The sequence below is a fragment of the Culex pipiens genome, chromosome 2 (assembly GCF_016801865.2).
Source record: "Culex pipiens pallens isolate TS chromosome 2, TS_CPP_V2, whole genome shotgun sequence".
Lineage (NCBI taxonomy): Eukaryota > Metazoa > Arthropoda > Insecta > Diptera > Culicidae > Culex > Culex pipiens.
The window spans coordinates 186,556,983-186,701,161 of record NC_068938.1 but is presented as its reverse complement, the minus strand read 5'-3'; the positions used below and the strand labels follow the sequence as shown (position 1 = coordinate 186,701,161).

General features: G+C 36.4%; 2 protein-coding genes across 3 annotated transcripts; one reads left to right on the top strand and one right to left on the bottom strand.

Moving 5' to 3' along the window:
* Positions 1–43,365: 43,365 nt before the first annotated feature.
* Positions 43,366–114,439, top strand: LOC120419301 (transducin-like enhancer protein 4). Its single transcript, XM_052707065.1, has 16 exons — positions 43,366–43,939; positions 44,138–44,869; positions 79,860–79,957; positions 80,406–80,469; positions 104,000–104,572; positions 104,933–105,190; positions 105,256–105,360; positions 105,447–105,537; positions 109,483–109,572; positions 109,640–109,831; positions 109,894–110,050; positions 110,120–110,369; positions 110,433–110,691; positions 110,756–110,920; positions 113,885–114,084; positions 114,149–114,439. Exons 2-16 carry the CDS (start codon positions 44,819–44,821, stop codon positions 114,254–114,256), a joined length of 2,661 nt encoding a protein of 886 aa, XP_052563025.1. The 5' UTR covers positions 43,366–43,939; positions 44,138–44,818; the 3' UTR covers positions 114,257–114,439.
* A 4,312-nt stretch (positions 114,440–118,751) lies between these two features.
* LOC120419307 (aquaporin-like) lies at positions 118,752–136,980 on the bottom strand. Of its 2 annotated transcripts, none has more exons than XM_039581976.2 (4): positions 136,604–136,980; positions 119,633–119,890; positions 119,281–119,574; positions 118,752–119,222 (listed from the first exon to the last, which is right to left on the bottom strand). In XM_039581976.2, exons 2-4 carry the CDS (start codon positions 119,879–119,881, stop codon positions 119,013–119,015), a joined length of 753 nt encoding a protein of 250 aa, XP_039437910.1. In that variant the 5' UTR covers positions 119,882–119,890; positions 136,604–136,980; the 3' UTR covers positions 118,752–119,012. The 2 variants fall into 2 exon arrangements, with proteins under 2 accessions (XP_039437910.1, XP_039437909.1); XM_039581975.2 differs by lacking the exon at positions 136,604–136,980 and adding an exon at positions 119,951–120,078.
* Positions 136,981–144,179: the final 7,199 nt, after the last annotated feature.

The following is a 144,179-nucleotide window of genomic DNA, read 5'->3' as shown; positions in this document are numbered from 1 at the left end:
CTATGCACATTTTGTGATGAAACATGTAAAAAATTTAAAGTTTGACAGGAACCTAGTACTACGTTTTGTTCAGAGACTCATGCCAAACATTTTGCTACAAAAAGCTCATGAAAAGATGATTTCTATAAAAAGTTATATAACAAATACTATTACGAAAATAAAAAAGGTGCAAAAAAAGTATGTACACCTTTCGAAAAATTAACATAAATAATGTTATTTGTTGACAAATCACCATAAATCCAGTCTCCCAACTCCAAATAGGCATCCTTGACTGATTAAAAAAAGAATTTGGATTGAATATAAAGTTTACTAACTACTTAGTATAAAAGTTTATATAACTCTGGAAATTCTATATAAAACTTATCTAAACTTAATTTTGCAAACTTTTAATTCAACTAAATGTCAATATATTAGCATATAATTGCTAAATAAACATTCTGGAGTGGGTATAACACCGTTTTGGGGGTATTTGTATCGATAGAATAGATTTTTCGTTGGAATTTCGTACCAACCCGGAATTACGTCGTCGGAAAATCCGCCGGCATCCGAACGGGTCCACAAATCACAAGTCAACCTATGTGAAATCGGATAGGGCATAAAATTTCCGATCTTTTGATACCCAAACATCTAGGTTTTCTTTAAAACCTACGTTTTTAAATACCTAAGCAAAAACGTTGTTATGGTTTCGTTTGAGCAACCTGCCAAAAATGTATGGAATTTCGTAATTTTTGTTCTCGTGGATCAAACTTACTTTTTGCCCAGGTATTTAAAAACGTAGGTTTTAAAGAAAACCTAGATGTTTGGGTATCAAAAGATCGGAAATTTTATGCCCTTTCCGATTCCACATAGGTTGACTTGTGAATCGTGGACCGGTTCGGATGCCGGCGGATTTTCCGACGACGTAATTCCGGGTTGGTACGAAATTCCAACGAAAAATCTATTCTATCGATACAAATACCCCCAAAACGGTGTTATACCCACTCCAAAATGTTTATTTAGCAATTATATGCTAATATATTGACATTTAGTTGAATTAAAAGTTTGCAAAATTAAGTTTAGATAAGTTTTATATAGAATTTCCAGAGTTATATAAACTTTTATACTAAGTAGTCTGTAAACTTTATATTCAATCCAAATTCTTTTTTTAATCAGTCAAGGATGCCTATTTGGAGTTGGGAGACTGGATTTATGGTGATTTGTCAACAAATAACATTATTTATGTTAATTTTTCGAAAGGTGTACATACTTTTTTTGCACCTTTTTTATTTTCGTAATAGTATTTGTTATATAACTTTTTATAGAAATCATCTTTTCATGAGCTTTTTGTAGCAAAATGTTTGGCATGAGTTTTTGAACAAAACGTAGTACTAGGTTCCTGTCAAACTTTAAATTTTTTACATGTTTCATCACAAAATGTGCATAGTGCCCAAGGGGTGTAAATACTTTTTTTACATACTGTACATGAGACGTTCTATACTTTTAACATGATGGTACTGCAGCGAAAAATAGCATAAATTATACAAACAAGTTATTTTTTAAGCAATTCGGCGAAACGTCCAATCAGCGAAATTACTTTCGGTGAAATGGACCAGATCCCAACTGTAATTTCTGTAAGATATTTATTAATTGACCTTGTTTTTCAATAAATATCTCGAATACATTTTATATTTCAAATCGAAAATTTGGTATTTAAATTATATAAAAGTTCCCATGGTTACAGTTATGCTTATGCAAAAAAAATAACCAAAATATTTGTAAATTTATGAAAAACAAGCCTTACCCTACAAACTTCGTCTTGACTTTTTTTGTTTCTTGACGTTTTTAGCTTGTTTGCTTATTCAGCCTACTGTGATCAAAATTAGATTTTTTTTTTCTCATAAAATTATTTTTATTAGGTCTTTTTCGGTGCTGGGACCTGGTTAGGACCGAGTCGGCTTTTGTAATTACATTTTACTTAAAGTTAAGAGTAATTTCAGAGGTTTTTGTGTGTAAATGTTAGTGGGAGGGGAGCCAAAAAATTAGATTTTACGTAACTTTCTCCATACAATTTGCCGATGTTCCGGAATCGGTTCCAGAGTGACCAAAGTGTCAATAAGTTAGCGTTTAAACCTTCCTTGGGCTTATACGAACCCAACGCAACAAAGAGCACCTCGATCCGATGCTCCGTATTGAACGGATTCGCGTTCGAACAAAACCGTCGAATTTTTTTTATTTATGAAAAATAATCTTTTGATTTCACTTATATTCCAATCAGACGAAATAAATTGTTTTCTTGACAGTTTAGAATCGATTAATCATTTTAATTCTCTTAATAAATAATTATTATTTGAACAAAAGAATGAAACATTAAATTACATTTATTTTGGCCATCCTCCTACAATTTTAACGTGGTAGTTTTTCAGATGTTGCAGATGCAGATAATCCAATATTCAGTTAATTTTTAGATTTAAATTTCACTTCATAAAGCAATGGTTCCAAGTCAAATCAGCAGGATCCAAATCAAAAGGGCTCCGATTTGGCTCAAATTTGGCATTAATGGTCTATGGCCAAAATAATTCGATCCAATTTATTTGTTTGGCGATAAGAGTGAATCTATCCAAAATAGGGTAGTCCAGCACAACCAATTTTCGCCTGCCACGATGCAGAAGAAAAGTGATTTTTTGGCTTTTTATAAAAAATAATAAGAAATGAAAAATAACACTTATTGATCAATTAAAACTAAGTTTGTTTTTTGGAGGTCTCCGGATAAAGTAGCAAAAAGCTGACATATTTGTTGATGGTTTTTCTCAAGGGGAGGGAAGGGGGAGTTATATATTGGAAACGGCCTTATAGGATTTCGAGGAATGATTAAAAAAAAATCGCTTAACCAGTACTATGCTTCTCGATAGAATTAAGTTCCTAGCGCATTTAGCAGGAGACGCATGGTACTTCAAGTTCAATTAATGTACTGAAATCCGATAACTTGATTTTCAAAAATTGTTTCAGTCATTCCAGAAATATTTTTTTTAAATTGTGACCGCCCTTCGGACAGAACCAGCCACCCACAAACAAAAAAATACGTGTCTTATTATTTGGCCAAAGTTCAAATATGAGCCAAATTTTGTGCACTGTTGATTTTGATTCAACTGGTTTGACTTAGGGTTTGACGTTGAATCGCTGAAAAAGATCTTAACGTTTGGGAGTGTTGAATAACCTTATTTATTTAACAAAATTGCCATGCTTATTTTGTATAGTTCTGTTTTCATTCATAACAAAGCAATACTTTTGATAACATATCTTATAACCAATACATCTTGATTTTTTTTTTTTGCGAAACCGTTATCTGCATCAGTGATTTACACCGTTGATTCATTTAGCTGGAACACCTTTGGAACTTGTCCACCGGCTGATGAAACATTTGTTCAAACAAAGCAATTGGTCGTCGCATGTACAAAAAGTGCAAAGCAAATAATCACCTCGCTCTTATCACTCTACATCCTACACTCCCCGTTTATCAAACCCGCCAACAGCCGCGCAATGTTTGATTTGTGATTGATACGAGTTTCGGGCGCAAGTCGATTGATTTCTTCCTTATCCGCAGCTCCGCTGTTATCGGAGGGTAATCCATTTTACGACCTAATCCACAAAAACCAACCCCCCCATTACGGTCGGTGGCTCTCGAGCGCCCAAACTAGCGGGACTAATCACCATGTGGCTGGTCGGTGAGAACCGCCTAAACTGGGTTCACGGAAAGACTTTTCAAGGTGGATTTTTCAATTCAAGTAGAAAACATTTTGGATTTTGATAACAAGTAGACTTTCCGTGCATGTAGGTTTGATTACAGTCCGAAGGTAGATATCGGCGGAGGATCCCATAGGTGGCAAGTTCAATCGATTAATCAGACCTCTTCATTGAGCCAACTTATCGCCATGTGCGGAGTTCGTGCGTGGTCATTCAAGGTGTGGGTTGGTCACGCACCCTGGGAGATGACTTGGCCGGGGCTGGAACCAGATAACCAGAAATCCACTCAAGCCGTGGTGAAGCAATATTTATCAGCAATTTCCAGGTTTCCCCCCATCGGACTTGAACGTTTTTGCTTCGTTTTCTTGTTCAGCGAGCTTCAATATAAAACACACAGGTTTATGATTGATTGTTGGTTGATTTACAATACCTCGGGGGCTTACTTGGCAAGCGACGTCCTGATGAACTTTTCGAGTGGGGGATCTCACTCTTGTTGATTGCAAAGTTACGATCTGCGAATGGGCAGGTAGGCTTAATCCCCCAGTTGGCACTTTACGAAGTAACCAGTTATCGAATAATCGATTTAGTTTTAAAAAGAACAAAAATAACTGAAGTATCAATACCGTAATCCAAGTTCATCAACCGCCCGACAAAACAACCGCCACTTACTTAACCAAAATCCCGTATCGCTGAACAAATTGACAAATTGCCTCACATTATAGATATGATTAATGCACACTACCACACTACCGTTGTGTTTGAGGAGCACCCAACTATCATCCGCAAACAAACCTTCTCCGAAAACCACTCTCCTCTCCCGGTACTACTACTGTTTACAGAGTAAACAAATTTGTTGAATCAGCCTCTAGCCAACCAGCTACCGTTCCGCTCCGATGACCCTGCTTGCACCCCTTGAGCAGAGACCCCAAAACCGTAGACCGTAACCCAGCTGAGTACAATCCGTTGATGTAGCGCTGCGCTGCGCTGACTGTGGCTAATCCGGGTGTCCAATTTAAAGCCATCCCATGCGGTGCGGGGCCGCGTGACGGAACCATTTACGACAATGACGAGGGAAACCCTACCGGAATGAGCTGGCTTTAAGCTGGTGCTGCAATTACCCCTTCAGCGGACGGGCCTCCCCAGCTACGGCAAAGTGTGATTATCATTGTGGACATACGCTTGGAAGTTTGGACGGCCGGGCACACACGTGTCAATTATGGGATTACTGTCAGGGGCTCTAATCCGGTGCAGGTTCGATTTTGTCGATATATGGTCGAGGAGCGGAACCCTCGGTCCGACGGATGGAAGTTTGTGACATTTACAACGGGATTGAGGAGGGGGAAGGACGGTTCCAGGTTGTGTTGAGCTCTGTCCGAAATGTTGGTGGAAGTTCACAAGTTTTTTTTTGTTGAGGTCTGAGAGTCGTCTAAAAAAAATTAGAATGAAAATGTTTATGACAATTCAATCGAAAAGATTATCCTTTTTCTCCAAAACTCAATACCATCTCAAAATTCTATAGACACAGTAAAAAAAAATCATTGTAATATTGCATCTGGAAATTGACACGGCAATTTGGCTGAAAAATGTGAAATTTCACAAATTATCCAGTATTAATCCACTTGTCCAACAAAAAAAAGTGATATTTGATTTAATATCATAATCATCAAAGTCGTAATATTCCTCTATCAAACTTTACATCTAAGATTCTGTGTAAATACCGAAAATTGGGCTTTTAATTGAAGTTTTTCAAAAAATCAATATCAGAAGAATAAACTGGATGAAATTGAAATTGGAGTTTCATACTTCAAGTTAGTTTTTTAAAATGCCTTGCCACCGATTATTTTCATAAAAAAATTATTGTGATTCAATTTTAAGCAGCATTGTTTTATTCCATAAACCTTTTGACGATTTTTTTTTTTGTAAAAGTACATGGACATATTTGAAATAATTTTAAAAGGCTAAAAAAACAATCAGGGGTTCCAAACCTATTAAATTTGATTAGAAACTAAATGTTTTCTACGGCCCTTGCTTTTGTCTTTTTAAATAAACATTTTTGCTTAAAATTAATTTTAAACAATTTTATTGAATGGATTTCTATTCTAAACTCAAATTAATTAGAACCAATTATTCGATTGAAAAAAATACTTCAGCAAAAAAATGGAAAAAAACAAAACTTGTTTTTTAACTAATCTGCACAAGAAAATTTATTTTTGTAAAAAAAATTACTGCGTGTTACTTACAATTGAAGTATATCTTTTGTCACAGTAAAAAAGATGAATTTTAGTAGGTTTAAAATTTGGATGGTGGTTTATTATCTCTTTTATGAGTAATTTAATCTGAAATAATGTGTTAAAAGAAATATACAAAAGAAACTGTTATAAAAATTACCAGTTTCTGATTTATACACTTTATTATAGCAAAATATGTCACCAATCCTATACAGTTATGCCTCGGTTTAGCACCACATATGGGGGATGCAAAAACGAGGCGTGCATAACTGAAGCACAGAGCTTATGGGATTTGAGCTATACGGGAGACATTGGCTTTAAAAATTTGAGTGTTTTGAAATTGGGATGATGGCCAATGAAAATTTTCACAAAAATACGTATTTTCCTGCATTTGGAAAATGCATTTTTCTCTCAAAAATAAACTCAAATTTTTTTTTTGCTAAATAAGTATCAAATGATCGATAAATTTTCGTACATTTCCAAAATTTTAACTCAATTTTTTGAAAATACTCAAAATTTTCACATAACTATGTATTTCTAAAAAGTACAAAAAATTTCAGTGTTTTACGATATGGGTGTTAAATGATCGGGTTTATTTATGCATTTTAAAAGTTATAATATTTTTTGTTAACATACCAAAAATTTTCAAAAAACTACGCATTTTCGTAAAAATACCTAAACTTTAAGTTTTTTACAGTTTGGGTATCAAAAGATCGGGATTATTTCGTGCATTCCGGTACAAATAATATTTTTTTGTGAAAGACTCAAAATTTTCACAAATCCACGTATTTTCGAAAATGATTTTGTGAAAATTTTGAGTATTTTACAAAATATATTATAACTTTCGAAATGTATGAAAAAATCCCGATCATTTGTTACCCATATCGTAAAAAACTGAAATTTGAAGTACTTTTTCAAAAGTACTTAGTTTTGTGAAAATTGTGAGTGTTTTCAAAAATTAGTGTTGAAACTTTCGAAGTATATGAAAAAAGTCCCGATCATTTGATTCCCAGATTGTATAAAAATGAAATTTGGAGTATTTTTTGGAGAAACATTGCATTTTCAAAATACATGAAAAATAAATAATAAAAAATATGTCATGTAATTATAATTGCAATGGATAGCTGACATCATCCCAATTCCAAAACGAGACACCATAATTTTGTTTTAAACTATGTAATGAATATGAATAAAATTAACATTTTTCAAGGAAAAAGTAAACTCAATATGAACATAAATATAGCTTTAGCTCAACCAAACCACAATTTTTTATGTAATTTTCAGAATTACTTTTTTTCAATTGCAGTAATAAAATTTTGCTCGAAAAAAATAATAAAAAAATAAATAAATTCTTTCATTTTAATAATCATAAAAAAACAAAAAAATTAAAAGAAAATTAAATATTTTTTTCATAAATGTCAAATCATTTAAAATAATCTGTAATTTTTTTAAATTAGGATGAGTAGCACTTCAAAAAGTTTATTTTTAATTAAGAGATACATACATTAAATATAAACTTAGATTATTTAAAATGATGATTACCAATCACAAGATATCATGCCTTATTTAAGATTGAATGAATATATTTGAACTTATACTTTAAAATAATTTTGCAAAGATTTCAAAAAGTTTTATTGATTTTTTAAGGTTACAAGTTAGTTCATTGCAATTAAGGGAAATGGTCACAATATCATTTTATAAAATTCAAAAACTAGCTTTTTCGATCAAACTATTTTAAAGTTTTTGGAGGACAGTCCAAATTTATAGCTAAAATGAGCTTGTGGGCCAAATTTACAAATTGATTATTAAAAAAAAAGATATTTTATTCTAAAAAACGTCGAAATACATCTCTAAGTTGTTTTTTTTTATTTGTGTTATTTTTTAAACATTTTCCTTAGGCTGGTACAAATTTTATTTAAAGTTTTTGTCACCCCCCTTCAAAGTTGGCCCGAAAAATCAGGGGGCAAAAAACATATTTTTTCCAAAAATTTCAACATTTTAATGGAAATTTTAGTTCAATCAGCTGAAATTGATTTAAGATGCATTCCCTAGGATTTAAAATCAATTTTAGCATGTTTGGGTTGATTTAAACATCTTTTGAAAATTTTCGATGTTTAGTAAAGCAAAACATTTTTTTTTCGTTATTTTTTTTGTTTTCGTCAAATCTTACTTTTTTTTGAAAACTAGTGATTGCAAAACAACTGAACTAGTGTGAAATGCATTTTAAAACACTTTTTGCACTCAATTATTGAGACTATGGCTTGTTATTTCAATTTTTATTTTTTTTCATTTTGTTTATTCTTTTTGCCCAAAAATTATGAAATCAGGCTTGAAATTTAAAAACTTTCTATTGAAAACAACATAAATTAAATAAATAAAAAAAACTATCAAAATAAAGGTTAAATTTTGGTTTCTCCTGTAAATCTTCCTTCAAACGACAATAATCGTGCAAAAACCCTTCTCACTTCCCAAACTCCCAAAACAGCTCGGGTAGTCGAAAATCCCATTCAGCAAATTCATCATCACGATTGTGAATTCTTCCACGACTTCACCCTCTTTCAACTGCAGCCTGGAACTCCACCGTTGCGGTTCAGCGCAGCATGACGGAGAACCCTCTCTTCTTCCCTTCAATCAACAGTCCCGACGCCGAAACGACACGATGACAAACGCGTGTGCGCCTACTTGGACCGAATTATCCACTTCTTTCGATCTCCCCTCAGCAGCAACTTAAGCCCGTTCCACTTGGTTGCGATGACTACCTACCTCCGCTATAGGGTCGTCGTCGAATCGAGGGGTCGTACGGCGGCCACATGCCAATCAAACTTGCTCACACCACCCGACCTCCTCCTCTCCCCCTTCGGTTCACGGTCCACGGACGACGACAATCATTGAAGCCGTTTTGGCCTCACGGACGAAGGGGACGGGGTTGCTCGTGTTTTTGTTATTTATTATCGTGGGTATAAATTAAATTACATTAACATGTTTTCTACGCGAGTGGCGGCGGCGGTCGAACCGTCAGCGGAACACTCCGCCGGAGAGATTGTGGCAAATGCCCCCGTCAAATGACACGATCGGGCCTTATCGCTTGTACACGGTTGTTGTTGTTGGGTTCCCCTCTGATTTTTGTTGTTGTTGTTGTTCAGTCGAAGTCAGCAGTAGTAGCTGTTGTTGTTATTGCTGTTGACCATGTTTTGTGTTGAACTCTATAATCGACTCTAAACATGCCCCTACCGCACGGATCGTAGTAGTCTGCCGGATTGCCGTGTGTACAGCGCTGACTCATGGGCTACTGCTGCGACCCAGCTGAAGTAACACGGGTCTAGTTAATTGGGAGCAAAGGTGCAAAACGGCGTCGCTGGCGACAACAGCGGCGTCAATGTACTACAACAACAGCGGGCTTGGCCTACTTGAGGAAAGTGTTTCGAATGTTTCGGAGGTTCGTAGCAGCTCCCAAGTGTGAACGTTCCCTTCGCAGAAGGCTGCAGCTGGACAACCATGACGTTGGGGTTACTGACAAATTTTGCTTAAATTCTAGGATGGTTCTAAAACCATATTCCAGCATTAAATAATTAAATTAGCTTACCAAACTCAGTCAACGCTAAAGAACTTAATTCACACCACATGTTTGACGTTTCGTCAGCCTGCTCTCTGTCTCATGGCAACTCACGTTTCTTAAACCACTTCCCCCCCTACCAGCATAGAAATGTGTCATCGCTGTAAATCTTGTCTACAAAGAGGCGAAGCGGAAGCTGAGGAAGAGGGTGTGCTACCCGCTGCTGCCGCCAAATGTTGACACAATAATGCTAACAGCTTCCACTCAGCTATGCTCAGCTGACACAGGCACGACACGTTTGTCATCGTTGTAGCACATACTTAACACTCTCTTCGGGGTTTTCAATGTTGCCAAACAAGGTTTCTTTTTTTGTAAAGAAAATTTTTATGCAATTTTCTGAACATGTTATTTTTTCTTCATTTGATTTATGTTTAAATTTTATTGACTTTTTGACTATGGCTCCGTAGTCTGGCATTAAAGCATATTTTTTTCATATTTTTAAAATGAGTTTTTATACAAACAAATTAAACACCGTAAACACTTAAATGATTTTCATTGATTGATGACTTAGAAACAAATTTAATTCACAAAAAATATCTTGCTTTTCGCCAATATATTCTAATGACGCATTTGTTTAATGAATAAATTTACATGAATTTGTCTTGGAAAAAAGATATCAAAAGATTGTAAAGTTCTCAAACTCTAGTGCATATCCAGAGTTTTTTTAAAGTCCAATAAGCTATTGTGTTTAATATAAAATCTCTAGATATGAACTATTCCTAAGCCAATTTTGTGTTCTGATTTGATCCATTTTTTTCTTCAAATTATCACTTTGCCCATTTGAATTGTTAAAGTTAAAAACTCACATCATAAAAGAAATTCGACTAAACATTGTACGGGTTTTTTTTCTTATGTTTTTGGATTCCAAAATTTTACAGTTTATAGTTCAAGAAAAACAATTTTAAAAAATGTCAAAAATGCTGTCGGAAGACATTTCAAAATGGCTGTTGATGAATACGATTCATTCGATTTTATTTTCTACATTATATAAAAATATTTACACTTTATCAAAAATACCGATGTTCTCTTGTAGTTGACTTGTAAATTTTGTATGATCAGCCACAAAATAGGCATGTGCTAAGTGAAAATCTTCAATTTGAGAAGGATTGATCAATTTGGTGTCTTCAGCAAGTTGTTAGTTCTGATTATGTTTTTTTTTTAACAGACTTTTATTAAATAAATATAAAATTCAAAAACCGTTTGAAATAGCTTTGGGGGTCTGAAAAATGCATCTTTTGTACCAGAGTTAAGGGCAATTTTTCTAAAATTTTATGTATTTCTTGATTTATATTATCAAAAAACATTCTTATTTTGGAGTGTAAAAATATTTATTTTCAAAAAGATGAAATATTTTGTCAAAATTTTCTTTATTTCTGGCGCTGTGGCTCGGACCGATGGTTGCTGATATTCAGCTTTCTGAAGCTAAAATTTTGTAAAAATGTTTTTTTCTCAGTGTCATATTGTTGGCATAATGTAAAAAAATAAATATTTTTTTAAGTTGAGAAAAAATCAAATTTAAGGTGTTTTGATCATTTTTTTACGTCAAATGTACCATCACCAAGGTTGCTGGTATAGTTTTCAAGAAAAAAATTCAATGTTTGTATTTAGTTAACTACTTATTTTATTTGTACTCAAACCTATCAATGTCCCCGTTTTACGGTACCTATCAATATTTCAGGACCTAATGGCCCTATTTTCAATTTTAAAAAACGAAACATTTGTTAAATATTCAGTTCTGTTTGAAAAAAAAAAATTAGGAATCAAGACTAAAATTTCAAAAAGGTTTAATATTCAATATTACAAGCTTTTCAAATTTAAAAGTTGATTCCAAAATTTTATAAATATTTTTTTATTATCATGAAATCATGAGTATGGTCATGACTCAAAAGTGGCAGTTTATTTTTTTTTAAATAAATGATTCTGGTACAAATTTTGTTTTATGTTTTTGTCAGCCCCCCTTCAAAGTCAGTCTGAAAAATCGGGGGGGGGGGGGGGGGGGGGGGAAAAAAATTTTTTTCCAAAACCTTAAACTGTCAATAAAAATTCAGGTATGATTAGCTGAAATCAATTGAAAATGCATTCCCTTGCGTTTAGAATCATTTTCAGCATGTTTGGGTTTATTCAAAAATCTTTTTTCAAATTTTGAAATTTTCGATGCACCGCGAAAAAAAAATCGCTAAAATTTTTGTTTTCGTCAAATCTTACATTTTATAAATCTAATGATTGCAAAACATCTGTACAAGTGTGAAAGACATTTTAAACCACTTTTTTTCATGCAAGGGCCGAGGGACAAAAACTTTGAAAATTATTTGCATCAATGTATATTTTTTTTCTAATAGTCTTCATCAATACCTACAACTTTGCCGAAGACCCAAAATTCCTTCAAAAGTTACAGAATTATGAATATTTATGTACCATTTTTGTATGGACAGCTGCAAAAATGTATGGAGCCTTGTATGGATGAACCAATGAAATAATGGCTTGTTTGGTAATAGGGAAGGTCCCCAAAAAGTTTGAACTAATTCAAAAAATATAAATAAAATCCTTTCCTTGTTCTGGTGAAGAATTGTTCATATGTATTTTGGGAATTAAACTCTTAGTGATAAAATTCCTATCTTTTTCTGAAGAGTCCATCAATTTTACCGAAGACACCAAATCAATCAGAAATTCTATTCTTAAGTTACAGATTGTCTAATATTTACAGGATCAGCCAGCAAAATTCTATGTTGATTTCTCTAATCTAATCTAACACAAACACAGCCATTCCGATGAATGCATGCTGGAAAGTCTTGTAATCAGATAACACACTAAATAATAGCATTACAGCCAAGAATACCCGAAAAGGCATTACAAAAATTAAAGTGACCAGCCCTACTGCGTTGTGTTTACTGCAGAGAGGATTCTGTGAACGGATCACATTCCAGGAGAGATGCGTGGAAATACCGTAACAAACGCTTCGCCGTTTTTTTACATTATTGTTGTGAAAGTTGTGTTTAGTGTAAAAATATATAATCAAATTAAATATAATAAATGAATATAACGAAAGCATTATTTAATATAGTAAATTGCCTTTATTACCAGCTAAAAAATAATAAATTAATAAAATTCATTCATTCATTTAGTGAACACATGGATAACGTTTCATTTAAATCTCACAAAATTAAAAACCTCGCTAAATTATAGTGAATTAGGTCCCGAAATAAAGCATTAATTGCTGATATTATTGTTCACAATGTTAACTCACGATACCTCGAAAACGAATAATCTGATTTTCAATGTTAAAAAAAAATCTCTGTTAAATTTTTGAATGTTTGTTTGTGTAATCATCAGTTTATTTTATCCTCATAATACATCTAATTTCAATTATTTTTTTCAAAATAGTTTATTCACAAAATAAAAAACAGTTTATATAAAAGTAAGTCTTTTTCAAGATATTTTTTAAGCGAAACAACTTCTGTTTCAGCTGCCTTAATCAACCCGCAGCCTTAACCAAGTCTTAATAAAGCCTAGACCCTGAGTTCTCTCCCCTATCGAAAGTGTCCAACCGCGGGGTGTCCAACGGAAATACCCACTCCGGTGCTGGTGCTAGCGCGTGTGTTTATTTATTATAGATCGACAGCTGATCTAGCAATTACAAATTTATGGCTCAGTTATAATCGAAGCAGAGTCCCTGGGGGCTCCGAAAACTCCGCTCAACCGCCGCCGGTCTGCCAGCGATGATAATTGATTTCTCCCTTCCTCCAGCGTGCCCAAGGGGTGGGGAGGGGAGAACCTGACCTTCGACAGCTGCGCGGCCATAAATTGGAATGACTTTGTTGTTAGTTAGGTTCGTCAAGTTAGTCGCACTCAGACTACGGGTCGGAGAACGCCTGCTGGAGAATGGGCAGCGCCCGGAGGGGAACTGAAATGATGGAGAGGTTAATTGGGAGTGACATTTAATCTCCGCGTCACATCACAGCCACGGTAGCGGCGGAATTTATGGCTGACCGTTTAATAAAGTTGAACTAGTTAATGATTTTCAGAATTTCAGGCATTTTTTTGTTATTATGTGAATCAACGGGTAGCGGCATTTATTTCCATCGTGCACCTAATGGTGATATATCAGCACTATAATAATTCGTCCTATGTAACATGAAATACTGAGAATTTCTAAAAAAATTACAAAAAGAATACTAAGAAAAAATTTAAATACAAAGGTAAATAATTTAGTTCAACTTGCCGATGTATTTAGTTTTGAAAGAAAGCCATTATTGTTTTGTCTCTTTTGTTCCTCTTGCCTCTCTCCATCGCTACCCAAGTGCAACTTTACTCAACTCGTCGAAACAGTTTGTTATTAATATCTACAAACACATACTCACACAACAGAAGACATTGTTCCCGGGGTGCTGCTATTCAAATCTTCTTTCACTCACTTACTCGTTACCCCGCCGCGGTTCCTTGGAGTATCTGCGTGAAGAGATCTGTTTGTTGTTTCGAGCGTCTGGTATTGTTCGATACTTTGCTTCTCTTCGCTTCTCTTCTTCACTCTTTCAATTTTCCTCCGCGTGTTGTAATACGCTGTGTACACTATTTCATTCTATTTGTATATTTTTTTATCGGCTGCTTCATCTTTTCTTTTTGTATTTTCACTCCGTTGTCTGTCACTCCCGTTTTATTATTTTTTGTTTTCCTCCATATCTTCCTCAAACCATCGCGCGCGCGGTTTTGATTTGATTGTCTTTAAAACTGTTTCGACTCCTCCGTGGGCAGCACGGTGTGTTTCATGTTGCACCCCTTTCCCTCTTTACGGTTTCATCTTTGCTTCTCCTTTTACAAGGTTGTAATTATAGAAGAGGTTTGTTTTGCTTTGTTTCTGGCCTCATCCTGTGTTTACTTCTCTTCTGTGTACCCCACGCGTTTTTTTTTATTGCTCTATTCCGTTTTATTGGTGTACTTGTTTTTCTTTTACTGTGTAACTTTTTGACGTAGACTTACGTCTTTGTCGAAGGTACTGGGGTGTCATTCCAAAAAACCCGGGCCGAAGGCCCTGGATTACTGCGTCATCCGTCAAACGCTTATATCTTCCTTCCCTCAAATCGAATCGACACGATTTATGTGCCATTCGATTCGAAAATTATTCAGCAATTTGCTATAAAACTTTCATTGTTGGCATAATAGTTTAACTATTGAAACAATTGAATGTTTTAAAATGTTTTCAAAATGCAGAGATTTTGCAAGCAAAATGAGCGCTTCCCACTCACGGACGGGAATGTCAAGTACCTATTTTGAGGGGAAAATCATCCGAGCAACGCGACCGAGTGTCGGTCGCGAAAAAGGAGGGGAAGTAGCGGGCCGAAAGGCTATATAAGAACGCGCGCCAGAGCCCATTCTATCATTCACGTCTCAGACGTCGGACCGGCAGCAGCAGCAGCAGGAAAGCTCAGCCCAGAGCAGCAGCAGCAGGAGAGACCAGAGCAGCAGCAGCAGGAGAGAGGGACCAGAACTGGAAAAGAAGCGCGCATCGCCTTCTCGACGTCACCGTCAGCCAGTTGCCTCTCGATGGCCGGACCGTTTGGATCTTTCGTGGTTGCCGTGGTTCGGAGTTGCCTCACTCCCCGTCCCTCGTCCCACCCGGGACGAGGCATCAACGAGATGAGGCGCGTGAAAGATGTTTGTGAAACAACAACTAGCTCGTCGCATTCGCGGCGAGCGTTTCTGAAAGAATTGCGTCGTGTCCAATTCCAAACTGTTGAAAGAGTTGCCCTCATCCCTCGTTCCACCCGGGACGAGGCAGCGAGCTAATTTGAATTTAAATTTCAGGAACAAATTTTGGTCTGGGGGGGCGACGGAATGCACAGCTTTCTGAGGCTGCTCTCGCCCCCAACCCCTCCCCCCATTCGGCTCGCTAAAATTCCTTCGTCTCTTTGCCGTTCGAATGGGTGTTCCGTCCAATTAGGGGTCGGCACGGATCTTGATACTAAGGGTGTGTAAGTTCTGTTGGGTTGGGGAGTTAGGCTCTAAGAGCAAGAGTTCAACCCAGATTTAAAACCAGCAATTTTGCAAGAGTAACAAATCTGGGAAGATCTCTTGCTCTTAGGCTTAGCTCCCTCAGCGTTCGCCAGTCTGTCGTGTTCGGGGGTTCAGCTCCCTCAGCGTTTGAAATTCGGTTGTGCGTCTTGAAGGGTCGTCCAAAAGCGCAAATTCAAAAGTAAGTTGGTAGATTAGTCGTCCATAAACGTTTGGGTGGGTTGAAAGTGGTCTAAGGATGTTGTCAACTTGGGATTGTAAGTTGTCTATAAATGGTTTCCTCCCGGGTTGCAAGTTGTCTAAGGATTGTGTCGCCTTGGGTTTGTAAGTTGTCTATAAATGGTTTCCTCCAGTGTTGTAAGTCGTCCAAGGCGTTTGTTTTCTTGGGATGCCAGGGCGTAGAACTTTATAACCATTCATAACTTAATCTTCTTTTCAGAAATTCAATAATCTTCAACTTTTCTTTCAGAAATTTGGTCCTTTTTAGGACCACCCAAAACAATCACGAAAGAGTTAGCCTTGATCAATTCTGAACACTTAATCCTAAAACCATTCTTTTCAGATAACCAACAAAATATGGTCCTTTTCAGAACCACCCAAAACGATCACGAAAGAGTTAATCTTGTCATAAATTCCAAATTTGAACTTTGAAAGAATCATATAACTAACGAAAGAATTTGTCGTCATTTTTAAAATTTGCGAAATATATTGCTTTTGGCTCTGATAAAATGTTAGTCACGATTTTTAGGGGGCCAAAATTCTATAAAAGAAATGCGCACTTCAATCAAGCCGATCAGTCGGATTTTGGCAGTTGCAATGGCAAGGTCGAAGCATCTCCAGGCGCAAAACGCGGCGAACTACCGCAAGCGGCGGAAGGCAAAGCAGCAGAACGAAGGCGACGCAGAAGCGGGTGAACCAAGCCGGAGACGGCGGCGGTTAGCTGGAGCGGAGGCACCGGAGCAGCTTCTTTCGGGAACTGTTGTCGGTGTGGCAAAGAGCGAAGGTGGTGACGAAGCAGGACCAAGTCGGAAACGGCAACGGTTAGCAGGAGCGGTCGGGACGGGTCAGCCTTTTCCGGAAACGGATCGTGGCATGGAAGATGGTGTTGCGGACGAACATTCTGGTCAAGCGATGGAAGCAAGCGGAGCTGAAGCTGGTCAAGGCACAAGCGCGTCCGCCGATGGTGAGCTGCCATGCGGTTCGGCAACGACAACTCAAGAAGGGCCGTCAGCTGGCACTGGTGAGCGAAACCTTCTGTGTTTGTGGAAAACTTTAATTTTTCTTCGACTAACTTGAGCTTTAGTTGAATTAACGTAGCATTTCAATTTAGCTACTTGTAATTTAAATGTGTCTGTGTTTTTGCAATCTTTATAGACAAGGCGCAGCGCTACGCCAAGGCCACAGCGGCGTTGAAGAAGCGATTCTTCGACAATCCGTTTGGGGAAGCGTGTAGTGTTTGCGATCGATTGTGGTGTATCAAAGATTTGAAGCCCATCAACAATCAAGAGCAAATTTCTCTGCTGTTGGTGGGAGGATATGACTCAGTCGAGGGTTTCAAAGCTTGCAATACCTGCCGAAGTAGTTTGAAGCGTGGGGTTATGCCAACACTGGCCACCGTACATGGGTTTGTTTATCCTTATCTTCCTCCACACCTTCAACGTTTGGACCCTGTGACACGACGCCTTATTTCCCCGAGACTTCCTTTCATGGCCATGCAAAAGTTGAGTCGAGTTGCGGGAAGTCTTTCTCTTCTGGGGCAAATTATTAACATGCCGGTAGACGTGGATGAGATGGTCAGCGTTTTGCCGAGGTTTTTGGGTGATGATCATGCAATTAACGTGAGCATCAAGAAACATTTGCTTCACAAATCCACTTATTTGACTGGGTTCGTGAAGAAGAAAACTGTTTTTGAGTGGCTTGATTTTTTGGTCGATACTCCGTTGTACATCGAACACGGAATTGTTTTCGACCGCGCCCGCTTGGAGCAAGCTTCGCAAGAGTTGCTTGATCCTCAAATTGAACTTGATTTTGTTGATGCTGGTGACGATTGTGCTTCTTCGATGGCTCAACAGCAAACGATGTGTTGGAACGAGGACAAGTGCTTGGAAATTGCACCTGCCCAAAATCGGAGGCCTCTGTCTTTCCTTTTCGACAAGCATGCCGAAGAACTTTCATTTCCGGATATTTATGGCGGACAAGGGCGGGATATAGATCCTTCGATTAATGTTACACCTTTCATGCTGGCAACGAGCGAAATAAGACGTCGTGATCGCCGAGGGGCCAAACCTGAACATATTCTTTACATGGCGATGAAAGTGATGTGCTATCGGGTTTACCAGGGGACTGAAAGTAAGTTCAAGTGCACGGGGGCTGCCAACATAACTCGGGCAATGTTGAATGATCCATTGTTTATGGAAACTTGCGCTGAACGGAACTTGTCGTTTCTCTCGACAATTCCGAACTCCGCACATTATTTGCAGCAGCGCAAACGTGATGTGTTTGCTATGATTCGGCAACTTGGGAAGCCAACAATGTTTATGACTTTGAGTGCCAGCGAAACCCGCTGGCCTGAACTGTTGAAAATTTTGACCAAACTTTCCGCTGAACACAACATTGATTTGACGGATCCCATCCAACAGCTTACTGCTTTGCAACGGGCTACACTTGTTAGCGATGATCCTGTCACGTGTTGCGTTTACTTTCACAAATTTGTTGATTCCTTCTTGAACATTCTTTCGAATCCCAAAATTAGCCCTTTTGGGAAGTATCATGTGGTTGATTATTTCAAACGCATCGAATTTCAGCACCGTGGCAGCCCCCATGCTCACATTTTGTTGTGGTTGAACGGCGATCCTCGCGAAGCAGTCTCCGAGGACATGCCTGCAACTGTGGAATTGATTGATTTTCTTTGCTCGGTTAGCCGGGTCAACTTGCCTGACACTTACAGCAATCAGGTTCACAAGCACACTTTTACGTGCTACAAACGTAACGAAAAGCACTGTCGGTTCAACATTCCGTACTGGCCAATGGATCAGACCAGAATTCTGCTGCCTATGGCTTCCGACGATAATCGTCGCAAAAATTTTATTGACAAAGCCGCTTTTATGCGCAAAAATTTGGAAGAGAAAGTGTACGACTCTTTCGAAAACTTTCTCGATGATTGTGATTGTTCGCACGAAAACTATTTGAACGTTATTCGTGCGTCAATCCGACGACCGACAGTTTTCCTGAAGCGATCTTTGGACGAACTTTGGACCAACTCGTTCAATCCTTGGGTTGCCGGCGAGCTTTGCTCGAACATGGATATGCAATTTATTCTGGAAGAATTTGCTTGCGCTGCGTATATTGTTGAATACGTGAACAAGAGCAACCGGGGCATTAGCAACTTGCACCGTGAATTGATTAAATTACAGGAACAATACCCTGATCAGGATTACAAGTTTTTGCTGAAGAAAGTTGGTATGAATCTGCTTAATTCAGTCGAAATTTCGGCACAAGAAGGCGCTTGGTTCTTGTTACGGCAACCGATGACGGAAGCCAGCCGAAAAGTTGAATTTATTCCTACAATGTGGCCCCATGAACGAATTCAAACCCGAAAGCGCAACAAGCGAATGGACCAGGAGGGGATTGATGATGATTCTACTGATGTTTGGACTTCCAATATCGTCCAGAAATATGAACAGCGCACCGAACTTGATGATGTCTGCTTGGCTGATTTTGTTGCTCTTTACACGATCCGTGGCAACACTTATACCTTGCGCAAAGATCCGCGGGTTTTGAGGTGGTGTGGGTATAAAATGACTGATTTGACGAATTACAAACGCGAGATGGTACTTTTGTTCCTACCATTCCGTAATGAAACTGTTGACATTCTTGACGACAACAAGTTCATTGACCTTTATGATCGAAACGAAACTTTAATTTTGACTAAGCTCAAGGAGTATGATTGCGATTTTAACATCGAACAAACGGTCGAGGAATATCTGCGTATTGTTGCAGACAACGACCAAGATGAAGTTCAGAATGAGGCAACCGAACGATACAATGATTTTGTTCGAACTATTAATTTGGATCCTATTGAACCCGAACAGGAACCTTCTTCTACTAACAAGCTACCAGCCGTCATCAAGAAGCGCACAAATGTTTTGAGTAAGCAGGATTATTGCGCCATCGTCAGGAAGACAAATTTTGAACAACGTAAATTAATTTTGCATGTAATTGATGATTTGAACACCTTCAGCGACGAACCAAATGAACCAATTCAAGTCTTCCTGACTGGGCCTGCTGGATGTGGGAAAACTTTTACTGTTCGAGCATTGATGGAAACTTATAACCGTTTCACGCAAGAACATTCTTCCCAGTACAATGCGTATATTGCTTGTGCATCAACGGGAAAAGCTGCAGTCGCTCTGAATGGTGGAACAGTTCATTCTACCTTCAGTATTTCTTTGGGGAACAAGCGAAATTCTAAGCTTTCATTTGAGAAACTTCAGCTGTATCGCAATGCTTTCGGCAGCGGTAAAGCTATATTTGTTGACGAAATTAGTATGGTTGGGGCCGAAAATTTAAATACTATGCACACACGATTGCAACAAATTACGGGGAATTACGATGCGCCATTCGGTGGACTTCCATTTTTTCCGATTGGTGATAATTTCCAACTTCCACCAGTCAATGCACTGCCAGTTTTCAAAGCGTGCAGAGGTTCTGTTCAGGGACCACTTTTATGGCGCTCGCTTAAGTTGCATCTTTTGAAGCAAGTTATGCGACAAAGTGATGTAGAATTTTCTTCGATTCTTACCAAAATTGGCAGTGGTGAGGCTCTCACACCTGCTGAGACTGAACTTATTGAAAGTCGTTTCCGAACACCGGAGTGGTGCAAGGAGCACAAACCTGACGCTATTCGTCTCTTTCATTGTAATGCCAGTGTGGAAAATTACAATGCTGAAGTTTTGCGGGATATGGAGGGGGAAAATTTTATCGCACAGGATTCTTTTACTGGTTATAAGAACGCTGAGCAGTTGGCCAGTGCTCGCAGCAAACTTCATAAGATGAAATATACTGATACGGGTTGTCTGCCATATTTGTTGTGTCTTGTGGTAGACATGCCTTACATGATTACCACCAATATTGAAACTCAAGATGGGCTTGTCAATGGGGCTATCGGGAAGCTTAAACTGATTGAACATTGGGAGGATGATTCCGGAGAACGTATCTGTCGACTTTGGATGAAATTTGAAAATGATGTTATCGGGGCCGTTCTGCGGAGCAAACCTCGTTCTCGACCTCCGAATGTTGAGCGGGATTGGGTTCCTATTTCGAAGCGAACTGTCAGCATTAAACTTGGCGGCATAACTTGTAAACGCAATCAATTCCCAATTGTTAGTGCTTGTGCCCTTACAGTGCATAAGTCGCAAGGTGGAACATTTTCCGAGTTAGTATTTGATTACAACAAGAAGCAGGACCAACAGTTGGTTTATGTTGGACTGTCTCGAGTAACATCTTTGGAGGGACTTTATTTGACCGATTCGTCAAGGGAACATAAATTCTATCATGCCAAGCAGTGCAACACACCTCGAATGGTGGATCTGAGGACGGAACAGCAAAGGCTGAATAATCACCAACTTGTAACGCACAGCGATATTTTGGAGGAGTTTCTGGATTCGACGGACCATAGCTCCAGTCTTATCAGTTTCAACGTTGAAAGTTTAAACGCACATCATTTGGATGTTTCGACGGATTTCTTGCTCACCAAAGTCGATTTCCTGGCATTGAGTGAAACTTGGTTGAACAATTGTTCTAATGTGGGCATTGAGGGGTACCATTGTATCGCTGAGTTTAAACGTGCCAATGTAAGGGCCGGGGGGGTTGCAATATTCCAGAAAAATTCGTCTTCTTCGACGGCCATGCCTCACGATCTTGAGCAGTTAAGTGAGGAACATGATCCAATTTTACTCGAGGCTGATTCGTTTGGGGATATTTGTGCCACAAAAGTTTCAGAAAATGGGATTCAAACACTGTTTGTTGTTGTGTATATTTCGCCAAGTGCAACATACAAACAGAAAATTTCTTTCTTGATCCGGAATTTGTTCTGGTATGCAAAGCAGGACATCCGCATTGTTGTGTCTGGGGATTTTAACATTGATATCCTCAAACCTGAAAATTTGAAATTTGTTGATTTTATGAAAGAGTACCTCAAGCTTGATCTGCTTTCCAATCCTTTACAGACAACGACATTTGGGCGCACATGCCTTGACCTTGTTTTTGGTAGAAATGTTCTAACACAGTCACGAAGGTATGTTTCGTATTTTAGTTATCATCGGCCGATTTTGACTTTGGTTGATACACCAGCCTAATCTAAATTTCGCACCACAATCATTCGCAAATACTACACGCTTTCCTAAACAACTTTGTCGGTTTCGCATCCATCAACAACGCCAGCACCTGCAGCATCCACCGCGGCCTATCACCCATCTGGACAGAACATCTCCCGGCTGCAGCCTGACGCCAAGATCGAGCCTGATGCCAAGACCGAGCCTTGCGACCAACGCCACCATCCAACTCTAATCGGTCCTTTTTAGGGCCACCAATTTTCTCACGAAAGAGTTCTGCTTGTTCATCATTCCCACCAAACACTACATACAATTTGAAAGAAAACCACCCCGAAATAACGCCCTTAGCTGAATTCCATCTCCCATTCATGATCATATTCCGTAAATCTATTTAAAGAATATAGCTAATTCTTCAAATTAATATATGGAAAACCCACATGTCCACATATCTAAATTTTACGTAAGTCTACGCCATTCCGGTTATGTCTGTGACATAACTACTTTGACTTTTTGCTGTTTTTATCTCATTTCCATTATGAATTTAAATCACGCGCTCGTAATGGTTTCTGATGCGGTTTTTAGATCTTTTTAATGTCTCTATTTTTGCCACTCTATGTGATGTTTGGTTGGCATCTCAGTTTTGCTTCTAAAGCGTTTTTAAATGTATCAAGAGCTGGGGAGGAGCGGAGATCATCAAAACTAAGCATCCTTACTGTAAGAGTTGTCTTGCGATTTATATTTTTTCAAAATTCTCAGATTTGAAGAGATAAAAATTGTTTGCAAAAAAAATCAACAATGTTCAAATGTTCAAAAGTAAACAATAATTTCGTCGTAAACAATTATGTTGTTATACAATGGACATAATGTCAAGATATTTTTTAAATATTTTCGAAAAAAAAAATAGTCTTGTAAAAATTTTAGTTTCCAACTAAAACCATCAATGTTGATTCAAACTTATTCAGAGCTCCGCGTTGCTCGACTCCTTTATTGAATGTTATGCAAACTTGAGCTATTTTATTTCGGAATTTCGTAAAAACTTGAGAAATTTTCAACAACAATCCCTCAAATGAAAATATAATATGTTAATAGATCCACGTCATTTCATATCAGAAATCATGTAAATTTGAGCATAACTTCAAAAATACAATATTTTGCAAAATCTTTTTCTATATTTAAAAGTTAAATCATAAACTATCATTCACTGTTATCTCACTTATAAAATCAATTCATCGTCGTTTGACAACAATAACTATAATTAAAAAAATTGTTTATTACAATTTGTGATATTTTATGTAAAAATTAGTGTACTGCATATACAATACAACGATGGATTATTCCTTACCAATTCAAACTAAATCGGAAAATGTTATTCCGATCCCTCTTCGATTGCGTGAAACTTTGTCCTAAAGGGTAGTGTTGGCTCGTGATCCGGGATCCATTTTCAAAATCTCGTTACGCGGAGCGGTACGAACCTTTTTATTTGTTTATCCTTCGAAAAAACGTGTTTTTTTATTTGCTGTCTGAAATGAGTATAATTTGGGAATTTTGTGAAAATTGGACACGATGAGATGACATAGTTAAAATTTTGAAAAAATTCATATTTTTCATAAAAAATTACAAAAAAAAAAATATTTTATACCTCAGTCTTTTTATTTATAACTGTAAAAATCTTAAAACATGTAATCAGAAGGGAAATTTAATGCCCTTTTTTGAATCTGATATAAGCCAGAATAGAATGTGTATAATTTTGAACAAAAAAAAAAACATTTTAAAATTGACTATTTTTCGAAACTAACTCTGCAACAATGTTCTCCAAAGTTGTAGAGAAGACAATAACAAAATAAATGATATTGATAAAAATGGGATGTGGTTGGTCAAAACGCTTTAAGTATCTATAAAAGATCGTTAAATCGTAACATAATTTCAGAATTTTAAAATTTAGCAAATTTTTTGAAAAGGTCTGCAAATAGATTATTTTTTTTATTTGAGATTTTTGACCAAATTTTAAAATTAAGATTTTTTTTATGCAAAGGTTCAGAAAATTCCACAAACGTATTATTTTTATAGTTAAAAATCATTGTCAGTTGAAAATAACATTCTATTAGATGACAATTAGAAAAAAATATTTTATTCGATTCGAATTCAAGCTATGGTCTTTGTTTGAATGAAAAAAGTGTTTTGAAGTGCATTTTACGCCTGCTCAGTTGTTTTGCAATCATTAGTTTTCATAATATCCAATTAAATATTGAAGAGATTTTTTTTTCGCCAAAAAAAAAACGTTTTTGCGGTGCTGTACATTGGAATTTCACAAAAATTGAAAATATTTTTGATCGATCCCAGACATGCGAAATATGATTTTAAACGCAGGAAAATGCATTTCTAATTGCTTTAAAATTTTGTAGTTTTCTGAAAAAAAATTTTTTTTGCCCCCTGATTTTTCGAACCGATTTTGCAGGGGGGGGCGACATAAACTTTGAAAAATATTTGCAACGGCCTAAAGCTGTGTCTCAGACACTAATTGTCCGTTTTTAAAAATCTCATATAGAAAATTGAAGGAAAATTTCTCAGCTACTTTTTTACTGGGTAGCATTCCTTCATAAAGTATAAAAATCAAAAAATGTTAAAACTTCCAAAAATTAAAACCTGAAAATGACTATAACACCAAAACGGTGCACTTCAACAAAAATGGTATAGTTCTTTTCAATTGCGGATTTTATTAAAATTTAAAAATATCATCTCTTTTATAAATTTTGATCACATTTTCGATTCTTTTCAACAACAATAAAAAACATACCTTTTTGCTTTTTGCAAAACGGATTGCGCTTATTGTTAATTAAAGTTGGAGCGATAAAAAAATAAATCATAAATAGGAAAGCAATTTTCCGTGTAACTATTATTTCCGAGAAGTTCTAAGCATAACCTAAAACTTTGCCGAAGACACCAAATCGATCGAAAAATCCCTTCTTTAGGTATAGAATTTCATGTATTTGCTTACCCATTTTGGAAAAACGTATGATGCAAAACAGCTTCTTTTGAAATAAAGAATGTATGGACAAAGCCTTCATCCTAATAAAAATTAAAAAATTGCGTAATAATTTGCAAAAATCGAGAGAACTACTTGATGTGTTAATTATAAGGGCAAATTAGAATAAAAATTTGGTCCTATGTAAAAATTCAAGCCATTTAATTATGAAAAATTAACTCAATGATTCTGAAAACATTACATGAAATTCATTGTGAAATATGCAACTTCTGCAAAACAAAAAACAAAAATCAAAAAACGGCGTGTCAGTTAGCTCCGAAGAACCTCGCCCCAAAAAGAGCCAACCAAGACCCCTACACAATCCCCCTTCCCTTTCCACGCCTTGTCTTTAACATCAATCCCTTCCCTACTAACCCCGAGTAGGCCGCGGGTAATCGGCTCCCCTCCCACTAACATTTACACACAAGATCCTCTGTAATTATTAAGTTTTTTGTAATTACAAAAGCCGACTCGGTCCTAACCAGGTCCCAGTACCGAAAAGGACCTAATAAAAATAATTTTATGAAAAAAAAAAAAAAAAAAAAAAACCTCGCCCCAAAGCTGAAAAGCAAACTGTGACTTTTAGCAACTCTCCGTGACTCCGTGACTGATGGTGGTGCGCGATGGTTGATAAATAAGTAAACTTCCTCCGAAAAACCAAACAAACCAAGCCAAACATCAGACAAGAAAAGAGCGAGAGAGAGGGTGGCAAAAAGAGTGGAAAACAACACGCGCGTTTAACACTCATCCTTTCATCTTGCTCGGCACCAACACTAACAACAACAACGGCAAACCCATCTAGCACTTGACTTGGTCCGACGAGCAAGACTTGGCTCATCCTGCGAGGTGAGGATTAAGAAAAGGTTGGCTTGAAGAAGAGAGTGTCTTAAGTAAACATTAAACAACTCGCGGCGCTTGACGCGAACGCTGCAAACAGAAGAAGACGAAGACAAACGGGTAAAAATAAGAAGCAAGAAGAAAGGGAGCTTGGTCTGGAAAAAAGGGGGAAACAACATTCGTAAAAGTAAAATAAACAAATTAGTCGATGGGTAAAGTAAATAAATCAACGTTAAATATGAGTGCAAATATAGCCGCGGATTGGCTTTGGTTCTTGGCGTGGGGTGTGCTCGTCATGAGGTCATTTGAAAGGGGGGAACACATTTCTAAAAAAAGTAAAATCATGTAAAATGTAAATAATGCCGTGTTCAAAAATTGATTTCAAGCTTTCAAAACAAAAGTACATGAAAAATTAACAAAATATTTTCAAGTCCTCTCGAAAAACAATCCACTCGATGACTCATTCTGATAGCCATCAATTCAAATGTGTCAAAGTGTGCATTGTTTATGTTCTATCGTGAGTGGAAAGAAAATTATCGTTATGACAAAGCAAAATGTTTTATTTTAGTTCACATCACGTCTAGAATATGAGTGATGAGTGTGTGACAAACAAACTAGAAAGCAAACTGCACCGTGATAGATACACTCTCACATGGTTAAGTTGGAGGCAACGTGGGAGAGAAATGTAGGTTATGTTTATTTTTAAAGTGACAGTAAGTTCAGTTTGTATGTCTAGATTTAGTAAACTTTCAAGATTTATTACATCTAATGATTACAATGAAGAGTAATCGATAAAATTGATATTTTTTTTTAAATGCCACTTAAAAACAAAACCAATCAGCACATAAAAATGTGTTTGATAAACTAGACAAACGTTTCCAAATCAAACACAACCATTGCCGTTGTTACTTACTTTGGTATGTTTTTCTCACAACTGTATTTCGCAGACCTTCTGCAAATATTTAGTCAGTTTGGTTTTTGTTATGCCTGTTGTCGCCATCGTCATTACACATTTGTCTGCTAGCAGTTGTACAAATCGGCTAACTCAACAGAGTGCAGAGTGTTTAAGATTTAGGTAAAAAATGGATTTGAAATGATCCCATTAATTTATATCTACTTGAATATACTCAACATTATTAAGGAATTGTTCTTATTTTTTATGAAATAATTCACTTTTTTTAATTTTAAACATTGTCAATCTTTAAACACTAAAACTACATCAAATAAAAAAAAAACAAAAAAAAATTCTAAACAATCAGGACTTTTAAGAAAAAATAAGGTTTACGAAAAAAGTATTTTTTTTTTATTTAATTTAGGCCATTGCACATTGCACAGTGGTCCAGATCGCAAAATTAAGTGGAAAATGGATTTTCCGAAAAATGAATAAGTTTTGGAGCTTTGGTGTCTTGAGAAGAGTTCCAGAGTTTTTTTTGAAAAGGACCAATAAGCTATTGTCTTTCATATGTTTATAGGACCTAATCAAAAAAAACTCTTGAGTTGTTGCATATGAAAAGGGGCAACTTTTGGTTTGGTTTAAAATTAGGGTGGTTCACGATTAAGGTGATTTTGGAAATCTAACTTTACAGGAATATTTTTGGGAATTTTTTCGTCTTCTAAAAAGTTGACGGGCTTGCCAATCCAAGCAACTTTGTCGAAAACACCAAAATTTTATCTCGTAATCTACGCCTTCTACGACCAAATTTATAGAAAGCATCTGAGCAAACCTTCAAAAATCAGTTTTTTTTAACGTGGCAATCCAGGGTTAAGTTTTAGAGAAAAGTGGTATTCGGGGCACTTTTAGAGCTCTAAAAAACAAAAAATTTTATTATCTGACAAGTCAATTTGGACTTAAGGGTCATAAGTTACAGCGATTTTAAGGTAAAAAAGATGCAAATTTAAAACTTAAATATCTCAAAAAGACGCAAGCCAAATTTTAAGCACTAGGTTGCATTTGAAAGAAGAGATCCAGCACTACAAACGCTGAAAAAATCTCAGGGGTGTTTTTCTTTAAACTCGAGATATCTTCATTTGAAAAAGTCTAATTTTCAAGGGAAAACCTTATGGGACCACCCTAACGAATTTCGAAAATTGTCCAAATATATGTTTTTCCATGTAATTTTGCCCGCTGAATCTGAATCTGCCCTCAGAATTGACTCAAAGTGTCGAAAAATCGATTTTTGGTCATATTTTGGGTTTTTTTTTATTTTTTTTTTTTCATGAAAAAAATACGATTTACAAAACTAGAGAAAGAAATTTTTTTGTAGAACAAAAGTTACTCACAATAACGTCAAAGGCAGTTTTTTAAGATAAGAAATAATGAGCCACTTTAAAAACAAGTTTGTGGAATTATTGTGAATCTTTTCTACATAAAATATCATATCTTGGTTAGCTTGATCCAATTTTCAATGTATAAAAAATCAATGAGATGTTAAAATATAATGAAATTTAATCTAAATGAAATTTCCAGTATAGAAAAAACATTTAAATAAATTTACGATCAAATGAAGCTATTTCAATATATTCCAAGTTTTGAAAATCTAGCCCAATATTCAACATTTCCGTTACCCTACATGCCTTCGGTATGCAAACAAGTACATGTGGTTTTTCCTAAACTTCCACCTGCTTCCTCAATCTGTTCCCTCCAACCTCAATGTCAATGATGACGGCAACGACGACGACGAGGTCTGCAAACCTCGAGCCGTCGTATTTTTGCTCCTCTCTCGCTCCTCGGCGAAATGTTTGAACAGATTTCATTGATTAAACAGAATGGTAAATAACTTTATGTAAGTTAAATATTAACATAAATATTTAAGTCATCACATGTGTGTGTGCTGTGTATGTGCGCAAGCAAAACAGGCTATAACAATAATACTAACAACGTGTTCGTTCGTTCCGAGCAAAGAGCCCCTCCTCAGCAGACCCAGGTTCAGACAGTCGGTGTTGAGGCTTGTAGACCGGATTGTATACGGTACGACCGAAACCACACACGACCAGGCTGAGTAGTGCACTGACTTTGTGGCCGGGAACACGCGGTGTTTGCTTTGGACGGTTTCCCGCCGTTTCCTTCCTTGGTCGCTGGAAACCGTTGGTCAGGGATTTGGAGAGGCACTCAGAATTGGAATGATTAGACTATGTGTATGAAAATAATCATAAATACGACATGTAAACTAAAAAAAATCAATCTTCAAGGCAACTCAAATTCCATCTATAAGGTCTAGTAAAAATATTCAAAACAAAATCTAGAGCAACGCAACGCAAAATCCTAAAACCAATGGCCATCACATCTTCTGGTATTGCGGTTAGGGAAGTTGTGGTTTGCCAAGCATGATGAATCACATGGAGATGTTGACTTGGTAAACCGCAATCTATATGAGTGCATTTCCTTCAATTCAGATTGGATGCTGCAGTTCTAGTCTAGATCGAAGTTCAGTAAGATAACATTATAATAAAAAAATATTACAACTAATATTTAGAAGCAAACTAAATAGCAAAAAAAAAGTTATACATTCTAACTTGAAACAGGCTCGGTCCATCCATACTAATGCATTTTGCACAATTGGCACAATTCTCCATTCAAATTTCAGGGCTGACATCCAAAAGTGCTATGACAACATTTGAAAATCTTTACATGGGATTTTTTCAACGATTTGATGATTGCAGCAAACTGCAGCATGTTAGGGTCAAAAATTAATCTTATTTTAATCCCAAAAATATATTTTATTTTTAATCAAATTATTATCACAAAACGTCGAATGACTGGTCTTATGTTGTGGAGTAGACGAAATTTAATTAACCAGCAAAAGATTAATTTTTCTTTGATTAGATTCAAAATTTTTGTTTGTAAATTTCGATAAAGTTATCCGCGTTTGAGTTGATGTCAATTGAAGGTCAAATTTTCAAGGCATTTTTTTTATTTGAGGAAAGTGTACATCACTGTCCATATCAGTTTTTTATTAAATTTTATTCAATACAATGTTGTTGTTCAATGAAAAAAGTTGTCTCAATCTCTCTACAATTTTCTTAAAACCGAAAAATGTAAAAATTGTGTTCTCTGCTCATTGATCCATTTTTTTTTGTTATTTCGTGATCTCTTTTATTTTAGAGATTTGGAGAAAATTACTTAATGCGTAGGAAGTTTGGTGTCAATGGGACTTGTATAGAAAAAAACCTATTTTTTGGCTTGCTCAAAATAAAAATAAACTTATTTGAATTTTAAAAAAATGAACCAATAGTTTTTTTCAATCACTGTCTTTTTCGTAGTACTACTGTAAATTTTAATAAAATTTATTGTTGTTATCCAATTTACAACAACTTAGATAGGCCAATTTCTATGCAGAAAATTACACAAATGTATACATTTATTAGCATTACATTTGTTTGGTCACATCATAATGAAATAAAAAAAAATGAAGGCCATTGCAAAGTTTTTCATGATTTTGTTTCGCCCCAATTCCTTACCTTCAGAATATTCCTTAACATTCCAACGCCCAAGGCTCCAAAAAAGTTGGAACGGTAACTTCAACTCACTGGTTCTCGGGCCTAACTCACCCAATCAAGACGATTCTTTTTTTCCAATGATTTGTTAGGATGTCTAGATGATCCTAGAACTTTGCAGAAGTCAATTTGATCAAATCTGTAATTTTTGCGATCAAAAACATCGTTCCAACTTTTTTTTTCGCGTGTAAAAAAAAATTCGCCAAAAATTCCGCGGAGGCAGTTTTTTTGAAAAAGTTGGAACGATGTTTTTGATCGCAAAAATTACAGATTTGATCAAATTGAGTTCTGCAAAGTTCTAGGATCATCTAAACATCCTAACAAATCACTGGAAAAAAGAATCGTCTTGATTGGGTGAGTTATGCCCGAGAACCAGCGAGTTGAAGTTACCGTTCCAACTTTTTTGGGAGGCTTGGGCGTCCGTGTAAGTTGGACATGCGTTGGGCGTTCCAGTGTTAAGTGAGGTGGCAAAAAAATAATTATATAATTTTACTAAACTTGTATTTTTTTTATAGAAAACACCTGAAAAATATATTGTAAATTGTTCAAGATACATTGAATAATGCATATTTATATATTTTTAATCAAATAAAGAATTTTTAATCTATTGAACAAATCTATCCGTAGTTTCATTGTATAATTTCAAAATTTATTGAAATTTTTAAAATTTTCGATATAAGCAAATCTGTATTGATTTATAAAGCATTTTGTGTTAATTTTCTCCTTATTAAAAAAAATCAGGCTTGTGATTTGAAGTTGAGTTTTTTAAATTTCATTTTTGAGGTTAATTTTGATAAAAATAAGAAAACATCAAGAATTTTGAAAATTGGTCGAGATCGATCCAATTCTTCAATGTAAAAAATTGGAGCCATTATAACACTTTACAACCCAACTTTCGCTTCGATCTGAAAAATTTCATTAAAAAAAATTTCAGTTAATTTTGGTTCTCTAAAAAGTATTGAAAAACTATTAAAATTTAAGCAAATTTTAGAGTTGGTAATTGTTTTTTGTGGCTTTGCCAATGATATTTAAAATGTCATTTTGTGGGTTTAACTTTGGCTGAGTTTTTCACTGAAATTTGTGAAATTTTATGTAAAAATACGTATGCAGTAATTTTTGTTTTGTCCCAGACTATGTCTCTACGCATTTTCCTAAAAATGAATAATAATGGAATCATTTTATAGCAGAAAATGGTAAAAAATTGGCAAAAAAAAAATAAATCTTACTGTAAAAACATGAAAAAAAACTTAAAAGGCACGGTAATGGTAAAAGGCAGTAAAAGAAGCCAAATACTATCAGGAACAAACATAAACTAAACAAGATAGCAAAGCAAAGCAATCCACTTTAACGACCCCCGGGTCTTTTGTGGTCTCTGTTGCAAGTTTCTGCTTAGGCCGTTGCAAATATTTTTCAAAGTTTATGTCGCCCCCCCCTTCAAAATTGGTCTGAAACATCAGGGGGCAAAAACATAATTTTACAAAAAACTTCAAAATTTCCATGAAAATAGAAGTCTAATCAACTGAAAACAATCTAAAATGCATTTTTCTGCATTGATAATCATATTTAGCATGCTTGGGCTTGTTTAAAAATGTTTTGAATTTTTATGCAATTCCAATGTACAGCACCGCAAAAAAAAATTTCGCAAAAAATCAAATTTTTGTCAATATATAGATATTTTGGAAACTAATGATGGCAAAACAACTGGACAGGTGTATGATGCATTTTAAAACACTTTTTTCATTAAAATGTTGAAACCATGGCTCGTAATTTCAATTTTTCATTTTTTTTATATTCGTTATCTTAGTTTATTGTGATTTTTTTTCCAGGTGATTTGTTCAAAGGTGACTAAAAAATATACTTTAAAATTCTTCAAAATAGATTGATTGATAACACTTTGCAACCAAAATCAGCATGACTGTTTTTACAAAAAAGTCAACCCTGAAATGGTACAGCTTCATCAAAAACGCATTATCAATAACTTAAAATTAATCCATCGTATCATGCTCATTCCGTAAACATTGTTGCAACTGATTCACCGATAATTTCCCAACCCGTACGATACCACGATCGTTAATTTTGCAGTTTCCTACGTTACCTTCGCGATTTCTTGAAGATCGCCACACCTCTGGGGGCAAGTTTCACATGAAAATCCTCCACAGTTCGTCCGCCGTCCTTAATGGGGTGTGTCCCAGGAGGTGTGGTTGACGGTAGAACTGGCCTGGCGCCACAGATCAAACGTCGGCCGTCGACGGTCGACGAATCAAGGCAAAGGGAGCTCTCCGCAGAACAGAACGGGATATCGCATGTGGTCGGTAATTATATATGATCAACGGGTACCAGTGTAGAGTAGATTTTTGAGGATCGACGTTTGGGACTTTTGGATGTTCCAGGAATGGGTCCCCGAGGGCAAATTTAGGTCGAAGTGGAGTTTGATGATTCAAGAATGACGGTTATGGAAAGAAAGCAAACTTTTAGTATTGTTTTAATTAATTTAAAATACTTAAGTATATCACAATCTTGATTGAAAAAATATCGATCGCATTGAAAAGCGATTTTCCTCACCAAACAAGTGAGTTTTCCACACTCTTCTTCCTTCCCATTCAAACAATATAAAAACTACAAATGGCTAACCAAATAAAGGGGGGGCACAATCCACATAAAGCAACATGAGTCGAGTAACAGAGTGAAACAGAAAAAAAAACCTCCAGCAGATAAACGTAAACACAATTTGTTCCTCAACAACAGTGACGACCAGTCAGCAAGGCAAAAAAAAAACCATCGCGAAAAACGATAAACACGCTGCCAATGCAAATGTTCCGAACCAACCCTCTTTTGCCACCACCAGCCCTTCCGAACCCCCCACGTGGACATAAAGGGTGGCAGCAACACCAGCAAGATAGCGCATAAAAACTCACAAACCAAAGATCGAAAAATTGCGACGAGCACGGAATGCAACGAACGAAACGAAAAAAGCCCTCTGAGCGATTCGTTGAATGAAGAAGCGGCAGCAACAGCAAAAAAAGCATTGGCAGTCAGTCAGCTCGCGATCTGATTACATATGCATTAAATATCAATATGCAGTTGCAGTTGCAGTGTGCAGAGTGTGTGGTGGCATCAGCAGCAGCATGAATGCATGCATCCGTGCAAAGCGCGCGCGCTCAGCGAAATACTGAGGCAACGGTTTGGGGCTGTGGTGGCAAAAAAAAAGGAATTTCGTTTTTGAGAACCCCCAAGGAGTCAAAAAGTATGACTGGAAAATGTGTCGTAACCCTGGAAAAGAAACTTTTAAATAAATTTCTGATTTTTTTTATTAGAGTGGAGTAACATGCCAAAACCAATATATAAAAACTCGTTAATAATAGGTTTTTAAAAAACGAAACAAATTCTTTGAATCAGTTAAAATGAATACAGTAAAAAATCATAACACATCAGCGTTTTCTCGTTAAACCAGCAGGATGCATGTAAAAAATCTAAGATTTGGTTCGCATTTGGCTAGGGAGCTCTTCGACCAAAATAATACCCGTATTTTTTGTTTGCTAATTAGGGTGATCCCATCCGACTTTTGCAAAAACAGATTTTTTTCAAAAATCAATTCTTTGGAGCAACTAGACCATATGAGACGAGATAAGTTGGGCTTTTAAAGTAGTTTTATATTATATAACCAAAAATAATGAATGAAAAACAAACAGAATTCTGAGATATGATTTTTTTTCCAATAAAATTATCGGATTTCAGTCAATTATCTACCAAATTTAAAGCACCATGCGAACATCAAAATGTTACGGTAATTTGTTTCTATGGAGAAGCATGGTGCTTTAAGTTCGATTATTGAACTAAAATTACGAGGAATTATTTTACCCTAGTTTTCAATTAGGGGTTGTTTGTTCCCCAAATATGGAAAATTGTTAAGTAAATTGACTTATTTGAACTAAGTAGTACTAGTTATAAAGTTTAATTTTCAGATTTAATAAGTTACATTTTTTGGACCAAAACCCGAACCGATTTTGACAGAATTACTATTTTTCAGTGATTTTGAATAAATAATATCAGAAATGAAAGTTATCCAATGTGTTTGATATTTTTTCATGCGAAAATCCATGCTTAGCAGTACTAATAAGAAGGTTTCAAAAAATTCGTGAAACTGTAGTTTTGTAAGGGTTAATCTTCAAACACTAGATCAAAATGGTCAATATGTGACTTTTATCCGTAACTAACGCAAACTTATTATTTTTTCAATTTATTTTTGTAAACACATAAACTAAATCTTAAATCAAGTCGAAAAATAAGTATCAAAATGGTTGGTGCATGCGTACTTTAACCCCGTGATTTTTTTTAAATGGTGGTCAAAAAAGGCACAATTTGAGTCACAGAGAGGTTTTGGACTAACAATTTCTCGGAGTATTTCACAAATGACTTTTAATTTACTATAGATGAAGTTTTGAAAAGTGCTTTGAAAATTTCCCATTGTTTATTTTTTTTTTTCAAAGTTCAAATCAAATTTGCATTACACTAATTTAAAAAAAAATGCACAATTTATTCAAAGTAAGTTAATTTTGTAGGTTTTTTTTCATCAACTTTTTCTTACTTGTGGTTAGCCTTTAGAATAACCAATTGTGTCAGAAGACAAATTTATCAACACATAGCTGAAAGGGCCTCCAAATCTCTTTTAGTTTTAATTGCAAAACAAATTTTTATATTAGTCAACCCTCTACTACCCAAATTTTTTTGGTTTTTTTTATTTTTCGCGTGTTTAGGAGGTCATTGAGCAACTTTTGCTGTACGAAAAACTTTACTGCTCTTATTTTATGTTTTCTTATTTTACTTTTGTTTTACTCATTTCTCCAACATTGTTGCAACTGATTCACCGATAATTTCCCAACCCTTACGATACCACGACCGTTAAATTTGCAGTTTCCTACGTTACCTTCGCGATTTCTTGAAGATCGCCACACCTCTGGGAGCGAGTTTCACATGAGAATCCTCCACAGTTCGGCCGCCGTCCTTAACGGGGTGTGTCCCAGGAGGTGTGGTTGACGGTAGAACTGGCCTGGCGCCACAGATCAAACGTCGGCCGTCGACGGTCGGCGAATCAAGGCAAAGGGATCTCTCCGTAAATGAGAACAGAACGGGATATCGCATGTGGTCGGTAATTATATATGATCAACGGGTGCGAGTGTAGAGTAGATTTTTGAGGATCGACGTTTGGGACTTTTGGATGTTCCAGGAATGGGTCCCCGAGGGCAAATTTGGGACGAGATGGAGTTTGATGATTCAAGAATGACGGTTATGGAAAGAAAGCAAACTTTTAGTATTGTTTTAATTAATTTAAAATACTTAAGTATATCACAATCTTGATTGAAAAAATATCGATCGCATTGAAAAGCGATTTTCCTCACCAAACAAGTGAGTTTTCCACACTCTTCTTCCTTCCCATTCAAACAATATAAAAACTACAAATGGCTAACCAAATAAAGGGGGGGCACAATCCACATAAAGCAACACGAGTCGAGTAACAGAGTGAAACAGAAAAAAAACCTCCAGCAGATAAACGTAAACACAATTTGTTCCTCAACAACAGTGACGACCAGTCAGCAAGGCAAAAAAAAACCATCGCGAAAAACGATAAACACGCTGCCAATGCAAATGTTCCGAACCAACCCTCTTTTGCCACCACCACCAGCCAACCCCACGTGGGCATAAAGGGTGGCAGCAACACCAGCAAGATAGCGCATAAAAACTCATAAACCAAAGATCGAAAAATTGCGACGAGCACGGAATGCAACGAACGAAACGAAAAAAGCCCTCTGAGCGATTCGTTGAATGAAGAAGCGGCAGCAACAGCAAAAAAAGCATTGGCAGTCAGTCAGCTCGCGATCTGATTACATATGCATTAAATATCAATATGCAGTTGCAGTTGCAGTGTGCAGAGTGTGTGGTGGCATCAGCAGCAGCATGAATGCATGCATCCGTGCAAAGCGCGCGCGCTCAGCGAAATACTGAGGCAACGGTTCGGGGCTGTGGTGGCAAAAAAAAAGGAATTTCGTTTTTGAGAACCCCTAAGGAGTCAAAAAGTATGACTGGAAAATGTGTCGTAACCCTGGAAAAGAAACTTTTAAATAAATTTCTGATTTTTTTTATTAGAGTGGAGTAACATGCCAAAACCAATATATAAAAACTCGTTAATAATAGGTTTTTAAAAAACGAAACAAATTCTTTGAATCAGTTAAAATGAATACAGTAAAAAATCATAACACATCAGCGTTTTCTCGTTAAACCAGCAGGATGCATGTAAAAAATCTAAGATTTGGTTCGCATTTGGCTAGGGAGCTCTTCGACCAAAATAATACCCGTATTTTTTGTTTGCTAATTAGGGTGATCCCATCCGACTTTTGCAAAAACAGATTTTTTTCAAAAATCAATTCTTTGGAGCAACTAGACCATATGAGACGAGATAAGTTGGGCTTTTAAAGTAGTTTTATATTATATAACCAAAAATAATGAATGAAAAACAAACAGAATTCTGAGATATGATTTTTTTTCCAATAAAATTATCGGATTTCAGTCAATTATCTACCAAATTTAAAGCACCATGCGAACATCAAAATGTTACGGTAATTTGTTTCTATGGAGAAGCATGGTGCTTTAAGTTCGATTATTGAACTAAAATTACGAGGAATTATTTTACCCTAGTTTTCAATTAGGGGTTGTTTGTTCCCCAAATATGGAAAATTGTTAAGTAAATTGACTTATTTGAACTAAGTAGTACTAGTTATAAAGTTTAATTTTCAGATTTAATAAGTTACATTTTTTGGACCAAAACCCGAACCGATTTTGACAGAATTACTATTTTTCAGTGATTTTGAATAAATAATATCAGAAATGAAAGTTATCCAATGTGTTTGATATTTTTTCATGCGAAAATCCATGCTTAGCAGTACTAATAAGAAGGTTTCAAAAAATTCGTGAAACTGTAGTTTTGTAAGGGTTAATCTTCAAACACTAGATCAAAATGGTCAATATGTGACTTTTATCCGTAACTAACGCAAACTTATTATTTTTTCAATTTATTTTTGTAAACACATAAACTAAATCTTAAATCAAGTCGAAAAATAAGTATCAAAATGGTTGGTGCATGCGTACTTTAACCCCGTGATTTTTTTTAAATGGTGGTCAAAAAAGGCACAATTTGAGTCACAGAGAGGTTTTGGACTAACAATTTCTCGGAGTATTTCACAAATGACTTTTAATTTACTATAGATGAAGTTTTGAAAAGTGCTTTGAAAATTTCCCATTGTTTATTTTTTTTTTTTTCAAAGTTCAAATCAAATTTGCATTACACTAATTTAAAAAAAAATGCACAATTTATTCAAAGTAAGTTAATTTTGTAGGTTTTTTTTCATCAACTTTTTCTTACTTGTGGTTAGCCTTTAGAATAACCAATTGTGTCAGAAGACAAATTTATCAACACATAGCTGAAAGGGCCTCCAAATCTCTTTTAGTTTTAATTGCAAAACAAATTTTTATATTAGTCAACCCTCTACTACCCAAATTTTTTTGGTTTTTTTTTATTTTTCGCGTGTTTAGGAGGTCATTGAGCAACTTTTGCTGTACGAAAAACTTTACTGCTCTTATTTTATGTTTTCTTATTTTACTTTTGTTTTTTTTAATTTGCATCCATCTTGTTAGTTCATGTTTGTTTTTGGTAGCATTTGGCCTATTCTACCGCCTAATATAATTCCATTTTGCCTATCTAATTTTTTCACGTTTTTACAGTGACTTTTTCAGTTTTTTGCTTGTTTTTTTACATTTTCTGCTATAGAATGGCACCATCATCATTTAACTTGTAAAACAAATGCGTAAAGGCATAGTCTTGGACACTACAACATTTTTTGCAAACTTCTTTTCACTGAAACTATAGGAAATGTAAGTAAACAATACAGCCAAAGTTGACCCCTAAAAAATGACATTTTTATAAACATTGGCAAAGTCACATAAAACAAATAAAACTTCCAACCCATAAATTTTCTAAAATTTTAAGAGTTCTTCTTTTCAATGCTTTTTAAAGATCAAAAATTGAAAAACGGATTATTGGCGATTTTTCAAAATCAAAGCCCGCCTAAAGGCGGAATTGGGTTGTAGAGAGTTAACCAAATATACCTGAATAAAACAGCAAAATTGTCAAGTGCCGCTATAAGCGCTGGAATGAATGTTTTAAATTAATTCACTACTCAAAATTTCAATTTGATGGCATCTAGTCGGGATATATTTTTTAATACAATAGAATTCCAACACCTCAAAATTGTGACCAAAAAATGCCGTCTTGTTGGTCAACAGGGCAAAAGTTAACGGTGTTATAAGTTTGCTTTAGAAAAATCGTAAAGTTTTGAGAAAAAAAAGTTTTGAGAAAAAAAAACAGTTTGTTGCGATAGTAAAAACCTATCAAAAAACAATTATGTTTTCAGAAAATTGCGAACAATTTAAGGTTTTTTTAAATGTTTTTCGGACCGTAAAATTTAAATACAAGAAGATTATCATTTTTTTTTTGTATTTAGACTATGATGATAAGATTATTATTAATTTTAAACAATTATGGGTAAATGATTGTAAGGATCATACGAAGTTTAAGGGAAGTTTTGACAGTTTTAATTGTTGGATCCTTCCATTTTTTTTAAATCTCCAACCCTTAAGGTTTTGTACATATTATTATTATTATTATTCCATATTTTCAGCAAAAGATACCACTTTTTCCAACTTTGAGAAATGTACACCAAAAAGGACTCGTCGTAGTCATCAGCCACACGGGCTTACCCACATGCATCTCGATGCTGCTGCCGTTGGCATTGGCTTTAGCCCTTTAGCTCCAACGGGTTGGCTTTAGACTGGAGCCGTCCATCCGCGTCGTCGTCGTCGATGCACCGCTGAAAGCAGCCGCGAAACATACGCGAACAGCATAAATAAATGTTTTTATTATGTGCAAAGGGAAGAACGGGGTTTGAGGACCGGTGCATCAGAGCGATTGCACCACGTGGAGTTGGGACGAGATTTTTCGGGGTAGTTTTTTTTCACATTAAGTTTTTCAGAAGCTGGAAAACTCGAAAGGTGGGTCTGCCACTGTCTGGTGGTGATTGAAAAAATCTGATGCATTCGAAAACTATATTTTGTGTACTGGACTGGTGAAATGATGGATCAAAATGATCTGCCTTGAATAAGTCTTTTATTTCTAAGATTTTGATATAATTTAGCAAACAGGAAATAGTAAAACAATCGATCACTTCAAAAAAAAATAAAACATAAAAAACATGCCTTTGCCAGTTCTCAAAAAAATAAAATTCTCCTCAATTCATCTGCTGCTTATTCAATTGGCTTTCATTTGAAGCAAGCATTAAAAAAAACCTCCTTCTGAAATAAGCAAACCCAACATAACACTCTTTTTAACGCGAGCCCCTCACTCTTTTCCACGGGTGAGAAAATGAGTGAAATTATCTTTCCGCGTTCGGGGCGCGTGTTTTGGCGGCACGATCATTTAGAGGCATCAACAACAGCAAAAAGTAGTAAAGTGCGGCAACTGTTTTGCTTTGAAAAATAACCGTTTGAAGGCAAAATTTATGGGCACGTTGGTCTCTGTATTGTGTTTGTGTGTTTCAGTTGTGTTGTGTGTTGTCTTGAAGAAAAGCAGAGTAGAAAAAAACAAAAGACTACAAAAGAAACACTAAGTTTTTTGTGTGTGTTTTTCTTTGTTGTTGCGGCCATGTTTGCTGATGATGTTGTTTTGTTTCTGTTGTTTGTTTGTTTGTTTCATGCAAAACGAAACAATTATGAGCGGTCTAATTGAGCTACTAGCGGAGTACCTATTAGTGGTACTTAATTGGTGTTGCAAAGAAACTTATCAAAGCTGGATTAGTTAGAGAAAGTTATTACTACATACAGTTTTTTGTTTGTTTTGGAATGTTTAACATGTCATTGCTGTTGAAATTTATTACAAAGTTTTTTTCTTCAGTTTTAATTGGATTGAAAAAATCAACGATTTTTTTGGCACAAAAATTAAAAAATAATCTTAAGAGAATGATTACAACGAAAACACTAATAATCTAATGCTTACGAGATTATAGTAAAAAATAATCAAATATTTTCCTAACAGTTTACAATTTATAGAATTTATTTACACACTTGTAGTCAAAAATAGTACATGCAATTCATTTTTAAAGTATGACTTATAATTCAATTCAATTGGTGTTTATTAGAATTTAACAGCTCTGCTCCAGGATGTTACATTTGCAATTCAGAGATTTGGAGAACCTTTCAACTGAGATCAATTCATAAGCCTTTACAGGGAGGGTACATGTTTCTAAATTTAGATTTTGCTAGCTGCGTGCTCTTTTAGGGAAAATAAATTTTGAGAAAAAACCCTAGATCTATGATATGACTTATAATCCATCTAACATAATCTCAACATTTTGCAATCAAAATAATGTTTTACTTTAAATTATTGATACCAAATTTCAACAACCAAAAACAAAAATAGGCATCTAGACAAGCCATCTTAAAATTCAAAAACTCTTGCAGAGCATTTAGCTGATTAAAAAACCAAATATTTCTAAGACATCACGAGTTGAAAAATGAGGGATAATAGGGTCCTAAAGCTCTATGTAAATTATTATGTACAGCGGTAAAAAACACGATTAAAAACCATTAATAAATGCAAAAAAAAAAATGACAAGACAACATTGTAAAATTTATCAACTGTGGTTCCCTTGGAAAGCACTGTCAAGTGAAGCAAAAACGAAAATTGTAGGAAATTTAGTCAGCTTATATATTATTTTTATTATTGCTAATGTGTTTTTAAATTGCAAAAAACTGAAATTATTTCGAAAAGATTAACGGTGCACATCAACAAGGGCTTCGGCACCGTTTTTGTTACACATTTAAGTATTTTGAAAACTAGAGTAATTATCGATATAATTTTGCAAAGTACTGTTAACTATTTGTACATTTAGATTTTTGCATGATCAGGTTCGTAAGTTCGACAATTTTGGAATAAGAATACAATAACTTCCTTGGTTGGTGTTGCTGTGCACTCTTAAGAGCAATTCCATGTCAAATATGGAATCGGTTGTACCCGACCTTCTCCGACTTATGGGAAATTATACAGGCTTTCCGGTGAATTTTTTTCGAGACTGAAAAATCAAGTTTCACACATAGAAAATTTGAAAAATTGCCAAAACCTCTATTTTTACATCCATTTTATGTTTAAAACCGCTGTAACTTCACAAGGGCTGGACTTAGGACAATGGTCAATATGTAAACAATTATGTAAAATTGTCTGGAGAATCGATTCCCACATTCGGTTAAGCATAAGCAAGCATAAGCATAAGCATAGGTGCCCACCCGCAGTTGCTACTCCGTTATTGACCAGGACCTCCAGAAGTTACATCCACGAGCCGTGGAAGATGAGTGGGTGCTATCTTTCCTCGCTTCGCAACTTCTCAAAGGCCCCTATCATGCTGATCAATACCGGCGCCGGCCACGACCAGTGGTAGAGTCACGGGGAAGTGGATGGGAATGTTAGTCCGATACTTGAGTGATAGAGACGATTCCCACATTCGGTTTTTGAAAATTTTGAAATTTAGAGCATTTAAAAAAACAGTTTTAGTAAATAATTTTCGTATTTTTTTAGGAGAGTTGCTCCATCCTACATTTTTTGTGAGTTTTAGCTATTACATTTAAAAATTAAAAAATATCAAAGAAATTGGGCGTTTTTTCTTTCAGTGTAATTTTTTTCAATAAGCCCGTTAAATTTCCTACAAGTTTGTCTTTGACCACTTTTTGGTACGATGCAACAGCTTCGAGTTACAGCAATATTTGATTTACGAAATATAAAAATATTTAAAACACTTACGCCCTTCTCAAATGTAATTATTGAGTGCAACTGGCTCCATATACACATGTCTACAAAGTTCATTGAAATCGGAGAGAATCGAGAAAAAAGTACCTAAAAAATTCCTGTTTTGGGCTGGAATTGCTCTTAAGTATATTGTTTATATTTTATTTTAAATATATGTGTTTACATACCATTTTTCAATTCAAAGTAGGATGCTCAGATAAAATGGCCGTTTACTCTTCGAGATGAAAACAGTTTTTGGGGTTTTTGAACATTCGTATCAGTTTTGAGCAGAATTGGTGAAAAACCCAAATCACATTGCTAGTAACATTTCCGGGTCAAGTCATATCATTTTCGACCCTTCGACAGAAAGTGTAAAATTTAGCAACACGTATCAATATTATGAGCGACTTAAAATGCGTTCTGACCAATAAAACAAGTGTGTAGTGTGTATAATATAGGGATATATATCTCAACAATGGGGTCCTAAAATGAAGCTTAGATTGCTGATATTATTGTTTACAGCGATAAAGCTTATTTTTCTGAGTACAATGACCCTTTGTACGACCACAAAGAGTTTAAAATGGATTTTAAATCAATTTTGAAAAATTAACCTCGCGGTCCTTCTTGACAGAAAAGCTCCTACTTGACAGCTCGTTCCAAGGGGACCATAGTTGATCCATCGAAAAAATGTTGTCTGGTTATTTTTTTTTTTTTGCATTAAAATGAAAAAAGTGATCAGAAATGGTTCTTAATCGTGTTTTTTTACCGTTGTACATAAAAATTGACATAGGGCTTTAGTATCCAATTCCTGAAACTGAAAGAATCAGCCGAAATTTAAGATTTCAGGAAATCGACTCATTTCTCGGAGAGCTACCAATTATGTATTCTATTGAATTGATGCTAAATATGGTTATCAAACGTACAATAAGGCTCAACAATTCAAGTAAAACTCATCAATGCTTCCCTCACAGTCGCACCATCCGCAGCTTCTTCCTCAACGCCTACTTTCTTCCATCAGTCGGCCACAATCTCCCATCCAAGCCTGGCTCTTCAGCAAGCGATCCGGCGTTCCACCACAGGTAGCAAGCCGCGGCAGCATGGTTGCCCATCACCAACACCATCACAAATAGCTTCAATGTATTGGTTTCATCGCCTGCTGGCACCAACACAACTTCGCCGAAAGCACATTTTCTCGGCCATGCTTGCCGCGGCTAGGGCCGCCGCGCGCTCAGTACTAGTGCAGCGTTGGTCTCGGTCGGATCGTTCCCTCCGGAAAGCCCCGTCGTCGTTGTCGTCGTTGACCGTCCTTGCCGATTCACGCGAAGCGTGTGTGTGTGGGAGTGCGAGCGAGAGGGAAGTTCATTACGCGACGCGCGTATTATTGTGTCGATTTGGCGCGTGTGGTCGCGTGTGTGTGTGCGCGCGGATAACCGCCCACCTCTTCGGGTACCCCTCCCAGTAAGGGGGGTCAGATCTTTCAGAACCACAGCTTTTAATTCATTCAAACCGGCAAACCGCGGTCCCCGCAAACCGCCGCCATTGTGTTTCCACCGCGCGGTGTCCACCCCCTCGGGTTTTGACCGTTCTGGCCACGGCCGAACCAGTGAACCAATCAAGCGTGCTAAAACCAGTGAAGAAAAGAGGAAAAAGTTAAACAAAACTTGTGAATTTCTGGTCTAGGCATCAGTGAAAGCGCGGAATTTCGACAGTTGATGTCGAGTTGGAGTGCCGACGGCGAATTCTGGGAAGTCAGTTTTGACAGTTGCCGACGGCAGTTTGGATTACCCCATTTGAGCAGAAGGAAGAGTAAGTGTCAATCGGGATCCAAGTCGCCGTTAAAAAAAAAACAATAGAAGGCGCCATCGCGCAGCGAGAATTTAAACAGCTTGGTTTAAACTTTTTGAAACATATTTCGTTAGCGATGCATAAACTGACAGCCGCCGACGGCGGCAGCGTCAATTACCGAATTTCAATTTACTGATTATTGTTTCGTTTTGTTCACAGATTCCGACGCAGAGAGATTAATCAGCGCGGCTGAGAAGAAGAAGAAAAACCTAGCGGAAGTGTTGTTATTGTTGTGAGAAGCGGATTAGAGAAGGCGGTGAGAGAGGGAGAAGAGGAAAATTACAAACAAGAGAAGAGTAAGAGAAGAAGGGGGAAGAAAAGTGGAATTAATTTGTTTCTTTTTTTTTCTCGTAAAGAGCGGGAAAGAGAGCAATAGAAAGAGCGAGAGGAAATTGGTTTGCAGCCGCCCCAGGTCTTTATTAGCGGTCAATTTTGGGTGGAAGCCCCGTCGGAAAGTGTGGATAATTAAACGTGTGCAAGTTTCGGTCAATTACTGGCCGCGCCGCTGAAATTTTTTTTCGGGGGAGCGAAAGTGTGAGTGAATCACCCCCTTGGTTAATTGGTGGTGAGCACGCCAATGAGTGTGTGTGCGTGAGCCGAAGCTAATTTGATTAAATATGCCGTTGGAGCAGCCGCCGCTGGAGCAAACCGCCGAGTTCGGTAGCCGCCGCCTACTGATCTGTCAGCTGCGCTAGCCGCCTATTGTTCTCGCCACGCCGTGAGAAGGAAGGAGAAGATTGTTTTGGATTACCAGTGAGTGCTTTGAGGAAGAGTAAAAGTGTCGCGCAAATCGTTGTGAATCGTTGAAGAACCCCCGTTGAAAGTCGAACATCCAGAACCATGTACCCGAACGCCGGAATCAACGCAGCGGCCGTCGCCGCCCGACACCCGGTAAGTTGCGCCACAACTGTGTCCCACTTCCTCAAGTGGGATCTTGACAAAAAGTATGGCGACGTGCGATTCCCTGCGAAAAATACGGACAGACTTGGTCAATATTTACCCCCGCGGAAACTTGAAGCTTGCGCGCACGTTATCGTGACAAAACACTCTTTTACACACTTGTACGATGATGTTTTCAATTAGCGGGGGCTCCCGCCTCCGGCGGCGCCCCGTCCAGGGTTAGAGAGAGCTGTCAAGTGGTGGCCACTTGACGAACTACGCACAAATGGGTTGTGAAATGGAGAACTCCACTTGAGCGATGCCGACGGCGGCGCAATCGAGCGGGGATCGGGGCTTTGTTTACAGTTTGGATTAGGGCGTTTGACGTTTCTGCTTGATTTGTTGTGAAATTTGTTTGCTTTAATTGTTTTGAAGGTGATAGCGGCTTGCAACAATATCAAAAAGGAATATTTGTTAAACTTTCGAATCCAACGTTCTGGCAGCACTGGCAAACGTCAAAAATGACGAAATGGTTGCCAGTTTTTCGATTTTTTTCGCAAATCTTTTACGATTCGCCTGATTTATTGCCAATCGATTCACATATTATCGTTTGCGGATTGGATCTTTTTATCCGGTCGAAACGAGATGAAATCAATCACATGCGGGACCAATCCGGTCATGCTTCCAGCATCCGTCTGGTCAGATGAAGCAAGCAAAAAAACACACATCAAGATATCTATCAAATCGTTATTCCATAAATCAACTCTCGGAAAAAACGCCAATTTTTGCTGACTCAATGATTCGCGCCATGTATCGTAACGTTGCGCCAGAGATCCTCCTCCCCGTCGGAAACAGAAACTAACTTAATTCCATATACTTCATCATCCATAAATCCGTCCGTCCTACGGGCGGATTCCAGTCCCCTCTTCAAGTAGGAGCAAAAAAAAACAACATCATTCTCCATCATCTGCCGCGAACCTCTCGCTGTCTCACTTCTCACCCCGCGATTCACTCGCCGTTTTCGAATTAAATTATTCCGATTTAACGAACCCAGGCGTCGTCAACGGCGCTGTCATTCTGGCAACTCTTCCGGACGCCACCCCAAATTGACCCGGAGGGAAAATGATTTTTGATTGAATCGGTGATTGAATGGCAATTTTAAAAATGTTAATAATTGAAAATGATTGAAAATGGCAACACTTCCTTTACCAAAATATTTGTTGGCTACACTGAATGTAGTCAAATTTCATACGATATTGTATAAGGACTCAATTTATCAATTCTATCGAAGATTTGCAACAAATAACGAAATGTGCACCCGCTTAAAACAGTTCTCTGTTAACAGTTTGACAGGACGCGTACTTGGATGTAAACAAACAGTTCCGGAGTACATTTGGGGCGATTCCTTTGATGTAAACAAGCAGCCTATCTCATTCAAACTTAACGAGAACTGTCACTAAAGCAATGAATAGACTGTTTGTTTACATCCAAGGTTACACTCTTTTGAAAAGTTACTCACTTCAGTCAATGTTTACATTGAGTCTGAGCGATATAAGGTGCTTGTTTACTTTCAAGGTTACGTCCTATCGAACTGTCACATGAGAATTTGATAAATTTAGTCATCTTACAATAACGCGTGAGATTTAACAGCTTATTGTTTTGTTTACATGGATGTAAACAAACATTTCCGGAGTAAATTTTCAGTACGGCGAATACTTGGATGTAAACAAGCAGCCTAATCCACTCAATCATAACGAGTACTGTCACTGAAGAAAAAAGAGTATAGACTGTTTGTTTACATCCGAAGTTACGCCCTTTTAAAAAGATAATACGTAGTTTGAGCTTTACTTCAAACGTTTCGTCCTATCGAACTGTCACTGTTTAAGAAAGTTTTGTTATATATTACAAAACTTCGACTAAATTGATAAAATAAGTCATCCTGCAATTACGTGTGAAATTTGACAGCTAATTGTTTTGTTTACATGCTCCAAAAATACTCAGTAGACAGTAGAACATGTGGTCATCACCATTAATCAGCACCCAAACCAATTTCCATCCCACTTTCCTAATTAAGATTAACATACTTTCCAGATTGGAAATTGATCTCACCAAGTGATCTCTCCCCCCCACACATAAAACCAATCCAGCAAAACAACCATCAAAACATCACCCAACCGTATCGGGTCACATTGCCCCTAGCTGAAACCTTCTGAAAAACCATTTACCGAACCCCTAATAAATTACTTCAACACAATCGAGACTTTGATTATCGACTTCCCCCTCTCGGAACACTCAGTGACAACCCGACAAAAAGCATGATTCATGCGAGACGCTCATTTACAAGAGGGGATCTTCCTCCTCCCTGAGTTGGAAAGCAATCTCGGAGGTTGCAGCTTCCTGAGACCGGCAAGATACGATAATGGGCGCTCCGGTAGTGTGTTTACAACGCACTTTTACTCGGAGGAATCTGCACGGAAGGAAATGGTTCTTACAGTTGTGAATTGTTGTTCATGATATCGTGAACATGATTTTGTGATGAGCAACCATGAACAATATTCACGCAAGCAGATGATAACTTCTGGACATGACAGTGAGCAAGAGAGCAACTCTCCCGTTATCTCCTCTCATGAGCGTACGCGAACTGAACAGTGGAGAGATCTGAAGGAAAGAGAGTTGCTCTTTTGCTCGCTGTCTTCCACGATCGGCGTTTCGCTACGGTTTTGCTTGCTTTCGACATTTTTTCTGTTGGAAATTGCGTCAAAATTGAAGAAATGATTTGTCTCCGTGACTCTCAAGAGGCAAAATTGAACGATTTCAGTAAAGAGCAGCATGAAATCTCCCTCAGAGTCCACAACGTTTGATTGACTCAAGAGGGGAGAGGAAAAAAGGAACGTGCTGCTCGAAATTCCAACTGTCACACTGCAAGCCAGTCGAGGAAGGGAGAGTTCTGGGCAAATATTTGAAGTTCCCAGCGTCAACGGTTTGCATTTCCAAGTCATATCTCTGGCTACTGCAAAGAAGACGACAACTCTTCAAGTGTTGAGATGATGAAAGGAAATGGATACGCGCCCTCTCTGTCGTACTTCTGTGGAAGAAATCTCACAGCATGCTGTTCCAGAGAGCGAACCCAGGGGAAAGACACTCATCTCGAGTGGTAGATCAAAGTGTGCGCAGGGAACTATTTCCTGTGAGCAACTGGAGTAGTGACTGCACACTTGAGAGTTCAGACGGAGGGAAGCGCGCGTTGGGTCGCGACAAGTACCGACTCTCCGGTTGACGGATGAGGGTACTTCCGGGGAAGTTGGTTGTAATGGACTCCGTCCGGAGTTGGTTGTTTACAACCGTTTAGTGAGATGTGTTCATAATGATTTTTAAATTTAGATTTAGATCAATTTGACAATTCTGTCAAAACCTTAGCTATTTTTCAAAATTGACAACAGCAGTTCATCATTCAAAATTTTCCTTTTAAAACATTGATTTTTCAATCCACTTTCCATTTCCGGCAATCGCAATACAACCCGAAATTAATTTCCGATAAACACAAACACATAACCTCACACCAACCATCAACATCCACCAAATAAACAGAGAGGAGGATGGATTATTACCCCCGGTTGGACTAATCGATCCACGTGCACGTGCACGCACGCAAAACACCATCATTGCTCTCCCCCTCTTTATTCCCGAAAAATTGTGTGTATATTTTCCCCCTTTTTTTCTCGCTTTTCCGAATCACATATTTTCAAGTGGCTGCCCCCTCGTTCCCCTCTTCCACCCACTGCCACCAAGCAAAAAATAAAAAAGTGCTTTCCATTGTGCTTGTTTTTTCGACAGTGTGAGGGGTTGGGAAAATCCCTTTCCACGAAAAAATAAAAAAACGCAAAAATATTTCATGCCGCCGGCAGGATTATTTCCAAACCAGGGTGGGAGGAAAATGGGGTGGGGTTCAAATAATCTAATGGAAAAAAGCGCCAGAGTCACACCCCAGCCGGTGGCGACCGACGTCACTGTAAAAACAGCATAATCTGAATTTGTGTGTTATTTCACGTTTTTTCAGCCGATGGGGTGGATCGGTTTTTTTTGCTGCTGTTGTTGTTTTTTGTTGATGCCGAAGGGTGACATCGTGGAATGGAAAGGGGGTGAAAGAGGGTGAAGGGATTTTTATTTATTCATAAATGGTTGGAGTGATTCAGCTAGAAGTGGTTGAGAACTTTTCTAGTTCAATTTGATTTTGAGAAATAACGAAGTTAAATACTTCATTTTGATGAAATTTTACTGCAAACTAATGTAATTTATACATTGTTAATATAAATATTTTATTGAATATTCAACTCAAGGAATATGATTTCAATATCAAAACTTCCAGCAAAAGCTTAAATTTTCAACCATATCATATCATTTTTTTTCTGATTTCTTTCATTCTTTTTTTTATCTCAAAGATTGATGATCTTTACGGATTTATTGTTTTGCTTTAACAAATTGGCTGTTAAAAATATGCAAAAAGGCAAGCTCTTTTTCATTTAAATAAAATCACCGAAAATATTGGATTGAAAAACATGTGCAGTCAATTTTACCTCAGCTGATATATATAGACTTACAGTATTTTTTCATCAATTTGATATCAAATTTATTCACTTTTTGGAAGTTATCAGAAACATGCAACAACCTAAATAATTAACATATTTTCTCGTTTTCTCTGATATTTTGCAAATTTTCAACAGAAGTATAACTGGCATCAAGGCTTACGTATTTTGTAGAGGCGGGCAAAAAAAAGAACGAGCCGCTCAAAGAGCTAGTTCACTAAAAAGAGCGAATGAACCATGGCTCACAAAAAAAGAACCGCGCTTCTTTTTGAAACTCTGGTCTTTTGAAGGAACCGTTGCAAGATGGAATGAATTTTTAACTTATGTCTATTTCCAAATTCATAAATATAGTTCATTAAATTTCCATAAAATTGCACAATTAAATTTGTTTTGAGAATTTAACATGTAATTTCAAATATAATAATCCTTATAAATTAATGCCAAATTTTTTAGAATTGTCCCGCGGTGTAATTTATCAAGTAGGGAGTGACATTGGATCTGAGGGGTGAGATTGGGTCATACAAATTCCAGCATTTTTGTGTGACCCAATTTCACCTCGTAAAGATATGTTACGAATTTGAGCATTTCAAAATGGAAAATTTTACCAAAAAACTTTGTAAAAATCTTGCTTAATTTTGCTCGATTAACTTTGGCATTTATAGACTGAATCTGAATGTAGAAAAGAATTCGCAGAGTATTTTCTCAAAATAAAATATCAGCATTTGTTAAATTTATAAGAGTCTATTGAAAAATAACAAAAAACTTACATCATTCTGTAAAATAGCTTTTCATAATTTTTTTTAAAGAACGAAAGAGCCGTTCAAAAGAGCAGTTCATTTTAACGAGTGGGCGAAAAAGAGCGGCTCCAAAAAAGCGATTTTGCCCACCTCTATTATTTTTTGTACCATTTTACCTAAAAACCAGGGGTTTCTAACATTTACTTCTGAAATGTTGTTTTGTTTTTCAAAACGGTGTCTTACTGGTTATTTTTCTCACTATATATCAATTTATTTGACTGCTTTGATCATTGTTATTGAAAAATGTTTCGAGACCATAATTTTACAAATTTTGTTTTTTTTTTACAAAAATAATGTTTGTTTGCTTGGCTTATTTAAAATGTTTTTTTTTTGGTTTTATTCACTAAAATTTTTATTTTGATGTTTTTTTTTTTGGTTTTATTTACTTTTTAGTGATTTGATTTTGATTTTTTTTTCACTAAAAATTATATTCAGGATATTTTTTTTTCGTGGAACACATTTTATATCAAGTTTTTTGTAACTCCCAGACTCTTCAGAATTTCCCCAAAAAATCAGAATGCAAACAAAATAATTGACTAAATTAGAAATTTTTATTAAAAAAATTCGCAAAATCAATTAATGTTTAAAAGAGATGGGTTCTGTAACGCTTATTTATATGATTTTAACCACATTAACCTGGCCATGGTCTTCGTTTTCTACATACACGAATGGTATTCCGGGTCTATAGGACCCAGAAATGTTTTCGGCTGCCAAAATTCGAGAATGTAACCGATTTTGGATGTCTTGGCCGCAAATGAAAGGCTAGGATATCTACTTTCTGAATCCGACCGGCAGAACCGGTTTTGGACACCGTGGCCACCGGGAACCTGCTATAACCGAAAAAAGTCCTTTTTGAGGCCCCTACTTTGAGGACCTGTATCTCCGAAACGATTGCACATAGCAGGTTGCTTCCGGTTGCATTCGACAGATAATAACCTGAATTTTAAGCCCCAGAAAAAATAATTGGTCCTTAGTGGCCACCGGTTCCGGTAACCCGGAACTTCCGGAAAACTTGATTTTTGCAGTTTTTGACATAAAACCGTCACACGGACCAGTCTTTTGAAACGGATTATTTTGCAAACCATTGCAGAAGGATACTACATACTACCCCTGACTGTTTGGTATCGGTTCTGGCCAACTGTGGCCAATCCGGAACCGGTTCCAGGGTACCACTAAAACGGTTCCAATAATTGTCACGCTAGAAACCCGTCACGTTGCAAATCAAACTTCATGAAATTGCATGTTATGACCATCTGAGGTCATGCCGATGTCCTCTGACCCATCCTGGTCACTCCGGAACCGGTTACCGGTGGCCACTGGGGGACACTATCGGAATATGCAATGAATCCTATCATCCGACGTATCAAACTGCATGAAATTGAAAGTTATGACTATCTGAGGTCATGCCGATGTCCTCTGACCCAACCTGGTCACTCCGGAACCGGTTACCGGTGGCCACTGGGGGACACTATCGGAATATGCAATGAAACCTATCATCCGACGTATCAAATTTCATGAAATTGAAAGTTATGACCATCTGAGCTCATGCCGATGTCCCTTAACCCAACCTGGTCACTCCGGAACCGGTTACCGGTGGCCACTGGGGGACACTATCGGAATATGCAATGAATCATATCATCCGACGTATCAAACTTCATGAAATTGAAAGTTATGACCATCTGAGGTCATGCCGATGTCCCCTGACCCAACCTGGTCACTCCGGAACCGGTTACCGGTGGCCACTGGGGGACACTATCGGAATATGCAATGAAACCTATCATACGACGTATCAAACTTCATGAAATTGAAAGTTATGACTATCTGAGGTCATGCCGATGTCTCCTGACCCAACCTGGTCACTCCGGAACCGGTTACCGGTGGCCACTGGGGGACACTATCGGAATATGCAATGAATCCTATCATCCGACGTATCAAACTTCATGAAATTGAAAGTTATGACCATCTGAGATCATGCCGATGTCCTCTGACCCATCCTGGTCACTCCGGAACCGGTTACCGGTGGCCACTGGGGGACACTATCGGAATATGCAATGAAACCTATCATACGACGTATCAAACTTCATGAAATTGAAAGTTATGACCATCTGAGGCCATGCCGATGTCCTCTGACCCATCCTGGTCACTCCGGAACCGGTTACCGGTGGCCACTGGGGGACACTATCGGAATATGCAATGAACCCTATCATCCAACGTGTCAAACTTCATGAAATTGAAAGTTATGATCATCTGGGATCAAGACAATGTCCTCTGACCCAACCTGGTCACTCCGGAACCGGTTACCCGTGGCCACTTGGTGACACTCTCTGATTATGTAATAAACCCTTTCATCCGACGTATCAAACATCATGAAATTGAACATTCTTACCATCTGAGGTCATGCTAACGTCCTTTGAACTTATCTGGTCACTTCGGAATCGGTTTCCGATGACCACTTGGGGACACTTGTGGAATATACTAGAAACCCTATCATCCGATATATCAAACTTCATAAAATTGAAAACTATTGCTATCCCAGGCTATGCCAACATCTGTATTCTTCTATATCGCAATAAAATGCTTGAGGACAGTTTACATGTAGGTTCTGATACACAGCAAAAAATAGGTGAATTTTGGAATGTTGAAAATTCGGATAACCACTTGTTTGAGTAATTTTACCGAAAAAATGTGTAAAAATGTGAACCTAATGAAAATTCACCAGAAACTGATGTAAAATCTCCAATTCCTCATGTAATATTACACATATTTTTGACACAAAATCTTTCACCATTTTCTGATTACTATAGTTTGTAATCTGGCTATCAATATCAATTTTTTTTTTTTCACAATGGGCAATTGTGTTAAGCTCACTGCGACCACCTAAGAAGGCTATCTTTTGTAATGTACCCTGGATTCTGTCCATACTACAAATTACTCGTATCCATGGGATCGGTAGACGAGGGGTTATTTTGCAGATATGGTTTATCCATTTATCCGGCAGAGTAAATGTGCCGAGCTTTCTAGCTCAGTTAAACAAAAACGACAGAAGTTGTTAGGCCCCATGCCGATGTTGTGCAGGTGATATCTATTAGGACAATGTCCTGTTAGAAGCCCTGCGAGTATTCGTAGTTCCCTATGGTTTAAGCCAAGAAGTTTCTTGGTAATTGAAGGACTTGGAGTGATAAAAGTTCACGCTTGTCTCAATCCACGCATCTCGCCCCAGATTTAAGCGATTTGCGATTGTCCTCAATTCGTCACTTGTGTGCTATCTTGTGATTTGTCTGCTGTAAAAAGATAGGAGATAGATAGCACACAAGAGACGAAATAGTTATTTCTTGCTTCACGGCACTTATTGAGATTCCAAGGAACGGCTCGGGATCCACGAATATGTTTGATAAGCCTTATCTGGCAAGTTCATCAGCCATTTCAATGCCTTCAATGCCGCAGTGCCCTGGTACCCAAAACAACATCACTCTGTTATGCCGAGTAGCAAGTTCCAAACATGTTTGGATTTGCATTTAGAGGATTTTCGCCAATAGTGCAGTTTAGCTATCCGAGAAAATACCGATTTTTGCGTGTCTATAATATCTAAAATATCAAAATCAAAGGTTAGATGAAAGAGTTTCTGCACCCAAATCTCGGCAACACTCGGTCTGAGAGAAAGACGGCCGCATGAAGTTTGATATGTCGGACGATAGAGTTTCTATTCCGCATATTCCACAAGTGTACACCAGTGGCCACCGGTAACCGATTCCAAAAGCCAGATAGAGTTAGGGGATGTTAGCGTAATTACCTTAGATGTAATATTGTTTAATTTCATGTTGTTCGATATGCCGTCATTGCATATTACGATAATGTTCCCCAAAAACCCACTGGTAACCGGTCCCGGAGTGGCCCTCAGTGGCCATAGGTAACCGGTTCCAAATTGATCAGGTAAGGTTAGTTGAAGACGGCATAACCATGGATAGTAATAATTTTCAATTCTATGAAGTTTGATATTTCTGATGATAGGGTTCCTAACATATTCCACAAATGTCCCCAAGTGGCCATCGGAAACCGACTCCGAAGTGACCAGATAAGTTCAAAGAACGTTAGCATGACCTCAGATGGTCATAACTTTCAATTTCATGAAGTTTGATACGTTGGATGATAGGGTTTATTACATACTCAGAGAGTGTCACCAAGTGGCCACCGGTAACCGATTCTGGAGTGACCAGATAAGTTCAAAGGACGTTAGCATGACCTCAGATGGTAAGAATGTTCAATTTCATGAAGTTTGATACGTCGGATGATAGGGTTCATTGCATATTCCGATAGTGTCCCCCAGTGGCCACCGGTGACCGGTTCCGGAGTGATCAGGTTAGGTTATAAGACATCGGCATGACCTCAGATGGTCATAACTTGCAATTTCATGAAGTTTGATACGTCGGATGATAGGGTTCATTGCATATTCCGATAGTGTCCCTCAGTGGCCACCAGTAACCGGTTCCGGAGTGACCAGGATGGGTCAGAGGACATCGGCATGATCTCAGATGATCATAACTTTCAATTTCATGAAGTTTGATACGTCGGATGATAGGATTCATTGCATATTCCGATAGTGTCCCCCAGTGGCCACCGGTAACCGGTTCCGGAGTGACCAGGTTGGGTCAGGAGACATCGGCATGACCTCAGATAGTCATAACTTTCAATTTCATGAAGTTTGATACGTCGTATGATAGGTTTCATTGCATATTCCGATAGTGTCCCCCAGTGGCCACCGGTAACCGGTTCCGGAGTGACCAGGTTGGGTCAGGGGACATCGGCATGACCTCAGATGGTCATAACTTTCAATTTCATGAAGTTTGATACGTCGGATGATAGGGTTCATTGCATATTCCGATAGTGTCCCCCAGTGGCCACCGGTAACCGGTTCCGGAGTGACCAGGATGGGTCAGAGGACATCGGCATGACCTCAGATGGTCATAACATGCAATTTCATGAAGTTTGATATGCAACATGACGTGTTTCTAGCGTGACAATTATTGGAACCGTTTTAGTGGTACCCTGGAACCGGTTCCGGATTGGACACAGTTGGCCAGAACCGATACCAAACAGTCAGGGGTAGTATGTAGTATCCTTCTGCAATGGTTTGCAAAATAATCCGTTTCAAAAGACTGGTTCGTGTGACGGTTTTATGTCAAAAACTGCAAAAATCAAGTTTTCCGGAAGTTCCGGGTTACCGGAACCGGTGGCCACTAAGGACCAATTATTTTTTCTGGGGCTTAAAATTCAGGTTATTATCTGTCGAATGCAACCGGAAGCAACCTGCTATGTGCAATCGTTTCGGAGATACAGGTCCTCAAAGTAGGGGCCTCAAAAAGGACTTTTTTCGGTTATAGCAGGTTCCCGGTGGCCACGGTGTCCAAAACCGGTTCTGCCGGTCGGATTCAGAAAGTAGATATCCTAGCCTTTCATTTGCGGCCAAGACATCCAAAATCGGTTACAATCTCGAATTTTGGCAGCCGAAAACATTTCTGGGTCCTATAGACCTGGAATACCATTGGTGTCAGTTTTTTTTTGGTGGGCACTTCCGGTGGCCTCCGGAAGTTCATTTTTGGCCAGAATGTGTGTCTTAGTAAGATACACAAAGTCACAAAATTTCAGATCTCTAGGTGTTTTTGGTCAAAAGTTACAATTACTTTTATAGTGCTACTGGGTCCTATAGACCCGAAGACCATGCCCGGGTTAAGACGTTTTAATCTTCTAGCAAATTTTTAAATTTGGACCCAGAGATCGGTAAAAGACGTAAAAGTTCCTGGAAAAAAAAATTATGTCAATTCATTGATTTTTTTTGCAAATCATAATAATGGAAATGAAAATTTAACAAGCCTAAAATATATTTAAAAAAAAAGTGATTTCACAATTTTGTTTTTAGACCCCAGATCGGAAAAATACGTGGAACCTTAAGATTTTTTGTTTAAAATGCATTGTTAATTTTGGTACCAATGACATATATCTGTTGTTGTAATAATTAAAATAACTGTAAAAAATAAAATTTGGCATTGAACTTCTAACATGTTTTTTTGTTTTGATAATTATACTTAGTTTGCTAATTTTTCATTGTTTTTAAAATATATTTCAAATTCTGGAATTTTAAAAATAATATGGTAGCACATTTTTACCCGCATCTGCCTTTATAATTCGAAATAAATTTTCTAATCTATGAATTTTTATTGCATATTTTTGGTTTAATTAAAATATATATATTTTTGAATATCAAACAAGTTAGCAAGAGAAAATGATAATGTTGGTAATTTTTATTTTAGTTTCTAGTATTTGTCCGTTGGTTCTAGTTGATGGCAATTTATTTATTTTTTGACTAATATTTTACATATCGAAGCGAAAAGTTTCAGCCACTGCTAAAAAATGCGAAACTTAGAAGATGTCATGATTTTGAAATTGAAAAAAAATCTAAACTAAATTTCACGCACACTAGCACACCATTTGATTCAAGTTAGTAATTTACCAACACATTCAAAGTATGTTTACATGGCAGCTGCGGGTTTGTTTGCATCAGATCTGCTATCTCTTTCTATATTTTTTTTACGTACGGCTTCTAGTTGGTATTTTTTATTGACCGCTCGATACGTCTGCCAACATATTTCGCAGAGACTTTGTCGAGGAGTTTGTAATTTTTCAGTTAAATTATATTTTTTTCACTGGGCCTCAAGAATCGCGTTTTTTTTTTTGTAATATTCCCAAAAAATATAGACAAAGATAAACCCAGCTTCAGGTTCGAGTCAGTGCGTACAAATTTGCTTCCCTTCTACACAGAAAAAAAAATGATGGTAATATTCATCAGGAAATGGTGACAGATTTTGTGGCAAAATAAATGATAAATTTTACCCCAGAAAATGATGAATTTTCATCAGTTTTTGATGAATATTTATCAGGTTCACATTTTTACACATTTTTTATGTAATATTACTCAAAAAAAGAGGTAATATTCAACCTACCAAATTTTCAACATTCCAAAATTCAACTTTTTTTTTCTGTGTACAGGGTGGTTCCATTACGACTACCGTAAATTATAGAGAGGAGGGGGGTAGCAACATTTCGAAACTTTTAATTCCAGCACAAAAATAAAAACCCCGAGAGGGGTTGTTGCTGTGCTGCTCGTTTCTGGTTTTTGCACCCCTAGAATAAAATCCCAATCTCGTTTGAAAAGGATCTCCGCTCGACTCAACCGAGGGTACAGACATATATCCTAATACGCAGACCGACCTATTGTTTGTCTAATAGCGCCCTCCTGCAGGGAAGAGTACGCACACGGTTAACAAATGGCTCTCTGGCCGGCTTTTGACGCTAAATAAGTGCGGCCCCTCGGCTTCAAGGTCTGGGACGCGAGGGGTCGCCCGGCGGTGGTGGTGTACCCAAAGTGATTAAAATTGAATTTAAGTAATTTGAAGACCCTTCTCACCCTACGACGATGACGCAAAAAAAGGGGCCAAGTTAATGAAAATATTCCAATAAATGTTTTCCCGCGGGAGGGAAAATCCGACGTTTAGCACGGCATATGGCACCATTTCGCATCAGAGAGGGGAAAAAGTGTCAATTTCGTCCCTTCCTCGAATAAATCATACGCGTTTTTTTCTTCTTCCAAAATCGAGAAGGGAGAACCAGCATTAAATCAGGCAAAACATTTCACAGATAATAATTTCCGGATTAATTTAAGTCTCTTCAGTGGCGGCGCTTCACGAAAAACGAATCGCCGAGGGGTCGGTCAACCCGAGGGGGAAGACCCTCGTGCCAACTGCTGTTTGTAACGGTTTTGGGTCGTGAGGAGTTGCTGCTGTGTGCAACCTTCTTAATTAACAATTATGCTGCCTGGCTGGTTTGAATTTGTCGTTACAGTTGCTCTTGAAAGTGTTGTTGTTGGTGTTTTCAGTGCAGTCTGGAAGCCGCGGCAAGTCAAAATGAAAACATCGAAAAGAGGGATTTATTGCGATCGGCGATGAGCATTACTCGTAGAGATTATTCATGAGGGGAGGTGTTAGATGGTTGTGCAGAATGACACATCGGAATAATCGATTGATTGATTATTATCAAGTTACGGGAATAATTTGCCACTTTTTAAAGTTAAATGTTGCAGTACACGGAGGAAAATTAGTTCCTAAAATCGTGAACAAACGTTTATGAAATTTAGAACCATGAACAACCACGAAGATTTTCATGAACGCTTGTTCACGATTTTAGAAACTGTTTTTTCTCCGTGTATGCCCAGAACTCAACCCGGCGGCCGTTTAATGAAAATAAGTTATTAAAATTTTGCTCCCTTTCTTGATAATACATTAATGACCACGAAGAACGCAACTACCTTTCAAGTCATACCGAATTCACCTTGCTTGAACAAATTTATTCAATTTGTTTCACTTATTTATAAAGGCAAACAAATTTGCTCCGATATCGAAACGTCAAAACCTGTTTTTGCTAGCTGGTTGCACTCTTTTCAACACCAGGTGCATCATAATTTACCCCTCCCCCCTCTCTCGATTCAACCTACTCACTTTAGGACCTGCCTGACCATGACCAAACCCAGGACAAGCGTTCCATGTCTAGCAGCCGTTCAACAACCGAACCGAACTCAACCAACTCGAACGCGCAACACGAGTCGTCCAATCAGCAAACAAATTTGCTACATCTTGCGCGAATCCTTCAGCTCACTGTTGCGAGGGGGCATAAATTGAGCATAAATTAAGCGCCCCTTCGTATACGCGGGCCTCCTTAACCGTGACTCGGCTCATAATTCAACTTCACACGCGTGGAACTCCTCCTTCCTTCCGACTTCCACCGTCTTAAGTCGTCTGAAAAATGCACGCGCGCGAAACTAGATGCAAGCAAAATTAAATTACAGCTTGCACCGTTAGCAAAGTAATTTTCTGCATTTGCGGATTTTTTGCTTCTGCACACCTCCTAGTTTGGTTGGTTTTAATTTTCAGCGCCACTTTTTATGCTGGGTCGAGTTGAGTTGACTGGCGAAGTTTCGCGAAGCTCGAGTTGCACCAAAATTACACTGAAAAAATACTACTTTCGTGATTCTTTTGACTTTAAACTCATGAAAAAAAGTTCGTTAGCAAATTGTTGCGATTTCCACGACCGAATTTCTCTCCGTGCACACTGTAGACTAACTTACTTTGAGTTATTCTAACCAGATACCTCTGGATGCTGCAATTTTTCGAGCTAATTTGTAAATTGTCGAACAAAACCAGCTAAAAAAGCGGAACATGTGTGCGATAATTGCCACATTTCCCCCCAATTATCTGTGGGGCAAAACTATACGCGAAGGAAAGTCAAGTGGTGGCGGTCCCTGAATTAGTGCCAAGACTTGGCGCGAACGTTTACGATTATTACGGCTGGTAGCGTGAGGAAAATAAGAGGGCTTGCCGTGCGCGTAAGTTGAGACGCTTCTGAACTACACTCCTTTTGCGCTGAACCTGGTGGTTGTTGGGGTCGAGCTACTACTTTTGGAAAGCCGCCAGCGAAATTATGGACCGGCGTTAAGGGGAGGCTGAGTTCATGAAAAGGCGACGGTTGTGTGTGAAATTGACGATTCTTGGGCAAATTTGAAAAGTTGATATTTTTTTTGATTGTAGAAATCATTTTAAAAGCAAACCGTGCAAAAAAAATCATTTTCAGCAAATTTTCCAATTAAAAAATTATTATAACATAAAATATAATCTTATATGCTAGTTGTCCCCAAATAGGTAAACAAAACATAAACAGCTGCTTAAAAATTAACGAAAAAACATGTGTGAGCTTCAATCTATTGATAACGTTTTATTTATCTGCAATTGTCAAAATATTAAGGGAAATGTGAGTGCTACAGTCCAGATTCGATTATCCGAAGCTGTGTATGGAACTTCGGATAGTCAAGCCATAAGAAAAGACAAAAAATGTTTTTCTTTTTATTATTTTCCTGCTTTTAACGTCAAATTCGAGATCCCATTTGAGTCAATTTTGAATAGTCGTTTGTCTATCAAACTACTACATTTTTCTATATTTCTTCACCGCCATTTTTATTTTAAAAAAAAATCTAGATCACTTTAGCGTAGTTTAATGGTCATATTAACGCCTGCCAGTTAAAAACAAGTCAGCAATTTTTTTACGTTAAAAAATCAATTCCCTTCATTTTTTATAACGTCAATAAAACTTCTATCGTAACCTCTTAAAATAATAAAAAATAAAAAATAATTTTTTTTCAACAATAATTCAATAATTGTGTAAGCGTTATTCGAATTTCTCAGTAAGATTTAGCAGATTGAAAAGTATAAATACTCAAATAAAATAAAAGTAAGTAAAAAATACTAAAATAAAAAACAGTATTTTTTAACATTCTTTTTTTATTTGCTCTAAAGGTACCAAACAACAACAAAAAATGTTTTCTCAGTTCCAACTCAAGTTTCTCAAAGAAGGAACATTTTATCAGAAAAATATATTGTGAAAAAAACAAGTTTTAAAATTCAAATACTCAAAAAATACAAAATTACGATCCTATTCAAAAATTCATTATTTTTATCTGCACTGTGTAGGTACCAAAAGATAAAAAATGAAAGCACTAGAATTTTTAGTGTCAAATAATAGAATTTTCGATAAATATTTTCTTATTTCCCATAAAGTTTACATAGTTTGAAATATGGATTTTCATGGGTTTTCAATGCAAGCATTTTTTAGTTTAATAGTCAATCAACTATTCAATGTTGACAAAAATTGGGGTCTCAGAACTCGAATTTGATGGTAAAAACAAAGAAATAAAAAAAATGAAAAACTTTTTTTTGTTCGTGATTCGATTATCCGAAGTTCCATACGAAACATCGGGTAATCGATGATTCGGATAATCGAGTCTGGACTGTACTTTACAATTCATGGAAAATTTTACATTTCGTTAAAAATGAAAATTTGGGTATTTTCTAAAAAAATCAAAACCTTTATAAAAATTTAAGTTTAATAAACTAAATATAATATAGTTCAAATCTATACAGAATTATGCGTCGTGTGATAACTATATTTGAAATTATGAATATTTGAAAATAAAACAACATTTTGTTTAAATTTTACTACATTTTTTTTTTTTTATTTTTTTTTTTTTAAGTTTATATTTATTCAAATTTCTTTTCCATGTACATTCATTCAGTTAAAATATTATTGAGTGTCCAATCACAAACGATGCCTTTTCACCTCAATTTCAAATACTAGCAACTTTCATTTATTCATGAAATATTGTAGCTTTCGCTATTCAGTGATTTCAAATGTAGGAGGTCCTACATGTACAAAAGGGAAAAGGGATACCTTAAAACTAACTTATAAACTATATAAAGAGCGGATCAATGCAGCTGAAGACTGCAATGATTTTTGTCGAAATGCATCAATTATCTTATTGGACATAACATCCAAAGTGTCAACTTCGGCTAATTGATGAAGTTCACTGGTGCTGAACCAGGGAGGAAGTTTCAGAATCATTTTCAGAATTTTGTTCTGAATCCTCTGAAGTTTTTTCTTCCTGGTTAAGCAACAGCTTGTCCAGATCGGCACAGCATAAAGCATGGCAGGTCTGAAAATTTGTTTATAAATTAACAGTTTATTCTTGAGACAAAGTCTAGAATTCCTGTTTATAAGTGGATACAAACATTTAATATATTTGTTACATTTAACCTGGATACTTTCAATGTGATCCTTGTAAGTAAGGTTTTTGTCAAAATCAAGTCCAAGATATTTCACTTGATCCTCCCACTTTAAATTTACCTCATTCATCTTTATAATGTGATGACTTTTTGGTTTAAGAAAATCAGCCCTTGGTTTGTGAGGGAAAATAATAAGTTGAGTTTTTGCAGCATTTGGAGTAATTTTCCATTCTTTTAAATAAGAATTGAAAATATCCAAGCTTTTTTGTAATCTTCTTGTGATGACACGAAGGCTTCTGCCTTTGGCGGAGATGCTTGTGTCATCAGCAAAAAGTGATTTCTGACATCCTGGGGGCAAATCAGGCAAGTCAGAAGTAAAAATATTGTATAAAATTGGACCCAAAATGCTTCCTTGAGGGACGCCGGCACGTACAGGTAGTTGATCAGATTTGCTATTCTGATAACATACCTGCAGAGTACGATCCGTCAAATAATTTTGAATAATTTTCACGATATAAATCGGAAAATTAAACCTTTTTAATTTCGCAATCAAACCTTTATGCCAAACACTGTCAAATGCCTTTTCTATGTCTAGAAGAGCAGCGCCAGTAGAATAGCCCTCAGATTTGTTGCTTCGAATTAAATTTGAAACTCTCAACAACTGATGAGTAGTTGAATGCCCAAGGCGAAATCCAAACTGCTCATCAGCGAAAATTGAATTTTCATTAATGTGCGTCATCATTCTATTAAGAATTATTCTTTCGAATAATTTACTAATAGATGAAAGCAAACTAATGGGCCGATAGCTTGAGGCTTCAGCAGGATTTTTATCCGGTTTCAAAATCGGAATTACTTTGGCATTTTTCCAACTACTGGGAAAATATGCCAAATCAAAACATTTGTTGAAAATTTTGACCAAGCTACTTAAAGTTGCTTCTGGTAATTTTTTAATTAAAATGTAAAAAATGCCATCCTCACCAGGGGCTTTCATATTTTTAAATTTTTTGATAATAGATTTTATTTCATTCAGATCCGTATTAAAAACTTCATCTGATGAAAATTCTTGTTCAACAATATTCTGAAATTCTACTGAAATTTGATTTTCAATAGGACTCAAAACATTCAAGTTGAAATTATGAGCACTCTCAAACTGCTCAGCAAGTTTTTGAGCTTTTTCCCCATTAGTTAATAGAATATTATCACCATCTTTTAAAGAAGGGATGGGTTTTTGAGGTTTCTTAAGAACCTTTGAAAGTTTCCAAAAAGGTTTGGAATAAGGTTTAATTTGTTCGACATCTCTTGCGAACTTTTCATTTCGCAGGAGAGTGAATCTGTGGTCAATAACCTTTTGCAAATCTTTTTGAATTCGCTTCAGTGCAGGATCACGAGAACGTTGATACTGTCTTCGGCGAACATTTTTCAGACGAATCAGAAGCTGAAGATCGTCATCAATAATGGGAGAATCAAATTTGACTTGGACTTTTGGAATAGCAATATTCCTAGCATCCAAAATTGCATTAGTTAAAGATTCCAAGGCTGAATCAATATCAGCTTTGGTTTCTAAAACAAAATCATGATTCAAATTATTCTCAATATGATGCTGATACCTGTCCCAATTAGCTTTGTGGTAATTAAACACAGAACTATTGGGTCTGGTAACTGCTTCATGAGAAAGTGAAAAAGTTACTGGGAGGTGATCAGAATCAAAATCAGCATGAGTCACTAAAGGACCACAATACTGACTTTGATTTGTCAAAACCAAATCAATTGTTGATGGATTTCTAACAGAAGAAAAGCAAGTTGGTCCATTCGGGTATAAAACCGAATAGAGACCAGAAGTGCAATCTCTGAACAGAATTTTACCGTTGGAATTTACTTTAGAATTATTCCAAGATTGGTGTTTGGCATTAAAATCACCGATGATCAAAAATCGAGATCTATGCCGAGTAAGTTTATTCAAATCCCCTTTGAAATAATTTTTATTTTCCCCAGTGCATTGGAAAGGCAAGTATGCAGCTGCAATCATAATTTTCCCAAAAGAAGTTTCAAGTTCAATGCCCAAACTTTCAATAACTTTTAACTTAAAGTCACGTAACGTGCTATAAGTCATACTACGGTGGATAACTATTGCAACTCCACCGCCATTTCGATTCATTCGGTTATTAGTTATAACTTTATAATCTGGATCACTTTTCAAATAAGTGCCAGTTTTTAAAAATGTTTCGGTTATAACAGCAACATGCACGTTATGCACTCGTAAAAAGTTGAAAAATTCATTTTCTTTCGCTTTTAAAGAGCGAGCATTAAAATTCATAATATTGATGGAATTACTTAGATCCATGATTAAACTTCAGGGTAAGAACAACATCATTCGCAAATTTTAATCCAATCTGGATAGCTTCCATCATGGATGTAGCATTACTCATTGTTTGAATCAAACCAAACAGTGAGTTTTGCAAAAAAGTCATTTTTTCAAACGTAACATCGCCGAGATCGTTGCCAGCAGAAAAATTATCAAATGAAATTTGAGGTACCTCCCCAATTTGAAAATTGGTAGAGGATTTAAAATTCGTGGATGAACCCGAACCCGAAACGACGTTAGCATAAGAAATGCCATTGTTGTTACCTAACTTTTCCACGGTAGGGGTATTTCTAGCATTGTTCGAGTGAGACAGCACGAACGTTTGATTTAAAGATGCAGGTACAACCTGACTTTGAGAAAATTTCGGTTTGGATTTCGGCTGATGCTTAGCACGAGAATCCAAAACCTTTTTTCTGATGGGGCAATCCCAGAAATTTGATTTGTGATTTCCACCACAATTTGCACATTTAAATTGGGTGACTTCTTTCACGGGACAATTGTCCTTGTCGTGAGAAGAATCCCCGCAAACCATGCATTTTGGAACCATGGCGCAATGATCAGTACCGTGACCGAATGCCTGGCAACGCCGGCACTGGGTCAGATTCTGGCCATTACCGCCATGCTTCTTAAAATGCTCCCACTTTACCCGTACATGGAACAAAAACTGTACTTTGTCCAAAAGTTTCAAATTGTTGATTTCATTTCTGTTGAAATGAATCAGATAAAATTGTGAAGTCAAACCAAAGCGAGAAATATTCCCGTTTGATTTTTTCTTCATTGGTATTACTTGGGATGGGGCAAAGCCAAGCAACACCTTAAGTTCATTTTTGATCTCATCCACCGACAAGTCGTTGGAGAGACCTTTCAAGACCGCCTTGAATGGCCGAGCATTCTTGGTCTCATACGTGTAGAAATTGTGTTTGTGGTTTTTCAAATAACCAACAAAAGTTTGGTGATCTTGTAAAGATTCCGTCAACAAGCGACATTCTCCTCTTCGACCAAGCTGGAACGAAACTTTCAAATTGCAAGTTTCCTTGCAATTCTTCAGTTGCGTTCGAAAGCTGGCCAAATCGGAGACGGAAGTCACTACAATTGGCGGAGCCTTTACTCGTTTCTCGACGGCAGAAGGCTCAGTACGAGGAGAAGGTTCCTTGTCTTCAGTTTCGGATAAAACACCGAAACTGTTTGTCAATGGAATTGGAGGATTGACCTCACATTCAGAATCAGAATCAGACCTCAGAAGAGGCTGTTTTCTTTTTCTGTTTCCGTTAGCCGGTTTAGCGTTCAAACGCTTCACCGACGTAACGACCAAATCTTCAGAAGATTTGCGTTTACCTTTGTTTTGACGCATTTTGCAAGCAAAGTTCTCTTAAAAAGATGGCTTCGTTTGTAAAATACAACAAAATTTCAGGTGGTGTTAGTCTTGAAATTTTGGAAAATAACTCAGGTAGTCTTTAAAAAGACTGTGAATTTTGTTTTGAAATAACTCTGAGCTTAGGTAGTAAAAAATACCGCAGCTCTAGTGTCCGTTCACCACGAAGGTTCGCAAGACACTGAATTTTACTACATTGAGTACATCAATTTCTTTTGTAATTAGAATGTGAACAAGATTGCATGTAGTTTTATTCCTAGAGTGCAAATTTCTAAAAAAAATAATTTTCAAAAAATACAGTATTAATCAGATGCTTTATAAAAATTTCAGTTTAATAAACTGAATATAAAAAAGTAAAAATCTGTACACAATTTTGCTTCGTTTGATATCTTTATTTGAAATTAGGAATATTTGAAAATAAAACAATATTTTGTTGAAATTAAAAGTACTTTGAGTACTTATGTACTTTTATGTAATGAAAATTTGAACAAAATGCAAATCCTATAATGCAAATTTTCATAAAATAAGTTAATTAAAAAATAACAATATTTTGATATTTTTATTGTATTTATGGAGCAACATGAGAAAATGGCGGGTAAGCATTTTGACAGTCTGAACTATTTTGCTGATTCTCAAGCTTCAGGAAACTTTTTCACAAAACTCAAAGTGTACACCCAACTGGCAGTCGCATGATTGTGATGCATGGCGGCATGAAAGTATATCAGAATCTGCATGAAATCTGTCCTCATGCATTTTTTGCGATATAGGAGTATGACATTTTTGCCCGTTGCCAACAATTATCGACATTACCGACGGCTTTTTGGTTGTATTTCACAAAAAAAAACACTTAGCAGAACGAGGATTGAACCACCAACTTCTTGGTTATTGATCCGACACGCTACAACCGCGCTATGGACGCTTGATGTAAAGTGAGTGAAAGAGCACCAACATATGCATCTCTTTGGAGTGTTGCTCGGGGACGGGCCAGCATTATATGTGTTGGTGAGAACTGCAGATCGCTGAAATTTTTACACGCGGGCAAAAATGATCTACGTTCTTGCTGCAAAAAATGTTATAAAATATGACATTTTCTGCAGCAAATCCAATGTTGCAGATTTTGAGGTATATTTTTCCTTTGGGTGTATAACAATAGCTAGTTTCCCGAGCTAACTCCCAACACTTCGGAGTTTGCTAAATAGTTATTCGTTGTCTTGGAATTTGAAAATAGTTGCAGCTGTCAAGGGCCTCGTGGCGCGGTGGCTAGCGGCTTCGGCTGCCGATCCCTAAGATGCTATGGGGCGCGGGTTCGATTCCCGCCTTATCCTCCTGGCCTTCTATTGGATGGGGAAATAAAACGTCGGTCCATTTGCGTAAAAGAGGTTTTGGGTGGCTCACCACACATAACCTTCGGATGCCTAGAAATGAGCAGAAACTTGCAACAGAGCCCACAAAAGACCCGGGGGTCGTTAAAGTGGATTGCTTTGCTTCTTGCAGCTGTCAAAATGCTTATGCGCCTTTTTCAAATGTTGCTCCACATTTAGAGTGTAGTGGAAATCTTTAAAATATTATTTTCTTCATTTGATGTGGAAACTATAAAAAAAGTTATTTGTAGTACGATATTTTCTAATCTAATCTAATCTAACCCTAGCGCAGCCAGTCTTTCGAGGGCATCCTGGAAAATGCCTTAGGTTGATTAACGCCTAGCATCCTCTTGTCATTATTAACAATTGCAGTGCCCAATGCAATAAATTGCTTTGAAACATCACAAACGTTAAAGCGGCCAGGCCAACTGCGTAAAGTTTACCGCAAAGATGATTCTTTGAATTGGATTGAGTTTGAACACGAATGTTCAAACAACAACACATTTCTGAATCGACAGGGGAGGAAGAAACGTGGGGATCCCCCGCTCACGTTCCTGTTTGTAGGAGCAATAAATCGTTGGGAGCCACCAGCTAAGAAGTTTTGGTGCTCCGGGACCCTCGAGGATGGGACACTGTATTTCCACAAATGCCCTGGACACTATTTGCCGTGGTTATAGCGCCACAACTCGCTCTTATTTGTAGTACGATATTTTACAAAAAAAAATCTTATGTACAATTTCGCATCGTTTGATAACCACAATAGAATTATGATCATTAGAGTGAACCGCTTTTAGTTAAGGGTATTCAAAAAAACCAAAAACCAAATTATGAAATTTTTTAAAACCTTTAAAAAAAACTCAAATTCAAATTGTTCATTTCACTTCTAATGCCTTTAAAATATTGAAGATTTTCCCTACAGTAAAATTGATTTTAAGTGAAACATATTTCCAACGGTTTAATAATATGATAATACAAAAAAATAATGACAAAAACACCAAAAATAGTTTCTTTAAACTCAAAAGTCTGAACCACGTGCATATGTCTAATTTTAACCAAATTTTTTACCAAACCCGCTGACCGGCAGAGAGATTATAGTTAAGTATAATTTACATAAAAAGTGAAAAAAAATCGTCCTCATATGAACAAATATTTGTTGTTTTAAAATCGTATTTTTGCAATCAAAAATTATACAATAATAAAATAAATCGAACTCATTCCTGTCACTCATAAATGCATTGCAACTCCCATTTGCATTGGCAACGGTAACTATTTTACCACACCAGAAACCTCTTCCTTACCCACCAGTAGCAGTAGGCTCTGATCCGGTTAGAGTCCTGGGTATGAGGGTGACCTGCCTGGGCTCTGGGTCACCACAACCGGGAAGCAGTTGGTTCTCGGTTTATAATGCTTCGGCAAACACTGTAGACCCAGTTGGACTGACAACTGACAGAAGAGAGTTAGGGTGGAGGGTCAGCATTCACACAGTTTATGTATTTATTATGATGCCCATTATATTGTGCTTTCGATTTTGCCCAACCAGCCTCCTCTCATCGCTTGAGTCAAGCTTTGCCACCCTTTTTCCTCGTTTTGTTTGATGGGTGGATGTTGACAAAGGGCGGATCTGGGTGGGGACATTGAGTGAAAAGGGGGGTGTTTGGCGTCGCATTGGGTTCAACACTGTGAAAAAATTGATTTATTCTAGGTTTGAATGCCAAATTGTTGTTTTTATTCGTTTAATTTTTTTAAAGAGAAAAGTTTCCAAAGTTGACAAAATGGCATCCATTTTTTTCACAGTGCCATCGGTCGCCACCATCACCGGTCGTTGGTCGAGCTGAGCAAACAGAACCGTTTATTTATATAGTGTTATTGTTTACATTATCAGTAACAATAATAATATTGATTCTAGCGGAGGGGAGCCATGATGGCGCAGCAGGCTGTGCGGGACCGGCCCTTAAACGCTACGGTTGGCCCGGATGTTGATTCTGGAGGTGTGTGCGGGGCCGGTCGAGTGCTCGACAAAATAAATATAAATCATATTTGTTCTGACCCCCCACAAAAACACACACACACACGATTGACAATGTTGGAGAGTGGTCGTCGTCGCTGTCACGTGTCGCGCGGGGTTGATCAGAACGTCAACAACGACGCGGGGGATTAACAGTTTTATTTTATAAATTATCCCCGCGACCATGGCAAACCCCCACCAACTAGCACTAGACTACTAGATCGGTTCGATTTGTGCGGTTTTGTCCGGCGTGCGGTTAGTTTTCCTAGTTCCGCGCCGCCGCCGCGGTCTCTGCGGTTTCTGCGGGATTTGTGTCCTCACCCCCCAACTGATGGTGACCGGCAGTGTTTGTCCGGGTTTGTGGGTCCAGCCGGCGGCGGCGGCGTTAGATTGGCAGACCGCCGGACGGTGGTCGCGCGAAAATGTTGTGGCCCCAAATTGAAATGACCACAGATCGTTAATGGTGGCCACTCGGTGTGGGCGGGGCCTGGTGGAACCTGTAACCGTGCGGTGGTTCTTGTGGTCTGTCGCGAATCGACGCGGACGTTGATGCTCTACGGGTTGTGATGGATGAAGTGTTGATTTTGGATGAGTGTTTGAAGGTTGGAATAAGTTTATGTTTCACGTGTTTGATTTGTAGAAGCAAACCCTTATTTTAAACTCTTTTATTTTGAAAAGAGTGATTGATTATAAAAGTAAAATTTATATTTTTAATTTTTAATTTACAAATATTCACAGTATTTATGAGTTCTCCAATATTTTCAGCTAATTTCTCGTAATCTTTTTTTTTTCAAAACACTCTTTTTATAAAATCCACTTTAAACTGTGCATTATCCAAAATTAGATTTTATTAAAGAGGATTTTAATCTGACGTCTTAATTTCATTTTTTAGCTGATAATAATAAACATTTTTAGTTTAATTAAAAGCGAAAAAAAACAACTAAATCTTATCATTTGATGTTATTTACGAAGTCCAGGCAAGCTTATCCGAAGTTTGATTTTTTCGTAGATTTCAATATAATTTCGAATTAGCAAATAATTATTTGTTTATTTTTTGACAACAACTTAAAGTTAAGCGACCCCAAATATTAGTTGATGAATTGCTTTTTTATTCGTAAGTATCCAACGTGATTTTCTTCGAGGATTTTGGATAATTAAGTTTGGACTATAGACAACCACTCTTTAATTAGCAGCACTTTTAATTTCTATTTTGTTAAACCTAGAAATTCAAATTCAGTTTGATTCTAAATTTAACTTGTTAATAAAAGTCACTAAATAATTATGTAATTTCAAAGTTTAAATGTGACCCGTAACATTACAACTGAATTCAAGATGTATTCAATTCAAATCCCAAACCTGAAAAAAACTCATTCCCATTTGATTCCCATAAACAAATAAATAGATATTTTGATTCCGAAAAAATGTGGCCTTTTTTATAAATTTGGTAAATTTTATTTGTTTAAATAGATTTGTTTAAGGTAACAAAAAACCCGCAACTTTTGAGCCATTGAGAAATATGGTCATCAATTTTAACACAGAGTTATGATATTTTGAAAAAAGTATTTTTTGGAAAATATATAATTCTTACAAAAAAAATCAGCTGCAAAAAATGGTATAATAAAATGCATCATTTTAAATAAAATACTAAGCTTGCTGGTTTTCCTTTCTATTTAGCATAAAAGAGCACAGAGGCAGGTTTCGTATGTTTGAAAATATGAATATTTTTGATATTTTCAAATAGTGGTCATTTTTGTCCAGTTCTCATAATTTTTTTTTCAAAAAGCTGAATTTACTCATACTTTTTTTTTACTTTAGATAAAGATAGACCTTTGCAAAGAAGAAAGCATGATAAAATAATGTTTTTATAAATGTCATTCAATTAGATCTTATTTTTCATAAGACTACAGCTTGGCTTGAGCTTTTGTTTTTTTTATTTCATTTTTTTTCTTTCCGCCTTCAAAATTTCACTAATAAAAAATAAATTGCTAAGAATCCAGAAAAATTTAGATTTCAAATTGGATAGTCAATTTTGAACTTTTAAGAAAACATTGTTCAACGTTGATTTTTGCATTTTGAATCAAATGTTGCACTTTGAAGCTTCTTACAAATTTTGAATTTTGGATCCTCAAATTGGACAAAAAAGTAAACTAGAGAAAAGAAATATCGTCTCAAATTAATTTAAAATTTTGCAATTTTTAAACAGGAGTATTACTATGATAATGAATAAGGCATTTTTGGATACTTTTTTGTTTCCAAATTTGAAAAATAACACATGATTTTTTTTTCTTATTTTTTTCATCAAAGATATTTTGAAATAATGGATATTTTTTTTTAATAATTTTTTCGTTGCATTTTTATTTATTTCATTTTAAGATCTAACAGTGCAAATTTTTTAGCTAGTGTATTAGTTGATTATTATAATTGCGTTTTTTTACGATTTTGCTGTGTTTTCATTTAAAATTGATATATTAGATTTTCACAATAGTAATTCCAATTATTTAATTTTGTTAGTTGTTTTTTAATTCATTATTGAAACTGTTGTTTCAATATTCACTATTAAATTGACAACATCTGAATTCCATCGTAAGAGCGTAGATTTATCAAAACAATAGTATTTTGAAACGTTTTAAATTTCAAAATGCGCATTTAGCTGCTTTCTGCAGCACTTTTTATCAATTTATGAAATGAGAACAAAAAAAAACCTCAACCAAGAAAAGGGGACCCCATAATTTGCAGAGCCCATTTTTTTCGCCATCACTTGCACAATTTCACCCCCATTTTCAGGGTTAATCCCGCAGCCACAAAGGACGAAAATTTAATTCCGTTGGCACCAACCAACCAGCAGTCGACAAACCCTCTTGAAAAGTCCTGCTTTTTAAAACCCCATTTTCGTCTCTTGTTTCGTCTCGTCGTCGCTCAAGTGGTCTCATGACGCCATTTAGCACCGGAAGTTGGAGAGAGAGGAAGAGGAAGAAGCAGTCCTCCTCTGTCGACGATGGCAAAGACCTGCGGTTTGGTGAACGAGTGTGAGTGTGTGCCAAAGTGGAACGTAAATTATAAAACCACACAGCCAAAAGTGCGGTTTCACCACCTCCAGCAGCAGCAGCTTGCCCCTCTTCCGGATTCTGAGAAAAGAGAAGGTGGATTCGCTCTCTCTCTTTCGCTCTGTGTGTTTGAAGAGGTTGAGCGATGCACAGTGAGAAAAATGATTTGGAGAGCGCGCGCGACGGGGTTTGAACACGCACTTAGGGAATCGCCAGTGTCGCGCCCTTGCCAACTGATCTAAAAGTCGCTCATCGAGAATACGCGTTAAAACGATACAATTTTTTTCTCTGTTACAATGAAATCGAAAGCACCTTTTTGTGAGCATGTGAGTGTGTCGTCTGTACACGGAAATTGCGCCCAGTACAATGTCTGAGTGGTTTCTAGGTTTTCTAATGAAAAATGTGCTAAATGGTGTTTTCGTTTCACCCTTTTCTCCCGGTTTTTCGTTCTGAAGTGGGTTGCCATTTCTGGTGGTGAGATTTGGAACAATTGTCCCCTCGCCCTCATACATTTCCTCACAATTTCTAAAGAAAAATGCTTTGACATGAAAAGAGAAGGTGAGGTGGGGAAGTTTTTCCAACAACTTGGAACAAAAGAGCTACCACTTTTTTTTCGTATATGAAACTCTTGGCATGTTGGCATGTCTTGACGGAGAGAGGGTTCTCGGGGTGAAGCGGGACAGGGCAAGCATTGTGTTAAAGTGGGTGCTTCGTTACAGGCAACGCTGGAAGTGGCCTCTCGAAAGCGGAGTGCTCCATCTTCCACTGCTGGAGTGCTTCACAGTATGTGAAGTAGTCGAGAGAAGGCTGCAGGAGGATGTTGCGCTTCTGGAAGGATCCTCCGGAAGAGCTTGATTGGACAGAACAAAGGGGGCGCCTTTGAGGACCTGTACGGTGTGTGGAGTTTGAGGTTAGGAGGTGGTGGCTACAATGTGCCCAAGATTAATTAGTTTCTCGTTTTGACAAATATTCTCATTTGGACATTCTTCGTTTTTTAGAATTTGTGCAAAGAAATTAATTTTATTGAAAAGTCTTAGCAAAAATTGAATTTTGTAAGATGATTGATTGTAAGCATTCAACAAATGCTAGAAATCAATCAATTCTCAAGAAACAAAAACATCCCCTCGAGAAAAGCATCCCTTTACCAAAAAGAAAATATTGTTCCACGAAAACTCGAGATCTTCCCTCTCCCCATCTTCAGAAAAGTTATACAACACTCTATCAACAGTCGAGTAGCATCCGCTAGGAGGACGGGTGGAAGTCAGTTTTCTTCCCGCAACAGACAGTCGTCGTTCCGTGTTTTTTTGGAGCGAAAAGTTGAAATTTTATAAACAAACATTCCCACCATCGAGGCGAGAAAAGCGTGATGGTTTTCCACCACTTTCCCGCTCCACACTACTTTGTCACTTTTCTGTTCAGGGAAAAATCAACACGAGAGGGCAATAAAGAAAAGATTAGAAGTTGTTGTTGAAGTGATCCCGAGCAGAAAGGTTTCTGATCAAAACGTCCTTTTAATAAATAGCAATCTCTTTTTTGAGGGATCTAAAATAACAAAAATAAAAAGAGCATAGCAAGCAAAATTCAAATGAAATCAATTGTTACCAAAATACCGAAATTTGCTACTAAAAACATGTTTTGATCTTTTTGAAAATCTAACAAACTTTGTTCTGATATTTCGTTCATAAAACTCGCGTCAGACATTTTGACTATCCATGATGAAGATTTATGCTGGTTCAAAATAACACAATTTGTTAAATAAAACTACAGAAATTGTTATTTTCCCAGTGTACCCAAACGTGTGTGTATCAAATAATTTTCAAATCGATCTTATAATGAAAAATCAAAATTTATACGTTTCGTTCAAAACCTGAATTTATTTACAATCTAACAAATTTCGTTCTACCCTCACCAAACCCTTCTACACGGGATCCTACTGAATGTTAATTTCTTTGAAAAACCGCGTCAGACAGCTTGGTTTTCCTCGATGAGGCTGCCCACGATGAAGATTTAAGATTAAAGGTGGTTCAAAATAACACAATTTGTTGAAGAAAATTATAAGAACTGTTTTTTTCAAGCATCAATTATTCACGTATTTTACGTGTCACCCAACTATGTCAACTTTTTTTTTTAAATGAGCAATGTATTGTTAATTTTAAATTTTTACAAACTTTGGTTTCTTGATACCGGTCTATTCATATCGGGCCTTCGTGCTAAATACTTAGTTCAAAAACCGCGTCAGACATGTTGGCTTTCCATGATTCTCCAATTCCAATTTAAGGTGGTTTGAAATAACACAATTTGTTAATGAAAACTACAAGAATTGTCATTTTTCCAGCATTGTTTTTATGTCAAATAAATTGCAAATTGATCTCATAATTATAAGTCGGAATTCATGCATTTCCTTCAAAAACATTTTTTTATATTTTAACAAATTTTGTTCTACCTTAACAAACCTTTTTGTTCGGGCTCCAACGGGATGATATTTTCTTCGGATAAACCGCGCCAGGCAGCTTGTTTTTTACCATGAGGTTGTCCATGAAAATGATTTAAGGTGGTTTAAAATAACACAATTTGTTAAAGAAAACTAGAAGAATTGTTAATTTTTCAGCATTGCAAAATATGTTTATTCCAAATTCTTTGCAAATTGATCTCATATAGTTAAAAATCAGAATTCATGCGTTTCCTTCAAAAACAAAATTTATTTACAATCTATCAAATTGTGTTCTACCTTCACCAAACCCTTCTGCTCGGGCCCCAACTGGATGATACTTTCTTCGGAAAAACCGCGTCAGACAGCTTGGTTTTCCACGATGATGCTTGAAGGACCCCCCCTCGTTCCCCATCCACTTCAGGACCACCCCCGGAAAATAAAAGTTTGGTTGGCGCAAATGTGACGAAAGCCCGGAGAAGAGTTTTGTTTATCTAGCCTCAATATTTACACACGCGCTCGCTCGCTTTTGCTTATTTTGTTGATGTTGGTGTGGTGCCTTGAGGAAGATTCTGAGGGGGAAAGCCTTGTGGTTGTTGGAGGAAGATGGGGGGATCCTCTGTGGTATGAGGTGAAATTTCAAATATGCATAATCTCAACTTTGGCTGGGCTGGGGTCGTCGGTTAGATGTCGGAGTTTTTCCTTGTTGATTTTTCGGTGTGTACACGGGGTGTGGGGGAAAATCCTTGGAAAAAGTTGGCAACAGCAGCATCATTATCATCCTCATCAGGGTGGAAAACTTTCCTACCACTGAATTTTTATAAACAAGCAGTTTGAGTTGGAAGATAGAGTCGGAGAAAGTGAAAAGATTGTTATTTGATTTGGTTTATTTTTTATCAATAAATGTTTTGAGTGATAAGTTTTTCCAAACAAATCATTTAATTTATGATTTTTACTGGATTAAAAACATTAAAATAATTTTTTATAAAGGTCGCAGAAGTGCAAATACACTTTATCAATCAGAGTTTTAAGTTATTTTTTAACAATAAATGTTTTCGGTGAAAAGTTACTCAATAAAGGAAGATTTAATCAAAAGGTTTTTGCTGGATTATTTAACGCAAAGTAATCAATTTGAAAAACGGTTGACTTACAATGATCTTTTGAATGTTTTTTTCAATAACAATACTTGTTTTTTTGTGAATCGTTTTGAATAATTACTTTCCAACATGAAATAAAAATCTCCTGATAAATTGAACTTCAATTCCCGGTCACATTTTCACAAATCCCAAAAATCCCAAACATCCGCTCCCGATTAATTAAACACTCGTGAGCACTTTCCAAATATTTGTTCGATGATTTATTTATTCGCCCAATCATTGGTGGTCATCTCACTCAATTTCCCACGTGCACGAGCACGTACACAAACACACTCGCACATAAAAAGGTGGTTACCCTGTGTAATGCTGCTCGACCTCAATGCACCCATCAGTGGCCAGAAATTCCCCAACTCAAATGAGGCTTTACACTTAATTATCTTATAAATGTTTATAAATACATTTATTTCATTTGCGCGTTCCCTCTCTCTCTCTCTTTCCCACTTCCACACACATTTCGAGTACGTTAAAAGTGATACATTCTCCTCATCATAAGCTGTTTTGCACACAAACTCACACTCACACCTCCATTCCGAGTGGAACTCACACACCTCATTACGAGCGCGGCAATTATTCAGTTTATGATTTGCGCGCAATTTGTTGGTTTAATGGGATTCTTTTTTTTCGGCATTCCGCGCCCACCTTTCCGAGAAATGTTTATGGGAGTTGGGTGGGGTAGAAGGAGGTGGAGATACCAACCCGTTCCCCCTTTCTGAATCATTTCGCAGGTGATGGTTAAATGGTAAATCCACACGAGCGCGAATCTCCTTAATGGGTGTACCCGAGCAGAAGGGTGTAACTTGAATCAATAATTTATTGATATTCTGTAGGTTGAGGATTTTTTCTTTTTTATTTTTGATCAAAAAAAAATCCTCAAAAATTTACACAAATAAAGCATATAATACAAATTTAATTAATTTACCAAGCTATGTTTTTTGTTAGTAAAAAGGAACATAAATTGTTAAAATAGAGAACGTTCCAAATTAGTTTGCTCATAACATTCCATAAAATGTTTTGTCACAGCATTCAAAAGTTGCTGCTAGAAATAACAAGCGTAACAAGCTGTGTTTTTATACGAAAAATAACAAGCTTTGTTAAATGAAAATAAAAATTGTGTTCATTTGTCGATTCAAAGTTGTGAAACATTTTTCAATGTTCAATTTAATGTAAAATAACAAAATTTAAAAAAAATAACAAATTTTGTTCCCACTTCCCAACTTTCTTCTGCTCGGGCTGCCACATTAAGCTACCGTGTTATTCCTCGCAGAAAAAAAACGAGGTGATTCGCGTGAAGTAAAATAATCAAAGAGCGCACGGCACCGGCTTTGAGCATCATCAAAAGTCTGGCCTGGTGTATATTCTTTTTTTATGATTTATGTTCAAGCTTGGTGCTCGATTGAGATCTTAATCGTTGCCGGGAAGGGGTTGCGCCGTGGGGGGGTTTTTACGGGCTTTTATGTTAAATGAGTCAGAAATTGTTTTGCTTGGGTTGAAATTGAAATTCGTGTGCGCGCCAGAGTCGGTGCGGTTTTGAGTGCGTTGCATGAATTATAGCTGGGTAGATCCTGGGGGTAAAGATAACACAATTTGTTATTTAGCATAATTATCTTTTGAATAAATCAGTCGTAATTATTTCATCTGTGCTCGTTTCACGATGTGAAATTAAATTTTCTTTAAACAAACTAATCGATCCAATTTGCAATTTTCCCCTGGATATCCTCAAACAACTATTCATTGGCATCTCTTTTCAAAAGCAATTTGGTTTCAATTTTCAATTATAGCTGCTGTCAATTTCCTCCCTACTCCTCCCAATTCCCCTTAAAAATGTAAGGAATCTCTCTCGCTGCAACCGTAAAACGACCTCCCCCATAAGCTTACACTCTCGAGAGTGTAATTACCCAGAAAAAAAGCAGCAACGAAAAACCTTCCTCGCCGCCACCTTCTCAAGTGGTGTGAAATTGATATTTTTCGGGGGGTCGGGTGACCTATAGCGATGTCATGTGTTTTGTACGCCGAACAACCGTTAAGGGGAAGCTTAATGTGACCAACGAAAAAAAAAATCACCGTCATCATCACCTCGTCGTCGTCATTTTTGGGTGCCGACTACCGTCGTTCCGCTGCTGGGCAATTTTTAACGGGGTTGATGACCGTGACGAAACATTTTTGCTTACTTTTTGACGTGAGAGTTGCCCTTATGACATTTTGAGGATTCATTCTAGTACCTCTTTTCAGTTTAATTTTTACTCTTACTTTCAATTCTGTAGTTCATGGCTTATCAATAAAATATAAAGTTTTTTCAACGTGTATTCAATGCTAGCACCTTTTTCTACTAAACACCAGAATCAATATTTCTTATTCTAGTACTACAGCACATGGTCAATACAAGTTCACTATACATGTTGTATGTTTATTTAAAATTCTAGTACTACACTTTAAAAAGTAAAATGAACCTTTTTATTCTTGTACCGTCGAAAACCAACTAATTCAAAAACACTCTCTTTCAAATCTTCTTGAAAAAAATATTACCTCCCAAATCCATCGACCCAAATCTGCTCTCAATCCCAACCCCCTGTGACAACTCTCGACGCAAAGTGCCTCTCGCACCAAAAAGTCAAAAGCCGGCATCTTTGCGTTGGCGTGGCGTTGATTTGGTCTGGTTTGACGTCTCTCAACCCCTTTACCACCAACCCGTCCCAAGCAAAACGCCAGAAATAACCCGCGTCACTACGTCTGAATAAATTAGACGTGGGTAGTAGTAGATTGCTGCGGCGTCGCACGATGTGAAAATATTTAAAGTGTTGGTACTGGCAGTTCACAGAAGCCCCCGGGTGTGAGTGTTTTTTTTTTTCGAGGAGCCAAGAAGGCGGTGTTGACATGTTGGGACTTTGAACGTTTTGTGGTGGGGACGGTAGCGAACGACCCACTTAAAATTAATCATGATTGAGATGGCGCGCGGTAACTGATTGAGTTTGTCACGGGGGTTTGGGCGACGGGGTATGACGGAAAAGGTATTACGTGACTTTAAAATCAATTTTGGTGGTGTTATCTTGGTTGTTTCATTGGATATCGATAGGTTTTAAATGGCGAAACAAGGGGGTTTATTCAAAGTATTCTAGTACTTCTTCTTCACACAATGAATTTAAATTATGAAAACAATTCTTTTGAAATATTATATAAATTTTGGTTGTATATATATCGGAATTATTCTAGTAATACTTCAGGAAATAAATTCCGTTCTATTTCCAAATTTCAAATTCCCAATTCCGAATTCCACATTTCCAAATTCCCAAATCCAAATTAAAAATTCTCAATTCCAAACTCCAAATTCCAAATTCCAGATTCCAAATTCCAATTCCCAATTTTCAATTGCCAATTAACAATTTCCAATTTTCAATTTTTTATTTCCAATTTCCAATTCCCAATTTCCAATTTCCAATTTCCAATTCTCAATTTCCAATTTTCAATTTTCAATTTCCAATTTCCAATTTCTAATTTCCAATTTCCAACTTCCAATTTCCAATTTCCAAATTCCAATTTCCAATTTTCAATTTCCAATTTCCAAATTTCCAATTTTCAATTTTTTATTTCCAATTTCCAATTCCCAATTTCCAATTTTTAATTTTCAATTTCCAATTTCCAATTTCCAATTTCCTACTTCCAATTTCCAATTTCCAATTTCCAATTTTCAATTTCCAATTTCCAATTTCAAATTTCAAATTTCTAATTTCAAATTTCAAATTTCAAATTTCCAATTTCCAATTTCCAATTACCAATATCCAATATCCAATTTCCAATTTTCAATTTTCAATTTTATTTATCCGATTTCCAATTTCCAATTCCCACTTTCCAATTACTAATCCACATTCCCGTTTTTGAAATTCCAACTTTCAGAGATGAGAGATAAGAGATGAGACATGGGACATGAGAAATGAGTGCTGACTGATGGAAGATGAGACATAAGACATGAATGATGACTGATGAAAGATGAGTTTTTAAAAATGTGAAAACAAATAGTTTAAAATTGTGATTTGTGTTTGAATTTAAATAAGTGAATGAAAAACTTCCAACATTTCGCAATTGAATCAAATTTTACTCACTGCAACGTCCGTGCAACAGCTGGTGGCAAATCTTTTTATCACTTTCCATACTCTTCCCCAGCCAGGTTCATATCCATAAATTTCCTCAAACAAGATTTCACTTTACTAACTCGATTTTTTCTTTCTCTCTCTCTCTTTCCAGGGCCCTCCTCAGTCGGCGCAACCGTTCAAATTCACCATAACCGAAAACTGTGATAGGATAAAGGAGGAGTTCAACTTCCTCCAGGCACAATATCACAAGTAATTAGATTTTGTCCTGGTTTTTTTTCTCAGACTTTTTTCCACCACCATCAGCGTGCGCGCCCCCTCGTCTGGTGGAAAACTCAAGTTTTCCCTTCAGCAAGAAAAAATAACGAAATAAAATGAAATACATTTTCCTTTTCTTTTTCGTCTGTAACGGAACTCGTCAATTTTTTTCTCCCTCTGAAAATTTCATTTCACTTCCGGCGCCCTCTCTTCGAGGGGCCCGTTAATTTTATTTCCCCGTAATTGATTTCACAAAGTTTTCTCCTGCCGGCTTCGATTTGCTTCAAATGAAAATTCTCGTTCCCTTTTCGTGTTTTCATTTTTATGACAAACGGGGCGCGCACCCGAAAGTAGTTGAAGAAAAGCTTGAAAATTGTTTCGAAACCGGAAACGCCAGCATTTTTGCTAATATTTTCTTTTTCCAACTTTTTTTTTTGCCCAGCCTGAAAATGGAATGTGAAAAATTAGCTCAGGAAAAAACGGAAATGCAGCGGCACTATGTGATGGTAAGTTTCAGTTATTTATTTATTTTTACCGCTCAAACACTGAAAAAAATAACGACTTTTTATTTACGGCTATTGTTTGCTTCTTTCAATTTATATTTATCTATCGCCAGGGCGCTTCACCATACCGACAACAATTTATCCTGCCACAAAAAATTGAGGGGGAGAAGGGGTGGGTTATAAATTCTAAATCGATTGAGTGGGGTTCCACCACGTGTGTGTTTTTGTGTGTGTGGAAAGTGGGCGGTCGAAGCCATTTCACGTGACTATTGGCAATTGTTTTTTCACCCCCTTCGACCTCCCGACCTGCCTGGCCCTCCCATCAGAGGAAATGAAATTCAAAGTTTAAACGCGATGGGGTTGGTAATAAATATGACAACTTTTAGTGGTTGTGGGTGGCAAAGGTGGAATATGTTTGTAAGGGGGACGAGCCTCAGTTTGATTGGATGGTCGATCATGCATACTAATGGAGTTTGGAATACTCTTTTTTTTTGTTGCTGTTGATGTTGATGTTGGGTTGCAGCTATTTGCTATGCCATGAATGTGTACAGTTATTAACGATTGTTGTCTGGCCGTGGGGAGGGTGTTCAGGTGTGAGTTGGCATGTTTGTGAGTGTGTTTTGATGCGGCACATAATTTAAATTGGAAAATAATTGCATTTAGAGTACACTTTTGCTACCAATTATGACGTGGCGCGGTGTTTTTTTGGAGTGGGGTTTTATCTATTAAAGCCAATATTTATTTTTTGTTATGGATCGCAAAAAAGGTTAAATCTAGTTTAACCTCGTCACTCGCTAATATGTGTTGTTCTTTTTGGGTAACAAAAATATTGACAATTAAAGTTTATGCGGGAATAACAATATGAATGTCAAACATTGCACTCTGTTTGACATTCATATTGTTATTCCCGCATAATTTAATTGACCAAAACCTAGTTTGAACATATATTCTTCCTAACGTTTCGTCAATATGGCAAACAATTAACTTTACGGTAAAAATATTTGATCTTAAAGTGATTTGGTAAAAGAAAAGAAGTTAAAATCAATATTTCATCAAAAAAAATTTAGTTATTTATTTAGAATGACGAGAATTATTATAAAATCATCTGAAATAATTCAAAATACGGTATCCTGCATTTAATAAGTGAACAATTCTCTATTTCTTAATTCAGCTGAAACTTTTTTTGTGCCTTCGGTATGCACAAAGGAGCCATTTTGCATCATTAGTTTGTCCATATAATTTTCCTTACAAATTTGGTTGCTGTCCATATCTCTTGAAGGAATTTTTTGATCGAATTGCTGTCTTCGACAAAGTTGTAGGTAGGGATAAGGACTGCACTGAAAAGGTAAACTGTACAAAAAATGTTGGTGATTTTTAATATAAGTTTTTGTCACTAAAACTTGATTTGCAAAAAAAAAAAACACTATTTTTATCATTTTATTTTTTTATATGTTTTAGGAAACATCAAATGCAAACATTTCAGAAATTTCCCGGTTGTCCAGAAAGCTTTGACCGAGTCATGAATTTTTTAATCAATACTGATTTTTTTTTTAATTAAAGTATTGGTCGCAAAAAAATTTCAATCAAAAAGTACTTTAGTGAAATTTTGGTAAAGTGCAACGTTTTCAAGTTTAAGCCATTTTAAGGTAACTGTTTTTGAAAATATTTGCAGTCATTCATTTTTTAAAACTAGTGCACATGTTTACCCACTGTTGAAAAAATATTTTTGAAAGGCTGAAAAAATTATCTATATTTTGCTATTTTTTACTTTGTTGATACGACCATTAGTTGCTGAGATTTAGAAATTAAATTTCAAGCTTTTGTCTCTCCTCTCCCTCTTTCAAAATTTTGTCAGAAAGGATCAAAAAAAATTATTGACAGGAATTTAAATTTTCAAAGAAAAATCTTGCAAAATCAAATTCGATTGCACACGTTTGAAAATAGTTTGTATAACGCTGATTTAGGCATGAATATTTGAACAAGTTTTGAATTTTACTATGGACAAGACGTAAAAGTTTTTGAAAGAATGTATTTTTAACAATTTATTGATGTTTTGTACTTTATGTTTCGAAATTTCTAAAATTAAATTTTAGCTGTCAAAATATGATAACTTGAAAAATACTAAAAGAAGATCACATTATTATTAATAAATGTCGAATTCATTAAACATATTTTCAGTTCTTGTTAATTTTTTTGAAGTAAAAAAAACTGGTAGTATTTAAAACATGAATAAATTGTTTTAATTTTTTTAAACAAGATTGATTTTTAAATAAATCTCTCAAAAAATATTTAAACAAATCACCATAAAGGAATGAAAAAACTTGAACAAATAATACTGAAACAAGAATAAATTATTCTGATACACATAAAATTCATGTTGTTTGCACCAAATCTTCATTTCAGATTTATTTTTTTGATAAAATGCTAGTTTAACTGACAAAAAAGTTATATAAACACCAGCCATTTTTTAAATTATATATGAATTTGTTTTCATGAAGATCACTTCACATTGTCTCACTTTCGATCTTTTTTCATTTGACATTTTGTCTATTTCCGACCTATATTTTTTGGCTTTAGACATTATAAAATTATTAAATGCATTTGTACCGGGATGATCAAAATTATAATAGCCTCATCTTGAAAATAAAATTTTAAGAAAATAAAAATATAAACGTTCAAATTAATACACAATTTTATAGAAACATCAGACGCCAAAAAATTACAGTGCAATCGTTTTAACGAAAAAAAAAAACAATTGTACAATTGCTTGTGTGCAGAATAATTTGTTGTGCTTTAACTTTTTTTTGAAATTCAAAATTTTTATCGAATAAATTTCATGGACACAGATTTGCGGATTTTTCATTATTTTTTTTATTTGATGGGCAAACTCTGGTAATATTATTGAATGACTGTTTTTATTACAAATAATTTTTATTGATGATCCCCTAGTCATTTTTTTGTCAAAGCAATATTTTTTGCCTTTTGTTCCTAAACTAAATTTTATTGTTCTGCACAGTTTTTGAAATATTTGTTTCAAAAGTATCATAATAAACATTAAACATTTCAACTTATTTAATATAAAAAACGTTACTTAATCCACCTTAAGGTGGTTGGTGCCTTCCTCGCATTCATGTTGTATTTAGGTTGTATTTACAAATTAATTAAAGAGTTTTTTTTATTTATTTTTTTAATTTTTTTAATAATTATTGATTTTACTTGAACAGCAATTTTCAATTCTTTTTTTTACCAACTCTCCAAAATAAAGGAGATAAGTCTCATGAGTTATATATTTCAGTAAAAAGTTCGTGTAAATCTTTGTCGAGACAAAATGATGTATTCAGCAACATAATTTATACAGATTTTTTCCAGAAGAGACGCAGACACTGCTTAAGCAACGTGGCAACCGGGCGATATGCATGCAAGGGGGTGTGGCTGCCAATCCCCCGCTCAGACCAAAATCCCTACGCATGCTGCGACTCTCGCGCGTAAGCAAAAAGACCCGGCCTTTGAGGTTATGCAAAAATCACCCTTTTTTGTAGCTACAAAAAAACTTTTTCATGGCATAACTTTAAAAGTACTTCACTAAACAGAATAAAATTTAATAGGGTCTTAGGGGACCCCAAAACGAACAGAATAAGGCGGATCCGGCCAAAATCGGTTCAGCCAGTTCTGAGATAATCGTGTGGAAAAAAAATCATGTCTACACACATCCCCACAGACATTTGTTCAGAATTTGATTCTGAGTCGATAGGTATACGTGAAGGTATATCTAGGAGTCGTATTTAAGAAGTTCATTTTTCGAGTGATTTTATAGCCTTGCCTCAGTGAGGTGAGGAAGGCAAAACTGTCCAAAGGTTTTCTATCTTTTTTCGATCGGTATTTTCGAAAATTAAAATTTTAATTGCCAAATGGGAGGGAAAAATATATAATATATATTGGGGGGTGGGGTTGGGGGGATATAATTATTGGGGGGGGGGGGGGGGGGGGGGGGGGGGGGGGGGGGGGGGGGGGTGGGTGTTTTTTTTGGGGGGTTTTTTTTTGTTGTGTGTTTGGTTTTTTTTTAATTTTTGGTAGAGGTTGGTTTTGTGAGTGGGTTTCTGGGGATATAGAATTAAAATGTGTGGTTGTGGTTGGGGTGTATTTAGTGGGTTTGTTGTGTTGTTTTGGTAAGTGTTTGGTGTGTGGGGGTGAGGTTTGAGGTGGGGGGAGGGGGGTGGTGGGTGGTTGGTTGTGGGGTGGGTGTGTGAGGTGGGTGTTGGTGGTTTATGGTTTTGTGTTTTGAGTGGGTGTTAAATGTGTTTGTTATGTGTTTTTTTGGGGGGGGGGGGTGGGGTGGGTGGTGTTGTGGGGTTGTTGGGGGGGAGTATGTGGGGTGTAAGATTTGGTGGGATGGTGTGGGGGATGATGTTTTGGTGAAGTGGGTGGGTTAGGGTTGGAGATTTATGTGTGTGGGTTGAATTGGGGGAGTTTGTAAGTTTGTAGTTTGTGGTTGTGGAGGGAGGGTGGGGTGTGGTTGGTGGTGGTGTTTTTGTTGTGGGGGGTTTGGGTGGTGGGTGGGGGTTGTGGGGGTGTGGGGGTGGTGTTGTTGTGGGTGTGGTGTGTGTTTGTGTGTGGGGGGGGGTGGGTTGTGGTGGGTGTTGTTGGGGTGTTGGATGTGGTGGTTGTGGGGTTTGGTGTGGGTTGGTTGTGGGTTTTTGTTTTTTGGTGGATGGGTTGTTGGTTTGTGAGTATAGTATAGGATGGGGAAGAGAAGTATAAATAAGTTAAGGAGTTTGAAGGTATGGAGGAGAAGTTATTAGATGAAAGTGGGGGGGGTTGGGGGGTAGTATATATTGATGGGTGTTGAAAAATTTTGGTAAAAAAAGATTGATGATGGCTGCAACAACTTCCAGTATTCATCGGTTGAGTGCACACCAAGCCTGCTACGACGAAGACGGGGCGATGTTTCAAGTCTGTTCCACAGTGTGTACTACAAGCGTTTGCCGCAGCTGCTGCACTTGCCTCAATCTATCTCGAGCTCGCTACTCTGAATTATAACATTATAATCATTATGTTGAATCGCATTAAACTAACATAATGGGGTATTTTAATGTGTGCCAGGAGGACTGGAGAGGATGAGTAGCAGAAGGCAGAAGCATCATCATTATTATTGGCCCTACCCCGGTTGTCTGTCTTGTCTTGCCGACTTGAGTTGGATTGTTATTGCTGTTGTTGTTATTGTTTCTGGTTGTCTACCGAGCTTGCTGATGGTTATGGGTAGCGATATGGTGTTAATGAACATGGTGGCATTTTTTAAATTATTATGAGATTGAAATCTTTTCTATAACTTGTTAGTGAATGAGATAAATTTTGGATCTTTGAATAATTTTCTAAATTGGAATTTCAAATCAAGTCGTCACCCTGACTCCAACTCCCAGCAAAACCCACCGTCAACGGCACATATTCAAAGTGGCTTTTCCTGACTCTTGAGATCCACACCTGGGCTGGATTGTGTCTGGAATGCATACAACAAACTTCACTGCCGAAGTACATCCCACAGCCGCTCTGTTGTAATGTAGCTTGTGTGGGATAAAAGGGCTTCAACCAACTGCAGACAACCACTCTTGAGAAGGGGAGAGAAGCAGATTTTCTCGTGCGGAAATGATTTCCGCCACCACCACCAACAGCGCCAAAGTTGATGGAGGTTGGTTGTTGGAAGGTGGTATGATGCACGTCAGTTGTCAAGAAGTTTGTAAATGAGGTTGTCTGCCATAAATCATAATGTAGTGGAAGGTTTTTGAAAGTGGGAGACTCGTTTTGTAGTCATTACTGGATGGGTAAAAAAAATCATGTTGCTGAACAACAAAAAGTACAAAATTCCGTGGCAAACGGCACACGTTCATGTTTCACCACCTCTAATTGATCCATAATTCATTTTTGTGTAACGATTCCTGCTTAAATTAAGCAAAAAATAGACTACAACCACGCCATCGCGCTTCCACGGTCGATTGAGCACTCTCGCGTTACAAAGTATCACCGACACCCCGACCAACTCCAACGTCCAAAGTCGGACCACCAATTCCGAGGTTTCATGTTTCCTATCGTGTTACGCATTGTTTGCTGCTGACTACAGAAAATGTTTTCTTTTACTTTGTGGCGCGTTGCCTCCCTACTCCAAAAAGCTAATTAGATAAGTACAATTCAATCAGAAATATTAAATTACTCCCCAGCTGCGCCACTTCTCCTCTTCCTCCCTCTTTCAAAATACCACCACCCACTGGGCATAACGGGCGCAGCAGGCGAGAAAATAAACGAAAATGAAAACAAACGCGCGCGTACTCGGCAGTTTGTGTGCGCGCTGAGCCACCCACCGCCTGCTTCGTCTCCCCCTTCGGCTTTTCCCTTTTTTGAAGAATGAGCCGACTAAGTAAGCGGACGCGCGTGTACTGAACACCAGCTACCTCCCACCCTTTGCCCCCTCCTGCCCTGGAAATTCAGTTGTTTGGGCAGGAAAAGTATATCTAACTGGGTGTGCTGGATTATGCCTATCAGGATTATAATTTGCTTTGATTTTTTTTAAATTCCGTCGTGAAACTAATTAGGGGAACTATACCCTTTCTCAGCCTATTTCTATTATCGGCCTATCAGCACTTTGATCATGAATTACAGCTTATATAAAGTGTTTTTGACTGTTCAAAAGTAATAAATAGATCAAATAAAAGTGAGCAAGCAACTCTCCATTGTTGAAACATCTGAAAATGTTGATTTAATAGCAGAAACGGCAAAAGTGATGAGAATTGGTCGAACGGCTTAGTGTGATTAAAATGGGTATATTTCCCCTACTTTTCATGTAATTCGAGCGAGAAAACGGCCTACTTTTTTCTACCAAAAATAACAGAATGGACAAAAAAACATTCAATACCACTGCTTAAAAGTTTTACTTTTTAGCCCTGAAATTGGTGCTGAAAAGTTGAAGTTTTCAGTACCAGCATCGACAAAAAATCAATATTTTTTGCTTTGAACGGTGAATTTACTTAACACATGGATGTTTGACATAAAATTCCTTTGAAAAGGCGTTTTTCGAAATTGCAAAAAATGTTGTAAGCAATCCATAGCAAAACTTGATTTTTTCAGCACTCGTGCTGAAAAGTCTTCTTTTTGCAACCAGTTGCATAAACTACTATTTTTCAATTTCTTTTTTAAAATTTAATGAAGAAATTTCATTGCAAAAAAAAAACATATAAAATTGATTTGCACGTTGGTTTTTTCATTAAATATAGGGGTAATTCTCTACCAACTGACACGAAATCGGGAAAAGTTGCCCCGATCCCTCTTCGATTTGCGTGAAACGTTGACCTAAGTGGTAACTTTTGTCCCTGATCACGAATCCGAGGTCCGTTTTTTGATATTTCGTGACGGAGGGGTGGTATGACCCCTTAAATTTTTGAACATGCGAAAAAAGAGGTGTTTTTCAATAATTTGCAGCCTGAAACGGAGATAAGAAAGAAATTTGGTGTCAAAGGAACTTTTATGTAAAATTAGACGCTCGATTTGATGGCGTACTCAGAATTCCGAAATAACGTATTTTTTATCGAAAAAACACTAAAAAAGTTTTAAAAATTCTCCCATTTTCCGCTACTCGACTATAAAAAATTTTGGAACATGTCATTTTATGGGAAATTTAATGTACTTTTCGAATCTCCCATTTCCCGTTACTTGACTGTAAAAAAATTTGGAACATTTCATTTAATGGGAAATTTAATGTACTTTTCAAATCTATATTGACCCAGAAGCGTCATTTTTTCATTTAGAACAAAATTTTTCATTTTAAAATTTCGTGTTTTTTCTAACTTTGCAGGGTTATTTTTTAGAGTGTAACAATGTTGTACAAAGTTGTAGAGCAGACAATTACAAAAAAATTGATATATAGACATAAGGGGTTTGCTTATAAACATCACGAGTTACCACGATTTTACGAAAAAAAGTTTTGAAAAAAATGGTCGTCATCGATCATGGCTGTTCATGGTCACCCGCGTGATTAGACAAATCTCGTCTCGAAAAATGCCACCGGGACCGTCTGGGATCGAACCCAGGCCGACTGGGTGAGAGGCAATCACGCTTACCCCTACACCACGGTCCCGGCTAATATTTTTTTGAATATTTATGAAATTACAATTTACCACAAAAATTTTACTTTTCGCAAAAATTAAAGTTTTCTTCAATACTGGGATATTTATGCTCGTAAATTCAATTTTTTTACTTTTTTTGCAACCCCAATTTTCAAAATATTTGTGATCGAATGATTTTAAAATTTCATACTTAGAAATTCTCATTTTTTTTTCAAGTTTTTGTTCACCGCCGTGAATTCACGTGAAACTGTTTTTTTCCTCTGTGCAATAATTTTGTCAGGTTTTTGTAATAAGGCCGATGCAAATATTAAAAAAAGTTTTTGTCCCTTGGCCCTGGCCGAGGTCAAGGGGGGGGGGGCAAAAAAAAATATAAAAATTTAAATAACAAGCCATAATCTTCACATTTTAATGAAAAAAGTGTTTTAAATTGCATTTTACACTAGTTCAGTTGTTTTGCAATCATTAGTTTTCAAAAAATCTAAGATCTCACAAAAACAAAAATTGTATCGAAAAAAAAGATTTTGCATCGAAAATTTTCAAAAAATCTTAAGATTTTTTAATAAACCCAAACATGCTAAAAATGATTTTAAACGCAGGAGAATGTATTTTAATTTGATTTCAGCTGGTTGCACTTGAATTTTCATTGAAATGTTGAAGTTTATTGTAAAAATAATTTTTTTGCAATTCCGTCGTGAAACTACTTACTTTTCCTGTCATTCTTGAACGACGAAATAGCCTACTTTTCTTTACCAAAAATAACAGAATCGAATAGCAACACTTTTCAAAATAAATGCTGAAAAGTTCTACTTTTCAGCACTCAAATGGGTGCTGAAAAGTTGAATTTTTCAGCACTTGTTTCGAAAAGTAACACTTTTCAACATTTTTTGATTTAAACGATTTATTGACAAAATACATGAACATTTGACATAAAATTTCACTCAGTGTGTGTTTTTTGGAATTGCAAAAAATGTTGTATGGAACTCGTTGCAAAACTTGATTTTTTCAGCACTCTTCGTATTTATCCAACTCGGTGAACCTCGTTGGATAAATGTACGACTCGTGCTGAAAAAATCCTCTTTTTGCAACTTGTTGCATAAACTACTATTTCGCCCCCTGATTTTTCGGGCCAATTTTGAAGGGGGGGGGGAGGGGTGACAAAAACTTTTAAAAATATTTATACCAGCCTAATTTGAAATGTGATTTTTTAAATGATTGTTAGTTGCTACTTAAATATAACATTTTATTCTCAATGACAGGCAGTTTTTAAAGTCAAATATTTTATTATTTTTTTCGATCAGTGCCGACCATTTTTTTTTATTGCCAAATATCAAAAACTCTTCAAGTCTGAATATTGCAATTCTTACTTGTACAAGTTTACAGGTTTTTTTTCCAGTTTTGTCAATGAAAATTTTACAATTTTGCTCAAGTTGTTTGCTTCTTCATTTTGTAAGATACAGGGACAGAATATATCAAATATATTTGTTTTTTACTCTACGCCAAATACACTCTTAATATATCTTAAAAATATAAATTATCAGACTCAACGGACTAAAGCAGATATTATACTATGACAAACAAACTCGCACTTTTTCATGTTTGACTCGCAAACAACTCAAAATGTATGCAGGCTTATGTTTCTGCAAATAAATGCAGGCAAACTGTCGAAAAGTGCGAGTTTGTGCGCTTGTTATAGTATTATACCTGCTTTAAATACATTGTTTTTCAGCTAAAATAAATGAAGTATGGGGACAGGGGGTAATATGCACCCCGGGGCAAAATGTACCCCCTGCTTTTCTCGGTATTTTGAAGAATTTTCCGGGGAAAAAAATCATGGCTAATTTAAGCATCGTATGATACAATCAGCTAAAGTTGTTGGCAAAACTTTAAAATCTTGTGTTTTGATCTAATTTTCATTGAACTTTCAATATGATTTTCGGAAAATATAAAAAGCATTTATTGATAATGTAAGTGTAGATTTATAAAGTTTCTGCCATAATCTTCAGTATTCTATAGATAGATGAGTCTAAAAACTTTAAAAAATGCATTTTTAGTTGAATTTTAAAAAGCAAAAAGCGTGGTCGGGGCAAAATGCACCGCTGTGATGCTCCTTTATAAAAAAAATAGTGGTGTCATCTAGTGGTGACTAGTGGAAACTGATTTAACCCGGTGCATTTTGTCCCGTTGTTGTAGTGCACTTTGTCCCAATATTGTGGTGCATATTGCCCCGCATGATTGTTTGAAATGAACCAAAAATATGTTGAGAAATTTGCTGTTTTTAAACCATTTTGAGGCTTTTCAATACCTTTTCACATGGATGACGAAGAATAATAGTTGTTTTAAAACATCTAACAAAATTCTTCCACAGAAATGATGTTATGGTTGAGAAATCACAGTTATCCCTTAGGGAGTGCATTAACCCGGGTCAAAAAAAATAAAGTTGCTCAAATCAAAAATTATATGAGATTGCCCGAAAGAGTAGAGTACTCAAAATGGAGGCTCAGGCCAAAATTTCAGCCCATTTGGTTGAAAACTGGCTTGCCTTGAGCAGGAACAAGTTTAAATGGGAATTAACCCGTAAAACTGGAGCATTTAGGTAAATTACTATGTACAAGTCAGCCGTTAACAAATGACGACTTTTGCATACCATGGGGTCCTAGGGGATGGTCGGGGGAACAATTCCTCCGAAGGGTGCAAGACGATCCGAGGCCCCTGGTCTTGCCTTGAACCGGATTTATACCGGCGTCGCAGAAATTCTCATGGTCCCAGCAAAATGAATAGGGAAAAATCAAAGCACACTAAGAAGGCTGCCTCGATCAGAGGACGCCACATGGCAATCAGCCACCACGTGGCAGGAAAATAACTTCAAATTCGGCTTCAAATTTACATTAAGCGTTGATAAGGTGTTTTTGATAAAATATATGGTTGAATGAAGTATCCTAGGAATAACAAAACCACTTTAAAAGCAAAAATTGATGATAGCCGGCTGACTTGTACATAGTAATTTACCTAAATGCTCCAGTTTTACGGGTTAATTCCCATTTAAACTTGTTCCTGCTCAAGGCAAGCCAGTTTTCAACCAAATGGGCTGAAATTTTGGCCTGGGCCTCCATTTTGAGTACTCTTTCGGGCAATCTCATATAATTTTTGATTTGAGCAACTTTAATTTTTTTGACCCGGGCTAGAGTGCATATTAACCCCTCTCCGCCTATTTTGATTAATTTTGAAGTTTACGTCATACCAACAAATTGTGTTTTCTCTTTTTGAAATGTTGTGTTTGACTGTGAAGTTTTGAAAATAAGTCTTTCGTCTATCGACTTTGCTTGATTTTAAAAATTTGATTTTTTTTTTCTTTCGATTGTAATTTCATAAATATTTCAATGAAATCAAATATCTGTGACAAATGATTCATTTATTTCATCATTCAAAGGTTGAGCACCAAGATGGTAGTGGTAATACAAGAAAACCGGTTCTTCGATAAATATCTGACGTATGCATTTGCGTAAAAAAACTAAAAGAAAAAAAGAAGACTACCCAAACAATAAGCCCCCAAAAAGATCTGCCCTGAACTATCAAATATCTGCACTTGAAGTCCTCTTTCGCTTATGACCTACTCACATTTACTTGCTACACCCCACGACAGAGCAACCTTTTCAACCACTAGTCGACTCCAAAGTGCACATGGTCTCCCCCCGAACCCGGGGGTTCAAAAGTCGTATTAGGTGAGCGCTTCCACCGACCTCCAACCTACTCTGTCTTCTGCACTCCGTGCATGCAAATTGTAGCCAGACACTGCCGCTGAACCTCGAACTCCGGGTGTAACTTTCTGATATCCTGTCGTCCAACCCCCTCCTCCTCCAACCTTCCAAGATAACTTCTCCGGAGGGTGAATCTCTACGAGAGGATGAGAAGGTCCTCGTAACGCAGAAAATACAATTTGTGCAGATGGGGTAAGAGTTGAGTCTGCCAGGACGAACTCTGGGGCTGGCAAATGAGATGAGTCATTTGATACCAGCGCCAGGGCTCCGGGAGGGAGGTTGCAGTGAAGAGCAGGATATTCGGTCCTCTCCACTGTTGATAGCAAGCAGCAGCTTCTCTGCTCTGCACGAACCAAGACTCGACTATCGTCTCTATAGTCGAGTCGAGTTTCAGGCCACAGCAATGGAGTTGGGGTCTGGGGTGTGTGTGCGGTATATTTGTATCCTATATGATGCGGCCCAGCCAGAAACCGCAGAATTGTGGCGTTCTACATAGTTACCCCCCACCCGACCAGTGAAACCAATGATTCTACTATTTTATATTTTGCCAACCGAGAGGGGAAGGAGGACGAGGTCGGGACGAACATTTTCTCTGCCCGGAAAAGTGGTTAAAGCTTGGTGGAGGGGGAAAATTCGGATGGAAAATACCGAAAACCACTTTATGTGTGCACAAAACGCTACACTTTGCCTCGCTTCCCGCTTCCTTCTTCTTTTGGGGGATTGTGGCAAGTGGTCTACGGTTGACGACGACGATGACGACGGGGAGCGTTGGAGTTGAGGCCAGAGCACACGTATAATAAATGTTTTGGCGAGGACCAGTAGTATAGAGTAGCAGAGATCGAATTGGATAACAGTTGAGTTCGCAAGTTGGGGGTGGAAAGTTGCAACAAGAGTTGGGATTCTGCGGTTACCAAGCTGGAGGACGCGCGCGATGCATCGATAGACGACGTTCTGTCTCTGGGGAGCTGAACTCCTGGCAGGAAATCAGATTGACATGAATGAAATTCGATTTGTTTTGCTTCTGATTTTGAAGAGATCTCCTGGCTTTAGAATTAGAAATTATCAAACAGATTTTGTTAAATCGAAGCTAAATATTGTCATGATTGAGGTTTCATTGTTTTTTATTTGTTTATTTTTGTTGAATCTTAAAAACACATTTGAGCAATTCTCTGAGATTTCGGTCATTCGATTTTTTCTGTATTTTTTTATCCGGCTGAAACTTTTATGGTGCCTTCGGTATGCCCAAAGAAGCCATTTTGCATCATTAGTTTGTCCATATAATTTTCCATACAAATTTAGCAGCTGTCCATACAAAAATGATATGTGAAATTTCAAAAATCTGTATCTTTTGAAGGAATTTTTTGATCGATTTGGTGTCTTCGGCAAAGTTGTAGGTATGGATATGGACTACACTGAAAAAAAATGATACACGGTAAAAAAAAAATTTGGTGATTTTTTATTTAGCTTTTTGTCACTAAAACATGATTTGCAAAAAAACACTATTTTTATTTTTTATTTTTTGATATGTTTTAGAGGACATCAAATGCCAACTTTTCAGAAATTTCCAGAATGGGCAAAAAATCTTTGACCGAGTTATGACTTTTTTAATCAATACATTTTTTTTCAAAAAATCTAAATATTGGTCCCAAAACTTTTTCATTTTTTTTTATGTAAAATTGAATTTGCAATCAAAAAGTACTTTAGTGAAATTTTGATAAAAGACACCGTTTTCAAGTTATAGACATTTTTATGTAACTTTTTTCAAAATAGCCGCAGTTATTGATTTTTTAAAAATAGTGCCCATGTTTGCCCATTTTTGAAAAAAATATTTTTGAAAAGCTGAGAAAATTATATATATTTTGCTTTTTCGGAATTTGGTGATACGACCCTTAGTTGCTGAGCCTTGATTTAAATTTTTTGAAAATATTTTTTTCGAAAAGATCGGAAAATTTCACGAATGTTTCATATTTTAACATTGTAAATCGGACCATTAGTTGCTGAGATATTGACATTAGAAATTGGTGAGTTGTATGGATGAGACTTAGAAAACATCAATTATCTTGTTTTTAAACCTTTGCATGGCAATATCTCAGCAACTAAGGATCGTATCAACTAAGTCCGAATAAGCAAAATATAGAGAATTTTCTCAGCTTTTCAAAAGTATCTTTTTCAAAAGTGGGCAAACATGGGCACTATTTTTAAAAAAATCAATAACTGCGACTATTTTGAAAAAAGTTACCGTAAACCGGGGTGACTTTGATAGGATTTCAATTTGTTTTTAGAATATTTTCCAACAGGTAAGGTTTTTCTCAAGATTATTATTTTTAAAACATGTACTGGGGTAGGCCACACAAAGTCCATGCCCTATTTTGGAAAAAAAGTTGTTTCAATAGTGTTTATAAAAATAGTTACGTTAAAAATTCTTGGTTTTAATTCCGGGGTGACTTTGATAGTCATAGTTTTTCTTGTTAAAATCATATTTAAGATGTTCAAACTTTATTTGTACGTTAAATGTACCATCACTAAAGTAGCTGATATAGTTTGTAAGAAAAAAATCAATGTTTATATTAAGTTAACTAAGTTTAAAAGCTTTTTAACAAAATACATATAAATTTTAGGTAAAATTGTTAAAAAGTCGGAATTTTGCCTGAAATTTGTTAAAAATAGTTTTGTTTATACAATTATCGATTTATATTGCATTTTAAACTGAATTCGAAGCACGAATCACAAGTTTTCACATTTTACATGAAATTTGTTCAACTGAATTTGCCTATAAATTTGGAGATTTTTTTTTAATTGTGTTTCAAAAACACATATTACTTATTATTTACAAATTTATTTAACCTTCTCCTAGTGGAAAATTGTCCAAAGAATCCGAAAATGCATTCCGTTTTCCGATTAAAAATCATGTTCATTGAGAAAATCATGACACTTTGAGAAGTTTAAAATAATGACTTTCATCCACATTTTCTTAACTATAGTTAACTAACTTTATAAACTTTTCAAAAATTTATGAAAAGTTCTTCATGAGGTATTTTGAACACTTCTCTACCACGGTCAGTATGTTTCTGAACCATTCCTTACGTATTTTAATTGTACTCTTCATTTTGCGGAAAAATCGCAAACCTATCAAAGTCACCCCGTTTTACGGTACATAAAAATGGCTATAACTTGAAAACGGTGCCTTTTATCAAAATTTCATTAAAGTACTTTTGATTGCATATTTAATTTTACATCAAAAAATTAAATTCGTTTTTTTGAAAAAAAAGTATTGATTAAAAAAATCATAACTCGGTCAAAGATTTTTTGCCCATTCTGGAAATTTCTGAAAAGTTGGCATTTGATGTCCTCTAAAACATATCAAAAAATAAAAAAAATTAAAAATAGTGTTTTTTGCAAATCAAGTTTTAGTGACAAAAAGTTAAATAAAAAATCACCAAATTTTTTTTACCGTGTATCATTTTTTTTCAGTGTAGTCCATATCCATACCTACAACTTTGCCGAAGACACCAAATCGATCAAAAAATTCCTTCAAAAGATACAGATTTTTGAATTTTCACATATCGTTTTTGTATGGACAGCTGCCAAATTTGTATGGAAAATTATATGGACAAACTAATGATGCAAAATGGCATCTTTGGGCATATCGAAGGCACCAAAAAAATTTCAGCCGGATTAAAAAATACAAAAATTAAAATAAAAGAAAAAAGACCGATTCCGTAGAGAACTGCTCATTTTTGCAATGCAATAAATTTCATAAATATTTTGGGATTTTTTCCTCGCTTAAATCTTTGTCGAAGACAAAGAAAAACTGATTTCGCATTATACACCTTCCACAACTAATTTCTATTCTACAACATTTAAAAATCTTTATTGAGCAATTATCCAAAATTCCAACATTTTTGAATCTGGCTGATAAATGTTGGGCCGGTATGAGGACCAATCCAGAAAAAAATATTTGCGAAAAAATTTGCTGATATTTTTTAAAATGTCACCAAAAACTGATTTTCAAAACACACAAAAAAAATCAATCTTTCCAGAAATTCCAGTATGGGCAGAAAATGTTTGTCTCACCTTTCAAAAAATAAAAATAAAATAAAAGGTAACTTTTTTGTTAAATTCTTTATGGAAATTAAAATTACAAGCAAAAAGAATTTGAGTGAAATATAATTATAATTTGATAAAATCTCCGTTTTCAATTTACCAATGTTTAGGTAACTTTCTTTTTTAAAAGTGACATTTTTTATTTCTTTTTTAAATAGTGCCTATTTTTGTCCATACATTGAGAAAAATATTTTCGAAGAGCTGAGGAAATTCCCTACACTTTGCTTTTTTAACTTAGTTGATGAGATATGGCCATACAAAAACCTGGAGTTAGGAAATATGAGATTTTCTCAAAGTTGCCCAATCAACCCTTTTTATTTTGGTCTGATATTAATGTTAAAAATGTTAATCAAACATATTTCGCAAATGAAAATCAAGCCAAACATTTGAAAATGTCAAACAAGTGTTTTCAATCGTGACTAAAAAATTTGAAAAAAAAATTCAGTGAGCAAAAATATTGATTGATCTTTTTCACAAAATATTTATTTCAAATCAAAAATGGGCAAATATTAAAACTATTTTTCAAATTGAAAAAAGTGTGATATTTTTTCCAAAAAAAAAATCCCCAATTATTTATTACTAAATCAAAATTTTAAGCATTTTTTTTTTATCAAACATGTGAAATTAAAATTTCGCTGGATTTTTTTCTTCAAAGCTTACTGTTTTCTCATAAAATATGCCCGTTTAAAAATTTGCGAAAAAAACACATTTTTTGTATTTTCAGTGTGTCAAAACATATGTTTTTATTAGTAGTTTATGTAACAAGTTGCAAAAAGAGGATTTTTTCAGAACGAGTCGTACATTTATCCAACGAGGTTCAGCGAGTTAAATAAATACAACGAGTGCCGAAAATCAAGTTTTGCAACGAGCTCCATACAACAATTTTTGAATTTCAGAAAAACACCTATTGAGTGAAATTATAAGTCAAATGTTCATGTATTTTGTCAATAAATCGTTTGAATCAAAAAAAAAATGGAAAGATATTACTTTTCGAAACATGTGCTCAAAAGTTCAACTTATCAGCACTCATTTCGGTACTGAAAAGTAGAACTTTTCAGAATTTATTTTGAAAAATGTTTCTGTTCGATTCTGTTATTTTTGGTACAGAAAAGTATACTATAAGTAGACCTATAGGCTATTTCGTCGTTCAATAAATTTATTACAATTTTTGACTATAACCTCATTTTTTTCAAGAAGAGGGTCCTTCAATGAAGAAGACAACAACTGTCCAGATTAATATGTATCCTCATAGCATTATTTCTTGCCTAAAGAAGAAAAAACGCTTTCATCATTCCTCCCAAAGACTCACAACGCTTCATTCTTTCCACCATCATCAGCCCCATCAATTGTTTACCTCTCTTCCAAAGTCCTCCACCTCCAAAACCTCCCATCACAAAAAAACCCCTCCTTCAAGCTCAATCCATTCACCGTGCAGCACCAACCATACTTAATTCACTGTAAGTAGGGTCATGAATTATTCACATTCTTCCCACCTCCTCAGCAGGGGGGCATGCTCCACCCACCACTCGAGAACGTTCCCCCAAGGGAGGGAAGACCCACGGAATTCACGCACCTCGAAGTCATGACTCAGCCATTAAGTGGCTTGTGGCGTGCCTCCCCCCACCACCTTAAAGGGGGAAGTTGATGGTTAAGCTAATTATTAACATCTCTCAACTGCCGCAGCTTTTCGTGTAGACCCCCAGGGGGGGAGAGTTGGTCTAGCAACATTGTAGAGGAGACTCGTTCTAGAACTGCTTCGCAGCTTGAAGAGGAACTTATCTTCAGAAGGTGAAGGTGTGTTCCAGGTGCGGAATTCTCTCACACGTCGTCCCACTTTTTGAAGTTAAGATATGCTGCACAGGCACACACGTGAAGCCAGCTCGGTCGCGTTCCGCGACTTAATTGCATGTGAAACAGATTGTTATCACGGGTGTTTATCGCGAGTGAGTGCGGAACTTCATAATTAGTTGAGTGATTGAGGTGTTGTCGCGGAAAATGGGGGATGTCCGCGGTCGGTCCCACGGTAATTACCAGTCTAAAGAGGGATGTTCAACACGCATCATGCCATGAAATTACATCTGAAAAAAGTGGTTCCCTTGCGAATTGGAATGAAATCACACCAATCGACTCTGGCATAACGGCAATAGCTGCGAAATAATAAGCTGCAAAGTTCATATGTAGAGATGGTGACCCATGTTCTGATCTAACATCTGACTTGGTAATCCTTTTAACCAAGTGTACAGTGTTCAAACACTACCATTGGTTGTACTTTTCTTTGAAGGAATTGCACTGATATCACCTTGGAGCACCAATCCTGTAAGAATCTTTTCCATGAAATAAGCTTCAACTATTCACCACCAGATGTCGGTGTGCCTCTTGTTGAGTGTTGCATGCAAGTTTCAATTTCGTTTTGCGATAATAACTGTATCTGCTGGCTACTAGATGTCTTCGCTACCTTTTTTAATCTTTGAACATTTCTCAAACTTATATGGTGGAATCAACCAAAATAATTTATTTTCTTCAGCAGCCATCAACTAATTCTGTGCCGTTTCCAACTTTAATATCCTCATTTTCCCCCACTTCCTGAAATTAAAACTATGCCCAAAATATTTCCAGGCTAGCAATTCTAATTACGCCACAGTTCAACATTTTCCCCATAGCCCCAACCCCGGGGTCAGCACAGAGTTTCCCCAAACACCGCAACAAAAACACATTCATTGCGGCGCCCTGTGTCCGGAATTTCCCCGCAGCACCAACCAAAATACTAACAGTTTTGCGGACAAACCAACCTGACGCTCCTGGCAGTACCACCAGCCCCATGTTCCCGGTGTGGTCCGGGGGTCTAATTTGGGGCTCACCCCGTTGCCAGACCCGGGTTTGTTGGTGCACGTGAAGAGTAATTGAAGCTTGGTTTTCCCAGGAAGTGAGAGGGGTAGAACAAGCTGTGACAACCCCATCACTGCTGGTCGGTTGGTTGCTGCTTAAAAATGGGTGTTGACCTCCCCTTAGCTGGTAACAGCTGCAGGTGACCACTTTCCGTTGCATGTTCTGGCCAATGCAATTACAAGTTTTGACACGGTTTTAATTACAGTCATGCATTTTTAAATGGGGTGACGGGGTACAATTTTCTGGAATGAGAGGTCAACAAGAAGGAATTTGGAGCGATTGCACTACTCGCCACTAGATGTCGTGGTGCAATGTCATTGATCTTGCATGCAAGTTTGCTGTTTCTCCTAATTGCCACTAGGTGTCACCATGGTCTTTTAAGAGATAAACAATGCCGAACTTCAATCAGTGAACCACAAATCCCGTTACCGTTGAGCGGTTACGAAACAAAAGAACCACAACCAACGGAGAAAGCTCGGAAACCAATCAAACTTTCAAATCAGTTTCCATCAAAAAACCGTTTGCAACATTGTACCCACTTGAACTGGAGCACACCAAACGGGGTACCGCCCGCCCTTTCGGGGCGGCTGTACAACAAAGTTGCATTCCAAATAGCCTAGCCATCGAATTATTCCGCATGACCATCCACATTCCTTGCCCGAGTTCAGTCAATTTTAAAGCCCTAGAAGTGCACAGCCAGTAGCAACGAGTCATGCCAAATCAATTTCCATATTACTCAACCCGGCAATCTCCCGCCTGCGGCGGCTCTGAGCTTCTGGTTATGGCCATTACCGTTTCTCCCGGACCCGCTTGACGTAATAAATTTGTACCTATTTAAGACTCAATCAGGCTTCGCGTTGCCGCCGCCGCCGCCACAGCAGCCTCTTGGAGCTCGTAAAACTCCAAAGTTTAATGCAAAGTGAGCCTGCCGCGGACGCGAAACTCCCCCTTGCAAACTCCGTTATTACCGTAAATGAGGTGAGGGCTCTCCTGATTATGGTTGGTCTCGGCGGTGGCCATTTTTAGTCCCTTTGGGCGAGTGGTTCGCCATTTATGAGCGCCCGCGCGCGTAGATTTATATCTTGAAGACCCGGCCTCTCTGCGTGATTAGGTGGAATTACTGTCATGATGATGCGTCGTGTGCCAACGCAAGGTTGGCGGAGTTGGGAGGCTAATTAATTGCTGGAGATCTGGAGATTCGTCTAGGTGCCACGTGTGCAGCGGCTCCGCTAATTGGATGTAGGTTTATGAGTCACGACTTGGCTACGCACCGTAATTTATGCGAGAGACAACTGGGTTGAGTGAAATCTCTCATGTGATTGCAACGCTGCTGAAACTCTTAAGCGATTGCAGCGCCACTAAATTTTCCACAAACTTTCATATTCAGAAGTTCCTTCCGGCAATTCTCTTAAGCGATTGCAGCGCTACAAATCTACAGTTCTTCTAAACGACTGCAGCGCCACTCTACCTTGTTTTTTTTTCAACGGAATTCCGTAAAACTATTGCATCATCACAAAATTTAATCTTCTGAAGTTCCATCTAGCCATTAATCCTATTTCTCTTAAGAGATTGCAACGCCACTCTATCTTGTTATTTAAAAAAACTATAAAATTCAGAAATGAGCAACTCTCTACGAAATCAGCCGATTTCGACCATTTTTATTTTTTGTATTTTTTTATTTGACTCAAACTTTGTGGGGGCCTTCCCTATGACCAAATAAGCTTTTTTGCGTCATTGGTTCACCCATACAAGTCTCCATACAATTTTGGCAGCTGTCCATACAAAAATGGTATGTAAATATTCAAACAGCTGTAAGTTTTGAGTGAATTTTCTCAAAAGTCCTCAACAATACCTACAACTGTGCCGAAGACACCAAATTGATCAGAAAATTCACTCAAAAGTTACAACTGTTTGAATATTTACATACCATTTTTGTATGGACAGCTGCCAACATTGTATGGAGACTTGTATGGGTGAACCAATAACGCAAAAAAGCTTATTTGGTCATAGGGAAGGCCCCCACAAAGTTTGAGCCAAATCAAAAAATACAAATAAAATCCATTTCCGGTTTAGGTAGAGAATTGCTCAAATTTTAAATTTCTTGTTTTTACTTTAAAATTTACAAATCAATCAATCTCGAATTCTTTAATTTCAAACTAACTTCTTAAATTCCTAACTTCTCAGATTCTTATTTTTTTTTAATTCTCTTAACTTCTTTGAAATTCTCTTAACTTCTCTGAAATTCTCTTAACTTCTCTGAAATTCTCTAAAATTCTCTAAAATCCTCTAAAATTCTATAAAATTCTCTAAAATTCTATAAAAATCTCTAAAATTCTCTAAAATTTTATAAAATTCTCTTAAATTCTCTAAAGTTCTTTAAAATTTTCCAAAATTCTCTTAAATTTTCAAAAGTTTTCAAAAAATCTCTTAATTTCTTTACAAATTATCAAAATTCCCAAAATCAAATAAAAAAAATCCAAAAATTCCAACAATTCTAAAAAATTCAGAAATTCCAAAAATTTCAAAAAAATCACTAAAATTCTCTAAAATTTTCTAAAATTTTCTAAACTTCTTTATAAATCTCTAACATTCTCTAAAATTTTCTAAAATTCTCTAAAATTCTCTAAAATTCTCTGAATTCTCTAAAATTCTCTAAAATTCACTAAAATTCTCTAAAATTCTCTAAAATTCCCTAAAATTATCTTAAATTCTCTTAAATTCTCTTAAATTCTTTAAAATTCTCTAAAATTCTCAAAAGTTTTCAAATAATTCTCAAATTCTTTAAAAATTATCTAAATTTTCAAGATCAAATTAAAAAAACCCAAAAATTTCAACATTTCTAAAAATTCAGAAATTCCAAAAATTCCAAAAAATTCACTAAAATTCTCTAAAATTTTCTAAAATTTTCTAAACTTCTTTTTAAATCTCTAAAATTCTCTAAAATTTTCTAAAATTCTCTAAAATTCTCTAAAATTCTCTAAAATTCTCTAAAATTCTCTAAAATTTTCTAAAATTCTCTAAAATTCTCTAAAATTCTCTAAAAATCACTAAAATTCTCTAAAATTATCTTAAACTCTCTTAAATTCTCTAAAATTCTCAAAAGTTTTCAAAAAAATTCTTAAATTCTTTAAAAATTATCTAAATTTTCAAAATCAAATTAAAAAAACCCAAAAATTTCAAAATTTCTAAAAATTCAGAAAATCCAAAAATTCAAAAAAAACCTGAAATTCCTAAAATTCCTAAAAATCTTAAAATTCCAATAATTTCAAGAAAAAAAAACCCAAAAATTCCAAAAAAATATAAAAAATCCAAAAATTCCAAAAATTTCATAAATACCATAAATTCCATAAATTCCATAAAATCCAAAAAATCCAAATATTCAGAAATTCAAAAATTCAAAAATTCAGAAATTAAGAAATTCAGAAATTCAGAAATTCAGAAATTCAGCAATTCAGAAATTCAGAAATTCAGCAATCCAGAAATTCAGAAATTTAGAAATTCAGAAATTCAGAAATTCAGAAATTCAGAAATTCAGAAATTCAGAAATTCAGAAATTCAGAAATTTAGAAATTCAGAAATTTAAAAATTCAGAAATTCAGAAATTCAGAAGATCAGAAATTCAGAAATTCAGAAATTCAGAAATTCAGAAATTCAGAAATTCAGAAATTCAGAAATCTTGAAATTCTGAAATTTAGAAATTCCGAAATTCAGAAATTCCAAAAATCAGAAATTCCGAAATTAAAAAATTAAAGAATTTCAAGTTTTTTTAAATTATAAATTTTTAAAACTCTAAAATGTTGGTCGTTAGAACTGTACGTCTCTTATGCGATTACAGTTTATTTTATTTTTCAAAACAGTTAATCTAAAGAACCTTCAAGACTTTCGTAACCCAGGGCAACCTCCCTCTACCCGTTGGAACCATTCAGCCGTCCCAATTTCGCGTTCCCCGCGGGTCTTCACGACCTCCTGCTCAAACCAACCAACCGTCCACCGCTAGTCAGCCAGTAATGGTAGCCACTACCGCTAGCTAGCCAGTCTGTAGTACATGTAGAACAAGAAGGTGTCATGTAAGCCCCTCTGGTAACATCCTCGACGAGAGTTGGAAAGGAGGGCCGATGTATGTGTGTGTGTTTGGGCACAGGGTGGCGCGCAGGTCGGCGAAGAGAGGAAGTTGGTGCTGGTGGTGGTCTATAAAAGCTTGTACCATAATTGTGTACAAGCTCCAACATCGAGTGATGCAGGCTGGTAACGTGTGTGTGCGAGGGTGGGGGGTATCCAAAGTTGTTTACATGAGCCGCTGGGCTGTATGTGTGCACGGGAAATGTTCTGGCTTGCTTGCAGATGCAGATGAGAGGTGGGGGGTTTAGAGTGTGAAAAAGGACATCATCGGATGTAACGAGGTACAAGGTAGTTCTAAAGTTTTGCAGAGTGTGGTTGTTACAAGCGATAATTACACGAACTTCATCTTCGAGTATCTTGACAATACAGTAGTGACATCTAGTAACCAATAGCGAAAATAACAACTTGCAAACAAGTCAAAGGTAGCTTGCACGCAAGCTCAGTCACTTTTCGCAACGCCATCTTGGAGTGAGTAGTAAAACTTGTTCTAAATTGAATCTCTTTTACACGTTTCAAACCCTTCCAACTTTAACTCCACTTAAAGTCTAAATTCTTCGTCGACGACCGGGTCGTCCTCCCCACTGGGAGATTCCGGTCCTATGCCAAAGTTCCCATTTTCACACGCCATTTATCAAATTGCATTCGGAGCGTGACCGGCATCGGCAGGTCGGCCATCCTCTGGTCAACAGAAGAGGACCGTACGGAAAAAATGCAAACATTCTCCCGAGAATTCACCGCCGTCCTCGTCGTCTGCGAGAGTTTGAAAATTTTGCAACCGGGTTGTGGGAAAGGTCTTTCGGAGAAATAGCGCAAATAGTTGGAACATTCCACTCACACATTCCCCCATCTCCGAGTAGATTCCGACGGAGGGATGGAAAAAAAAGTCCAACCGAACGAACGATGACCCTTTCCCCGATATCCTCGTGTGAACCAATTCAATTATGCTTCATTTTCACGAGTTTACCTTTGTCTTCTTTTTTCTTCTTTTTTTCGCAGACGGAAATCTCCAAGAGGTTAAATGCAATAATCACCCAGATCGTCCCGTTCCTGTCCCAGGAGCACCAGCAGCAGGTCCTGACGGCGGTCGAGCGGGCGAAGCAGATCACCATGTCCGAACTGAACGCCGTGATAGGGGTAGGTGGAGTTTCGTGGGATATTTTCGAAAAGGTTGCGTTGCGGGGTTGATCCGACCTGCTGGAAGGTTGGTGGGACTGTGTAGAACCATTTGGATCTGCGAAGACATTTAAAAGACTTGTAGTTTTGATCGGCAAGTAGTTTGTAGCAAATTGATTGATGGGAAGTCTACGAACTACTTGCTGATGGAAACTTCGAGGTATTTGGATGTCCTCGCAGTTCCAAATCATAGCGTAGCATCCAATAAAGGTCCTGAACTCACGGTTCTACCCCGCGACTCAACCGTTTCGAATACTGACCAACTTCAAGAAGGAACCTCCCGAACCCAAAGCTAATAACCACCCTCTCTCCCTCCCAAAGCAGCAGCAACGACCCGACCTGCCCCGGTTGCTGCAGCAGATGCACGCCCAGCAGATTCCGGGCGCCCACGGCGCTCCCCCCATGCCCGTGGGCATGCCCCACCCTAGTCTGGGTCCGGGCGGACTCGGCGGTCCGCTGGGTGCCCTCGGGTCAACCCCACCGCAGCATCCGCTGGCCATCCTGAACAAGCAGGAGCTGCACCGGCCCGAAGAGTCCAAGTCGAGCAACAGCAACATCATGCCCCTTGACGATCGGCATGTAAGATCGAACCCCTCAATCGCTTGAAGAATCGCTTAAATGATCGTTGATTCTTTTTTTTATAGCGGAGTTCGATCTCACCCACCGACCGGGACAAGTACCGGCCCCGGACGCCCGAGTCCACCCACGAACTGAAGAAGGTCAAGAAGGAGGAGAAGGACATGGGTCATGTAAGTCGTCGCGAACTTGAACAACCTCAACACAGCAAACTAACACTCAATCTTCTTCCACTCTCTATCTTCACTCTTCCAAACAGTCGGACGGGGAAAAGTCCGACCAGGACCTGGTGGTGGACGACGCCTCCGAGATCAACCCGATGAGCCCGATGCCGAACCAGCATCACAACGGTGGGTTTCCAGCGGGGCGGGCCGGTTGGCCGTACCGCTTTAAGTAATTACACTACCTTCCACAAACCGAAAAAAAAAACACTAAACTTACTGAGCTTAATACGATAGAGCCACACACTTGTTACGAGCGATACTCTTAAATCGAAAAGAAAGGAAGACCACTTGTTGTTAGTTGTAGACATCGAACCAGCTGTGAAGATTAAAGAAAACCCTTGAATTATAATACAGTTTTGTTGATGAATTTAAACCACCCAAAACAAAAAAAAACTACGTGAACTTCTTTTGAAGCGAAAAAAAGAAAAAGAAAGACGAAGTCTTCTTGGTTAGAAAGTAATGCGATTTGTTAATCCCTTCCCCCCTTCCCGCAAATATAGGCAGCTGTTGCTGCACACGTTGTTGGTAGATGATGGAAAATTAGGTTTTTTTATTTCTACATTTCTATGAGATATTCGAATGCCTTTGATTCGAATCGGGCAGTTCGGAGCCGGAAATTGTAGGTTGGCCTCTTGTTCGCTGCAAATTGTTCGAAGATCTCTGTAATGATTCAAATACTTCAACGTAGTGCAATAAGTACGGGTTTGCTGTACAAAATTAGTTATACACATTTTTGGAAGGGAATTAATCAAATAAAGAGCAAAAATGAAATCAAATTCAGCTGGTTTTTAATTTATACTATTTATATAACCTCATTTCAGAAATAGTATCTCTTAAAAATCAAAAAATCTAAATAACTTCTCCTGCAAACATTTTTTGTCAGAGAATAACCTGATTCTACTTGATTTTCGACTCAAATTCCGTATTGAATCGATATTTACCTATAAATATCAAAATCAAAAATTGGTTAATTTTTTTATCTTGCAAAAGAAAAACATCCAAGATTCCTTAAAACTAGAAGGAAACAAAATAGTAATTTAACTGTGTGTTAAATAAAATATGAAATTCTATGTAATATTACAGTCACAAATATGTAGCCAAACTGTATGGGAAGCTTACTTGATTGAAATGCCAAGCTCATATTGACTTCAATCCTTTCCTATCATCAACGGTCTAACAACCGTGCGGGCTAAGGCGGCAGTCCCCTCTCTGAGAGTGCCGGGTTTGGTTACTTTTTTATGAAAAAAAAAAAAACTTTACATGCAGTGAGTAATATTCAGTGACTTTGCTCATAAAAGTTATTTACATGCTTCTGCATGCAATTTTCCAAATTTATCAGCACGATTCTACAAATTTATCAGCATCACGTGGAAAAGACATTATGGCAGATTTAATTATTTTGCTTATTCAAAGACTAACTTTACTTTTTTTCAATTTGCAAAAAACTTCCAGCTGTCAAAATTCTTATGCGCCCGTTTCAAATATTGCTCCAGAAATGCAAAAAAAAAATCACGTTTTAGACCAAATACCGGGAAATAAAGTTATAATATTGTGAAATTTATTTTAATTAATCAACGATATTAAACAACGATGAACAAATTCCATTGAATTATTTTGAATATAAAATATGTGTTTTAATTAAATTGTTTAGCAAAACAATACATATTGAAATCATATTTGTTAACCATTTTGCAATATATTGAATTTTTTATTAGGTCCTATAAACAAATGTTATGATTGAGTGTATCCTTTTCACACCTTATGTCAATGTTCATTGGAGTATTTGGGATACACTTTATGTTTACAATTGTTTATAAAAAAAAAATCTAAAATTCAACTGACGGAAATTCTTAAAAATTTCCCAAGATTAATCCAATACGTCTTTTTTTCAAATAAATAATTTGTGTCAGGGGGTTTTATTTTGTATGTTTTGTAATTGGCATGCCGCGTAATTTCGATTTTTTGCCGTGAAAAATCACTAGCCCTAATGATGCAATATTATTTAAATTAGACTAAAAAGTGTAATCAAACTGGAAAATCGATAAATTTACTTATTTTTATCGGAAAAATTAAACATATTTTTGACATAAAAGATGTACACATCTCAGACGTAATATTACCATGCTAATTTTTACTGTACTCACGAATTTTAACGCTTTATAAAGCGTTAAAATACTATAGTATAGATTGAAAAATGTAGCGGAACATTTGTAAAGGACAATTGCAAAATAGCCTAAACTGTCAAAATGCTTATGCGCCCTTTTCAGATGTTGCTCCAGAATTGCTTTGAAGTTCAAAATGGCATCGGAAATACTTTGATTTATTTTAATAACTCAATATTGTAATGTTACATTATTGATTTACATTGTATTGCTTGAAGTGCAATTACACATAAAAAAATGTAAATTTACAAAATTTTCGAAGCAAAAAATCATTTCTTGACAAACGACCTCTTCACATTCTAAAATGACGTCCATTGCTCTAAAATATTTGTGCGTTTTACTAACTTAAAATACCAGGTTTACAGAAAAAAATACAGCTTAATTTATTGTACACCCATTTGAATTGGGCCCTAAAGTTAAGCTTATGTTGGTGATATTATTGTTCACAACGATAATGCTTATTTCTCCGAGAACAATGACCCTTTGTACGACCAAAAAGAGTTCAAAATGGAGTTTTCAAATAATTAAAATAAACTTCGTTGCCTTTGTTGACAGAAAGTATCTTACTTGACAGCTCATTCAAAGGAGACCATAGTTGATCCTTCGTAAAATGTTGTCTTGTCATATTTTTTTTTTGTTTGCGTTATAATCCAAAATAGTGATCAGAAATTGTTATTAAGCGTGCTTTTCATCGTTGTCCATTAAAATTTGCGCAGAGCATTTGGACCCTGTTACTATTTTTCCAGACTGTTTTGGATAAATAAAAATTATAGAATTTTTATAGAATGAGCTAAATATTCTTTTTTTCAATAACGATTTTCTTTCACTGGAAATTCCAGGATTGTTAAAAAGAGCGATATTTGCCCTTAGTTATTTTTAGTCAACCCAAACAGGGTTCTAGTCGGGCTTCGATCGAATAATTCGCCAAGTGTCAAATCAATCAATTTAAGATCTTTAAAAAGCATTGGAAAGAAGAACTCTTAAAATTTTAGAAAGTTATCCTGTTTTATTCTGAAAATCATTTTTTTGTGGTCAACCTTGGATTTGTTTTTACTCATATTTTCTATATTATATGTAAAAATAACAGTATTTTTTTATGTTCTGAGACTTTTTTTTAATTATATCATTCTATAGCAAAAAATGTGAAAAACAAGCAAAAAATGAAAAGGTGTCTGTAAAAACATGAAAATACTTTATAGGCCAAAGGTAATGAAAGGAGGAATTAGCCAACTACAAGCAATAAATATAAATTAAACAAGATAAATACGAATTAAAATACTAAAAATAAAACAGGAAAAAGTTTTTTTTTGTGGAACAAAACTTGCTCAAAATGAACTCTCGAACACGGGAAAACACGGTCATTATGCTTACACTCAAGCGAGACATTGAGCGAGAGAGCAACTCTCATTTTTCTTTATTCCTCTCTTTTCTATAAAAAGCTCTCTCGTTTGCTCCAGCTGAGAAAATTAGAGCATTCGAGAATGAGTGTAGCTGTCTTGGTTACTGTCTTGCGTTTAGCATATATGATACAATTTATTGTGACAAATGCATTTAAAAAAAAACATGCCAAAACAACTGTCTTTAACATTCTTGAAAAAAAAAATCGTAGACGTTAAATTTTCATGTTTATCATGAACAATAATTAATTTCAAAATATTCAAAAATATTCTTTCAAACAATTAGAATTAAATAAACCTTTGTGAAAAGATTGACAAGACAATTACAATTAAGGTCAAGAATTATTCCACGGCAGCAACATGCTTTTTGCCTTTTTTCGGATATGGATATGGGCATTTTTTCACTGCTTTTTTGTCAGTAACAAAAGTGATCGGTTGTGCTCCTTCAATTTTCCTGCGTCAAAACGTTCACTACAACTCGTTGTTCTTCTCTGTTCTGTCCCCCTCTCCAGGAACCGCCTCGCCCCGTGAAAACGGCATGATGCCAAAAAAGTTAGACGTTCAAGACCGTGAACGCATCGGCACGCACTCACCCCGATCCGGTAAGTTATCCCTATCTTCTTAACCCAATTAGGTATGATCTGACCATCGATTTGACCGTTCCTCCAGGCACCTCCTCGAACGCGTCGACCCCCTCCAACAAAAAGATGGACGACAAACCGACGACGCCGATCGCCAAACCCGCCACACCCACCAACTCCGCCGCCAACAGCAACGGCGTCCCGAAGGGAGTCGGAGTCAACAAACCGCCGGTGCTGAACCCGGGGGGCTACCCGCCGTACCTCGGGGGACCCTTGAATGGTGAGTCGTTTAAAAAAATAATTTTGAAGTGGACGATTTCTAACGTAGATTTGATCTTTCAGGAGCTCCCCATGAACTGCAGGCCGCCTACGGCGGACCCGGAGTGCACAACAACCTGCCCCACTCGCTGAACAACTACGGCAGGGCGCCGCTGGCGTTCGATCCGCATCCGCAGATGCGGGCACCGCTCGGACCGATTGCCATCCCCGGAGGAAAGCCGTAAGTTGGGACTTACTTTGAACTTGAGTAAATTTCGGAACTAACATCTGCTTTTTGAAAATCTTCCAGTGCCTATTCGTTTCACGTGAACGCCGAAGGTCAAATGCAACCGGTGCCCTTTCCCCAGGACGCCCTGGTAGGACCGGGGATTCCGCGGCACGCCCGCCAAATCAGCTCGCTCAACCACGGGGAGGTGGTGTGCGCCGTAACGATCTCGAACCCCACCAAGTACGTGTACACGGGCGGCAAGGGCTGCGTCAAGGCGTGGGACATCTCCCAGCCCGGCAACAAGAACCCGGTCTCGCAGCTGGACTGCCTGGTAAGAGCTTCTTCCAGCGACCTTCATAAGCTTATACTAACTAGAATTTCCTCCCCTCTTCAGCAACGTGACAACTACATCCGCTCGGTGAAGCTCCTCCCCGACGGCCGAACGTTGATCGTGGGCGGTGAAGCGTCCAACCTGTCCATCTGGGATCTGGCCAGCCCGACGCCCCGCATCAAGGCCGAACTGACGTCGAACGCGCCCGCCTGCTACGCGCTCGCCATCTCGCCCGACTCGAAGGTGTGCTTCTCGTGCTGCTCCGACGGCAACATTGCCGTGTGGGACCTGCAGAACCAGACGCTGGTGCGGCAGTTCCAGGGTAAGGTTTCGTAAAACGTCTTTTGAAATTCTTCAGAAGACTTATTTGAAAATATCTTTCCTAGGTCATACGGACGGTGCGTCCTGCATAGACATCAGTGCGGACGGAACAAAGCTGTGGACCGGTGGGCTGGACAACACGGTGCGATCGTGGGATCTGCGGGAGGGACGGCAGCTGCAGCAGCATGACTTCAGCTCGCAGATCTTCTCGCTCGGATACTGTCCAACGGGTGAGTACTTGGATAGTTGTGGATTAGTGTTCTAAAGATTTACTTAAAGTTCAAAGTAGTTTTTCGATTGTTATTCGATTTGTTTTACCATTTTGCATTTATATTTTAAAACTAATTTTATCCTAAATATCATCAACTCGGATGATTGTAAAGTTATCACTTTATTTAAACATGAAAACTATCTCAAAATTTAATGAAACTTTGTTACAAAATTAATATGAGAGATCTCAGTAGGTGGTACCGACGAAATCGAACATATCTAAGCTTCTATTAAAGGATTTAATAATAAATTTTGGACATCTTATGTTTTATGTCGTAGTTTTTTGGTGAAAAACTCCATGTTTAGCATTTTGAATGATCTAATTAACATTCGGAGCTATATTTTGATACATTTTTATGAACATTTGTGCACAGAAATTTGTTTGTGTGGTTTACAAGGTACACGGTCTTCTCGGCTAAAAACGTGTTTTTTTGTCTGAAAAATGACATATAGGGGCAGGGGGGGCAGAATGCGCCAAAAACCATAGAAAAACATACAAATTTATAAATTCAGTGTAGTAGGCTTATGCTTTGGGATGTTCCCTTCAATGTTGTATACTTGGTTGATGAAAATTTTAAGCTTAAAACTATTTTTTATGCAATTTAAAAAAAAAACGGTTTTTAAGACTGCTTCTCCAGGGTGCGGGGCAGAATGGACCACCCTACGGGGCAGAATGGGCCACCTTAGAAAACAAGCCATATGTCTAATAAAACGTTGAAGGGAGATAATAAATGACTTAAGAGACCTTTCTAACATAATTTCCATGAAGTTAGACCACTTTTATGATAATAGTAACTTACCAAAACAAACATTTTTGAAAATAGTTTTAATATGTTGAAATAAGACACTATTTGTACAAATAAGCATCAAAACAACTAAAAAATCAACTAATGTTGCATTAAACGTGATTTGTGAACCTACCAGGAGCGACATAATCCATTTAACCAAAATTTCATAACTTTTGATTGTTTTTATAAGGCAGGATAAGGGTGGTCCATTCTGCCCCCAAGTGGATTTTAATTTAACACTTCCACCACCAAGCCTCTAAATGATTTTAAGGTTCCGTTGTTGATTGTATACCTTGGTAGTAACATCTAGTATCGTTATAAGCATTGAGCAAACTTTTTCAAACAATCCAACTTTTCAGAAAGCTTATTTAAAAACCTCTAAATAAACAACATTTGCGTGGTTTTTCTAATAAATTTACATTTTTGCTCATAATTCGAAAAATACAATGAATTCAAACTTCGTTTTCGGTATGGTGAAGTTATTTGACGTCCTTTATAAGACGCTTGCCTTACAATTGGTCTAAATCCATTCTAAAGCCCAAAACCAAGGGTGGCCCATTCTGCCCCCCCCCCCCCTGCCCCTACTACGAATTGTACTCGACTTGGCATCAGTTTGTTTTTAGAAGGCTTAATTAAACATTATTTTTTTTCCAAATTATTGTTAATTTGAGTCTCTAGATGGGCTTCGATCTGAAAATCTCTAATCTAATCTAATCTAACACAAACGCAGCCGGTCCGATGAAAACATGCTGGAAAGTCTTGTGATTAGATTACGCCCCAAGCTTTTTTCTTGTCATTATTTATATTTGAAGTACATCCGAGAACATCCGAAAATGTATTACAAAAATTAAAGCGGCCAGCCCTACTGCGTTGTGTTTACCGCAGAGAGAATTCTGTGAACGGATCACATTTCACAGAATCTACAGGGGAGGAAGGATGCGTGGACATACCGTACCAAACGCTCCTATTTACAGTTTTATATGTGTTTTGTAGGATGTGTTTAGTGTAAAATATAGTGCTGTTACCGTAATCTGGGGTGAATCGGGACTACAGTCTGAATAGGGACAGCAGTTTTTAGAGCACTTAGAGCTTTTAAATTTGAAAATGGATGTACACATTTTGTTGGCCTGAGTCTGTTCTAACCGAAACCAACATGAAAAATCAAAATATTGTGCTCCAACATGGTTAAAACTGCTGTCCCAATTCGCCCCATGTGTCCCGATTGACCCCAGTTTACGGTATATAATCAATTAAATAGAATAATTCAATATAATGGTAATTTAATCAAATCCCTCCACCTATTTATAATAACCACTTACTCTATGCACACAAACAATGACACAAATTAAAATCACCACAAAAAACAGGACTGTGCGTCCCCACAGGCACCGCACTAATCCCATCCCAGCCTCTAGACGGGCTTTGATCTGAAAATATCGCCAAAAATCCATGTTTCAACCAATTTGTGATCTTTAAAAAGCGTTGAAAAGAAGAACTCTTAAAATTTTAGAATGTTTTAGGGTTGGAAGCTTGACTTGTATTTTTTGTGAATTTGTCAATGTTTTTTAATATGTATTTTTTGAGAGGTCAACATTTGCTATATTTTAAGTAAAAAGAAGTATGCAGAAATTCTTGTGGTGTCCCAGATTATGCCTCTACGCATGTTTTACAATTTAAATGATAATGGTGCCATTTGATAGCAGAAAATGTGAAAAACAAGCAAAAAATTTAAAAAAGTAACTGTAAAAACATGAAAAAATTAGAAAGGCTAAATGTAATGATAGGAGGTGGTAGAAAAGGCCAAATACTACCAAAAACAAACTTATACTAAACTAGATAAATGCATATTAAAATACAAAAAATAAAACAAGAAAAATATATAACAAGAGTAGTAAAGTTTTTCGTAGAACAAAAGTTGCTCAAAATGACCTCCTAAATACAGGAAAAATAAAATTTCAGAAAAAAAAATTTGGGCACTCAAAATTTATCTAATTTTTGATATTTAAGAAAAAAATATCGCCACCTGATTTTTTGCCGAAAAAGTCATTATGAAAAATGTAAATGTGTATTTACTAGGTAGAACTATTTTGTAACCATTACTAAACACAAACTTTCTTCCTCCCTCTATCTTTCCAGGCGAATGGCTCGCCGTCGGCATGGAGAACTCCAACGTCGAGGTGCTGCACGCCACCAAGCCGGACAAGTACCAGCTGCACCTGCACGAGAGCTGCGTGCTCAGCCTCAAGTTTGCCGCCTGCGGCAAGTGGTTCGTTTCGACCGGCAAGGACAACCTGCTGAACGCGTGGCGAACGCCGTACGGTGCCTCGATCTTCCAGGTGAGTTTTTCAACCCCAAAAAATGTGTGGAAAATTTTAACTAATTTTGGTGTTTATTTTTCAGTCAAAGGAATCGTCCTCCGTGTTAAGCTGTGATATCTCGGCCGACGACAAGTACATCGTGACCGGTTCCGGAGACAAGAAGGCCACCGTGTACGAGGTCATCTACTAAACAAAAAACTAAAGCAAGCAACCAACTAAGGCCGAATGATCTCTCCCTACCCGATTTTTGTTGCGGTGGATCGAAGCCGCACCGAAAGTGTCATAAAGCCGAGTTCGAACTCGCCTCCCCGGAACCGGGAAAACAAAACTAAACCTAGACAATGAAACATTAAGTTAAAGAGATGAAGAGAGAGAGTAAAAAGCAAGAAGAAAACAAACCTAAAGTTTGAAAAACAACCTGTAAAGCCTGATTACACTCATTAAGCTACAAGTTAAGAGAGAAGGGAAAGCGTAGCAGTATCTGTATAGAAGAGCAAGTTTAATTCTCAACTTTAAAGTGTAAAATGCATGACCGAGTTTGTAAGATTTGTAAGCTGTAGAATGAGCGATTGAGGAGAGAGTGTGAGCGATTAGAGAAGCAAAACACGTGTAAAAAGTTAAAGGTTAGTTTATTTAGTGTAAGCAGTAATTGACATACAAGTAAACAAGAAACGCGGCAAATAGTGCAAGAACAAGTGGTCTCGCTAATGAAAAGAATAACCCCCTCTCAAATCTAATCTCGGACTTTGTATAAACAAATATTGAGTAAAGAAAAGAAAACAAAAACACAATCTGATTGCGGCTTCTTACTAGTTTAGCAAGACTCAGTCAAACTCCTAGGGATTTCAGCGTCGGTTCCTGTTGTTGAGGAATCGACGCTTCTTTTTGTTTAGGTTCCCCCCTTTAACTAGACGAGCGTGTGTCACTATCGGTTGACTATCAAAATTAGTGTTAATTCCCTTTGTTAGCGAAAATTGCAAGAAAAAAAAACCTCTAGAAGAACCCCGAGTGTAGCGAAAAAAAACAAACCCCAAACTTCTTTATTTAATTACTAAAAAGAGAAAAAAATAGCTTTAACCCTTTCAGTCTTGAGTCGCCTCGGCGTAAAAACAGTATGATCTAATTAGAGAAGAAGAAGCAGCAGCAACCAACCTAAAACTAAATGTGCGTGCGAGTAGTAGTGAACGTGAATGTGTGTCTATTGTGCTTCAGTGCGTGGTTATGCTGCAGCAGCAAAGTAGAATGTGAGCACGGTGTGTGGTGAGGAAAGGAAACCGAAAACACACACAAACAAAACTGTAAAGATAACAATGTGTAATTATTGTTTTTTTAAGAAAAAAAATACAGAAAATTGTTCTTATTTTTCAAAACAGAGCGTGTTTGCTTTTTATCCGAAACAATTATGTCCCTGACTCCTTTTGATAGCGTTCTCATGGGTGGATTTGTTCTCTGGTCACAAATGCAGCAGCTATTTCTTAATATCTACCTTCAACATTCCGGGTCTTTACTAAGACTTATTTTTAAATAATGTGTTGTTTGAAACTGTGCAAAGTTACGCCATTAAACCGAGGCGTAATCTAAATTTTGCAACATATTTGCAAGGTGGTTACACTTTCGCGATATTCGAGGATTTGTTACGTTTTGGTCGGCGATGGCACGATTTTTGAAACCGTAAAACATTATTTTAAAATTCAACACATTAGTTTGATATTTCTATTCTTGTTTTCAAATTTAGTTTATATATGACAATTCCAAATGTTGCAGCTGATGATTTGAGATTCTTTTCAACATTTCTCAGATAAAATGATTCCGAATACAATCCTAGACTCGATTATCCCAATCGAATCGGATAATCGAACCAAGATTTTTTTTTCGTTGTCTTATTTTTGATTTTTTAGCTTAAGGTTAACCCCTAAACTGCTCTAAAGTGAATTAGATTTTTTAAATTGAAGATGGCGTCTAAAATGGAAGTGATGAAATATTGAAAAAATGCATTTAGTTATTATTTACGCAATTAACCATGCAAATTTGAATTGAATGTGGTCGCAGAAACTTCGGATAATCGAGTCTGGACTGTATGATATATAAACATGTTTACTTCGGATCATCGAATCATTATTTGGTTTGAACTTTAACAGTTTTTGCAATTTTGCAATGTCAGAATAATACCAAAAGATGTTATTATTAAAAAATTTGGTCTTGAAATGAATAATTTGGTAGTGATACCTGAAATGTTCACTACTTCTCATTGAAATTTCTATTACTTTTTTTTTTAATTTCTTTTTAATAAAAATCATTTGAAAAAAATATAAAAAATATAATAAAGCTTAATAGCAGAAAACTTTTAAAAACATGCAAAACAATATATATAAAAAGCTACCTTTTACAGAAAATTTGAGAGGCAATAAAATGTAGAAAAAAAAAATATAAATACTATCAATCACAAGCCAACATTTTAAAATATCAAAGCAATACAACTGCAATATGCTTAACACATCGTTTAATTGTGGTAGGTACTACTGCTATAAGTTTGCAAAAAAAAAAAAAAAAAAAACTCGGAACATATTTTCTGATGAGTGATTTGCTTTAAGTTTTTGAAGAAGATTTTGAATGAAGTGTTTGTTAATATCTACACTCAACCCCCGGTGGTTGGTCACTTTTTCGTTTGACACTTTTTTAGTTTGTACCCCGTTGGTTGGTCAAAGTCAAACTAAAAAGTGACGAACTGTCATTTTTTACACGGCGCTCACGCACACTATCAAAACAAACGTTTGGTAGTGTGTGTGAACTCCGTGTAAAAGGGGTGTCAAACTAAAACGTGACCCCGTTCGTTTGACAACAGTTGATGTCAAACCACCGGGGTTTGAGTGTATTATCAAGGATGTTAATCGATACAATTATCGTTAATAATATTATCGTCTAACGATAACTTTATTCTACCGTCATCTTTAGACGATAATAATTCAACCATTTCATGTTAAATTTTCAATGCTTTCGCTAAGAATAAATTTTTTGAAAATGTAGTAAGTTTCAATGTATAAATACTCAAAATTGCTCACAAAATACCGTAATTCTTTTCGAAAGTACTAAAATTTTCATTATTTGCAATATGAGTATCAACGGAAGTAAAATTTGGTTTGATTTTTCACTTTATTAGAGTTATTTTCCGGAAATTACTAAAATTTTCACATAATACCGTATTTTTTTTAAATACTCAAATTTTCCAAATTTGCAATATGGGTATCAAACGAAGCGAAATTTTGTATGCTTATTCACTTCAGAAGATTTTTTTGGGGAATGCTAAAATGTTCATATAATATTGTATTTTTTCGAAAGTACTTCAATTTAAAAAAAATGCAATAATAAAGTGAAAAAGCTTACCAAATTTTGCTTCGTTTGATACCCATATTGCAAATTATGAAATTTAATTTAATGTTAACTATTATGCTGAATAGATATTTGAGGGAAATTTGATTGGGAGGTAAAGGTTATAAAAACTATTAAATATGTTTTTTATGATCTAATTGGTATTCCAGCCAACAAATGAAAAAATTCTATATTAATTATCTTGACATTATAATATTTTGCTTTTTCTCTTCTAAAAATATATTTTTGATGACACAACTTCAAAGACATTTGAAAGCAATTTCCAACATGCCAGATACAAATTTACGGCAAACTGTGGTAGTGCGGATTCTCTCCTCCTCCTCCTATTCGTTTCTGACTCAGGTCGATGGACGGAGTAGGCACGAAGCATTTGTATCACTGTGTGAAGCGATTGACCAAGACGCTGTTAGCTAGCAAGTCATGTTTGCTCGCGAACGGTTGCGTGCTCCAGTCAGCAATGATTCGTTCGGCGATGAGTGAGTGATTTCTGATCTTTGAAACGAAAAATCAGGACCCTTGATTCTCAATGAGCAAATTACTCTTCTAGATTTTTGATTCGAAAAGAACGAAAAAATTCTTATGAAATAACATACCCCATTTTTTTAAGTTAAGGAAGTTACAATTTTTTTTAAGCTTATTTCCATCAAATCTGACCGCATTAAGGGTAATAACAAGCCATGATTCAATAATCACTAGTTTCAAATTATCCAATGCAGGCAAGTGCATTACGGATTTTTTCAGTTTAATTAGAATTCTATCCCAATTTAAAAAATAATAATTTAAATTTAACGGCCTGAGTAACGAAATACATGTCCAAAAACAATTTTTGTATTTTTATGATGAGAAATACGTGTTTTTTCGGAATTTTGAGATCACCATCAAATTGGGCGTATCATTTTAAATAAAATTCCTTAAAATACCAAATTTATAAATCATCACCATTTCAGGATGGAAAAGTGGACTTCCGTTTCGTGACCAGGAACCAAAATCACCCCTTATGACAAAGCTTCATGCGAATCAAAAAGGGGCTTTGGCAACTTTTTCCAGAATTCACAGAGAATTATAATCGAAAAAAAAAATGCTGAAATGTTGAACATGTTTTACACCACATGCTTTTGCATTTATAAGGCTTATTGTAAGGCTTTTTTTCAAATTATTATAATTTACTTGAGTCACCATACGCCTCCTCCCTTGGTATTTCACTTTTGTATCAATTATGGATTTCGATAGCTTTGATAATAATGTTTTAAGTAGAACAAGTTGCAGTGAATGATATTCAAATAACGTGCATCGATCAATTCATTTAATATCTTTATTTCCATACGTCAATTTGTTCCTCACTTAGTTGCTAATGGTGTACGAGTAACGAGTCACGCTTGAGGAAAGTACTCGGTTTCCTCAAAATTCAAGTTATTCTAGAAGTAAATCGATTTCACAATAACAGATATAAGTATTTCCTTTGAGTTAATTTCTTGAAATGCGACTTGGCGTGTGTGTGCGTGTTTGTGGTTCTGGGTTTATGGTTTGATCCTCTTTTTTTGCTGAGCATTCATTTTGTTCTACTTTTCCGCGTTGAGTGACGTCAGTTCGTTGGCCGTGCCCTGTTCCTGGGGCACCTCACGTCGGAACACGGTCTTATAGATGAACGCCGTGATGAAGGCACCGGCCAGCGGACCAACCCAGTACACCCAGTGGGCCGTCCAGACACCGTTCCACAGGACGGGACCGAGCGAGCGGGCCGGGTTCATGCTGGCACCGGTGTAGGGACCCTGTAAATTTGATTAAAATTATTTTTTGATGGAGGTGCATCGTGTTGAAGATAATCACCGCAGCCACCGCCAAACATCCAATGGTGAAGCCAAACCGCAGCGGCACCGAATCGTGGTGCTTGGCATTTCGGGGATCCCAAACGCCACAGCACACCAGCGTCAGCACGGCAGTGGCCAAAAACTCGATACCGACCGCCTGGGGCAACGAGATCTTGGGATTCGGACTGGTCACACAGAATCCAGCGCCCTTCTCCAACGCATTCGTGAAGGTCTCCTCCGGCGTCAACATCTTCAGCGCTCCATAGCCCATGAAACCTCCAATCAGTTGGGCCACCACGTACATGAGGGCCATCTGGTGGCGAATAGCGGAAGTTAGCATAACCTCAAAACTACACGTACAAGTGTGTTACCTTGGTGGACACCATTTCGTAGACCCACGCGGCCGCCGTAACGGCCGGGTTGATGTGACAGCCGGACACGCAGCCAAAGACCTGCACCAGGATCATGACCACGAGGCCAAAGTTGATGCACAGCTCAAAGTGGGCCGGAACCCAGCCCAAAGTGCCGACGCAGCCCATGCAGCCCAGCATGACCAGCAGGGCCGTTCCGGTCAGTTCCGCCAGCAGAACCGAGATGGTGTCCAGCGTTGACTTCTTCATGGTGATGAGCTGCAAGGAGAATTTCAAAATCATGAGTTTTAACTAAATATTGATAGAAACAACGTCTACACGGGTCATTGGTTGAACTCGGCAGTCATAACCGATTCCGGAAAGCTACCGGAGCGAATCAAAACAAACTTTAATCGTACGATGATGTCGGCCACGGTGTGAAAGTAAGGCCGCGGAATAAACTATCTTTAGAAAAACAAATTGTACTTAATAATTATCAGCCGGGCAAAACACTTCTGGATTCGCTTATCAGTCAATGCGGGCTTGGGAGTGCACGTTTCGATTTAGATCCGTTGGCAAACAGTGATTGCAGGTCGTGTACCTTGAACTGGTTTACTTGAGATTCTTGACTCTTTCGGTTTCATCGTTTTTAAGAGAAATATTTTTTTTTCTATAATTATCATATCGTCTAATTTTGTCTTTTAATCAACCATTCAAAACACTGTCGAACGCATCAGCTTGAATCGCGAAAAAAGATCCCGGAAATTCTCCGTTTCCCGGCAAATTTGTAAATTTTCTTAGCTTGTGGCGCCAATATTTCGAAAAGGAATCGGAACAAAAATTATAAAATTTTGGTAATTCTCCGCCAACTCACACGAAATCGATTTGCGTGAAATTTTGTCTTATGGGGTAATTTTTGTCCCTGATCATGAAACTGAGCTCCATTTTTTGATATCTCGTGACGGAGGGGCGGTACGGCCCCTTCCATTTTTGAATATTCGAAAAAGACGAGTTTTTCAATTATTTACAGCCAGAACTGGTGATGAGTTTGAAATTTGATGTGAAAGGGACTTTAATGATTTTATGACGAACTTAAAAAACGTATTTTTCATCGAAAAAAATACAAAAATAATTTCAAAAATTCGGCCCTTTGTTCGTTTTTTGACAGTAACAAATTTTAAGACCTGTCATTTTATGGGAAATTCAATGTATTTTTAAAATATGCAATAAACCAGCAGGGTATTTATTTCAGTTAATACTTTTTTTTTCATAATAAATTTTCGTGTTTTTTCTATCTTTTCAGGGTTTTTTTGTAGAGTGTAAAAATGTTATACAAAGTTGTAGAGCAGACAATTTCAAAAAAATTGATTTATAAAAATAAAGAGTTTGCTTGTAACCCATCACGAGGTATCGCGATTTTACGAAAAAAAAATGGTTTGAAAAAGTTACTTTTTTTTTGTTTCGTCGTTCGTGTCTGTCGCGGGTGACGGTGAACGGCCATGATCAACGCAACCAAATTTTTGAATACAATTCAATTCAATGTATTTTATTAGTGAATAATCAATTTACAATTCCATATTTCTTAGTTCCTTTCAACTATGATTTGTGCTTTAAGTCATATTGATGTAATTGGATATTTTAACAACAGATTTGACAAGAGAAGGAAAAATAAAAAAAAAAAATCTTCTAGATTTACTAAATTTTGCAATACATTTTTTTTAAATAGCGATAACTTGTGATGGTTACAAGCAAACCCCTTATGTTTATGTACCGTAAACTGGGGTGACTTTGATAGCCCGGGGTGACATTGATAGAAATTTGATTTGGCTACTAATTTTGATACATCCAATGTAACAGTGACATTTTGCATATCTGTTCGATAATACGCTATCCCTTAATGCTTACATACTCAAAATTCTCAAAAATATTTAGATATTAATTTGACGGGCATTTGAAAAACCTATCAAAGCCACCCCGGGCTATCAAAGTCACCCCAGTTTACGGTATCAACAGGGCTGAGCTGTACGATTTTGAACTAGTTAGTCGCTGTTGGCGGGTTTAGGGCGCCAATGTTTTTGGCGAGGGCGCTTCTCCTCGTAGGGCGCCTATATTTGTACAAGGGGCGCCAAGTGATGAGCGGGGGGGGGGGGGGGGGGGGGGGTGGAATATGCTGTTCGTTTTTTGATTACAGCTACGTTAGCAAATGAAAAAGTGAGTTTCAGAAAGCCACATAACTTTTATCCATTTGCCCATCGGCAAACTGCAACAGTTATTTTGCAACAGTACGAGTATGAATCCCCTATTCGGAAAGGTAATCAATTTTCATACAAACATATTTCATTTAAAATCACTTCTCATTACTTCTTACGAATAAATCTAATCTAATCTATCTAATCTAATCTAATTACTTCTAACGAACAAAAACAATTTAAATGATAGCGAAAAAGCGAAGGATTGATCTTAGATAGTTTACCAACATTTTCCAAAAATATGATGGAATTTGATGAATCGTTTAAAAATTGAAACTAAAATAATGCTCTAATACGAAGCAATGATCAAAACAAGTAACTCAGCAGTGTTACTCTTTCAAAGGAATCGACCCATTTCAAAGAACCTATTAGAAGGTTGATTTTTTGAAAAATCATTTTTGGTGAAAACCGTACCCCACATATATAAAGCTGCCAAAATCGCGGGTTTTGTTCTTGGAATGTGACATTTTCAGCAAACGTTTTTTAGATGTATCCTACTCTACCCTTTAAACATCATTAAGTTTCATTGAAAAGACTGAGGAATTGCAAATTCCATTAAAAAAATCATTTTGACCCGATTGCACCCCTACTGAGGTAACTTTATTAATGATTTGGCAAAACTAGCCACTCCAGCCGCAATAAATTAAATCATCGCAGCGAACAAAAATATATATTTCAAACACAGATCAGACCCTGATATACCATAACACCGGTCATTGTATGCTAGCGATGCATAAAACGAACAGTGTGAACAGAGCGAACAGCAACGTAGCAGCATCTAGAAAAAGGAAAGAATCATCAAAACGGAACACGTTGAAGCGCACTGCTAGTTGATTCAAAACAAACGCGGCAGCGTTTCGCGGCGCAACTTGGCAACTTAGCAAATTTGCAAAATGCAAAGTTTCTCTTGGGCCCTGCTGAGGGCGCCAAATGGTTTAATGAGGGCGACATTTTTGTTAAAGAACTTGTTAGTCGACGACTAACCTCGACTAACCTACAGCTCAGCCCTGATCTCCCTTAGGCTCTTTTTTTTTAATTTGCAAAAATGGCATTTTGGGCGCCTTGGGGCTCCCTGAGGGGGCGCTCTATCTTTTTCAAGAAGGCGCAGCACAAATCGGCAACTTGGCAAATTTGCAAAATGCAAAGTTTCTCTTGGGCCCTGCTGAGGGCGCCAAATGGTTTAATGAGGGCGACATTTTTGTTAAAGAACTTGTTAGTCGACGACTAACCTCGACTAACCTACAGCTCAGCCCTGATCTCCCTTAGGCTCTTTTTTTTTAATTTGCAAAAATGGCATTTTGGGCGCCTTGGGGCTCCCTGAGGGGGCGCTCTATCTTTTTCAAGAAGGCGCAGCACAAATCGGCAACTTGGCAAATTTGCAAAATGCAAAGTTTCTCTTGGGCCCTGCTGAGGGCGCCAAATGGTTTAATGAGGGCGACATTTTTGTTAAAGAACTTGTTAGTCGACGACTAACCTCGACTAACCTACAGCTCAGCCCTGATCTCCCTTAGGCTCTTTTATTTTAATTTGCAAAAATGGCATTTTGGGCGCCCTGGGGCTTCCTGAGGGGGCGCTCTATCTTTTTCAAGAAGGCGCAGCACAAATCGGCAACTTGGCAAATTTGCAAAATGCAAAGTTTCTCTTGGGCCCTGCTGAGGGCGCCAAATGGTTTAATGAGGGCGACATTTTTGTTAAAGAACTTGTTAGTCGACGACTAACCTCGACTAACCTACAGCTCAGCCCTGGGTATCAACATTTTTGCAATTGTCTACTCTACAACTTTGTAGAACATTATTACACTCAAAAAAATAATCCTGAAAAATGTTGTTCTAAATGAAAAATACCCTACTGGGTTATTGCAGATTCAAAAAGTATATTAAAATTTCCTTAAAATGACAAGAGTGCAATTCTCTACCAAAACCGGAAATGAATTTTATTTGTATTTTCTGATTTGGCTCAAACTTTGTAGGGGCCTTCCCTATGACCAAATAAGCTATTTTGTGTCATTGATTCACCCATACAAGTCTCCATACAATTTTGGCTGCTGTCCATACAAAAATGCTACGTAGATATTCAAACAGTTGTAACTTTTGATTGAATTTTCTGATTAATTTGGTGTCTTCGGCAAAGTTGTAGGTATTGTTGAGGACTATTGAGAAAAAAATAGGTACACGGAAAAAAAATTGCAGATTTTTTAATCAACTTTTTTTTCACTAAAACTCAATTTCCCAAAATACGTATTTTTTGATTTTCGAGATTTTTTGATATGTTTTAGGGGACAAAAATCCGCAACTTTTGAGCCATAGAGAAACATGGTCAAAAAATCTGCCACCAAGTTATGATTTTTTGAAAAAATAGTGATTTTTGGAAAAAATCGAAATTTCATGCAAAAACAAATTTGAAGTTATTTTTAAAAGCAAAATTGAATTTGCAATCGAAAACTACTTTACAGATTTTTTGATAAAGTGCTCCGTTTTCAAGATATAGCAACCGAAAGTTTGATTTTAGCGAAATATTTGCAGTTTTTCGATTTTTAAAAATAGTGACCATGAGTGACCATTTCTTTTTTTTGAAAAGTTCAGAAAATTGTCTATAAAATTGTCTAAGAGATATGAAGATTGGACCTCGGGTTGCTGAGATACAGCCGCTTTAAGAAAAAGAAAAAGAAACACGAAAATTGAAGTTTTCTAAGTCTCACCAAAACAACCCACCATTTTCTAATGTCGGTATCTCAGCAACTAATAGTCCGATTATCAATGTTAAAATATGAAACATTAGTGAAATTTTCCGATCTTTCGAAAAAAATATTTTGAAAAAAATTAAATCAGGACTACCATTTTGAATGGGCGTCATATTTAATGTTTGGCCCTTTGAAAATGTTAGCCTTGACTTATAAATTTTGAAAATATTTAAAATACGTATTTTGGGAAATTGAGTTTTAGTGAAAAAAAAGTTGATTAAAAAATCTGCAAATTTTTTTTCCGCGTACCTATTTTTTTCTCAATATTCCTCAACAATACCTACAACTTTGCCGAAGACACCAAATTGATCAGAAAATTCACTCAAAAGTTACAGCTGTTTGAATATCTACGTACCATATTTGTATGGACAGCTGCCAAAATTGCATGGAGACTTGTATAGGTGAATCAATGACACAAAATAGCTTCTTTTGTCATAGGGAAGGCCCCTACAAAGTTTGAGCCAAATCAAAAAATACAAAAAATAAAAATGGTCGAAATCGGCCGATTTCGTAGAGAGTTGCTCTTGAGCTAAAAATGTTCACAGTCAAGTTACGAAAAAATAGCAAAATTTTTGATTTTTTCTAGTATTTTTGATAAAAAAAATATTATTCTGAGTACGCCATCAAATCGGGCGTCTAATTTTACATAAAAGTCCCTTCGACACCAAATTTCTATCTCATCACCGTTTCAGGCTGCAAATTATTGAAAAACACATCTTTTTTCGCATGTTCAAAAAATGGAAGGGATCGTACCGCCCCTCCGTAACGAGATATCAAAAAACTGACCTCGGGGCATCTGCTGTGTGAGTTGGTGAAGAATTACCCACATCATTTCCCATATGTTTAGCTTGAAAGTGTTCTTAAAACTCCTGTCCCAAAGCAAACGGAACCGTTGCTCGTCAATGCTAAGTTAATGTCACTTTCCTGTCTCATTTGCGACTAAAAACGGCCTGTCTAAGTGACCACCGGACGGCACCGGTATATCAACAATCGAAAGTCATGCGGCTTAAAATAACCGTCTAACTCAAACACACTAATTCTCCACCAGTCTCTGTCACAGGGCGCATCTAATCATCTCGGGTAATTAGCTGAAGTAACGAAACCAGCTCAGCCAGACGGTACAGATAACCGATCAGCAGCTCAGTCATCTTTCTAATTGAAGTCACTTTACTTTACGTGAGTGTACTGGATGAGTTCAGAATTTCATAAAAATAGAAAGGAAACAATGCGTGAGATGCTTAATTAATGCAGCACTCGGCGGGAAGTTGTCGTTGATAAGCCGGGCCTGCCATAAATTCTAATCCGTTGGCGGGTTGTTTTTCCCGATTGTTTCTAATCGACAACAGTTGGAGTTCTCGACAGGTTCGTTAACTATATGCATGACCAATAAAAAGTGAAACTTGTTTTGTCACTAAGATTGTTTTGAAAAGAGTTGGATGATGTTTCCAGGTTGAAATCTTGAATCATTTTTTCTTGATGGAGCCGCATTCTAGATCTTTGAGGTAAGATCCGGAATGCGCGGTTCGACGAAACACAGCTAAGACACTCATCTAGAATGGCTCAATTTGCGATTCTGCTTATCGTGTGAACACTTGACATTACTAATCGAGTGCTAAATATCCCAGTAAAAGGATTTGTGTAATCAGATTTGTTGAACTGCGAGTACAACCGTAGGATGTTGCATCACTATTGAGAGGAAAAGTCCAGAAATCAATTCAGGGTACTCTGACTAAGGTGATAACGATGGGGTGGGGAAGATGCGCACGGCAGGCCATTATAGCAAACTTTATGGCGTAATTGTAGCCTGGTTATCACGCGGGAGCAGTGAGCAAACTGCTTCCACTCTTTATCGCACACCTATCTGCAACGGTTTGATGCTTCAATTAAACAAATCACTGTTTAAACAATGCTCTGATGGTAGGTATTTTAACCGCTATCAGGTGTATCCTGGTGACGATTGGGAGATGATATGAAATAATCATTTTTTAAAAACTTCTCAAGAATTGGAAATTGGTCGATTTGTGTGAGATTTTGTCCAAAGGATAGTTTTTGTCCCTGCTCACGAATCCGACCTCCATTTTTCGTTATGTCATTAAGGAGGAGCAGTACGATCCCTTCCATTTATGAACATTCGAAAAAATACGTGTTTTTTAATCATTTGCGCATTTTGCATTGCTGACTGAGGTAAGACCCACCTTCATGTCTACATATCGACTCAGAATCAAAAACTGAGCGAATTTTCGCGCGTGTGTGTGTGTGTGTGTGGTGTGTGTGTGTATGTGGCCAACAATCTAGCTCAAGTTTCTCAGCACTAGCTGAGCCGATTTAACTCAAACCGGTAGCATTTGACTCGGGTCCCATGGATCGAGTTTTATACAGTTTAAAATTTTGATGAGTATACTTAAACATATATTTTCTGATATATTCTGATCTTTTTGTTGGATAGATAATCGAAAGACGTTTTGAATGAGTCTAACATTTTGAAAATCTATCAACCTTGTCTCAATTTAAAGAGGTATTCGACAATGGTAAACAAACAAACAAACTCGCACTTTTGACAGTTTGGCTGCCATGTTTGTTTGCCTACATTTGTTTGCAGAAACGTCACCCAGCATATATTTTGTTTTGTTTGCGAATTTGCCCCAAACTAGTTTGCGAGTATGGCAAACTGTCAAACACTAAAAAGTGCGAGTTTGTTTATTTGTTTGTTTGTTTGTCATATTCTAATACCTCCTTTATGATAGTTTTTCCAAAAAAATCAGATGAAAATTATTCCCGGATCATTTTTTTATGTGATCCATTTTCAAAACGTAATGATGAAGGCATCAACCACACAGGTGAATTAAATTCGTTTTTTTTTGTAATTTTGCAGGGTTATTTTAAATGCCTCAACAAAAATTTATGTACAAAAAAGTGTTTATTCCCCAAAAAAACTAAATTAGACTTATTTTGTTCAATCAGCAGGGTGTGTTTCGCCTTGAAAATTTTAATTGAGATATATTTGCCATTTAAATCTTTTTTGGTTTGAATGTTAAAGTAATTAAATAATTTAACAAAACGTTTTCTTACTTTTTATTGTGTATTTCTATTTAATAGAGTATTAAAAACATTTCAAAACTTTATGGTTTAACGTCATCAAAAAATCTTCGATCTCACAAAGTAAAATCTTGACAAAGATTACTATATGGCTAACAGTCAATCAGAAAACTGGTATCCTAGAGGTGGAAATTGTTGCAATAGCGATCACGGCGTTTTAGTTGGAATAATTAACTAACGGAGTGTTATCACCTACACGGAGAGACTGTGCCCAGAAATTTTAACAATTAAAATTGTTGATTTCACTTTCGTAAATTTTTACAAAAACGTACTTGTCACTTCCAATTTTCCGTTAAATTCACCAAAATTCATTATTAATTTAATAACCTGTTTGTTGAAAATGCTAAAGGCAAAAAGCTAACAGATTTCTCGAACTCGAATGATCGTGCTCGACTGTTAGCTTTGGTTTTAGGAAAATCAAAAATTTTGTTGGTTGAATATATTTAACAATTGGTTAAATATTTAAAAGATGAACTTGGGTTTGTTTACGTCTGTCATTTGAAGTCAGGATTCGAACGAGAGCGGTCGATTTGTTGAGTTTGTGTTGTTAATTATGAAGTGAGAGGATGTGAAAGGTGAAAATTACACTATTTAGCTAATGTTGAAGTGGCAAATCAAAGTGTTGCAACTGGGGAGGTGGAATTGGTGAGTAGGTTTGTTGATGATTTCTTTGCAGGTGATAAACTATGAAGAGCAAGAGGACGACCTTCGCCATGAGGACCTCTAATGCGAGTGAGTTGAACACGTTATAAGAATGTTTGATGGAAAGAGAGGGCAGTAGAAGGGAGATGCGGGCCAACTCTTAACGGATAGAGCAGCCCGGGCAAATTTAACAAAATGTTGGTTAATCCAAGTAAGTATGGGTTTATTTTTGCACAATAATTTATCTTATGTGATTCTTATTAGAAAACTGAATCATTAAAAAGCTTCGTGCTTACGACGGATAAAATCTTAATGAACCATTCTTTTTTCAGAATCATCAATTATAAAATACATAGAAATGCGTACACATGACAACATAAAAAATAGAGATGAAGTAAAATATCAAAAAATAAAAATATATAAAATATATAAAAGAAGATAATTATTATCTTGAAAGTTTTGTTGCAATACGACTGCTCAATAAACTGGTAAGTAAAACTCAAAATATTTTTTTCAGGAATCGGAGTACGTTGAATAAATTGAATCAAATGCAGTGAAAGTGTGTTGCCAAAAGTAATTGTTAAATTAATGCAAGCTTGGTAAGTAGCATTATTGATATTTCTTCTTTCCTCATTATAATTACATTTATTTACGTTCCTTTTTTTCAGTTTATAGCCGAAATTAAGAATTTTGTTTAAAATTACTAATAAATTTCACTTGTCTATTTGCAGCAAAAGGTTCACTTTGGTGAAAATTCTGTGTCCGACCACAAGAAAAATAACTAAGCCTGAGACCGTTGTAAATGATGATGACTTATCGGATGATTTCACAGTGATGGTAAGTGAATACAACACTTAATTTTATACAACATAATAAAAATATAAGCTTTAAACTTGGTGAAAATTTGGCTCGGTTTCTATTTTTAAGGAATTCACGAGAAATTTGTAATATGCTTTTTTATTTTTTTTTTTTAGATTAATGCAACGTAATTTTTTAAAACATTAGTCAAACTTTACATGTTTTATAACAACAGTTAAAAAAAGTTTTGTTTTGATGCTTTTTAACAGTAATTTAACAACTTAATGCAAAAAAAAACAAATTAGTACAAAACGTTAAATTTTTAGGCAGAATAAATGCGAAAATAAAAACACTCAGCATTAATTTGTGAGGCATTATTACAAAATTTACTGCAAATTCAATAAAAATATTGCTAACAACAGCTAATTATTGACTACATGTACGAATATTTTTCTGTATTCAAGTAAGACATTAGTTAAAATATAGCTAGAAATTCGGCCTAGCCTATATCTTTAGATAAAAAGAAAATATATTTCAACACTTACATAAATTATGTCTAGTTAAGAAATGTTTTGCTATAAACCACTAATAATTTGCTGCATGCAAAAATATTTCGGTTGATACAACGAAAAAAAAATTGTTGAAAAATACTTGAAAAATATGTCCAGCCAGTTTTGAACAGAATATTCCACAATATTTCAGCTGAAAACAAGAAATTTTTAGTTAATTTTCTGAAAAAATATCCTAGCAGTCGCCTGCTAGAATTTTTTCGGCCATTTAAGCAACAAAAATGGCAATACCAACTATTTTTTTAGTTAATTTTAGTAACTGGTGGTAAGCAATTTCGGGTTAACAAAATCAACAATCGATTGTTGAAAAAAAGCTGTGTAAAAAACTAACCCATACTTTTAGTTAAATTAACCAAGATTTTCTTAGATTTGCCCCGGCCGGTCTCTCCGTGTATCTGATGCACGCCGAACTTGCTGGTAGAACGTCAGCAGTGGATCGTATTGTTATTAACAGGCCTTCGTGTTTTATAACTGTTACGTTATGTTTAGAATTTTATGGTTAGGATCGGTAAAATATATCATTAAACTAATTGATGTATAACTGCAATTTGCTTAATTGTTCATCACAAAATAAATATTATTTGCAAGAAAAAATATTCTTAGTATCTCCTCGCTACGAAATCAACAATTTATTGAAGGGACCATCCATAAACCACGTGGGTACTTTTTTTGAATATCAGACCCCCCCCTCTACCCCTTCATCGTGAACAATTTCCATACATAACTAATATTTTTTGTATGGAGCGTGGACAATCACTGAGCCACCCCCCCTCCCTAAGGTGCCCACGTGGTTTATGAATGGTCCCAAAACATCATATCAACAACTCGAGTGTCGCACCTGCACTAAATAATAGGGAGAGATAACTGGATATTTCTAGTCTAGTGGTGAATCTATTTGCTTTTAAAATTGCACCAACCGTGACGGTATTTTCAGCAGTGTCATGTGATAAACTTAAATTGCTGCGTTAATTGTTTGCGTGCTACTGGAATATTTAATGTAAGGAAAATATATATAATATGATTATTCCCATTCAGTTTTTTATGAAATGAATGTGGTAAAATAAATTTGCCTGTACATTTATAAAAATATGTCTTACTTCGAATGACAAGTAACTGATTATTGCGCCAAACCAACAAACGGAAAAAGACAAAAAAAAAAGTCGGATTCTCATTTGCAAGACTACCACAATGCAAATTGCATTAAACGCGTTGCATTCTCAACTGTCGACCAGTAAACAAGGTAAGTTTATTCGTCCTCCGTGGTCTTCGCACCCCGCCTTTAAAACACTTCTCTTTCAAACGTCCAAGTCGTTCCCCAGTTTGATTAATGGATTGAGAGTGCAAGTCAACATCCGACCAACAGAGAATGCACACATCAAACCATTTCTGCAAGTCACTGACCAAAACACTTGGCAAACTTTTATTTTAACAGATCCTGTTGTTTGTTATGAAATTCTTTTGGTGTAATCTCATAAATTTAACAGCAACCAATAACTGCCTTATCGCGTCTTCCCGAATAAAATTAAACTTTCACCGATCGGGTCACTTGGCAGGGTTATCTTCAGTGAAGAATTTAACACAGTCTGGTTCTGTTTTTAATTCATTAAATGGAACAATTCCGGGTCCTTAAACCCACAAACCAACCACGTGGTCATCCCCAAACCTCTCACCTGATCACTTGCCCTTGGCCTGAATTGGGCTCCAGCGTGTAGAACCAATCAATCATAGCAATCTTTGAAGGAATCACTGCGTCACCTTGCCTGCAGAGCCACCTTGATTGTTTGGCGCGTTACCCGCGAGTATGACTTAAACTCAACGCGTAAGGTTCATGCGCTCGCGCAAAAGTAGGCCGTAAAAATCAGAGCGCTTATCAGAGCCAAGTTGGTAGCACGGTGTAGCCGATTTCTGGTGGCTTATCTTCGAAAAAATGTTAAACGCCACGAAGATTGCTTGTGATTACATTTTTTTTGTTTACAGGGAATAACCTTTGGACGTGGTATTTTTTTCGAGTGTAGGTTTCTTGGAAGAAACAATTTACAGTTAACGTCACTTTGTGGGCTCGACTTGGATATTTGGACTGATATGAGTAATATGGATTGATATTGTAGCCATGTTAAGTACACTTTATTGCACCTGAAACAATTTAGATTTTCGTCAAGTACGCTTTGTGTTTATTTGAAATGTGGCACCTTCTAATACTCACACCGAATCTTAAATTAGGAAGTGCTGAAAATTTTCCAACAGCTCGGAAAGTTCCCAAATTATGACGTCCGAAATCAGTTAGCGCATGTTATACAACCTGTTATTTTTGCCAGACTGACTGAATAATTGGGCTAAATTTTTCTGCGATATCACATCGTTACCACGTTCTGCTTGTGCTATTCTATAATAGCTAAAGCACCAGAACCCTACCGCTCAAACCCATTAAAGTGTGACAATGCAAATGAGGTTTTGATTTGGTGTGACAATCCAATTTAACTTATTATCAACCCACTAATCAACATCTTCTGGTCAGCTGTTCGAATGAAAGGCATTGTTGCGTTCACTTTTGATTGGCAATAAATTGGTGATAATATCTTCTAACGTTTAATCATCGATCTAACTTAATAACTGATCTTTTTGAATACCATGTGCTTTCGCATTATTACGTCAATCGTAATCTGTTAGAATTACTTTTCAGTTTATAGATTTAAATACTGATATAATTTAAGATGAAGGCATAATAATCTAGTCTATTTGTTTTTTTTTTTATTTTGCAGTCCGGACTCGATAATCCGAAGTCCTCGAAAAATTTAACTTCTAGTATTCAAATAATTGGAAAATCGAATCAAGAAAAAAACTCGTTTGTTGTGGGTCGTCGAGGCCAAATTTGACCCCAAAAATGCTCTGAAATGATCTTAAATTTACAAATCCAATATGGAGGAGATGAAATATTGAGATTTTTAATTAATCATGTCAAATAGCACTAGATTTTTACTTATGTAAGCTCGCTGAAATCGAATTTAATATTGAGAATAAGAAAATGAAAAACAAACTTAAAAATTTGTTTTTGCTTGATTCGATTATTCAAAATTCCTTTGAAACCTTTGGATAATCGAGTCTGTACAGCATTTACATTTAGGCCATTGTTGCTAAAATTAAAAAAAAACAAACAATGTTTGAAAATAATACAAGACTTATTCTTCTTTTTGAAGTATTATTTGTATTTAGTGTGGCAAAATTGAAATATGACATCAAAGATGTAAAAAATAAAATAAAAAAGGCTGGCAAAAGGTAAGAGACCATGGATAATATAATAAAACGTTAACTTTAAACCATTTGTGGTTTCTTAAATTGAAAAAATTAGTATTTTTGATAATTGTTTTAATTTATTTTAGTCATTTGACTTTGGAGAAAATAAGCAAAAATGTCAAACACAATAAAAGCTTTCCTAATTTCATCCAATTATTTTATTCTTCTAGAGAACTTCTGTTAAGGACTTGCTAGCCGACTGTTTATTCAACTGTATATAAACATATTTAATTTACTTTTTTAGATATTACAGTCGTTTGTCAAAATCCTGATTAATCAACGTAAAGTGATCGATGGTTAAACTTGTTTATCTTTTAGTTACCTTACAAAACCGATTCCGTCAATGCGGAGTTAATAATTGAAAAAATCAAAAAATCAAAATGACACCATCCATAAATGACGTAGTAAATTTTATGATAAGTTGTAACCCCCTTCCTTTTCCCTATTTGTTTTTTTGTCATTTTATTTGGTTTGGAATACAAAATTTATGATTCTTTCGAACAGAAATTATTCAAATATGTTCAAAGATATCTCAGGACAACGATTTTTTAATTAAAAAAAAGGCCCCCGGTAAAATGTTAAAGCTCTTCAAAAAACTCTAAATTGAAATCGCTCAAAAATGTGCTAAAAATAATATTATTATATAACCTTTGATAGCTTTAATTTTGAATGTCAGGATTTATTGTAATACATGCAGTTGTCATTTTATATGGAGTCAATTCTGGATGATCTGATGATTTGAAGTTGATTTTATTGTCTGGTCCAAGGTATATAATTTTTGTCTTTCGGCTCTGGTTGAGGTCGAGCAGGCGCAAAAAATAATAAAAAAGGAAATTTCAAGTTTCGAGCCCGATTCTTGGAATTTTTAAACAAAAAATATCACAAATTGCTTTTAAATGGATTATAGTGACTACAGACAAAAATTCGCAAAATATCAATTGAATTATGAACCTAGTTGCGAAAAAGCATGAAAAATGGAAAATTGCTTAAGACCTACTAATTTTAAATTCAAAAATCTCATGTGGGGCGAATCGGGTTACAACCTGGGCGATGAATAGAGATAATGTGTAACGTGATTTTCGAATGATCCCACATTGTTTACATCTACAAAGCAGGAGGCTGTTCAAGCACAAGCATGACTTTTTTCTTACTGGAAAATGAGCAGTTTTATAATGTGTAGTATGTGTTTCATTTGTCTAGTTTTTGTCATTTTTTGCTGAAAAATTGTTTGTGTTTTTTAAGTTTCGATCGGTTTGACGAGGTTTTTCTTTTTACGGGTGACGAAGAACTGCGGCGTGAGTGTCATTCTGCGATGTCGTGGATAAATTCCCTGGCTGATTTTGGAATTCTGCAGCTTTTCCTGGTCCAGTGAAAAAATTTCGCACATTCTAGCAAAGCTGATCCATCAAAAATAGAAGATTCAAGCAATAAATACAGCTTCTGGATGGATGCAACCACATCGACTCCAAAAAACAACTTCCATTCATACATATCAAAAGGACGATCTCGCCCTCAATTTTATTAAGATTTCTTGACTTCGACTCCAGGTCCTCAAAAGTCAAACATTTTCAGCAAAAAAATTGTGATCGATAACTATACTACTATCTACTTTTGGCGAACAGTAATTTGATTCCACTTTGACAGTTCAAAATTGAGGCCGTTTTGCGAACCCAGGTTACAACAGACGAATTGAGACATTAGGGTGTAATACGGTTTTATGGAAAAAATAAAGTTGTTCAAATTTAGCGAGCATAGCACATTTTCAGTTCCTTTTGGAGTCCTAAACAACCTCCAAAGTTTGGGAACGATTGGTTAAGTCCTCACTTTGCGCAAAGTGATTCAATTTTCTATGGGAATTTATAACGGGAAAAAACTTTTTTTTTATTTTGATATTTATAAATCCACGTTTCCCACTGTACTGAAACCGGATTCATATTCGGATGCTCTGGAAGGTGCTCTACAGCTTTCCCAAAGAGAGTATGGTGCTAATTTGCTCCTAAAAAAAGATACAGCGTGTTCAAAACTCGTCTAAAACGTGTTTTTTGCTCGAAAATCACGTTTTAGACGAGTTTTGAGGACGCTTTATCTTCTTTCAGGGGCAAGCTAGCACCATACTCTCTTCTGGAAAGTTGTAGAGCACCTTCTAGAGCATCCGAATATGAATCCGGTTTTAGTACAGCGTGAACCATGGATTTCATGAATATCAAAATAAAAAAAAAAGTTTTTTCCCATATAAATTCCCATAGAAAATTGAATCGCTTTGCGCAAAGTGAGGACTTAACCATTCGTTCCCAAACTTTGGAGGTTGTTTAGTACCCCAAAAGGATCTGAAAATGTGCTGTGCTGGAAAATCGATTTAGATATAACACCCTATTGATACAGCTGTTTGAACCATGTTTTTGATCATTTAAAAAGACTAACATTAAAAAGCAAATCAGACAAAGAAAATCTTTAAAGGTTAAACAAAATTATCAGAAGGGCGATGAAATAATCTTTGTTTCTTCATTTGTATGTCTTAAATTTATAGGTTAATCTTTGCTGATTGTTTTTTGAACTTCTTATTTCTAAATTTTATTTCTATAGTAATACTTTATAACCTAACTTATATTTTGGTTCAACATTTAAGGCTACAAACAAATCCAATTTTTAGCAATTAACCACATTATATGAGTTGTATAAATATATAAATTTGAATCTTTAATCAGAAAGATGAATAAGCATATTCGTATGATGTCTGAAAATAATAATAGCTCATGTAAAAGATCTCAAGCAGCTTTCCGGATTTCTCGCAGAAAATGTTTTAGGTAGCACAAAAGTGCAAAAATGTATACAAAAAAGTTTGCTAAGTAAAGTGTTAGTAAATACTGTTTTCACTCTCGATGAAATGTTGCGTTGTTATGAAAGTTTCAAATGTTGAAGCGTAAAAATCAGAAAAGCCTAAAAACCAACTTCCCCTATCCAATTGGTACACCACGCGTCCCCATCCATGTCAACCCATGACAGAAACATTCTCATAACAACGCACCATATTTCTCTCTCGCTTCAAAGACGCCCCGTGTTCCGTTACATAATCAGAACACCATCCGAATTTCTTCCAAAAATACTTTTCTACATCCATTAGCATTTCCCAACTCGATGGCATGACTTAAGTTAAAACTCGCACTGCCCGTGGCCGAACAGTTCGGTTCAGCAGCAGTTGATTTGACCGGCACTTAAATAACCCATCGATAACACCACCCATTCGGTGTGCCGACTTGACCACTTCTTCCACGGTCATCAACCATGGTGCTGGTTGTTGGTCGGCCAGTGCGTAAAAGGTCACTGTCACTACTAACTTCGACACCACAGTGCTCCAAAGGTCTTCGCCCGAACTCTGAGCTTTTTGCTATTTTTTTTTATTTTATTCGAATTTGGATTCACAAGTTCTTGCATATCAAATAGTTGAATAAAGTGCTCATAAGCACTAAGCGTTGTCAGTTTCAAAAGGACAAATTTAAAATACAGTTTTGTTTTGATCGCAATGTCTCCAAGGACCGCGCTCTTATCAGCAATGCTGCTCGACCTTTATCGTGTTCGATTATATCTCTACCTCGATAAACACACTCACATGTTTTGCTCCACGCGTTCGGTTAGCCTAGGTCACTTAGTAGTACAAATTTGTACTGCACTTGACACACTTGCTGCTGCTTTTTTTTATCTTCCTCGAATTTTCTCCCGACTCAGCGCTCGAATCGCAACTCCATCAACTGGAAGAAGATGACCCGCGGAGACAGTACTACTTGAAGACGTTATCCTGGGGAGGACTTCCTGCTCCAACGGCCGCCGAGACAGTACTACTGAGTAGACCTTCCCGCCTTCCGAGCTCGTCTAAGCTGATAGCGAAAGCGCTTCAAGTATAAGTGGCTAGTCGGTTGTACTACTGGTTGAGTGTGAGCTGCTGATAGCGCCACCGTCAATGCAGTCGAGCAGTTTGTTTTTTTCGTTACAAGGGGTACGACAATCGTCACCAGCTTGACTTTACCACGTTGAGCATCGTCGCGACCCCGCCGCGCGCTGAACGAACGACCGATCTTCACCGACTGACGCGCGCTGACTTTGACAAGGAGAGAGGAAAATGTGATTTCCCGAGCTGGTTTTGTCCTCCGCCAGAGTTGTTTTGTGTTTGGACATCTTTACACACGCACACACTTCCCACGTGTGTTTGGATGGCCATCGGTCAGTGTATTATTTATTGACCGATTTTCCGCTCGGCCCCTTTTCCTGATCTTCACAGTCGTGTTTGGGAAGATCTACGCGCGTCACGCGGATGACGTGACGCGGTGGGTGTGTGGAGGTAAATTTGTTGGAAAATATTCCAGATACAGTCCAGACTCGATTATCCGAAGTTTCGATTATCCGAAGTTTGATTATCCGAAGGTTTATATGGGACTTCGGATGATCGAATCGCAAACAATTTTTTATTCTTTTTTTTTAATTTATTGTTTTTAACATCAAATTTGAGTTCTGTGACCCTTTTTTAGACAAATTTGAAATAGAGCAATTCCAGCTCAAATCAGGAATGTTTCTGGTACTTTTGTACCCGACCCTCTCCGATTTCAATGAAACTTTGTAGACATGTTATCCTAGACCTATATAAGCCATTTTCGTGTACATGGAGCCAACAGTTCTCGAAAACAACATTCGAGAAGGGTGTAAGGTATTTAAATATTTGTGTTTTTTGCAATTTAAAAATTACTGTATCTCGAAGTCGTTGCGTCGTATCAAAAAGTGGTCAAAGACAAACTTGTAGGAAATTGGACGAGCTTTCTAAAAAAATACACTGAAACAAAAATACATGCCACTTATATGAGATTTTTTGATTTTTAAGTCTAAAACTTAAATTTAAATGTGATGTCACGATTTTTTTTTGCCCAAAATTTTTGAGGAAATAGCCTAAGATGTCGACAATCAAAAATAAAACATCGAAAAAATTTTTTTCGTGATTCGATTATCCGAAGAATTGATTCCTGAAGTAAATTTTTTCCGAGGAATTCGGATAATCGAGTCTGGGCTGTATTGTTTTATCATTCTGAATCTGAATGACCTTGGAAGATGGCCTTGTTTTCAAACTTTTAAGGTAATAGTTTCAAAAAGCACCATACACGTTTCAGTGAATACATGCAGGGTGTGAGACATTACGCTCTAAAATTCTTTGTGTAAATATGGGTATTCGGCGCCGTCGCTCCGTTCCATACTTTCATACACTTAGGAGCCCAGGGCGGCGATGTCCTTGTAGATAAAAGGAAGACACTAGTGGTTGGTACTAGCAATGGTGGCCGACAGCTATAAAGTCAACTTCGTTTTCGTGAGACATTACGCAAAATGTCTTTACGTCGCATTTAGGGAAGGGTGGGGAGACTTGATCCCCTTTTTTGTAACGCGCATAGCTCTTTCAATTTGTCACAAAACTATGGACTTTTGGCATGAGTTGAAAGCTAATACATTCAGCTATGTTCGGCTGATAAGTGTATCTGATCAAAAGAGGAATGCTATACGTTTCAAAAAAATACCGGCATTTTCAAAATATTAAGAATAACTTGATCCCCCTTCAAAATGATCATTCATTAAAACCAAGGTTAAAACTATTGATTTTCTATGATTTACAGAAATTTAATATAGAACTCTAAATATCTAGACTTTTTCCATAGAATAGAAGTCCAACTGTCAAAAACAAGTTGTATCACTTTTTTCTCGAGAACAAGTAGCGCCGCGTATCGGCGATGGCAGGGGCGCCGACTCTGGGGGGGCACGGCACTTTTTGCCCCCCCTAAAATTTGACTGGGGGGGCTGCCCATACATTGTGCCCCCCCAGAAATTTTGGAAGAAAAATATTATTATAAATATAAAAAAAAAATCACAGAAATAATTGAAAATAATATCTAAAACTTAAATGGAACATTGTTTGTACACACTGATACAAATCTTGTAAGCGAATCCGCAAAATAGTTCAAAAACATTTGTTGTTTTCGAAATCGCTGTAATTTTTTGAACAAAATTGTTTACAATTTTCTGGATTTAGATGCAATCTTTTTCTAAATCGACAACGTTTTATCTACATCACTGTGCTCTCTAGGAAAATCAGTAAGCTTAGTACAAGAGCACAGAGGCATCGGTATATGATTTGAGAGATGTCGTCAACATAGATTTTATGGATTTGCTCATAATATTTCTATCTGTGCATGTTGTTCGAAAAACAAAACCACTTCTTCCATAGCACTTACGCAAACTCTTGCGAAAACAATCATCAAGTTTTCAACCGCAACATTCTGCGATTTGCCATTGTAAATCAGGATTTAGCGAGTGCGATTTAAAAAAAAAAAATAAAAAGGCCATAGAAATTTTAACTGCACCCTCAAAAAATATGCCAAAAAATCAGATCTTAAATCTTAAATTCTTAAATTCTTAAATTCTTAAATTCTTAAATTCTTAAATTCTTAAATTCTTAAATTCTTAAATTCTTAAATTCTTAAATTCTTAAATTCTTAAATTCTTAAATTCTTAAATTCTTAAATTCTTAAATTCTTAAATTCTTAAATTCTTAAATTCTTAAATTCTTAAATTCTTAAATTCTTAAATTCTTAAATTCTTAAATTCTTAAATTCTTAAATTCTTAAATTCTTAAATTCTTAAATTCTTAAATTCTTAAATTCTTAAATTCTTAAATTCTTAAATTCTTAAATTCTTAAATTCTTAAATTCTTAAATTCTTAAATTCTTAAATTCTTAAATTCTTAAATTCTTAAATTCTTAAATTCTTAAATTCTTAAATTCTTAAATTCTTAAATTCTTAAATTCTTAAATTCTTAAATTCTTGAATTCTTAAATTCTTAAATTCTTAAATTCTTAAATTCTTAAATTCTTAAATTCTTAAATTCTTAAATTCTTAAATTCTTAAATTCTTAAATTCTTAAATTCTTAAATTCTTAAATTCTTAAATTCTTAAATTCTTAAATTCCTAAATTCTTAAATTCTTAAATTCTTAAATTCTTAAATTCTTAAATTCTTAAATTCTTAAATTCTTAAATTCTTAAATTCTTAAATTCTTAAATTCTTAAATTCTTAAATTCTTAAATTCTTAAATTCTTAAATTCTTAAATTCTTAAATTCTTAAATTCTTAAATTCTTAAATTCTTAAATTCTTAAATTCTTAAATTCTTAAATTCTTAAATTCTTAAATTCTTAAATTCTTAAATTCTTAAATTCTTAAATTCTTAAATTCTTAAATTCTTAAATTCTTAAATTCTTAAATTCTTAAATTCTTAAATTCTTAAATTCTTAAATTCTTAAATTCTTAAATTCTTAAATTCTTAAATTCTTAAATTCTTAAATTCTTAAATTCTTAAATTCTTAAATTCTTAAATTCTTAAATTCTTAAATTCTTAAATTCTTAAAAAAAATAATTGATGTAGCATAATTTTTAAATTTTCGGTTTTTTTGAAACATTGAATTTTATTGTTATTTCGAAATTTCTGATTGCTTAAATATCTGAATTTCTGCTTTTGATTTCTTATCATTTTCAAGTCATGAGTTTTTTTAACCCTAGAATTTTTTTATATGTTATTTTTATTAAATTTTGGAATATAGAATTTTGTGTATCTGTTATTTTTTCTAAATTTCAGATTTGAAAAATGGATGTTTTTTTTTAAATGAGTATTTGCATTTTTAAATTTCTGAAGTTCTAAATTTTTGCTATTTACTTGTGTTTTTATTTTTAGAATATTTGTATTGTTGAATTTCTAAATATCTGATTATTTTTATTATTGACTGTTACTTTAAGATACTAAGTGAGAATATGCCAATGTTAAGGAATTCGCCTTCCAAACATATAAAAAATTCCGCCCAATTAACATTCTCAATATTGTTTTGATAAATTAACTTTTTCTAAAAAAATAAAAAGGATTCCGGATGAAAAAATCATATCACATCGCAATAAAATTATTAAAATTCGTGATATACAAGAAACCTAAACATCTAATCGTCACTCTTAACTATCGATTCCGAAAACAACCATGCCCCCCCAACATTTTGGACTAGTCGGCGCCCCTGGGCGATGGTATACTTTATTATGCCACTACTCTGGCATAATTTCAAGAAAGTGTTGCTGAAGGTGACAACAACACCATTATTGATTTTTATTCGGAAGAATTTAATTAAAATTTGTTTTATTCTTAGCATCAACAAACCGGGAGTGAAACACGCAGACAAAGAGGCAGTATGGAAAGTCTGCTGCTGTATTTTTCTATGGTTCTAAACTTTCACAGCGCTTTTAAACTTCGTTTTGAAAATTAATTTTTAATCAGCATATATGATTTGTTTTACCACAATTTTTGCATCACATTGCCGAAAAATTGACATCATTGCAGTTGAAAATCAAATTATATTTAAAAAAAACGAATCTCTTCATGAGGCAAGCGCTTGAAATTCTATGTGTGAATACGAGTATCCTGCGCCTTCACTTTGTGAAATATTTTCAAATACTTAGGTTTCCATGGCGTCAAAATCTTTGCGCTTGAAAGAAGATTTAGTTGTTTGGTACTAGCAATAGTGGCCAACTGCTACACCCACAGTTGGGCAGCGCCATCCCAGAAAATAAAGAACACGATCTAGTAGTATAAAGGTGTGAACAGACACAGAGGATAAATCTCAAGATTAGCGAAAGCGTTATTCTCATAGGTTCATTTTCAAAACAGTTCATCAACCAAAAAAAGTGCCGATATCGAGACTCGAACAAAAGACCTTCCAGTTCCTGACTACACAGAAAAAAATCAATTCTCGAAACCGTGAAGTCAGTTCACAATTATGAGAACCACGAAGGAATATATTCACGTTTTTGGTGCAAATGCACCATACTCATGAATAAATTCCTTCGTGGATCTCACATTCGTGAACTTAATTCACGATTACGGGAATTGATTTTTTTCTGTGTAACAAGATATCGTCACCAATGTTTTTTAATTATTCTTACTTTACATTTTGAGATGGATCAACTATGTTTCCCTGAAATAAACTATCAAATAACTGTTTTTTATGCTAACCAAACTAAAAATTTATTTAATATTTAATTTTATAACCTTATTTACCAATGGGAGCGAATGACCCATACGATGAATGAAGTGTAGCTTGACCATTCTGCCTAAGAACCTCCAGAACCGGTATCCGAAACATTCGGTTTCGGTTCTGCGTGACCGGAATTGATATTTGTGACTCAGATTTGTTAAAAAAGCAAAATTCCCATTTTTTCAAGCGATTATCCTCGATTTTAGGCTCAGCGACACCTAATTTTGCAATTTTGAACGACATAAACATCAAAAAATATTTGCAACAGCCTTATTTTGCGCATAATATAATAAATATTTCAAAAAAAGTTTTAATTCTGAAAAATATAGGTTTTAAATTTTCCGTTGTAACCAATTTGCCGTCATCTTGGACAAAAAGCCGATCCGCCATTTTGAAATCTGGTATAATTATGGTACAGCTGAACCCCGCTAGTTTGGAATTTTGGAATGTATAAAAAAATCGTGTTTGATCGCTTTTAGAATAAATCAAATTGGTACCCCTTTAAGGCCGTTGCAAATATTTTTTGAAGTTTATGTCCTTCGGCTCTGATCAAAGTCGAAGGGGGGCAAAACATAAAAAAATATAAAAATTTAAATTACAAGCCTAGGTTTCAACATTTGGATGAAAAAAGTGTTTTAAAATGCATTTTACAGGCGTACAGTTGCTTTCCAATAATTAGTTTTGAAAATATCGAGGTATTGACGGAATTTTTTTTTCGCAAAAAAAAATCGTGGGAGTGTACAATGGTATTTTATGAATATATAAAATGTTTTCAAAGGAGTTCAAACAAGGGGGCGGGCGACATAAACTTGAATAAACATAACATAAACATAAAATATTTGCAACGGCCTAATTGACAAAAAAAAGAATGTTCAAATAAATGCACACACTGTACGTTAATCCACCAAACCTTGTGTTTATGTATACAATTGTTTTGTAATAAAAAAGGACGAACCCCAGACGAACCTGATCAATTGTTCAGTTTTGGCTGCCAATATACAGTACCATGTAGCCCTGTGGTAAACCTTCGAATACATAAGCAATAGATTAGGAGTTCAATCCTCGGCTCAATCCAACACAACTGAACTGCCCATGATCGCATAAATGTCCCATATGCATTTTCATCGTTGGAATGCATTTTAAATTGATTTCAGCTAATTGCATTTAAATTTCCGTTATAATTTAGAAGTGTTTTGAATATTTTTTTGCCCCCTGATTTTTTGGGCCAACTTTGAAGGGGTTACAAAAACTTTAAATAAAATTTGTAGCAGCCTAATCATGATACATTATGAATTTCAATTTCTAAAGTTTTTGTTCGTGTATTGTTTAAATCACACAAATTTTGAGTTGACTCCGGCTGTTAAATTGACAGTTTTGATGGATTTTGTTGCATCGTTTCGTCGGTAAGTTTAATCAAAATTGAAATTGACTTTATAGCTATAGGCCACCATTACTAGTATGGCTCCGGATACCCATATTTACTCTAAAAATTTTAGAGCGCCCACTGCGGGATTCTAACAAGCAACCAGTGCGCGGTCCGATTGATTAACAACGGTGGAAAGACGGTATGTTGCCATTAGGTAAAAAGACGAAGTTACAAAATGTTAGCCAGACATGTCACACTAATTTTGTGCTATGAAATGTTTGAAAATTACAAAAAAAAATGTTTTAGAGGATTTAACTTCAATAGAAGATTTTAGGATTTTAAGCGGTATATGCACTTCGGAAGGAACCGGTCAAGAAAAAAATCAAATGGGCAGCAGCGGCAGCTAAAGCAAACCAGAGAGGGTGAAGAAAAGCTCCAAGAAATCGCTCCCTCTCCTTTGTTCTGCTGTTCGTAAAGCTGTTTCTTAACCCCTTTCCTTCCCAACTGCGTACTACACCCAAAGTTAAAGAACGAGGGGATAGTCCTCACGAAAAGAAACGTGAGGAAAGTGCTATATTGCGAGAGTATAGTCCTCTCGCGTGTTCATCCGTTCACTGGAACAGATCATCCTTTGAGTGGCTTATATGGACAAACGACCGCCACTTAGTCACCGAACCATGGTGGCCCATACGACAAAGGCACGGTTTAATATGCCGAAGGTC

What these genes read in the sequence shown, in the direction of transcription:
- LOC120419301 (XM_052707065.1), top strand. Translation starts at nt 44,819, where the DNA reads ATGTACCCGAACGCCGGAATCAACGCAGCGGCCGTCGCCGCCCGACAC. An exon ending in AGGAGAAGGACATGGGTCAT is followed by an intron (nt 105,361 to 105,446) that starts GTAAGTCGTCGC and finishes TCTTCCAAACAG; the next exon opens with TCGGACGGGGAAAAGTCCGA. An exon ending in ACGGTGCCTCGATCTTCCAG is followed by an intron (nt 114,085 to 114,148) that starts GTGAGTTTTTCA and finishes TTTATTTTTCAG; the next exon opens with TCAAAGGAATCGTCCTCCGT.
- LOC120419307 (XM_039581975.2), bottom strand. An exon ending in ACGAAATGGTGTCCACCAAG is followed by an intron (nt 119,575 to 119,632) that starts GTAACACACTTG and finishes ATTCGCCACCAG; the next exon opens with ATGGCCCTCATGTACGTGGT. An exon ending in GATGTTTGGCGGTGGCTGCG is followed by an intron (nt 119,223 to 119,280) that starts GTGATTATCTTC and finishes TCAAATTTACAG; the next exon opens with GGTCCCTACACCGGTGCCAG.